This window comes from Rana temporaria, chromosome 3 (assembly GCF_905171775.1).
Source record: "Rana temporaria chromosome 3, aRanTem1.1, whole genome shotgun sequence".
Taxonomy (NCBI): Eukaryota; Metazoa; Chordata; class Amphibia; order Anura; family Ranidae; genus Rana; species Rana temporaria.
The window spans coordinates 359293023-359437201 of NC_053491.1; the positions used below are offsets into that span (position 1 = coordinate 359293023).

The window sequence follows — 144179 nt, forward strand, 5'->3', positions numbered from 1 at the left end:
ATCGGTTCACAGAACTTGTTTCCAAAATGCATCAGGCTTGTCTATATGTTCATTTGCAAAGTTCAAACGCTGATTTTTGTGGTGAGGACGTAGAAGAGGTTTTCTTCTGATGACTCTTCAATGAAGACCATGCTTGTACAAGTATCTCTTTATAGTGGAATAGTGTACCACAACTCCAGTGTCTGCCTGATCTTTCTGGAGGGATCGTGCAGTCAAACGTGGGTTTTGAATTGCTTTTCTCACAATCCTGCAAGCTGTTCTGACTGATATTTTTCTTGGTCTTCCAGATATTGCTTTAACTTCCACTGTTCCTGATGACTGTCATTTCTTAATTACATTCCGAACAGAGGATATTGACATCTGAAAACGCTTTGCTATCTTCTTATAGCCTTCTCCAGCTTTGTGAGCGTCAACTATTTTCAGTTTTCTAGACAACTGCTTAGAAGGACCCATGGTGCTGATTGTTGGGGCAAGGTCAGATGAGTCTGGGCATTTAAAACCTTTGAGATTGACATCACCTGGTCTTCCCAGAAGATTATTGAGAACAATCCATGGCACTGGCAGGTCTCAGCGTTGCAAAGGGGGCAGTGCATGCTATAAATTCTGCAGGGTGCCCAAACTTTTGCAGACGCCATTTTTTTGTTTTCTGTAATTTTGAAAGTGTAAATGATGGAAATAAAATCTAACTTTTTTTGACATATTATAAGAATGTCTAATCTGTAATTTGATGCCTTTTGGAGATTTTTCCATCTTTCCTTGGCTTCGTTATGCACATTAATACAAATTTTTACCTGGGGTGCCCAAACTTTGGATCCCCACTGTATATGGACTATAAACTGAGGGACCTATGAATGAATGGTTGTGGAACAAATCATTTAAGTTTCCATTATTTCTTATGGGGAAATTTGCTTTGATATACAAGTGCTTTGGATTACAAGCATATTTCTGGAACAAATTGTTCTCGCAATCCAAGGTTTTACTGTATTATAAATACAAGGGTTACACCAGTATTGGTATTGGTGCCATTACTAAGTATTTGCACGTGCAAATGCTTCAATACCTAAAACTGATATCTTTGTAGTGCAATTTGAGCCCATAAAAAATGAATGGGCTCAAATCACACTTTGTGCAAAGAATCACATGTGATTTGAAAGGGAATGTGGTGCAATTTCTCTCCGAATCACATGCAGTTTCCCTCACTGCTCCTGTGAAACCCAGGCTTGTCATAGTGATTTCAGCTTGGGTTTACACAGGAGTGGTGCGGGAAACTGCATATGATTCCGGCAGAAATTGCACCCCATTCCTGTTTAAATGACATGCGATCCTTTGCATTGCGATATGAGACTATTCATTTTATAAGGGCTAAAAATCGCACCGCAAAGGTATTGGTAAATGATATCGGTGAGCACAAGTATTGGTACTCATACTCGCTCTTAAAAACAGGTATCAGTGCATCCCTATTTAGTCCTATTATTGTTATACAGGGTTTATATAGCACCAATAGTTTGCACAGAGCTTTACAACATAAGGGAAGACAGTACAGTCACAATACAATTCAATATAGGAAGAATCAGAGGGCCCTGTTTGTTAGAGCTTACAGTCCAGAAATGAGGGTGAAACAAAGTGAAACAAAAGGTAATAGCTGTGGGGGATGATTAGATGGAGAAAATGAAAATAAAGTTGTTAGGTGTGGGTAGGATAGGCGTCTGTGAGGAGGGTTTACAGGGATCCTCTAAAAGCTAAAAGAGTAGGAGATGATCGGACAGATTGGGGTAACGAGTTCCATAGTATTGGAGAGACTCTGGAAAAGTCCTGGAGGCGAGCATGGGAGGAGGTGATGAGGGAGCTAAACAGCAGGAGGTCTTGAGAGGAACGAAGAGAACGATTAGGTTGGTAGTCTGAGACACTATAATCACCACATGTTAATCTAATTACAAAAATCATTTTTTATATTTTTAAAATCTTCCATTTAAAGCTTCCATTAACTAATCCCTGGTGATCCTGCCATGAAAGCACTTGGCAGGGTGTGGGGTGTTGAAAAAACTCTGTCCCCCTATTATGTGCTTGTTTAGTTGATCTGTCACATGGAGATTATAAGTAGTTGTTTTTTGAAACATATTATGCAGGTATGGTAATGGTCCACTGTTAACACCATATGGACACCCGCCCTGAGAAATGCCAAGTAGCCATTCTTAGAAAGCAAATAGACAGGAAGTGGTTGCAAAGAGGCTGCAGGCAGTTAGCAAAACTGAGATTCTATGATTGAAGGAACTGAAATCCAATGGATGAAAGGGGCAGGCCAGGAACAGTAGGGATGGGGAGGAAAGACCTAGATAATCCTGGGCATCCCTTAGTCAGGAAATATGGTAGGCACTGTTTGACATGGTAAAGCCTCCAATGTATAATGAAGGGAAGTTGGAGTTCAGTATTAGACTGCTTTCACACTGGGCAGTGCTGACGTTAGTAGTAAAGAGTTTTAGCAGCACTTTTAGCAGCACTTTACTGCTGTTATAGTGGCGCTTTTAACCCCTGCTAGCAGACGAAGAAAGGGTTAAAAGCGCCCTTCTTGCGCTGTTGCCGAATCGCTTTGCAGGCATTTCGGCACCGCCCCGAAGATGCTGCTTGCAGGATTTTTTTTTCTCCATCCCGCAAGCGCACCGCCCCAGTGGGAAAGCACTCGAGCTTTCACACTGGGGAGGCATGAGAGGCGCTTTTCAGGCACTTTACAGGCACTATTTTTAGAGCTAAAACGCATGAAAAGCGCCCCAGTCTGAAAGGGGTCTCAGGGGTGCAATCATCCACTGGTGCACCCTCTCTTGATCCATAGCTCCCAACTGTCCCTGATTTCTAAGGACTGTCCCTGATTTGGAGCAATGTCCCTCTGTCCCTCTTTCCCCTTCATTTGTCCCTCATTGTGGTCTGATCTGTATAGTTGTATATGAAATGCACTTTTCATCTTTTAAAAAGTGATTCCAAGTGCTAAACATTTCATCCAAATTCTAAATGGCTGCATTTGTACATTTTAAAAGCCAATATAAAGGAATAGTAGTGGTAAAAAAAAAAAAAAAAAACACTTGTGGAATTAATTAACCATTTTTTTTGGTTAATTCTCCTTCAAGGGGGCGTGGCTGGGGGCGTGCCCTATGCCTTCATACGTTTGCTAGTAGGTGTCCCTCATTCCCATCTCAAAATGTTGGGAGGTATGTTGATCATGTACCCTCTCTTAATATATGCAGTTCCATATATAATGAAACGTATTGATTCGTAGCCAAGGAGACACTACCACACAGGTGTACTGTGGATTAGAGTAATAGAACCAAATAAATTACCCCTCAAATAGTACTGTACTGGGCATTAGGGTTGTCCCGATGCCGATACTAGTATCGTTATTGGTACCGATACCAAGCATTTCCCCGAGTACTTGTACTCAGGGCAAATGCTCCAATGCTTCACCCGATACCTGGGCAGTCAGGGCTGATCGGTGCGGCTTTAGGGGAAGTTACAAGCACCGATCTCCCTGTATAGATTTCAATACAGCCTGATAGCTTTTACCCCGAACCCCCCCCCCCCTTTTCAGCTGCTTTAGTGAAATCTATACAGCGATGATCGGTGCTTGTAACTCCCCCCAAAGCCGCACCGATCACCGATGACTGTCCCTGTATCCTCCTCCAGTTCCCCCATCCGTGCTGCTCTCCCCATCCGTGCTCCATGCCCCCCTCCATTCTGCTGCTCTCCATCCCCACGCTCTGTGTCCCCCTCCATTCTGCTGCTCTCCCCCTCCGTGCTACGTGTCCCCCCTCCGCGCTCGGTGTCACCCTCCGTTCATCTGCTGTCCTTCGCCGCACTTCGTGTCCCCCCGTTCTTCTGCTGTCTCCCTCCGCGCTTGGTGTCCCCGTCCGTTCTTCTGCTCTACCCCTCTGCGCTCCATGTCCCCCTCCATATCCTCCTCCTCTCCCCCTTCGTACTCCATGTCCCCCCTCCGCGCTTGGTGTCACCCTCCGTTCTTCTGCTGTCCCCCTCCACACTTTGTGTCCCCCTCTGTTCTTCTGCTGTCCCCCTACGCCCTCTATGTCCCCCTCCATATCAGGAGGGAGAGCGGAGGTAGGAGCCGCTAAACCCAGCTCCTACCTTTTCCATATGAACAGAGTCAGTGATCACTGACTCTGTCCATTCATATAACTGAAACATGTTTACGATGTTTCCGTTTATGAATGGAGAGGAGCCACTGTCTCTTGTCCATTCATTTTCAGTGCAGCTGAGGCTGCTGAGAAAGGGACTGGGGAATATGTGTCCTTACTCCCTTTCTCTGTCTCAAAGGGGAGATGTCAGAGGTCTGTTAAGACCCCTGAAATCTCACCAAAGCCCCCAACAGGGCTAAAAAAAAAAAAGTGCAATAAATAATAAAAAAAAATATTGTAAAAAATTATAATAATTAAAATAAACACACAGGGCTACATTCAGAAAGAATTTACGTTGGCGTATCTATTGATACGCCGCGTAAATTCAAAGCTGCGCCGGCGTATCTTCTTTCTGCATTCAGAAAGCAAGATACGCCGAAATTAGGCTAAGATCCGACTGGCGTAAGTCTCTTACGCTGTCGTATCTTAGTTGCATATTTACGCTGGCTGCTAGGTGGCACTTCCGTCGATTTACACGAGGAATATGCTAATTAGGTAGATACGCCGATTCAGAAACGTACGTCCGCCCGGCGCATTTTTTTAAGTCGTTTACGTTTGGCTTTTTCCGGCGTAAAGTTACCCCTGCTATATGAGGCGTATCCTATGTTAAGTATGGACGTCGGGCCAGCGTCAAATTTTCCGTCGATTACGTAGTTTGCGTAAGTCGTTCGCGAATAGGGCTGTACGTAAGTTACGTTCACGTCTAAAGCATTGACGATTTGCGGCGTAATTTCGAGCATGCGCACTGGGATTCTTTCACAGACGGTGCAAAACGTCAAATACGTGGGGTCATAAGTAATTCTAATAAAACACGCCCACATCATCAACATTTGAATTAGGCGGGCTTACGCTGGACCACATACGCTACGCCGCCGTAATTTAGGGCGCAAGTTCTTTATGAATATGGAACTTGCGCCCTAAGTTACGGCGGCGCAACGTATCTGAGATACGTTACACCCGCAGAAAATACACCGGGCTATCTGAATCTAGCCCACTGACACCATCCACTCCCCCCCCCTAAAAAAAGAAAGCATTGTAAAAAAACATAATAAAAAATAGTAATAAAAAAAAATACTGACACGTGTGCCACTGTCACATTACATTAAAAAAAGTATCGGTAATCGGTATCGGCGAGTACTTGAAAAAAAGTTTTGGTACTTGTACTCGATCTTAAAAAAGTGGTATCGGGACAACCCTACTGGGCATACAGATAGAAAACTGTGTTTATAAAAGCATCAAAGCTTTATTATTGCATAATTATATATAATACAAAAAAGACTAAAAGCACTATTGCAGCTAGAACATGTATATACCATATACCAAATAAGTGGAATAGCTGCTTGGTTCTGTCCACAACGGTATGTGTACTATGTGCGGGTGTAGCGATTAGTTCCCCCATATAACATCTATAGTGGGAATGCCTTTACCAAGACAACAGCAAATCCTTCTGTGCCATGTTCTGTGAAAGCGGCTTCATACATAATCTGTGTCATATAGAAAAGGGTCAGTATCTCATGTATAGTGTTTTACTATGTATAATTGCCTGTGACACTCCAGCTAATGATGACCTCTTTATTGTAGAACTGTTACACTCTGCACGTCTGTACCCCTGAGGAAGAATGTAAAATAATTATTATTCCAAACACGTTGGTTACCTCTGTCTTCATAGTACACAGACCTTTGTGGACAGGACCAAGCAGCTATTGCACTTATGTAACTTTGGTATATGGTATAAACAGTGCTGTGACAAAGTATTCACACCCCTTTACAACTAAAAATGTAAATGTATTTTATTGGGATTTTATGTGATAGACCAACAGAAAGTGGCACATAATTGTGAAGTGGAAGGAAAATTATAAATGCTTTTCAAATCTTTTATATGTGAAAAGTGTGGGGCGCATTTGTATTCAGCCCCCCAGATCAATACTTTGTAGAACCATTTCGCTGCAATTACAGTTGCAAGCCTTTTTGGGGATGTCTCTACCAGCCTTGCACAGCTAGAAAGAGACATTTTTGCCCATTCTTCTTTGCAAAATAGCTCAAACACTGTCAGATTGGATGGAGAGCGTCTGTGAACAGCAATTTTCAAGCCTTGCCACAGATTCTCAATTGCATTTAGGTCTGGACTTTGACTGGGCCATTCGTAGGCCTCGTACACACGACCGAAAATCTCGTCGTAAAACAAATGTGGTTTTCCTCGACGAGGTTCTTGTCAGGCTTGAAGAGAATCTTGTCAAGCTTTCCTTGCATACACACTGTCAAGACAAAATCTCGTCGTTCTCAAACGCGGTGACGTACAACACGTACGACGGCACTATAAAGGGGAAGTTTGATTCCACTGGCGCACACCCTTGGGGCTGCTTTTGCTAATCTCATGTTACAGCGTGACGAATGTGCTATCTCCATTACGAACGCTACTTTTACCGAAGGCGCGCTCCCGTCTCATACTTTATTCTGAGCATGCGCGGGTTTCTAAGCATATACACGAACGTGTTTCTCGTCGTAAACCAGCCCGACGAGAAACACGACGAGGAAATTGAGACTCCCGACGAGTAAAAAGAGAGCATGTTCTCTTTTTTTCTCGTCGAGATCCACAACAGTTTTCTGGACAAAAAACATACACACGACCGGCAAAAATGCTCTGCCAACATTTTTCTTGATGGATTTTGCCAAGGAAAACGTGTACGAGGTCTAACACATGAATATGCTTTGATATAGACCATTTCATTGTAGTTCTGGCTGTATGTTTAGACCCCTTTCACACCAAGGTGTTCTACAGGCGCTACAGCGCTAAAAATAGCGACTGCAATGCGTCTGTAAAGCGCCTCTCCTCTCACTCCAGTGTGAAAGCCAGAGGGCTTTCACACTGGAGTGGTGTGCTGACAGGACGCTAAAAAAAAGTCCTGCAAGCAGCATCTTTGAGGCACTATAGGAGCGGTGTATACACCGCTCCTAAAGCGCCCCTGCCAATTGAAATCAGCTGCACTTTGCCGGTGTTTTTGTCGAGATGGTTCCCCTATCAGATAGAGTCTGGCCTCGACTGCGCAGGTGCAGCGCTTGCGCAGTCGGAGGCCACGGAAATCTCCGAGCATGAACAGCTGTTCGTCAGCTGTAGACGAAGCATGCGCAATGAACACGGTGCTCACTTCCGATGCTCAGGGCTGGTTCTACACGCCGCTCTCCGCTAGCTCTATACAGCAAGGGGCGGATACTTTTCTCAAAGGGGCGGATATGGTTATAAATGCCCGGATCTCAATACAGCAAGGGGTGGATATGGTTATAAGATGCCGCATGATGGCCAGTGCTTTTCTCAAAGGGGCGGATGTGATATTGAGCAGCCCCTTTCAAAAAAGCACTGCCCATCATAAAGCACTGGCTATCATGCCTCTAACCTTTCTCCGCCTCTTTCAGAAAACTATCCGCCCCTTGATTTATAACCAGCCCCAGTATCGGGAGCGAGCGCCGTGTTCATTGAGCATGCTCTGTCTACAGCTGACGAACAGCTGTTCTGCCTCGTAGATAGTGCACTGGCAGGGAGGTGAAAAAACTCTCCATTGAAATTAATGGAAATCTCTTTAAAAGTGCCTAGTGTTTTATTGGCAGTTTAGAAGCGCCTTAGACTGAAAGGGTCCTAAACAGGTTTTCTTCTAAGATTGCCCTGTATTTGGTTGCATCCATCTTCCCATCAACTCTGACCAGCTTCCCTGTCCCTGCTGAAGAAAAGCATTCAAACAAGATGATGCTGCCACCACCATGTTTCACAGTGGGGATGGTGTGTTCAGGGTGATGTGCAGTGTTAGTTTTACACCACACATAGCGTTTTGCTTTTAGGCCAAAAAGTAAGATTTTAGTCTCATCTGACCAGAGAACCCTCTTCCACATGTTTGCTGTGTCCCCCACATGGCTTCTTGCAAACTGTAAACAGGGCTTCTTATGGCTTTCTTTTAACAATGGCTTTCTTCCTGCCACTCTTCCATAAAGGCCAAATTTGTGGAGGGCACGACTAATAGTTGTCCTGTGGGCAGATTCTCCCACCTGAGCTGTGGATCTCTGCAGCTCCTCCAGAGTTACCATGGGCCTCTTGGCTGCTTCTCTGAATACTGCTTTCCTTTTCCGGCCTGTCAGTTTAGGTGGACGGCCATGTCTTGGTAGCTTTGCAGTTGTGCCATATTCTTTCCATTTTTTGGATGATGGATTGAACAGTGCTCTGTGAGATGTTTAAAGCTTGGGATATTTTTTTTATAACCTAACCCTGCTTTAAACTTCTCCACAACTTTATCCCTGACCTGTCTGGTGTGTTCCATTGCCTTCATGATGCTGTCTGTTCACTAAGGTTCTCTAACAAACCTCTGAGGGCTTCACAGAACAGCTGCATTTATACTGAGATTAAATTACACAGGTGGACTATTTACTAATTAGGTGACTTCTAAAGGCAATTGGTTTCACTAGATTTTAGTTAGGGGTATCAGAGTAAAGGGCACTACTTCCTGCACTACTTTTGACGACTTCAGGGGTGACTTCGATAGACATCTGTACATGAACCCGCACAGATATCTTTCAAGGCGCCCTCGAAGTCAGACTGGCCGCGGTCAGGGTGAACGAGGGCTTAAGGATGTGGGCATAACTTATACACTCCAAAGTAACAGTACAATGTGGATTTGGGTAAGAGTGTAAAGCATCTTTAATTAAATGCCACAAAGCTGAATAGTTCCAAGCAGATATTTAAAAAAAATACATTTATTCCAGCTTTATGTTCATTAATTTTTTTTTTTTAATAATTTCAAAAATAGAATTGCCCTAAGTACCTGTCTTGTTATCAGTCTCCTCTAATCCACCTGTGCAGCAACACTCAGACTGGGAGCGGAAGTTCTTGTAGCCAATCAGGGCTCTGCATAGTAATGTCACTTCATCACTGTGAACATACTTCCAAATGGGAGAGCAGTGGAATGACCTGCTGCTCTTTCACTGCCCAGTTACAAGGCTTGGGGCAGGCCTTAGACCAGGCTTTAAAGCCTGCCTCTTGGCTCCATTGCTCTCCCATCCGTTTTTTTTTTCTTTTTTGTGTTATACTTACCTTTAGCAATGTATTTTGCTTGCTCATAGCTTTAGGGAGTAAGGGTTGTGTTTTTTTTCCAGGGGGGAGATTGTGGAGTTAGGAAGAGAAGTTAAAGTGGTATTCAACCCAAAACAAAAAAAGTAATATATTGCAGGAGGAGGGTAGTGTTAGATGTAGCATATTTAGATACACTAACAAACTGAAGCCAAATGCCAGCTAACACTTTTTAACCAGTGACAGCAGACAGTTTTATTTCTCGTTTTAGGGTATAGGTTTTACATTAACGCTCCTAGCGGTATTCCCGAGTCTGACTCGGGGTGAGATTTTCATACCAAAAGCGGTAACCCCGAGTCAGACTCGGGCTTGCCTCGCTGCAGCAGCAGACAAAGTTACTTACCTTGTCCCTGGATCCAGCAATGCCACCGCGCTGTGTGAGCGAGCGGGACCTCGCTCGATTCACACAGTGTCCTCCTGTGCCGCCGATCTCCGTTCCCTGCGACGTTACGACGCACGGGAGCGGAGAATGGCGCCAAATTCAAAAACGTAAACAAACACCTTACATACAGTATACTGTAATCTTATAGATTACAGTACTGTATGTAAAAAATACACACCCCCTTGTCCTTGGTGGTCTGCCCAGTGCCCTACATGTTCTTTTATATAATAAAAACTGTTCTTTCTCCCTGCAAACTGTAGATTGTCCATAGCAACCAAAAGTGTCCCTTTATGTCAAAAATGGTTTTAGAGCAGCTAGAAAACAGCGATAATAAATTATAATCACTTGCAGAATTGTGCGATAGCGATTTGTGGGGAAATTCGTCATAAAAAAATAAAAGTAATGACAGCGACAATTCTGCAACTGAGCAAATTTCTTGTTTTGTCAGATTTAAGTGAGTTATTCCTAAAAATTACAGACCTACAGTATAAAACGCCAAATTTCCTTGCAAATAATGGCACCGCTTTCAGCACCTTTTTTCTGAAATAATCATACCGCCAGGGAGGTTAATAAAAAAAGCTGACTATTGTAAGCGCGCGGGAGCCGATACTAACGGCATGATCGCTGTTAGTAGCGGCACGCTCAGTGCGCCCGATGTCTACGGCGCATGCGCCGTAGACATCGATGAAGCAATTTTTTGCAAATATCTCCTAAACCTTTTAGGTTTGGGAGATATTTCTTGCACCTACAGGTAAGCCTTAATCTAGGCTTACCTGTAGGTTAAATTGGTTGTAAAGGGTTTAGGCAAATGCATATGCTGAGTCTAGGTAGTTTTTAACTATCATTTATTACAGGTACTTATATAGCGCTGTCAATTTACACAGCACTTTATATATACTGTATATTCACATCAGTCCCTGCCGTCAAGGAGCTTACAATCTAAGGTCCCTAATGCTCACTCATACTAGGGTCAATATAGACAGGAGCCAATGGACCTACCAAGATTTCGTTTGAGTGTGGGAGTCAACTCACACAGGTACAGGGAGAACATGGAAACTCCAGGCAGGTAGTGCTGTGGTTGGGATTTGAACCGATGCTAAGCGGAATTGCTAACCACTTAGCCACTGTGCTGCCCGTCAAACATGGTTACACTAATGCATACGGAAATAACAATCAGTTAGACACCAAACACATAAATTACAAGGTTCAGCAGGCTGAAGGATCAAATTAGATCTCTTAAAGGGGTTGTAAAGGAAAAAAAATGTTTTCATAATAAGCATCCTTTACCTGCAGACATTCCTCTTTTCACTTCATCATTGTTCGTTTTTGCTCAGAAGTTGCACTATTTCTTCTCTGTTCTGTTCACTTCCTGCTTGTCTGATTGTTACTCACCACCGTGATGGGAGGCTTTACTGCGGTGGTCAGTGACATGCTCACCCCCTCCTGGGAACTACATCTGTGCGGCAGGACGCTCTCTACGTGTTAGAGACTTCAAGGAGGTGTGAATTACTGGGCGTGCCGCAATTCATACTGGGAAATGTAGTTCTTACATGAACGAGACCTGCAAACCAGGAAGTGAATGAGAGAACAGAAACTAGAACGCCGGAGGTGATATAGATGAAGGAATTTAATAGGTATTTACTAATTTTTTAACAGAATCATTACACTATTCTGTCTGTCTACCTTGCAGACATTAATTTTAGGCAAATTTTTTATTTCTTTTACAACTCCTTTAACCACTTGACAACTGGGCACTTAAACCTACTTAATAACCAGACCAATTTTCAGCTTTCGGTGCTCTCACGTTTTGAATGACAATGACTCAGTCATACAACACTGTAACCAAATGAAATTTTTGTCCTTTTTTTCCCACAAATAGAGCTTTCTTTTGGTGGTATTTGATCACCTCTGCGGTTTTTATTTTTTTCGCTATAAATGAAAAAAGAACGAAAATTTTGTAAAAAAAATGAATTTTTCTTCATTTCTATTATAAAATTTAGCAAAAAAGTAATTTTTCTTCATAAATTTGGCCTAAAATGTATACTGCTACAAATCTTTGGTAATAATAAAAAAAAAAATTGGGATATTATTTAGTCTGGGTGGGAGTTATAGGGTCTACAAGCTATGGTACCAATTACTGAAAATTGATCAATTTGATCATACCTGATGTACTGACATGTCATTTCTTGAGACCCTAACAAGCCAGTAAAGTACAAATACCCTCCAAATGACCCCTTTTTGGAAAGTAGACATTCCAAGGTAGTTGGGTAGGTAGTTAGTAAGAGGCATAGTTAGTTTTTTGAAGTTGTCATTTTTTCCCACAATTCTTTGCAAAATTAAGATTTTTTTTTTCACACCATATTGTCATTATAACAGGTTATTTCTCTCACATGGCATGTATATTCCACAAATGACACCCCAAAATATGTTTTGCTGCTCCTCCTGAGTATGGCGATACCACATGTGTGAGACTTTTACATAACCTGGCCACATACAAAGGCCCAACACCGAAGTAGCAACTTCTAGCATTCTAGAAGCATAAATTACACATCTAATCTCTCAACCACCTATTACACTTTTGAAGGCCCTGGAGCACCAGGACAATGGAAACGCCCACAAAGTGACCCCATTTTGGAAAGCTAACACCCCAACGTATAATCTATGAGGCATAATGAGTCTTTTGAACGGTTCATTTTTTTCCAGATGTTTTTGAAAAATGTGGGAAAAAATAAAAACACATTTTTTTTTACAGAGAGTTGTCCATTTATAGGATATTTCCAACACATAGCATGTACATAGAAAAAATTACACCCCAAAATATATTCTGCTGCTCCTCCTGAGTATGGCGATACCACATGTGTGAGACTTTTACACAACCTGGCCACATACAGAGGCCCAACACCGAAGTAGCAACTTCTAGCATTCTAGAAGCATAAATTACACATCTAATCTCTCGACCACCTATTACACTTTTGAAGGCCCTGGAGCACCAGGACAATGGAAACGCCCACAAAGTGACCCCATTTTGGAAAGCTAACACCCCAACGTATAATCTATGAGGCATAATGAGTCTTTTGAACGGTTTATTTTTTTCCAGATGTTTTTGGAAAATGTGGAAAAAAATAAAAACGCATTTTTTTTTACAGAAAGTTATCCACTTATAGGATATTTCCAACACATAGCATGTACATAGCAAAAATTACACCCCAAAATATATTCTGCTGCTCTTCCTGAGTATGGCGATACCACATGTGTGAGACTTTTACACAGCCTGGCCACATAGAGACCCAACATCCAAGAAGCACCATCAGGTGTTCTAGGGAAATAAATTACACATCCAATTTCCTTACAATCTATCACATTTTTGAAGGCCCTTCATATTTCTAACACAGCATGTTCATACCAAGAATTACACCCTAAAATACATTCTGCTGAGTAATGGGTAAAAAAAAAAGATTACCTGTGGTTTTAGTAGTGCAATTGTCCACAGAAGGAGAACCCTGATCCAGGCAGCAGGCAGAGACGTGATCACTGGTCAGCGACACAGAATGGAATTGTCCAGGCAGCAGGCAGCAGGCAGGAATATTGTCCATAGTCAGTACAGTGCCAGCAGTGCCAAAATATTCGTCCTGGTAGGAACATGGTCCAAGTAGCGGGCCAGGAAAGAATGGGGACAGGGGTAGAGGCTTCTCCCACCCAAATCTCTTTGAAGCCTCCAGGCAACCAGACCCTAATCCGGGAATGAGAAAACGAAAATAATTTGTTTTTTCATCCAGAAAAACAATTCTGGAGCCCCTCACATATGTGAGACCCCTGTGTTCCCACTAGTATAGCAGGGTAAAAGATCAATCCAAGGGGCAGGCAAAAAACATGGTCAAACAGTCCAGGATCAGTTCCAGAGCAGGCAGAGGTAGGTACAGTTTAGGGTTAGGCAAAAGAGTGGTCGTATAACAAGCCAGGGTCAGTTCCAGAGAAGGCAGAGGTATGTTTAGGGTTAGGCAAAAGAGTGGTCGTATAACAGGCCATGGTCGGTTCCGGAGAAGGCAGAGGTATGTACAGTTCAGTGCAGTGGCATAAGGGGTGTGGGGGGAAATTACAGGAAATGAGAATTGCGTTTACCATACGTCCCTAATAATGTAGAAACGTATGGTAACGGCAGAAACATGTACTAATACAGAGGCCTGGTTGGGAAGGACAATCGGGACAGTAATACGTGGTGTCTCTTCGAATTCCTCTTCTGGAGCACACCCGGCACTTCTTCTGACTTCTGTGGCCTGATTCACGGGGGGGGGGTTTTCTCAGGAAAGTGACGCTCGTGGAGTCTGCTCACAGAATCAGAGCGAATATTTTCCGGTGGGTTTTCAGGGTACAAAAGGGTGGTGATGACTTCTTCTTGATAGTCCAGATATGATACGGGGTTCTCTGATGATTTTTTGTAGATTACATAGGAATTATAAAAGGCCAAACTAAAAAAATAAATGGACACATTCTTATACCAGTGGCGGGATTTTCTTGTGGGCAGGTAGGGTTCTATCATCTGGTCATTGAAGTCCACTCCCCCCATTAACAAATTATAGTCATAGATGCATTCTGGTTTTTGGATTGGGCCGGTTCTTTTGGGGACTTCCAAAACTGCTTGATGCCCAGCCTGCCTGAGAATTTGACAAGGGACTCATCCACGGATATGTTCTGTTCAGGGGTATATAATTGGGAAAATTGTTGAGCGAAAAAATTTAGAAGTGGCCGAATTTTATATAGCTTGTCAAAAGCAGGATCATTTCGGGGAGGGCACTGGGCGTTGTCGTTAAAGTGGAGGAACCGCATAATTATTAAATATCGGGATCTTGGCATAAGGGAGGAGAAGAGTGGCATGTGGTGAATGGGTTTGGTGGACCAGTAGGAGTACAATTGTTTTTTTTTTTAAAGTCCCATAGTAAAAGTTAGGCCTAAGAAAATGTTGAATTCCTCAACGGTTAGTTCTCTCCACTCAAAGGGACGGGCATATCTGGAACCAGGGTTGTTTTTTATGTACTGCTGTGCGTAGAGATTGCACTGGGCCACAATGAAGGATAGCAAATCTTCGGTGAAAAGTAAATTAAAAAAATTAAGCATTGAAAAATTTTCGGTGTTCACCTGGACACCTGGCTGGGCAGTGAAAGGGGGGATATTTGCTGCTCCGGAATTAGGGGGAAGCCACAGGGGGTTTTGAAGGCCATAGGGAAGGCTGGCATGGCCCCTATCCCTTTGGGGCTGAGATGACACCCTACTGGTGCCTGGGCTTTGTTGCAGTGGCACATCGCTTGAGGTGGACGGCACAGTGCTTGAGGTGGACGGCACAGCGCTTGAGGTGGACGGCCCTGCGCGTCTGGGAGTAGGCCGCTTCTCCACGCCAGCACCCTTTCTTTTCCTGGGCACACGTTCCTCTTCAGATTCTGAATCAGACCCACTGTCTATAACGGGTTCATAGGCCGAATCCGAATCGGACAGAGACTCCTCGCTGCTCTCATCGTTCATGGCTAGTAGACGCTGGTAGGCCTGCTCACCGGTAAAGAATTTTTTTGCCATACTGGTGGCTGGTGAGGCTGTACTGCAGAGCACTGTGGTGGCACTGGTGGACACAGGTGGACACAGTTGGGCACTTATGTGCACTGTAGTGGCACGGGTGTGGCTCTGGTGGGCACAGGCGGCACTGGTGGGCACAGGCGGCACTGGTGGGCACAGGCGGCACAGGTGGCTCTGGTGGGCACAGGTGGCTCTGGTGGGCACAGGTGGCTCTGGTGGGGCTCTGGTGTGCACTGATTATCAGAACAGGCAGCACTGGTGGGCACAGGCAGCACTGGTGGGCACAGGCAGCACTGGTGGGCACAGGTGGCACTGGTGGGCACAGGTGGCACTGGTGGCACAGGCGGCACTGGTGGGCACAGGTGGCACTGGTGGCACAGGCGGCACTGGTGGGAACCGACAGCACTGGTGGGCACATGCGGCACAGGCGGCACTGGTGGGCACAGGTGGCACTGGTGGGCACAGGCGGCACTGGTACGGCACTGGTATAGGACTGTTGTGGCACTGGTGCAGCTCTGGTGACACTGGTGCGGCTCTGGTGACACTGGTGCGGCTCTGGTGACACTGGTGTGGCACAGTTGGCACAGATGTGGCACTACTGGGCACAGATGTGGCACTGTTGGGCACAGATGTGGCACTATGGACACAGATGTGGCTCTATTGGGCACAGATGTGGCACTTTGGGCACAGATGTGGCACAGATGTGGCACTATGGGCACAGATGTGGCACTATGGGGCACTTATTACAAAGGGTAAGGTCAGCAACACTCACAGTTTATCTCCTCTTCTCTCCTGCTGATACTGTGTGAGGAGAGGAGAGGAGATGAACTTAACCTGACCTCCTGTGTTTACGTTGTGATTGCGCCGTCATTGGATGGCGCGATCACATGGTAAAAGACCGCTGTTATTGGTCAGTTACCGTGATCTGTGTAGCGCCGGGTCTCATAGACCCGGCGCACACGGAAATTTCTGTGTGCGCGCCCGAGGCGGCGCGCATTACCGATTCTGCTGGGGGACGTTACATAACGTCCACCCCCAGTTAGGCAGCCACCTTGCCGCCGTTATATGACGGCGGCTGGTGGCTAAGTGGTTAAGTGATTTAAAGGGTCACTAAAGGAAACATTTTTTTTTGCTGAAATGACTGTTTACAGGGTATAGAGACATAAAAGTTAACTGATTCCTTTTAAAAATGATTAAAAATAGATTAAATTCAATCATGTAATGTGCCTCTAGTTTCACTTTCGTTTTTAAACTGGTTTAATGTTTCTGTGAAGTAAAGAGACCCACAGAACAAAAACAAACAAATCCAGGGCAGTGTTTTGTTTTTAAAATGAATCTGATTGGTTCTGAGGAGTTTTAGACACACAGCTTGGACCACAGTGAAAAGCTGCCATGAGATTTTTCATAAGGAGCCAGACAAGCATGAAGTGTGGAGATCAGAGCAGAATTACAGCTACTTCCAAGCAAAAACGAACAATGAGGACATGAAACCAGTACTGCAGTAAGGTAAAGTAAGCTATTTAAATTCCTTTAGTGATCCTTTAAGCATCAAATGTGTTATGTTTGGTCTCTGACAAATCATAATTTCATTCCCTGCAATATGTCAGATTTTAAAACCTTGTCAAATGGAAATATGGATGCATTTTCTATACTTGGCATTAGGAGTGTGCTTGCTTCAACATGATAATTAATATGTGTTCATGCCAATAAAAAAAATGCATAAATAGGATAACTTCAATGCAATAACTTATCGGATCAGTGAGCTAGAGGTACTGATAGGATATGTGTATGCACAAATAAATAGTGGATCAGTTTGTACAGATGTTAGCTGTACACACAGTAAGAGAAAAGTGACACTATGCAATGAGATCATTTACTGTCCTTAGTGTACAAAGTGTCAATTATTATAAGAATTTATTACTGGAGATCAAATGGAATTTAATATCGTCACCGACATCTGAATTATCCTCCTCCACCTGGTGAGAGGATCAGAGATAGGAGGAGAAGAACCTCCAGAAAACTTTTCACAGCAGCTGCAGCTCAGGTGAGATGTCGGCCGAGGATATGCAGGGGCCACAGACCCATCTGCCAGAGACGCTGTCAGGTAAATCGCAATATCAGAAATTAGAGCTTAGAGGAAATACCAGTCATAATATATTTGTGCTATGCAGTTATAAGATATAAAATAATAGGTAGCATATCATGATAGTTTCGTGAAAGCTTAATTTTATAATGAGTTGGTTTATTTAGGTGTTATTAACTATACGATCCAAATAGGGGGAGGTTTAATAAAATGTTAGTGATTCAATTAGACACAAATGTCTCCTTTACCAAAGTTGCAACAGGGTTTCTTTGCACTTATGATCCCTGTGCCTTTCAAGTCTACAAGACAGTAAACTCAGACAGATTTGCAGTTATGCAACAGATTTAGCACAGAAGATAAAATATTTTCCCAACAAACAGACTCAAGATGGCAAGTTGGTTGGAGCAGGTTTTGTTATTTGTACAGCCTAGAAAGGAATTTATGAATGAAGCAAAACCGCTATAATAAATCAGTGTCAGAATCTAACAGCTCCTGGTTACCATTACCCTGTTGTGTGAAATAATTGGCAAATGCCCCCTAGTGTGTTTTATATTATTTACCTTTGTGGTAACTTTGGCCCTTACAGATCCATCTTTGACGAGCCGTGTACTGTGGCCCCATTTGTCACAAACAAAGAGGATCCCAGATAGCAAGAAATTGTGCTTCAAGTTTAAAAATTACTTGCTAAGCTATTGCTAGACTTGCCAGGCTTCGCAAGTTTGTTGCACAATTGCAGCAAGTCCACATTGCATGTCTCCAGATAATTTTTTTTTGCAAACATTCTGCAAGTCTGCTGCAAGTTCTGAATCAGTTATGTTGTGCAATAGTCATCCCACCACAGGGGTCACCGTGGCAGAATTTTCATGCTGTAGACTTGCAGAGCTCTTGTTGTAGTCTCACCACTGAAACTTTACTCTCGCTAGAGACTTGCCACGCAAATTTGCTACAAAATGTAAAAGTGTCAACTAGAACTTGTGCTTCCAGTGCTCTGCAAGTGTACAACATGCCAGTGAAAATGTGCAGCAAGTTAACAGACTTACAATTCAACACTGTCACAAATTTGTGGCAAGTTATTCTTGCTATCTGGGATACTACCACACCCCCAAATAATTATTAAACATGGCCAACTTATAAACCTCATGCACGTTTGGTGCCAAAGGTGGAGTCTCACAGCTGTGTCATCAGCAGGCTGAGTGAAGACCACTGACTCCTCTACCCCCTGCCGTCTAAGCCATTAGGGGGTCCTGACGGAAGTGACACCAATGGCCGGAGCCGATGGTGCCGGACATGACGTCGCGGCCGGAAACGGAAACACCACTGCCGCTAATAGGGTATTATACCTGGTATATAACAAGTTAATGGTACATATCCATATTCCCTTATATATTACTTTATTCTAACTAAAAGTTTATCCCAGAACTGCAACAAGTTAGCTGTATCTATCTACCTAAGGGTATCCCTTTCTATATTATCTGTCTATGTAATCTCTACAAACCTTTGCAGACATATCTTTCCATTCCACATGTCCACATCTCAGGGCAGCCCTGGAAGCAACACACTAACACCCAAAGGTATGGCGAATAATCACTTAGTTTTAATTCCACATTTTTTAGTCTTAAATACAGTAACAGGATATTAAGATATCATGTTTTCATTCTATATACATATTCTATATATAATGAACAACATAACCTTGCATAACAGGAAAAAGTACTTTATATTAATAGTCAACAAGAAACGATTAACCATAGGCCTTTAGGTAAAAAAAACACATGTGTATGCAACAGGAAAAACAAACTCAGGAAAGCAACTTAAAATATATGTCAGTATAAACTTGACTTAAAGCATAACCCTAACAGCCGCCGTATTGGAAACTGGCGGTTGAATGGAAAAAGACAGCACAGACACGCAGAATAAACAGGGAAATGGGGCTCTGTATTCCGTGTAGGGCATGACAGAGTCCAGGGACTGGACCCCGATCACGCCCAAAGTAGCCCCCCTGGTGGTGACCAAGGGGGATTATATGTGCCGGGTGCAAGGGGCACACAAGGATGGCTGGGAGGAGGCAAGAAGAAATGGGAAAGGATAAAGTGAGGGCAGGAAGGAGGAAAAGGAAAAACCAAGAGAAAAAAAAGAATGCAACATCCTCTGTCCCAACAGAACTCCAGAATTTACAAGGAATAATGCTGTGTCAATGCAAAAATAGAGATAAAAAACATAAATCTGTGTGGAACAACATACAACTGGACAAGGGGAAAAAAATTATATTTTAGGATTCATTCTATTTAACAATTTTTATTTTATGGCTCCCATTTCCTCCAGGTACAGGGCGTAGTGATGGAGACATGTTGTCCCCCATCCTATGCCAAAGTGTACCTGGGGGAGTGGGAATGCCATTTTTTGCTTTTTGAGGAGTTTTCCAAGTTTTCCAAATACATCCCATTATGGTTGTGCTATATTGATGACGTATTTTTTGATTCAGTCGTTTTTATTACAATTTTTAAAACATCATACAGAAGTTTATGCTCAAATAATTGTCAGAAAATTGTCAAAACAAGGCTGCATTATTCAATTTGATCAGTGACCCTGACCAATTAAACATAAACAAAACATAAAAAAATAGCATACCGGTAGTTCGGGATACTTTACTATCCCCCAACCGCATCCTACCAAAAATTATTATTATGGTATAATAAAACCAATAACAGGAAAAGTGAAAAGAAAAAAAATCAGAAAAGGAGTAGAGTACGGTAGGTCCCCTCAACCTGGGCCTCCCCTCACAAAATATCTCAGTGTTCAGAGAGCCTGAAGAAGATAAACAATCCAGGGATTCCACACTTTTTCAAACCTAGCTTGCTTATCTTTGAATACTGGCCAGTTCTTCATTGATCATAATCCAGGATATTTTGTATTTCACCAGCGTAACATTGATTACAGGTGATTTCCATGCATGTGCTATGGTTATTTTAGCCGCTAAAATAATAAAAAATATGAGAGTTCATAGATATCTGGGGATCTCCTCTGGCAGGTCAGTAAACAGCCCCGTTTTGTCTCCTATTGGTACATTTTGTCCCGTTGCTGAGTAGATCAGGTTGAACATCTTGATCCAGAAGACTCAGACCTTTGGGCAAGACCACCAGACATGATACATATGACCTTCCTGTCCGCATTTCCAAAAACATAGGGGTAAAGTACCAGGGTATAATTTTGATAGCCTTGTAGGGACAAGGTTCCAGTGCGATAGCACTTTGTAATTTGCCTCCACCAATGAGGTGTTGAGTATGCCCTTGTGCACCATAGTCGACTATTTCGTTCACACCTCCTCCTCAACTGTCATCCCTAGGTCCGATTCTCATGCCATTTGGTAGGAAGGTTTGCTACCCTGATTGTTGAACAGGGTATATAACTCTGTAATCCCTCCCTGTGATTCTGGCCCTTGTATGCACCTGTTCTCAAACAGGGTCCTAGTGGTTATATCAACCTGATCGCTCATTAAGGTTCGCATGAAGTGGATAATTTGGCATAGATGATAAGTCTCCATAGGGTCATTTGTAGGGTTTACTTAAAGTAACTGATTTTTCTTATCCCCTATGGTCTATAAAGTGAGCTGTTCTGTAAAGACCCTTGTAAACCCATCATGTGAATTGGTTAGTCTGTTGGCATGGGAGAAAATGAGGATTGTTGAAAAGTGGGGTCACTGGTCAGTGGGGTACAACTCACATGCTGTGTCCCACTAACACAAGGAGTGGGATAAAAAAGGGCTCATCTTTGCCCAACGCTGCTTCGCAGGGATCCACATTTGGAGATTCAGGGGAATGGTTGGGCTTGCCTGCACCTCCAAGTGGACCCAATCGGGCCTATATTTTTCAGCGACAATTTAGTATAACTGGACCAATTGTGCTGCCCTATAGTATCGCAGGAAATGTGGGACTCCCAGACCACCTCGCCATTTGGACCTATACAGGGTAGAGCGGGCCACCCGGCAACCCCCCTTGTTCTAGATACATTTATAGATCAGGGACTGTAACTGCCGGAATAGTTGAGATATTTTTATTATGAGATGGTCTAATGGAGCTGTTGAATAAATGACTCCGCCATAAATTCCAATGATTATAATCTCAGTAGGAGAGGCGTCTAATTTTTTTATGGAGTAGGAGAGGATTAAATTAATGTCTGTGTCTCACTGGGACCTGGAAGATTTCCCCTCTATTGCAGTGACAGCTTCAATACTTTGGGTTTCCCATCACTTCCTGCACCATGACATAACAGATATCGAGACCTGCCGTTTCAAAAACAAAGCACTCCCATATTTGAGATCTGAAATTTTGCAGTGATTATACATTTTGAGTACCATAGTAATAGCTAGGGCTGAAACAACTAATTGATTAATCAACAACTAATCAATTTTGAAAATTGTTGTCAACTATTTTCATAATTGAATAATTGGCCAGCTGATTAGTTGGCCTGCATACAGAATGCATTATTTGTTTACATATCAGGAAATACAGTGCAGCACACATACAGCTGAGTATACCATACATATGTAGCGCTACCCCCGCAGGAGCCGCTGATTAGTTATTGGGATCGGCATATTGAGTTACCTTAATGTGGCGTATGGGTGCAGTTGGAGAACAAAGCAGTGAGCGAAGGTCCAGACAGTGAATAAAGGGTTTTCCAATGCTTTATTTCCTGGCCAACTCGGCCAACATCAACTTCAAATGGGAAGAAAAGGTTGATGAGGAGAAAAGGGAGAACCTTGCGATATCAGGCCTGGATATGAACCGAGCAGTCCTGCTCTCAGTAGTATCGAATTATCATTCGTCGCCACTCTTTCTGAGTGGGTGAAGTGCCCCCGGACAGACCCCTCTTACAAGCCTGGCAGCCGAGGTGTCACTTTGGATTTGCTGGGAGGAACAGATCTCTCTCACAGACCTGGCTCTAGGGCCTCTGCCACAGGGCAATTACTTTAGGTGAGCTAAATGGATGAATGGAGCGAATCCTCCCAGTAGGTTTTAACATAGGTCACCAGATGACAGCAAAGCGTACCTGTCAGCATTCCGGTCACCGGATCCCCGATTGGTTCGTTCAAGCCCTGTTGGACAACCTGCCTCCGGGTTCCCCTCAAGCCGACCCCCCAATCGAACGGCACCCAGCCTGGGATCCTTTCAATAGAACCGGGGACCCAGTAAGTCACTGGAGTCCCCTTTTACCTCCAGATCAGGTTTTGTGTAGCCTGCAATTCTGGCCTGGTGGGCCGCGCTGGCGGGGTCCATGGATGTGCGCACCCTGAAGGTGGATGCCGCACCTGGAACCGGGACCCCGCAAAAACTTGCTTAGCACATGACACCTGTGACAGATATACCCTCCTCCAGCATGCCCCGCAAGGGAAAAACTCCTCTTATTGGCTGCTGGGGAAAACTTACTCTGCCAGAACCCCTCTGGCGCCAACTGCTGGCCAGGGATGGTACATCATCCCTGGAGCACAGACTGACCCAGTGTTTTTTTCTGGAATGACAGAAGTCCCAATTTAGCAAATTGTGAATGGGAGCAAAATAACTCTCCCATTCCCCACTAACTTTAGCGTAGTGCCCATACTGAAAGTAAGGGGGCGCTACACATACATGTCAATAAGTGCCTGAGAACTTGTGAATGTGAATTTGTGAGGAGCAATGCATCATGGGACATGTAGTCCTGGGCAGGAAGTGAGTGGTTCCAAAGCAGACTTTTTTTTACCTTGCTATAGGGGCACTCTATATTATACCGTACTTTGCAGTGTGCTATTGAGGCACTCTATACTATACTTTGCAGCTTTCTACAGGCGCACTCTGAATGCAGGAGGAGCCATAAGTGTCAGTGGGGGGACCCTAGAAGAGGAGAATCAGGGCTGCTCTGTGCAAACCCATTACACAGAGCAGGTAAGTATAACATGTAAATTACTTTAAAGACTCTCTGCAGGGAATATCAGCATCTGAACCAAGAGAAGGTGGATGCTTATAGTCTGGAGGTAATAGAAGGCATTACAGTTACATTTAATTGGAAAATTATATGACATAAAATAAAACTTCAAACAAGGGTAAAAATTAGTCTGTTGTGTGACAGATCTGTATAGTGAAGCCATCCATCCCCCCAGACCTCATATTTGATAATATATGTGGCTTCGTAAAAGGGCAGAGTCTTATTCACTAAAGTCTTCCAGGACTCTACAGACAGGGGCGTAGTGCTCTTCCAAGACAAAACAACGCGTTTCCTAGCGTGAAAAAATTATAAATATTTTTTTTCCTAGCGTTAAAAAAAATGGAAAATAATGAAGTGAAGCAAGTTCCGTATACTCGTAGGAGCCCCCAGATCATCTACCAACCCGAGATAGGGTCACCTCCTGCACACACATCAAAATATGCCTCCAATATTTCTGTATACCTGTACAATCCCAGAAGATATGCATGAAGTCAGCCCCCCTTGCAGAGCAACACCAGCAAAAAGAGGTCACTGAACGAAAAATACAGGCTATGTTTGCTGGGGTCATGTATTAACGATGCAGAAATTTGTAGTGGATCAACTGGTCATAGGCATAAATTAGCCTGGTAAAGGGTGCATTCCATACATCTTCACAGTCTTTTGTGTCCAGATCAGGGACCACCAACTCCCACTTAGATTTACACACAGTTAAAAGTTGATTAGTCTCTGGGAAGAGGAATTTATAGATGGTAGATAAGGTTTTTTTTAAGGTCATCATGCCTCAACATGGATTTGATGGCAGACTCGGAGAAGGAAGCACTAACATATTTAAATTGCCTCTGATATGCATGTCTTAACTGTATATCGTTAAAAAAATGGGTGTTTGGCAAGTGGTAGGGAGATTTCAGTTCGCCCATTTGTGGAGCTTTTTCATTCGAAATTTCGTCCACACCACTGGATCTTCAAAAGCAAATAAGTGGGGCAGGTTTAGGATTTCTCCACAGAGGGACATGGGGCGATAGCGGGAAGGGACCCCCAAATTCCTCACCATGAGCAACGATCTAAGCACGGAGAACTGACCTTATTGAAGTGGTTAAAACATTGGGTGATCTGGGTCCTCTAAAAACCAAATGAACCAGCACTTTATAGGACTCCACCAACGCCACCTCTAGAGCAACTGTAGAGTCATCATATGGACCAGTAAGCCACCTATTAACCATCACCAGCTGTCCTGACAGAAAATAATTGTAGAAATTTGGCACAGCTAGGCCCCCCTCTGTTATAACACCCCAAGTTTTAGTCTAGTCACCCTTCCCTGCCATAAGAATTCAGATATTAAACCATGTATTGATTTAAAGACTGATTTGGGGATCCATATGGGCGAATTCCTCAATGTATACAGTAATAATGGTAACATCTTCATATTGAGTAGGTTCACCCTTCCAATCAAGGAGAGGGGCAAATACTGCCAGGCACCAATTTTTTGCTTAAAATTAATAGAATGGGTGTCACATTCAGCTAGATGTAGTCCGAAGCTGAATTAGTAAGGTTAAGACCCAAATACTTAACTTTAGACACCCTGTCATGGATATGCGATATGTCTGGCAGCTTACCTTCCTCTCCATGTGTTCATTAGAGGCCAGACTCTTATCTGGCTGCCTTTATCATCTCTCCTCCCTGTATGGCTCCACCCCAGGCCATCCCAGGAACTCTACAGTATATTAACCACTGCACTGCAGGTCTGCTTTGCTGATCAATGTTGTTTGTTAGTATTGTGTTCCTGCTTGCCATGTGCTACATTATCTCTGTGTACCGATTTTGGCTTTGAGTCTGACTACTCTGTGACCCTGACCCTTGGCTTGTCCCTTGGTTATCCTCGTCTGCTTGTTGCCCCGACCTCGGCTTACCCTTCACTATCTCTTGTGTCCTGAGTGGCTGCTTCCCCTCTCTCCCTACGGAGCGTGACCTAGGGGACTCCGGGGGCCGCGACCTGGATCCAGTTGCAGCGAAGGCCATCCTCACCACTAGAGGCTCTGGTGAATACCAGCTGGATCTTAGATTCCACGCCCTGGGGAATCTTGGGCTCAAGCTTCCTGCAGGATCCCTGTTTGTGCCCGAGCGAACCTCTCCTCCATATCCACTCTGTGGTCCATCCGCAGCAGTCTGCTATAGGGTTCACTACTTTGTGGTGCACCCCTGACTCCAACGGGGTGCACTTGTCATCTGGCCACAGGTGACCTGACAGTTTGATCAGCCATGAACTCGGCCGACGTGCCGCTTCCCGTAGACGATCCATTGCAGGGCATAGTCCGCAGACTAGAGACTCAAATATCAAATCAGACTCAAGTGATGCGATTCCTTCAGGATCTGGCTTCCCACTTCGAGCAGCTCCAGACCTCTTTGGGAACTTCGAATCAGTAACCTCAAGTACAACCAGCGGCTGCACCTATCGCACCAGTCGCAGAGTCGCATTCACTAAAACTACCACCTCCATTCCAATTTTCTGGGGACTCCAAGGCCTGCAGGGGGTTTCTTAGCCAATGCACCATTCATTTTGAGCTTCAGCCTCAAAACTTCCTGTCTGATCTGGCAAAGGTAGCCTATATCATTTCCCTCCTTTCCGGTGAAGCTTTAGCCTGGGCTGCCCCCCTGGAGGAGAAGAATGAACCAGTGGTTTCCAGCCTGTCCGACTTTTTGAAGCTCTTTCGTAATATCTTCGAGGAGCCGGCTTGGGTTTCTTCAGCGGCTAATGCCCTTTTACATCTCTGCCAAGAATCTCGTTCTGTGGGACAATATGCTCTTCAGTTATGTATCCTCTCAGCTGAATTGAGCTGGAAGAATAAGGCCCTGGTCGCTACCTTTTTACATGGCCTCTCTGACTGGGTGAAAGACGAATTAGCGGGAAGAACCATCCCCGCCGGTCTGGACGATGTCATTTCCGTGTGCAATCAGATCGATATTCGTTTTCAGGAGAGGTCCATAGAAAAAAGACACCAACACTCCCTAGGCAGTCTGAGCTCCCCTCACTTCGTCCCGTGGAGCATCCTCTGCCTGCTGAGGAACCTATGCAGCTGGGCCGGACCAGACTAACCCCCAAAGAACGTGCTAGGTGCAGAACTCTGGGCCTGTGTCTCTATTGTGGAGGCAAGGGTCACTTTCGTGACTCCTGGTCGATTCGCCCGGGAAACGCTCAGGGTCTAATACATTTAGAAGGTGGCATATTGGACCCAGAAACATCACCTTCCCGTCTCCTTCTTCCGGTGTTCCTTCATGTAGGCACTTCTCCTTGATCGACCCTTGCATATCTGGATTCCGGGGCTACCGGCAATTTTATGGACTGGAGAACTGCTTCTTTTATGAAGCTTACCCTTTCACCCCTCACTACGCCATTGGTAGTCTCGGCAATTGATGGCACTGTCCTCCCAGGGGGCCCTATTCGCTTCCAGACGCTACCTATTAGGATGTCGGTAGGGATTCTCCACCAGGAGTGGATATCCTTTCTCATTCTACCCAAAGCTTCTACCCCTATTGTATTGGGTCTTCCTTGGCTACAGCTCCACTCTACCCATGTGGACTGGGTCTCTGGGCAGATCCTTGCTTGGGGTTCCTCGTCATGTCTTCTCAAGGTGGTCCACAAGGAGAGACTTCCGGTTGCTACCACATCTGTATCTTCTGATCTTCCCACTGCATACAGCGATTACCGTGATGTGTTCTGTAAGAAATCAGATGAGGTGCTACCTCCCCACAGGTCTTTTGACTGTGCCATTGACCTTGTCCCCGGAGCAACTCTGCCCAGGGGTCATACCTATCCTTTGTCCATCCCAAAGACCCAGGCCATGTCTGAGTTTGTCGCAGAGAATCTTGAGAGAGGTTTCATCAGGAAATCCTCATCGCCTGAAGGAGCAGGGTTCTTTTTCGTTGCCAAAAAGGATGGTACCTTGAGACCCTGCATCGACTATCGAGGTTTAAACGCTGTTACTATTAAAAATCGATACCCCTTACCCTTAATATCTGAGCTATTCGATAGGTTGAAGGGTGCCTCCATTTTCACCAAGTTGGATCTCAGAGGTGCGTACAACCTCATTCGAATACAAGAGGGTGACGAATGGAAGACTGCATTTAACACTTGAGACAGCCATTACGAATACCTGGTTATGCCTTTTGGTTTGTGTAATGCCCCAGCTGTGTTTCAAAACTTTGTCAATGAAATCTTCAGGGACCTGCTGTACCAGTTTGTTGTCATCTATCTGGATTACATTTTTACCTTTTTGGAAAATCTGCTCGTCTACAGAAACCATGTCCGCACTGTACTTCAGCGCCTTAGAGAGAATAATCTCTATGCCAAGGTGGAGAAATGTTCCTTTGAATGTTCTGAGGTCCTATTTCTGGGATGCTTTGTCTCAAGTTTGGGTCTTTGTATGGACCCTGGGAAGGTCTTGGCCATTACCAACTGGCCTCTTTCTGCTAGCCTCAAGGCCACACAGCACTTTCTTTTCTTCACAAATTAATATAGGCAGTTCATAAGGAATTAATCTTCCATTGCAGCGCCTATTATCGCTTTGACCAAGAAGGGTGCTAATGCCAAAGACTGGCGTCCCGAAGCTGTCTCTGCATTTCACGACCTGAAACAGGCCTTTGTTTCTGGACCTCTCTTGAGGAGACCAAATCCTGGGGATGCATTCTTTATTGAAGTGGACGCTTCTTCAATGGGGGTGGGAGCTGTGCTTCTTCAACTCTTTGAGAAGAGACGTCAACCATGTGCGTTCTTTTCCAAAAAAAAAAAAATCCCAGGCAGAGAGAAATTATGCCATCGGCGAACGGGAACTTCTCGCAATTAAACTGGCGTTAGAAGAGTGGCGTCATCTTTTGGAGGGTCCCCTTCACCGATCAAAAGAATTTACAGTACCTACAGAATGCTAAACATCTGAATCCCAGACAGGCCAGGTGGAGTCTCTTCTTTTCCCGCTTTAATTTCACGATTACGTACAAACCTGGTTCCTGCAACGGTTGGGCTGATGTGCTCTCTAGGTCCTTTGACACTTTGGACATGGAGTCCTCTCCTGAACCTGAGCTGATCATCCCAACCTCATGCATTGTTGCTCATTCTACCACCCTGGACTCAAAAATTCCTCCTGGTAAGACCTTTGTCCCCACTGAGCTAAGAGCTTAGTTGGGGACATGATTCTAAGGTGGTGGGTCACGTTGGATTCCTCCGGTCCTTCTTAGTCATCAGTCATCACTACTGGTGGTCAAATCTCCTCCATGGGGTTCCTTCTCATATTTTTTCTGACAGGGGTGTTCCATTTAAGTCTCGATTCTGGAGAGCCTTTTGCAAATCCCTCAATATTGTCTTGGATTTTTCCTCTTCCTACCATCCTCAATCCAATGGATAGACTGAGAGGGTTAATCAGGAGTTAGAGATTTTTTCTTTGCACCTTAGTCTCTGCTCATCATGACGATTGGTCCTCTCTACTTCCGTGGGCGGAATTTTCTCATAACAATCATGTAAATACCAGTTCGCAGAGAACACCCTTTTTCTCAGTTTATGGAAGACATCCTCAACTTCCTCTTCCCATGACCTGTTCTCCGGATATTCCAGCTTTGGCTCAGGAGTCCTTCAATTCTATCAGGAGTGACGTTCATAATTCCCTCCGGGCAGCTGCCGACAAATTTAAAGGCTTTGCTGACCGCCGCAGGCGTAAACCGCTTTCTCTTCAGCCAGGGGACAAAGTCTGGCTCTCCACCAGGAACATCAAGCTCCAAGTCCCTTCTCTGAAGTTTTCTCCAAGATTCATTGGTCCATACACTATAACTTCTAAACTGAATCCGGTTTGTATCAAACTCCAGATTCCCAAAAGCCTCAAAATCGCTAACTCTTTCCATGTTGCCCTTCTGAAGCCTTTAGTCCTCAAAAAATTCTCTCGTCCTCTCCCTACCATGGCGCCCGTCTCTGAGGATAATCAGGAGTACAAGGTCAGTCAAATTCTGGATTCCTGACTATGTAGAGGCGCTCTTCAGTACCTTGTTCGTTGGAAAGGGTTTGGCCCTGAGGAGAGGTCTTGGATCACTGCATCTGAGGTCTTTGCACCTCGTCTGTTAAAAAAGTTTCATCTGAAGTTCCCCTCTAAACCTGGGCCCAGGCAGGAAAGGGGGAGGCCTTGTAAGAGGGAGGGTACTGTCATGGATATGTAGTATGTCTGGCAGCTTATCTTCCTCTCCATGTGTTCATTAGAGGCCAGACTCTCTTATCTGGCTGCCTTTATCATCTCTCCTTCCTGTATGGCTTCACCCCAGGCCATCCCTGGAACTCTGGGCCAAATTTCCAAAAAGCTGTGCAAATTTAGGATTATCTAACTTATGTCATTTAAGTTACGGCGCCCTAAGTTGGTGTCGTAAGTACCGTATCCACAGCGCATTTGCGCACAAAATTGCGCCATCCTTAACCTAAGTTCCAATGCGTAAGGCGTGGTTATAGCAAGTGGGAATGAAGTGGGCGTGCTTCATTGTAATGAGCCGTGACCCCATGCAAATGAAGGGCCGGCCGTACTGCTCATGCGCGCACGAATCTGGACCTCACTGCGCATGTGCAGAACTTTGGTCATCGCAATCAGTGAGATAGGTAAAAGGCCAAGCGTACTTAGTTTGAGGATCGCCCTGTGTCTAAATAGCCCCAGTCAAACACACTTCTATTGCAAAAGTATTTCCCTGTGTTCCCTTCCTAAAGCAAGTTGCTTCTGCTTTGAACGTTTTTCAGTGTTTGTTGGTAAGATTTGTGTGAGAAAAGTTTTTGTGGAGTTGGAGGGTATAGTTGGTGTTTGTTTTTGATAATTTGTTCTTTGTTTTGATTGTTTGCCTGTTTGTTTTTGATAAGTGTGTCTTTTTTGGTGTGTGATTGTTTTTTGTTTCCCTTTTTTGCCTGTTTGTTTTTGAATTTATAGTAGCTGTCTGTTTTTTTTTTTTTTTTTGCTTGTTTTTATTTTCTTTGTTGTGTGTGTGTGTATTGTTGTTTGTTTTTTGGGTGAGTTCCCTGTTGCTGGGTGTTGTCTGTCATGGCTCCCAAGCGCAGGAAGCTAAATTTTACAGTGGCAGAGAAGCATATACTTGCTCAGGGCGTCATTAAATATGGGCGATTTCTCCATGGCCCTGAGAGCCACAACACCACCCCGGCCAGGAGGAAGGAGATCCTTAAAAATATCACCGATCGGATCAATGCGGCGGGGGGGGGGGGGACCAGGACCATCGCTGGAGTTCAAAAAAAGATCAATGACTTGAGGAGCTTGTCCCGGAACAAGCTGGCAACGCTGCATGCCCATACCAGGGGCATTGGAGGAGGGGGACCCTGCCCAGTCAGGATGAGTGAGGAGGAATGGGCAGTGGCCCAGTGTTTCCACCCACAGCAGGTGGTGGGCCTGCCTGGCTTTGACTCTGATCCTCTTATGAGGACAGGTAATTTTTTTGAATTTCTATCTGGTGATTAGCATGTGTGGGTGGGGGAAGGGAAGATGTGCCAAGTGTGTGGATCCACCAACCTGTGATTGTTTTGTGTCCTCCCCAGATGGCCAGGAGGTTGCAGCCCCATCAGCCCAGGAGGTGGCAGCCCCATCAGCCCAGGAGGTGGCAGCCCCATCAGCCCAGGAGGTGTTGATGCAGACAGGCTGATGCAGAGTCCCAAGAAGGGCAGGATTCGCCATGGGAGGGGAGTGCCTACAACTCCCCTAATTTGGATGTTGAGTGGGAGGAGGAGGAAGATGACAATATTGAGATTGGGCAGCAAATCATGATGGGCCAAGATATGACCTTTGAGTCATCCCCTGAGGGAACCCCAGAGGCTCCCAGCAGTCAGGCCACCATCATGGGTGGCCCCTCCCAACCCTCCTCCAACATGCAGCAGCACCCATGGCTCACTCCAACCCCTCCTCCAAGGCCACAAGCCTCAGGGGCAAGTAGGAGGCCGACCCCGGAAACCAGGGGGGGGTTTGTGCGTCTGCCGGTCAGTCTGTTGAGGGACAATGCCCGGCAGACCCGCAGTCTGGCTGAAATCAAAAAATCAATGACCAAGGTGGAGCACAGCCTGGGTGCAATGAGGGAGTCACTGGGTGACGTGGCCACCAACTCAGTGGGGGTCATCACGTGTTTGTGGGACCTGAAAAACGCAACAACAGGCGTGGCCCAGGAGGTGACTGCCCTCACCCAGGCTGTGCAGGCCAATACCCGGGCTGTGCAGGCCAATACCCGGGCTGGCCAGGCTAATACGTCTGACATTACTTCCTGTCTGACAAGGATAGCCGTTGCCTTGGAGGGAAGGCCAGCAGGAGGACAGACACCAGGGGAGGCTCCTTCTTCCCCTGCACAGACCCCCCCCCATGAAAATACTCCCTCCCCTGCACAGCCCCCCCCCCATGAAAATACTCCCTCCCCTGCACAGACCCCCCCCCGTGAAGATTCCCCAGTCGGCCGTGGCCGTCCCCGTGGCCGTGCCCGTGCCCGTGGGCAGCCCAGAAGGAGCACTCGGCAACATCCTTAAGTTGCAGGGGTACTTTTGATTTTTTTTTTTATACTGTACTTATGATTTGGTTTATGTGTGTGAATGATGTGTGAATGTGGGGGGGTGGCATTCCTGAAAACATAAGGGTTTCACCCTCAGTTTTGGTGGAGTAGGGATCCCCAGGACCAGGGAGAAGTCATCCTAGGTTCCTGAATGGTGTATGAATGCACAGTGACATAATTGGAGCCGTGGCGGGGCGTTACTGCTCCCAAGTACCAAAGGGGGGGTACTTGGATCTAATCCAATTCAATGTGCATGTGATGTGTCTGTGCTAGGGACCACAGTGACGTGCATTCATGCATTCTCATTGTGAGATAATTAATGTGCGTTTTGTACCAAAAAAAACATTCTCATTGTCATATAAGTAATGTGCATTTTATGTACAAAGAAAATATTTAAAGGTCACATAATCTCTGTGATTTTTTCTGGGCAAAGCAAAAAAATATAGATAATTAGGGTCCATTTACTGGGCAAAGATGCCTTCAGCCAGTTGTCTCCTTATTGCCTGGCCCTCAGCAGACCGGGTAGAGGGGTTTGGGGGGGGGGGATTGCCTGGGTGGGGGGTTAGGTCAGGACATAACTCAACATGCAGGCCCCTTCTCAGAGCAAAATTATGGAGGATGCAACATGCCCCAATAATTTGGCAGACAAAGTCTGGGAATACAAGAGTGTACCCCCAGTCTTGTCAAGGCATCTGAATCTCGACTTGAGAAGGCCAAATGTCCGCTCTACTATTGACCGGGTCTGGATGTGCACCTCATTGAATTTACGTTCTCCGGGTGTTTGGGGGTTCCTAAAGGGGGTCATCAGGTGGGGTCCCAACGCATATCCAGAGTCACCTGTAAGGGAAAAGACAGGAGGATATTAGTCATGCATGTGCCCCTTGTGATGTCTGCATCATGGGGGGGGCATACCTGACACCAATGTCACTCACCAATCAGCCAGCTGTCTCCATACACATTCTGCTCCAAGTCTTGGTAGATCTTGGTCTGCCGTAGAATGTAACTGTCGTGGCACGACCCTGGAAACTTGGCACAAACGTGCCAGATGAGGCCATGGGCATCTACAATCATCTGGACGTTGATCGAATGCCAGCCTTTCCTGTTTCTGAACAGGTGTTCAGTTTCATGGGGGGGCTGTAGTGCCACATGGGTGCAGTCTATCGCCCCGATGGTCATTGGGAAGCCAGCAATGCTGTAGAAGTCTGTCATGGCTTGCAGACGCTGCTCCTCCTGGGTGGGCATCACAAACTGGTTGGTCATGTGCCGCAGTATGGCAGGGACCACCTGATGGACACATCGGCTCATTGTGGACTGCACCATCCCAACCAGACCTCCAGATGCACGCTGGAATGAGCCACTGGATAAAAAATGGAGGGTTGCCATCACTTTATGTAGAGGTGTCAGGGCATGGGAGCGTCTGGTTGGGGTGATAAGATCCTCATGAAGTAGTTGGGTGATCTCCAGGATGGCTTCCCTATCAAACCTGTAGTTGCCATACACCTCATAATCTGGCATTTGGAAAAGATCACACCGTGGCCGATAAACTCTCGCCTGTGCCCTCATCCTCCTCCTCTGTGCCCTCCTCCTCCTTTGTGCCGTCAGAATCATAGCTGGCCCTGGCATTTTTCAACAAAGATCCTTCTCAACTATAGCTCTAAGCTCTAGTCACTACCTACAGCAAACCCTTCCACAGCATGTGTAAAATTAGGGCTGGTTTTATAATGTGGAAATTTAGTCAGGGAAACTAACAGGTGCGCACAGGGCGGAAAATACGGCGCACACACTTAATTTTGAGAATCGCCCTAACTCCCTCATTTGCATCTTTGCCTATCAAAAACAGCGGCGAGACTAGCGTAATTTGCGCCCGGGGATGCGCAGGTGTAACTAATTTAGGTACGGCTGAAAATACGGAAATCTGGGCTTAACTCATTTTGAAGATCGTGCGCAAATATACACGCCGTGTAAATTTAGAAAACTTGAGTTAAGTCTGCGTATCTCTTTTGGGAATTTGGCCCCCTATATTTACCACTTCACTGCAGGTCTGCTTTGCTGATCAACGTTGTTTGTTAGTATTGTGTTCCTGCTTGCCCTGTGCTACATTATCTCTGTGTACCGATTTTGGCTTGTCTCCGACTACTCCTGTTTGCCTGTGACCCTGACCCTTGGCCTGTCCCTTGGTTATCCTCGTCTGCTTGTTGCCCCGACCTCGGCATACCCTTCACTATCTCTTGTGTCCTGTGTGGCTGCTTCCCCTCTCTCCCTACGGAGCGTGACCTAGGGGACTCCGGGGCCGCGACCTGGATCCAGTTGCAGTGAAGGCCATCCTCACCACTAGAGGCTCTGGTGAATACCAGCTGGATCTTAGACTCCGCGCCCTGGGGATTCTTGGGCTCAAGCTTCCTGCAGGATCCCTGTTTGTGCCCCAGCGAACCTCTCCTCCATATCGACTATGTGGTCCATCCGCAGCAGTCTGCTATAGGGATAACTACCTTGTGGTGCACCCCTGACTCCAACGGGGTGCACTTATCATCTGGCCACAGGTGACCTGACACACCCTCTGCAGAGGCATGGAGGCAAGGGCAGTTTGGCACACGTCCTTGCCCAGGGGAAGAATTGTGGATTTGTGCCAATTTACACGCAGCCCATAAAAGGTAGAGATATGATCTAAAATGGGCAAGGCCTGGGACAGAAACGTGGCAGGGTCATCTAGAAACAATACAACATCGTCGGCATATAAAGCCGTCTTCTCCACCAAGCTGCCCACTGTTATACCCTTCACTAGAGAGGAGTCATGCAAAGCCACAGCAATCAGCTCCATCATAAGGACAAACAGCTAGGGCGAAAGTGGGCAGGCCTGCCTAGTTCCACAGCTAACTGGGAATGGCTCTGATAATCTACCGCTCAGTTTGATGGCGGCTGTAGGATCATATAATAACCTGACCCAGTGCAAAAATAATCACCAAAGCCCATGTGTTGTAAACCTGCCGGTATATACTGGATGTAATTCAAAATGGGTAAATACTCTTCGGAGAATTATATCAGTGGCCTTATGGGGCATGAAGACGATCGGGTCAGGGGAAACTAACTAACTCTTTTCACTTCCTCATTGTTCGTTTTTGCTCAGAAGTTGCTCTATTTCTTCTCTGTTCTGTTCACTTCCTGATTGTCTGATTGTTACTCACCACCGTGAAGGGAGGCTTTACTGAGGTGGTCAGTGACGTGCCCCCTCCTGGGAACTACATCTGTGCGGCAGGACGCTCTCTACGTGTTAGAGACTTCAAGGAGGTGTGAATTACTGGGCGTGCCGCAATGCATACTGGGAAATGTAGTTCTTACATGAACGAGCGCCGCAAACCAGGAAGTGAATGAGAGAACAGATACTAGAACGCCGGAGGTGATATAGATGAAGGAATTTAATAGGTATTTACTAATTTTTTAACAGAATCATTACACTTTTCTGTCTGTCTACCTTGCAGACATTAATTTTAGGCAAAACATTTTTTTCCTTTAAGTCCATATTCAGTAGAGTATTGGGTCTATAAGAAGTACATAAATAAAAGGCAAATATCCGCGCTTAGGAAACACTAGTTGGAAATATGTAACAATACTATGATTCAAACATTCCAGAATAAAAATAAAATTGTAGTTAGACTGCAGCCCCCCCAAAAAATGTGATCCCCTAGAGGATACAGAGATAATGGGCAGTGGTGTGGGGGTGGTGGCGCTGTCTAAGTGGAGGCTGATATTACCCAGAGGTAGTATGAACAAACTATATGGACTTCAGAATCAATGTGTGTCCTGAATATAGTGCCTCTTACAGTATGTGATGTGCCAGTGGTAAAATAACTTAGGTGTGGCTAGGACCACATGCTCTAGTGTACAAGTAAGTATATAACGTTGAACAAAAGTATTAATACTGAAAAGTGATAGCATACAGCACAAATGCCAAAAAATGTGTCCAAAAAAGTAAAAAACCACAAAATCCAAAAAAGTGTCTATAAGTTCAAAGAAGAATATATATAAAATTATATATATATATAAAAAACACACCAATCCGGGTGTGAACCGGTATAAATAATATAAATAAGTAAACAGCAGTCCAGAGTGATAATGGTGACAATGTGACTTTCCAAGTAGGTAGGTGGTCACAATATGCAGTAGTGCAGTGATGCGAAGTGGGTCCGGTGCTCCCCCTCCTGGGTCCCTACTCACCAGAGGCCCTCACCCCTGCAGGGGTAAAGTGCATAAAGGATATCCAACCGACTCGGGTCCTCGCTCTCCTATTAGGTCCTACGGTCCAGCTGGTACCAAACAGATCCTGGGTGACCGGATTCCTCCAAGGGATGAAAAAAAGGTCTCATAGAGTAGTGGGTTCAGGTTCCAGTGGGTAAGTTTTATTGGTACAGCCAAAGGCTTATACTAAAACAATGTATACAAATATATATATACACAAAAATAAAAATATATATATGTATAAAAATGGATTAAAAAATAAAATAAAAACTGGGGCCAGATAGAATGCTTGTGGATACAAGCAGACAGTTGGCTAGATAATGACAAGCTTCCCAGCACAGCACAAACTCCACAAAAGAGAACCAGCGTGGGAACGGCGTGCGTTCCACCAGGTGAACAGCTGGTTAGTCCAGGAAGTGCGTGCGGGCGTGCGTGTATCCGCTTTACGCACGTTTCGTTCTCTTACGTCTTCTGAAGCGGGTACACGCATACCGCTACTGATGGTTAATATAGCCAGCGTCACCATGGAAAGCCCTCCCACTTAGCGGCGTTCACCAATCATAATTTTGATGGGGAATCCCTTCCGATCGGGTCATTTTAACAAGAGTCCCTGGGTGAGTATAATCGTAATTTCCATGGTGTGCATAGGCTAAAACAGACATAGCATAATATTCCCTACGGTAACAATTTCTTTGGTGTGTACAAGTTTATACGGACATGACATAACATTTCTTACGGTGACATCTCGGTTTAACTATATGGCTTGAATCAGCACTGGGTTCATTTTCTTCTATCCTATGCGATACCAGTGTGTGACAAGATTAAGGTATGTATATATATATATGTGTGAACAGATCAGATCTGTGTAGATAAACTACAAATCATGAAATTAATCTGGACAGATACAGTAATGCATATAAGCTCTATGGACTATAGGTGTGCCTAATGCAGTTGATTCCTAGTGCACAGGTCATAATACTTGAGGAGGAGTGCAAACAGAGGGGAATATATGTTTCAGAGTAAGGGTTTCAAATTGAGATACATAGTATAAAGATATTGCTCCAATCAGAGTGAGCACCCCAGGGGTAAGAAGGAGGTTGACCTGGAGGTGGAAGTCTAGGTACAAACAATGATATACCTTTGGACATAGATATAAGGGGTAGCGTAACCCGTATCTAAAATGGAAAACAAGAAGTGAAATATAGGATTCGTAGCATTAGCATCATAAGGTGGATTGTATGAATGAAAGGGTATGACCATTAAACATCAAACAGGGATGATGCCTACCTTAAAAGGAAACATAAGCCTATCAAGGGTGTGGTGTGACAAAGCTTCCCAGGTACCAGACCCCAGCAGATGACATGTTGGAGAAGAGTTCCTAGAGTTGAATACTGTTAATGGTCCCCATAGTTGGAAAGTAAGCAACAGGGGCACTCTATAGCCTTGTATACCCTGGGTGGGTCGTCTTGAGAACCCTTGGACTAAGGGTTGGCAAGGAAACAATTAAGGTCGATGTCCTTGTTCAACCCGTGGGGTGCAAGCGAACCCAAACGGTAAATCCAACTGGTCTCATTTTGGGATATTGCAGTGGTCTTGTTTCCTCCCCTCCAATCATCCTTTATGGTATCAATACCATAGAAGATCAGGCCAGTAGGGTCTTGGTGGTGGAACTCTTTGAAATGGCGTGAGAGATGGTGTTTGGGAAAACCTGCTTTAATCCTATTGATGTGTTCCCGGATTCTTATCTTCAAGGGTCGTGTGGTTCTACCCACATATTGCAGGTGGCATGGGCACTCGATGACATAAGTCACGTGTGTTGTGTCACAGGAGATGAGTTCTTTGATCTTGTATTCTTTAAAGTCATTTCTGGATTTGAAACTCATCTTTCTTCTCGGTTGTTTTTTGCTGACCCTGCAGCCTAGGCATCTCTGACATTTGAAGAATCCCTTCAGGTCAGGGCAGATGTTGACCTGTTTGGGTGGATCTACCACATTGTGCACCAAATGGTGACGAAGGGAGGGGGCACGTCTGTAGATGAAACTAGGTTTTTTGCCCAGGACTTTGGTAAGGGCATGATCTTCCTGTAGGATTGGCCAATACTTTTTTACTATATGCTCGAAGTCTTTGTATTGGGAGTTGAAGCCGGTAATAAAAGCTACATCACCTTTATTATTTTTATTCTTTTTGTTAACTGACAGCATGTTATTCCTGTCCATGTTTGTCACTTCATCTTTTAATTTCAATAGGTTTGCCTCTTTATATCCTTTTTCTTTAAACCGGTCAATGATTATATCAGCTTGTGCTTGAAATTCAATAACAGAACTGCAATTCCTCCGAAGTCGCATCAGTTGCCCTTTTGGTATATTGGCTTTCCACCTAGGGTGATGACAACTGGTGGATGGGATGTATCCGTTGCGGTCGGTGGTTTTAAAGTGGGTTCTTGTGTGTAATACTGAGCCCTCCTTGTAGATCTGTAGATCAAGGTAATCTATGCATTCTGTACTACAATTGCCAGTAAAGGTGAGGCCATATCTGTTGGTATTCAAATTAGATAGAAATGCCTGGAACCATTACTATGTCCAAACTAGGGGGGTAGCGATGGGGGCCCGTTATGCCCCCAGCGTTGCCAACCTATTGATGGACAGTTGGGAGGAAGAATATGTTTATAGTCGTAATATCCCTCAGATCAAACTGTACAGGCGTTACATTGACGACCTTATCATCCTTTGGGATGGCACAAATGACACCTTCCAGGCATTTCTATCTAATTTGAATACCAACAGATATGGCCTCACCTTTACTGGCAATTGTAGTACAGAATGCATAGATTACCTTGATCTACAGATCTACAAGGAGGGCTCAGTATTACACACAAGAACCCACTTTAAAACCACCGACCGCAACGGATACATCCCATCCACCAGTTGTCATCACCCTAGGTGGAAAGCCAATATACCAAAAGGGCAACTGATGCGACTTCGGAGGAATTGCAGTTCTGTTATTGAATTTCAAGCACAAGCTGATATAATCATTGACCGGTTTAAAGAAAAAGGATATAAAGAGGCAAACCTATTGAAATTAAAAGATGAAGTGACAAACATGGACAGGAATAACATGCTGTCAGTTAACAAAAAGAATAAAAATAATAAAGGTGATGTAGCTTTTATTACCGGCTTCAACTCCCAATACAAAGACTTCGAGCATATAGTAAAAAAGTATTGGCCAATCCTACAGGAAGATCATGCCCTTACCAAAGTCCTGGGCAAAAAACCTAGTTTCATCTACAGACGTGCCCCCTCCCTTCGTCACCATTTGGTGCACAATGTGGTAGATCCACCCAAACAGGTCAACATCTGCCCTGACCTGAAGGGATTCTTCAAATGTCAGAGATGCCTAGGCTGCAGGGTCAGCAAAAAACAACCGAGAAGAAAGATGAGTTTCAAATCCAGAAATGACTTTAAAGAATACAAGATCAAAGAACTCATCTCCTGTGACACAACACACGTGACTTATGTCATCGAGTGCCCATGCCACCTGCAATATGTGGGTAGAACCACACGACCCTTGAAGATAAGAATCCGGGAACACATCAATAGGATTAAAGCAGGTTTTCCCAAACACCATCTCTCACGCCATTTCAAAGAGTTCCACCACCAAGACCCTACTGGCCTGATCTTCTATGGTATTGATACCATAAAGGATGATTGGAGGGGAGGAAACAAGACCACTGCAATATCCCAAAATGAGACCAGTTGGATTTACCGTTTGGGTTCGCTTGCACCCCACGGGTTGAACAAGGACATCGACCTTAATTGTTTCCTTGCCAACCCTTAGTCCAAGGGTTCTCAAGACGACCCACCCAGGGTATACAAGGCTATAGAGTGCCCCTGTTGCTTACTTTCCAACTATGGGGACCATTAACAGTATTCAACTCTAGGAACTCTTCTCCAACATGTCATCTGCTGGGGTCTGGTACCTGGGAAGCTTTGTCACACCACACCCTTGATAGGCTTATGTTTCCTTTTAAGGTAGGCATCATCCCTGTTTGATGTTTAATGGTCATACCCTTTCATTCATACAATCCACCTTATGATGCTAATGCTACGAATCCTATATTTCACTTCTTGTTTTCCATTTTAGATACGGGTTACGCTACCCCTTATATCTATGTCCAAAGGTATATCATTGTTTGTACCTAGACTTCCACCTCCAGGTCAACCTCCTTCTTACCCCTGGGGTGCTCACTCTGATTGGAGCAATATCTTTATACTATGTATCTCAATTTGAAACCCTTACTCTGAAACATATATTCCCCTCTGTTTGCACTCCTCCTCAAGTATTATGACCTGTGCACTAGGAATCAACTGCATTAGGCACACCTATAGTCCATAGAGCTTATATGCATTACTGTATCTGTCCAGATTAATTTCATGATTTGTAGTTTATCTACACAGATCTGATCTGTTCACACATATATATATATACATACCTTAATCTTGTCACACACTGGTATCGCATAGGATAGAAGAAAATGAACCCAGTGCTGATTCAAGCCATATAGTTAAACCGAGATGTCACCGTAAGAAATGTTATGTCATGTCCGTATAAACTTGTACACACCAAAGAAATTGTTACCGTAGGGAATATTATGCTATGTCTGTTTTAGCCTATGCACACCATGGAAATTACGATTATACTCACCCAGGGACTCTTGTTAAAATGACCCGATCGGAAGGGATTCCCCATCAAAATTATGATTGGTGAACGCCGCTAAGTGGGAGGGCTTTCCATGGTGACGCTGGCTATATTAACCATCAGTAGCGGTATGCGTGTACCCGCTTCAGAAGACGTAAGAGAACGAAACGTGCGTAAAGCGGATACACGCACGCCCGCACGCACTTCCTGGACTAACCAGCTGTTCACCTGGTGGAACGCACGCCGTTCCCACGCTGGTTCTCTTTTGTGGAGTTTGTGCTGTGCTGGGAAGCTTGTCATTATCTAGCCAACTGTCTGCTTGTATCCACAAGCATTCTATCTGGCCCCAGTTTTTATTTTATTTTTTAATCCATTTTTATACATATATATATTTTTATTTTTGTGTATATATATATTTGTATACATTGTTTTAGTATAAGCCTTTGGCTGTACCAATAAAACTTACCCACTGGAACCTGAACCCACTACTCTATGAGACCTTTTTTTCATCCCTTGGAGGAATCCGGTCACCCAGGATCTGTTTGGTACCAGCTGGACCGTAGGACCTAATAGGAGAGCGAGGACCCGAGTCGGTTGGATATCCTTTATGCACTTTACCCCTGCAGGGGTGAGGGCCTCTGGTGAGTAGGGACCCAGGAGGGGGAGCACCGGACCCACTTCGCATCACTGCACTACTGCATATTGTGACCACCTACCTACTTGGAAAGTCACATTGTCACCATTATCACTCTGGACTGCTGTTTACTTATTTATATTATTTATACCGGTTCACACCCGGATTGGTGTGTTTTTTATATATATATATAATTTTATATATATTCTTCTTTGAACTTATAGACACTTTTTTGGATTTTGTGGTTTTTTACTTTTTTGGACACATTTTTTGGCATTTGTGCTGTATGCTATCACTTTTCAGTATTAATACTTTTGTTCAACGTTATATACTTACTTGTACACTAGAGCATGTGGTCCTAGCCACACCTAAGTTATTTTACCACTGGCACATCACATACTGTAAGAGGCACTATATTCAGGACACACATTGATTCTGAAGTCCATATAGTTTGTTCATACTACCTCTGGGTAATATCAGCCTCCACTTAGACAGCGCCACCACCCCCACACCACTGCCCATTATAAGAAGTACATAGGAGAGGATCTTTGTCCTGTTTAGCGAGTAGCATTACATTGGCCTCATAGAAGGACAGCGGAAATTTGTGCTAAGACTCATTGTACAGGGTTAGCAAATGCGGCGACAATTGCTTCATATAATACTGGTACCATTCCACAGGAAGACCATCGGAACCAGGGGACTTACCGTTGGGAAAGGAGCCAATAGCTAAAGCAACCACATCCCCAGTAAAAGGCGCATCCAGCGACAACCTAGTTTCATCAGCTAGGGCAGACATATTCAACCCCTCTGAAAAACCAAGCAACGCCGTGTTCACATATGGCGGTATGGGTGAATAAAGTGACTTATAAAAGTCAACAAAGGTTTGAAGCATTTCCTCTGCCGAGAATCTCAAAATTCCATCTGCACCATATACACAGGGCACCACAGTTGGCATATATGTGTCTGCAGTCAGCATGGCTAGCAATTTTCCGTTCTTATCTCCAGCATCAAATAGGGTTATAGCCTGCTTACGAGCCATACATTTTGTTTGATTACAATAATGGAGATTTAAATTCCTTTGCGTCTTCTGGCCGCACAGTCTCAGGAGAAGGAGCAGCCACGTGTGCCCTGGATGGGTTAGACGTGTCCAGGGAATAGTCAAGTACACTGTTGAAATCCCCCATAATAAGAATTTTGAGAGGCAAGTGGGACGCAAACTTGTCAATTATGGAGTAGAGCACCGTAGCCTGAAAAGGTGGTGGTACATACACATTAATCAATGACAATTTAAAGGAATCTATTTCTAGAACCACAGCGACATATCTCCCAGCAGGAACAGAGAACACTTGGCATACAGTACAATGCAGGCTTTTGTGCAGAATAATAGAGACCCCCCTGGCAGAAGTAGAAAAAGTGGTGTGGAAAGCACATTGAATCCAGTTCCTTCCCAAAGACAAAATCCTATTACCCATAAGGTGGGTCTCCTGCAACAGCACCAAGTGTGGATTATGGGTCTTTATATATTGCAGAACTGTGGATCTTTTAAACTTTGAGTTCAATCCCCTGATATTCCAGGAGATAATGCGTAAGTTATTTACCATATTGCAATGAAGGGGTAGTTCAAAATGACAAAGAAGTGAGATATAACAAGGAAATCTTGTGGTTCAACGACAGCAGCACAGGCAATGAAAACAGGGACTTGAGCCCCACCAAGTGGTATAAGAAAAATTTGCACTTTAAAATGGAAAAAAAACAAAGTTTTAGGAACAGTGCCATGAAGAAAAAACATCCCGGCTTCCGGACCAACAAACAGCTAACGGTGTCAGTGAAGCTTAATCACCCAAAACTTTAAGTAATCAGAGCTATTGCTCAAAACGGTACATAGCACCCACCGAAAAAAAGGAGACAAAAAAACAGTACATGTGTCCCCAGAGTAAGGAGGTAGTCAATAGGGATGGTTCAGCAGGAGTAAAGCTCACCAAACCCAAGGAAACTGCACCGGTATCTATTTCTTAAGATTTCAGCATGCCCGGAATCAAGGAAGGGACTCCAGCCAGTCCATGGCCGCAACAGGTGTTTCAAAGTATTGAATGGACCAAATATGTTGGATTCTCAGCTTGCTGGGATACCACATGCTATATTGGAGGCACTTTTCTCACAGCTTCTTTCTCACCTTCAAAAAGATCTCCTAACCTTCTGTAGCTCCGGCGAGAAATCTGGGAAAGAGTGCAGCACGATGTTGTTATAGCAGACAGTTTGTTGTTGCCACGCCTCAGCCAGGATGAGATCCCTGTCCCGAAAATTGAGGAGCCAAACAAGGAATAAGCAAGGAGGGGCGCCAGGGATTCTATCACCAGTCGGGACTCTAGCCACCCTTTTCACTTGGTAGGCAGGCGAGACCCTCTGCAGGTTCAGTACTTGCTTGAAGAGAGATTCTGCAAAGGTGCCAGAATTATCCCCCACCACTCCTTCCGTCAGCCCCACTACCCGCACCTCATTGCGACACAGCCGGTTTTCTGCGTCATCAGACTGCTCCATCAGGATCTTCATTTGACTCTGCAAATCAGTGAGGGTTCTATGATAGGATGAGGTGGTATCCTCCATCAGATATGCGGTCTCAGCACTGTCCAGGTGACCACAAACTTTATGAGACCACATTCCAGAGCTAAAGTGTCAATCCTGGTCATGAGGGAGGTTCTACTTGCCTCTATGGCCATAAGAATAGCCACTGTCGCCGGATCCTCTGACTCATCCGCAGCGGGAGACAGTCCCGGAGTATCTCCAGGCTCAGACTCCATAATTCACCTGCTTCGCTCCTCCGACTGCACAGCTACAGTGGATTGACGCTGTGCACCAGGTGGCAAGATGTGACAGGCGGGGAACCCCGATGCCCTCCTTTCTGTTTCTTCCCATATGACTTCCTCCCTGGCATGGGCAACACAGGAGAAGATCCCCAGGCAGATTGAAGTGGTTTGCTGAGCAGGATGGCAGTAACTCTCTAAAGACAGGATAATGTAGCAGGATGTCAGGAGCCTCTGCGAAACATGTCTTCCCGGCTTCACATCCTGACCACGCCCCCTCAATTACATTTAAAGTAAACTTTTACGAGTATTGTGCAATATATTTAAAATAATCATATCCATGGAAAAAAAAGTCTCAGCTTTTAGTACTACTTTAATATAAAAGATTTATATCTAGCTTCCACCCATCATATAGCTTCATGTCTGACTTCTAGTTAAAATGCCCATATATCCTACTTCTGGGTGTTATTATTATATATATGAAATAAGTAATATACAGTATATTACTTTCACTGTTTCACGGTATCAATGAACCCCTTATAGTAGTGATTAGCTGCTCATTTTGTACTATAAAAGGTTAATTTTAGTTTTTTAACCCCATTATGACAGGGGATACAAAAAAGCATGCTACTGCTAGTAAATGTCTCAGGCCTGGTTCACACCTATGCAGTTTTTGGTGCTTTTTGCCGAAATGCACTACAGTTCATTTAACATGGTTTCCTACGGGACATGTTTAGATCTATGCATTTTTCAGCCGCTGCATATTTGGAAAGGGTCAAGGACTTTTTTCAGCACAAACTGTGCTTTTTTCCTTTTTCGTTTCAATAGACTTTAATGGAAAAGCTGCAGAAAAGCATGTAATGCATTATTGAATATGCCCAACAACAAATTGGTCAAAGAAAAGGATAAAAAATGCAAATTGCAGCAAAATGGGAATGGCTGACATACATCCTTATGGTGCAGGTTTGTGGCCATGGTGGGTGATGACCAAGAAAGAAATTGGGTGCCAGTCACTTTTATGCTTTAAACAATAGAGAAGTTTATTCCTCAAACAGGAAAAATGTGGGAGAGAGGGGAATAGGGTACAGGACAATCTTAGGCTCGATTCACACCTATGCATGTTGCTTTTGAGTGTTTTTGCAATGCTTTTTGCGGTGCTTGCTGCGCTTTTTGACGAGCGTTTTTTACCGCGATTTGCGTTTTTTTTTTTTTTAGCCAGTAATTTTTATTTTTTTACATTTCCTTTAACAACCAGCTATAAACAGGTTAAAAAAAACGCAAATCCTGGCAAAATCGCGGCACTTGCATTTTTGATGCAGGTCCATTGAATTCTATTGCATGCAAAACGCTGCTTTTTGCAGGAAAAAAAGTCCCTGACCCTTTCCAAAAATGCAGAAGCACAAAAAAGCATTGATGTGAACATGTTCCATAGGAAACCATGTTAAAAAATGTCCCTGCATTTCTGCAAAAGGCTGGATTCACATCTATGCATTTTTAGTGCCTTTTGTATTTTGCAGATTTGCACTACAGCCCATTTAACATGGTTTCCTATGGAACATGTTTTGTAGTGCAAATCTGCAAAATGAAAAAAGCACAAAAAATGGATAGGTGTGAATCCAGCCTTAGGCCCCATACACACGAGAGGATTTATCCGCAGATACGGTCCAGCGGACCGTATCCGCGGATAAATCCTCTCGAGGATTTCAGAAGATTTCTATGCGATGGCGTGTACACACCATCGCATTGAAATCCGCGCTGAAATCCTCTGGCGATGACGTGTCGCGCCGTCGCCGCTATTATGACGCGGCGACGGGCGCGACTCTGTCATATAAGGAATTCCACGCATGCGTCAAATCATTACGACGCGTGCGGGGAATCCCTTTGGACGGATGGATCCGGTAAGTCTGTACAGACGAGCGGATCCATCCGTTGGAATGGATTCCAGCAGATGGATTTGTTGTGCATGTCAGCAAATATCCGATCTGCTGGAATCCATCCCAGAGGAGATTTCTCCGCGGAAACAGATCCGCTGGCGTGTACACACCATAGGATCTATCCGCAGAAACCCATTTGCTGGGATTTATCTGCGGATGGATTCTATCGTGTGTATGGGGCCTAAGTAATGATCAGCAACCAGCAGATTGCATACCTCCCAACCCGCCCGTATTCTGAGGGAACTTCCCGCACAGACTGCATGTTCCCGCACAGGAAGGAGAAGAAAGGTCAGAGGGGAGACATGCTTACCGGAGCGGTGTGTGGACTGCGGCAGCTGAAGTGAAGAAGAGATCCGACTGGCTGTGCACAGGTGAGAGACAACAAATTCATCAATCCGCGGCAATCACCCCCCAGTCCGCATCCCCCCCCCTCTCAACAACTTTTCGATCAGCCCCCCCCCTCCTTAGACAAAAATAGGTGAAGTAAGGCAGACAGTAGTACAGGAATAAAAGCCTTTAAACTCAACCGGCACAGCTGTACTTTGTAGGAAAAGCTGTCTCCTCTAGCAACTAAACTTTACTCACTGCTTCGCGCACTGATTCCCTTGGATGAGTCCTCCCAGCCAATTCATAGCCTTCAGCTCCTGAAATGTCCCCTCTGGCGCTTCCTTAGAACTCCATCCCTCTAGAATTGTTACTGGATCTTTGGCAGACTTTCCTCTCCATAAACTTGAACACCCAGATAGGCCTTGGTCAGGCATAGCAGCCGGCAGCTTCCTGGATAGGCCCCAGGCTTTGGGCCTAGCAGTCAGGAACTCTACATACACCATCCACCCAGGCCGTAGCCCTGGGCGAGAACACACTGCCTGATCACAATACTTAATTCTGTTAAATAGCTTTTCCCAGCATGCTTAGTCGCAAATATGATAGGCTGAGAAAAGTATGTTTATCATAACTGGAACTTCACTATAGCTCATCACTTTAAAGGGGTTGTAAAGGTTTGTTTTTTATTTTTTAAATAGGTTCCTTAAAGCTAGTGCATTGTTGGTTCACTTAAGCCCCTTTCACACTGGGGCGTTTTATCGAGCGTTATTCAAGCTTTTTTCGAGCGTTTTTTGAGCGTTATTCGAGCGTTATTCGAGTGAAGCCTCATCTGCAATCCCAATGTGCTGGTAAAGCACCGCTAAGAGCCTAACGTTTTAGGGCGTCCTTTTTTCCCCACAAATAGAGCTTTCTTTTGGTGGTATTTGATCACATCTGCGGTTTTTAGTTTTTGCGCTATAAACAAAAATAGAGCGACAATTTTGAAAAAAAAGCAATATTTTTTACTTTTTGCTGTAATAAATATCCCCCAAAAACATATATAAAAACATTTTTTTTCCTCAGTTTAGGCCGATACGTATTCTTCTACCTATTTTTAGTAAAAAAATCGCAATAAGCGTTTATCGATTGGTTTGCGCAAAATTTATAGTGTTTACAAAATAGGGGATAGTTTTATTGCATTTTTATTTTTTATTTATTTTTTACTACTAATGGCGGCGATCAGCAATTTTTTTCGTGACTGCGACATTATGGCGGACACTTCGGACAATTTTGACACATTTTTGGGACCATTGTCATTTTCACAGCAAAAAATGCATTTAAATTGCATTCTTTATTGTGAAAATGACAGTTGCAGTTTGGGAGTTAACCACAGGTGGCGCTGTAGGAGTTAGGGTGCACCTAGTATGTGTTTACAACTGTTTGGGGGTGTGGCTGTAGGAATGACGTCATCGATCGTGTCTTCCCTATAAAGGGAATGACGCGATCGATGCGCCGCCATAGTGAAGGACGGGGAAGCCGTGTTTACACACGGCTCTCCCCGTTCTTCAGCTCCGGGGAACGATCGCGACGGAGCGGCTATAAACAAATAGCCGCGCCGTGGTCCCGGATCGCTCCCCGAGCGGACCCGACCTCCGCATGTAGCGGGGGGGGTCCCGATCGGACCCCCCACCCGCTAATAGGCGAGGACGTACGTGTACGCCCATGTGCCTGTACGTGCCATATTGTGGACGTATATGTACATGCGGGGGTCGGGAACTGGTTAAAGTGGAAGTAAACCCTCCTATTGTTTTCAGCCAAGGAAGCTGCCATCTTGGCCTCTGTTTAATCTGCAACTGCCACGATGCTGCACATGTGATCAGTTATGACACCAGCCATTGGATGGTTTGACAGTTTGGTTGAGAGCACAAGCAAATGTGACATCTAGCATTTCCGGCATGCCGGGAATGTTAACTGTTTTTTTAAACTATCAAATAGATGTGTTTACTTCCGCTTTAAGTGCCTCAGTGTGAAAAGGGTAAGGCATTTTTACAGCGCTTTCAATTCATTTCAATGAAGTGGGGCGTTTTTGGAGCGTTTTTTTCAGCGCCCAAAAGCTGCTCCAAAGATGCTGATTGCAGGACTTTTCTCGACGCCCCACCAGTGCAACGCATCAGTGTGAAAAGGTAAGGCGTTTTCACAGCGCTTTCAATTCATTTCAATGGAGAGGGACGTTTTTGGAGCATTTTTTTCAGCACCCAAAACCTGCTCCAAAGATGCTGCTTGCAGGACTCAGTGTGAAAGGGTCCATTGAGATGCATGGAGAGCATTTTATGAGCGTTTTAATAGCGCTATTTTTAACGCTAAAACGATGTAAAAACGCTTCAGTGTGAAAGGGGTCTTACCTTTTTCTTTGATTTCCCTTGTAAATGTTTTTTTTCTTTGTCTGAATTTCCCACTTCCTGTTTCTCTTCAGTAAGATTGCCCCCATCATCCGAGCCTTCTGGCTAGGGGTTATTCAGCATGCTCGCCCCCTCCCTTGGGACTAGAAGGAGATGCTGTGTTCACTGTATCTCCTCACAGGGAGCACGGGACCTTTAAGGGGTCAGGTAAGTATAACGGGGGGCCGGGGGGGGGGGCGGTATGTTCGCAAGTTTTTTCACCTTAATGTATAGAATGCATTAGGGTGAAAAAACGTTTTCCTTTACAACCCCTTTAATGTCAAAGGCAACAGCACCACATACTGACAGAAGGGAGAAGCCACACTTTGAATGGAATTAATAGAAGTCGTGTAATCACTGAATACTACAAATTAGCCAGACTAACAACCACCTGGCACACTAAATATACCTGTAGCCCTTTTCTAGGTACAAGGGTGTTATGCTATATATTACAGTTCTGTCTGAAAATTGGTAAAACAGCCTTTAATTTTTATTTTTCCTTTAAATAAAAAATGTGATCTCTGAGTCTGATGATATTTACCAGATCCATCCTTAGGCCCCGTACACACCAGCGGATCTGTCCGATGAAAACGGTCCGCGGACCGTTTTCATCGGACATGTCCGCTGCCGGATTTTGGTCTGATGGCTGTACACACCATCAGATCAAAATCCCAGCGGAAAACAAACGCGGTGACGTGTAGCGACGTGGCCGCGCCGTCGCTGTGACGATGACGCGGCGACGTGCGCGACCCTGGAAGGTCAATGCTTCCACGCATTCGTCGAATCACTTCGACGCATGCGAGGGATGGCGGCCGATCGGACGTGTCCAGTGAGTCTGTACAGACGACCGAACACGTCCGACGGACAGGCTTCCAGCAGACATGTTTCTTAGCATGCTAAGAAACATTTGTCCGCTGGAAAAAGTCCACTTGGCCGGGAATCCTGTCCGGTCGGCTGTACACACGACCAAACATGTCTGCTGAAACTGGTCAGCGGACCAGTTTCAACAGACATGTTCGGTCGTGTGTACGAGGCCTAATAGTACATATAGTATATCTCTTCTGTCTGTTATTCTCAGAGTGGATTCGAGATTTTGCCACTGCATATAAATATTTAAGAATAAATTGCCTTTTTTTTTTAAGGTTATTATCTGATTAATCGAAACAATAATCAGCCAAATTGTAGATTATGACAATAATCGTTAGTTGCAGCCCTATATGCAGCTAACATTCAGTTTTATGTTTTTTCTTTTTGTTTACATGCTTGCTGCTCCATATTTTGATACTGTAACTGCCCATATTTGATAACTGCTCCATATTTTAAAACTGCCAGATTAAAAGACTCTAATGATTACATATTAAGCAATAAGCATCCCTGCTAAATGACTGTCCTATGAAGAACCTGGTGGTTTCAGTGCATCTGAGCAAACTAAAGGTATATTTAAACATGCATCTAAATCTCCCTTTTCTCTGAAGCCCGATCCGCATTTGGATCTCGCTTCAGAAGCTACTGATAGGCAGTGAGGAAGTGATGCAACACCTCCTGTTTTAGTCACATTTTTGCCAACTAACGCTCCGCAACCGCATGCATGACACACAGTTGAGGGGCATTTGCAGAGTTTCCCCTTTTGCTTGAATGTGTGTGGCTTGCCACTCACCGAATGCTACATGTCGGTAAACTGAGTCGCTGATGTGAAGCATCACGACCATGGCATGTAAGCATCCTCGTCCGATGCCTATTGCAGCCTAAAGGCCCGTACACATGATACGAGAATCATATGGGAAAATTAGTAAGACGAGCTGTCTGCTGATTTTTTTTATCGGTAGTACGGTGCTTTCGACAGCCGATTTCACTTTTTCGTCAGACAAAAGCTGGATGTGCAGGTTATAAAATTTTTGTCGGATGTGAATGCAACGTCTGATTTTCAGATGGTCAGTACAGAAATCGTCACACAAATGTTAAAAGTACAAACACGCATGATTGGAATCAAGGAACGACCAGGAAGCGTTCGGTCTTGTTAACTACCTTTCGTAATCTAGAATTAACATTTGTGACGCGGCAATTGATGAAATGTCAAAATGCAGCACACATTCTCATCTTCTTTAATGGGATAATAATGAAGCTTCTTTGCTGGTGATACTGATGTAGTTATACCAAACGTATTTGAAAAGGCATTTGTTTGGTAGTGATATGAATGATATTAATACTATGGTGGTGGTTTGATTTTATAAGATCAAAGATACAATTATGTTGGTGACCCTTGTTAATTTTCCATTGTGTTGTTTTTAATGTAACTGCCCTTCTCCCAAACTGTCATTTGAAGAAAAACACATAGCCTAGTATTATTCAACACAATTTTTTAATTGTGCAGAAAAAAAAAAAAAAAAGAAATTAAATTATAGATGGTATCTGCCATCCAAATAAAAATAACTTAACAAAAAAGTGTGAATCAACGCTCACCAAACTTCTACTAACAAGAAATTAGCAGAAGGGGCCCAAAGGTTGGTGCTCGAGAAATTAACTTCCTCTTTATACTCTCGTAGTACGCCACCACATTTGTGTTTGTGGAACGACAATTTGCGTATAGTTAGTATGCTAGAAAAAATCCTGCACACACGCTTTTGACAAAAATCAGATGTTCAGTCGTACAACAATCGAACCGTATATACGGTTGTACGGTTGTACGGGGCTGTTGTTCCCCCAACCACGCATCTAGGGTAAGGTGACCAGATTTTTTTTATGAAATCCGGGGACATATTTTTTTTTTACTAGTAATGGTGGCAATCAGCGACTCTCTGCCCATCGCCACCGCCACCTGCCTCACAGCCTATAAAGTGTTTCTCTCCAGGCTACTATTGGGTGAGGAGCGGAGGAAGATCACTCCGCCAAGAAAGTCAGGGAGATAAGCAGGAAGGCGGCTGGTTGGGACTTGAGCCAAGGCAGAAGAACATGCGAGCGGAGATGAATGGGCATGCACCTGAAACTGAAGAAATGTTCCCTCCGCTCCGACCAGCACATGATCATCAGAAAGGGGCACAGATGATGGAAAAAAATACACCCCCCTAAGCTAGTAGGAGCGGCGGAGCAGGATTGTGTAATTCAGAATTTTTTTTCTTCTGCACTGACTGTCTTTGAAATTGCCCCAGTCCCTGTTCAAATCCAATCTTGGGACAAAATCAGGGACAGACTTGGTCTAGCGACAGTGTCCTCAATCTGGGGACTGTCCCCGGAAACCGGGATGTCTCGTCACCCTAATCTAGGGCAGCCCATAGACAGTGCAAGTGTCTTTCCTGTAACCATGAGTTGCAGGAAAGAAATTTGCACGATTTCCCCATCAACACAGTCAGGCCTCTTTCACATGGGAGCGGATCAGTGATGATCCGCCCCGTGCACCTCCGCTTGCTCAGCAGGGATCACTCCGTTGATCCCCGCTGAGCCGGCGGATGACAGGGCGGTCCCCGCACACTGTGCAGGGATGGCCCTGTCTTTTCTCCGCTATCCCCTATGGGGGGATCGGATGAACACGGACTGTCTGTCCGTGTTCATCCGATCTGCCAGACGGATGGAAAAGTAGGTTTTTCCTCCGTCACACTTTGGCGGATCGGAGCGGGTCGGATGTCAGCGGGCATGTCACTGCTGACATCCGCGGCTCCATAGAGGAGCACGAAGCGCCCGTTCAGGTCCGCAAAAAAAACTGTCAGGCGGACCTGAACGGGCCTGCAGTGTGAAAGAGCCCTCAATGTTGACAGGGGAATCCCTCCTGCCGAGCAATTGTGTTCTCCTGGCTGGGGAAGCCATCCTCGCTGGGAGAAGACAGTGATTATTGCTAGCGGCTATAGCAGTCACTTGTAATAATCGGAAGAGAATCCGGCAGGCTGGTTGTACCGATTGATCGATCATTCGGTATATTCAGCTGCCCATTAATGGTTTAAATCTCTGCCAGGTCAGCAGGAGAGATTCAAACTATGTATGGCTGGCCTAAATGAAGCCTAACAGATGATCAGTGAGTTAAAAGAAAATTTCAGGAGATTGATCAGTTCACAAAACCACAGAGCAGATGATCTCTGCCAGTTAAAAACTTGTGAATCCATCCCGTGACCACGTCCTCTTTGCGACAAAATGTTGGGCAGGCGACGTTCTGACGTCACCGCGTTACCAGCTGAACCCGGAAGATGGGCAGGCATATCAAGGAGCCGGCCGGCTCGATGTTTTTTACATGCTTCTTAATATCATCAACATTGTAAGTGCAATTTTTTATACTACATTAAACACCCCTTGGATTTTACACTATGCAAGTATTCTTTTTCCTGACATCGATATATTTACTGGATATGAACAGCTGCATGGAGGATAACCCTGGTGGAAAGCTGTGGTGTAATTAACAACCTTTAGCCTAGGTTCACACTGCTGCGAATTCAAAATCGCGGTAAAATGCGCGATTTTACCGCGATTTCGCGGCCGCGATTTTGCCGCGATTTTGCCGCGATTTCGGCCGCAATTTAATGTAAATCGGCCCGAAATCGCAAAAAGTAGTACAGGAACTACTTTTTGAAATCGCAGATGCGGTGTCGCACTGATTAGGACAGTGCCATTGCCGACAATTGCCGGCAAATGCCGCCGATTTGAGATGCGATTTGACATGTCAAATCGCATCTCAAATCGTTCCAAATCGTACCCAGTGTGAACCAGGGCTTAAGCGAGTTTGATCTCCTAATCAGAGATCAATACCATCCGGTAAGAGGCAGCTATTACCTATGGTGGTGGTTTTTCTTTCTTCACATTTTCTGGATGTCAGCAGTTTGAGCACTGGATAGTTATTTCTTCAGACACTCTTGTGAATTTTCTTTTCACTGTTTGGGGATAATTTTTCTATGGACTCTAGATCCTAATATATGGACAGTTCATTAACTGGACTTCCTCTCATTACACCTGTTGTTATTGTTTTTTCATTTATTCACGTGTGAGCACTTGATTTGATTTTTTGATGTTCAGTCATTGCTATTTTTCATTTTTATATGTACATTTCATTTATATAGTGGCATCTCTATTTTTATTCTCATCATTTTTTCTTTTAGCGCAGCTGTCGTTTTGCTTAAAAACTTGTGAATGTCCATAGAGTTCAGACTTTAATTTAACTTAATGAAAAAGCTGTCACTATGTTGTAAAATTCTCAGATTTAAAGGCCATCTTTACTGGTCCACCTTTTGCAAAATGTAATAAATACACTAATAAAATAAGACATTGCATGTATTAATGTTTTTTTATTGAAGCCTACATATCATTGGAATCATGTGTCGGGTTCCTACAGAGGTACAGACCTCCTGTTACGAGGCCGGAGGAATTAAACAATGGACTACAAGTGCGGTGCCAGCACGATCTGTGAGTCCCTCTGCTGAGGTGGCACATGGGATGTGTAGTCTTCTCATTCATAGATACCTGTAAATGGATGACACGGCTGTGAGGGCAAAGACACACACAACCATGCTATGTTAAAAAGATCACTGGGATCCTGCTAGGAGGGTATCCCGCTGTTCAGGTAAGTGGGTTTGGAGAATGCGCCCATGTTTTATTTTACACCTTAATGCCGCATACACATGGTTGGAATTTCCGACAACAAATGTTCGATGTGAGCTTGTCGTCGGAACATCCGACCGTGTGTTTGCTCCATCGGACATTTGCTGTCGGAAGATATTCCGATCGTGTGTAGCCAATTCCGAGGTGGAGGTGGGAGATTCATTGTATCTTCTTTATATAAACAAACTAAGAAAAAGTTGCCACTGTCTAAAAATTTGAAGGGCTGTAACCTGGCTTCTCCATGTGCTGACCCATATTCCTCTATGAAAAATACACCTATGGGCAGATCCGGCCTAAATACAAAGTCCACCTTAGCAGTGCTTATAACACTTTAAGTGTGCATTCACATCTGCGAATGCACCCGACCACAATCACACGTGAGAACCTCAGTGGGGGGTTCCTGGCTATTAGCTGCAGGAGTAGACAGCAGACATTATGGCGGAAACTGTGACATTATGGCGGAAACATCGGACACTTTTGACACATTTTTGGGACATTGTCATTTTTACAGCGATAAAAATGCACTGGTTACTGTGAAAATTACACTGGCAGTGAAGGGGTAAACCACTAGGTGGCACTGTAGGGGTTAAGTGTTACCTGCATTGTGTTTCTAACTGTAGGGGGGATGGGCTCTGTGTCACATGACACTGATCTCCACTCCGAGTACACGGAGCCGACATCAGTGTCATTCTTACTAGGCAGAGCAAGGAGATGCTTGTTTACACAAGCATCTCCCCGCTCTATACCTCCGTGAGACGATCGCGGGGATCTCAGCGGTGCACTCGCGACCACATGGCAGGCATTTAAAGGGCCACGTACAGGTACGTGATAATGCCTGTCCGTGCCATTCTCCTGACGTATATATGGCATGGGCGGTCCTTAAGCTGTTAAAAACACTCGCTATAATGTATAAACCGCCTTAAAACGTCAAACGCGGCTAAGCGCGGATTTACACCTTTAGGCCCCATACACACTATTAGATTTTCTGCAGATTTTTTTCTTCAGATTTACCAAAACCTATGAGGTCAAACCTTATGCATTTCAATTTGCATGCAATCAGGAAGGCCCTTATACTACATGGTTTTGGTAAATCTGAAGACAAAAATCTGCAGAAAAGCTAATAGTGTGTATGACGTTTTTTGTTTTTACAGCTCGTTTCTACCGCTCCTGGAAGCACAGGCTCTCGTTTTTTTCTCCTGCCCCTAAACGCTTATGCCTCTAAACGCCTTTGACAGTTTATGTGTGCATGGTCATATACATATAGGCTAACATGGAGGGGCTTTTAGAGGCAGTTAAAAAAAATGTTCAACGCCCCTTAGAGCAGCTGTAAAAACTTCCTATGTGCATGAGCCCTAAATATGGACGTATCTTGAAACATGGTCGGAACGGAGGCCTACGCCTATAAAATCTTGCTGAAACTAAAATAGCAGCACTATTTCCATTTGCATTGAAGGTTACTTTGTCAGCAGTTTTATTATAATTGTTCACATTTTCTGTCTGTAGAGTCATCAGATGGAGCTCTGCCCAGTCCTGAAGGAGACAAGCAACTGACACATACCGAGGATCAGGAGCTAAAATCTCGAGGGCAATGGGGGAGCAGGACGGAATTCATTTTGTCCGTCGTGGGTGGAATCATCGGATTGGGGAACATCTGGAGGTTTCCATATCTGTGCTACAAAAATGGTGGAGGTGGGAGATTCATTGTATCTTCTTTATATAAACAAACTAAGAAAAAGTTTCCACTGTCTAAAAATTTGAAGGACTGTAACCTGGCTTCTCCATGTGCTGACCCATATTCCTCTATGAAAAATACACCCATGGGCAGATCCGGCCTAAATACAAAGTCCACCTTAGTAGTGCTTATAACACTTTAAGTGTGCATTCACATCCGCGAATGCAGTCGACCATGATCACACGTGAGAACCTCAGTGGGGGGTTCCTGGCTATTAGCTGCAGGAGTAGACAGCAAAGGAAAATCGCTGCTCCTGGTGAGAGAGAGACTCCAGGCACAATGAATAGTGTAAGGCCGCGTACACACGGTCGGACAAAACCGATGAGAATGGACCAAGGTTCAGTTTCATCGGTCCAAACCGACGGTGTGTATAGCCCATCGGTCTGTTTTCCTTCGTTCCAAAATTTTAAAACATGCTTCAAAATCAAACCGATGGCCCGCTGCCCGATCGGTCCAAACCGATAGTTAGTACAGAAAGCATCGGTTCAAAACCCGCGCATGCTCAGAATCAAGTCGACGCATGCTTGGAAGCATTGAACTTCGTTTTATTTAGCACGTCGTGTGTTTGACGTCACCGCGTTCTGACCTGATCGGTTTTTGGAACGATGGTGTGTACGCACATCAGACCATCAGGCCACTTCAGCGGTGAACCGATGGAAATGGCCCGTTGGACCATTCTCATCGGTTTGGAACGACCGTGTGTACACTGCCTAAGACTCCTCACACGGGTGCAACCCTCGACTCGCCTGCCATAGAAGACTGAATAAAGGAAGAAATTGGCTGCACACCGACGTGATTGCAGTCCATTTATTAAATATTCCATGCAAACAATGACACACACCAAGGTTGCAGTATTGGGAACAGAGGTGGACTAGTTTCGCACACCTACACTATGCTTACTCATCACTGATGGACTTCAATCACGTTGTTGTGCAGCCAATTTCCTCCTTCATTCATTAGCTGCAAGAGGCAAGCCCATTGAAAGCAAAGGGAGGCTGTATGCTCCAGCAACTTGCATGTAAATGCTCATGCAGGGTTCACATGTGAGTGTCCCTGTGCCCATTATGTGTCCAGAAAAGTGCACTCAAATGTGATTGCTGCATGAGCGATTACATGCAAGTGGCAGCGATAAGCTGCGGAAGCATGCAGCCTCCCATTGCTTTCAATAGGGATGCCTCCCACAGCAAATCGCTGGGAACCGCCGCTGGGGTTCTCACATGTAAACAGGGTAGGCTGCATTTGCAGAGGTGAACAAGTCCTAAGTCACTGATGTAACAACCCTTATCCGTTTTGCTGAACGTCAGGCAGATATAAAAGACAAAAATCAATGCAACTCTACATTCATTACCCCCCTTGCCGCCCAAGCCAATTCTGACATTTCTCACATACAGTACATAATCACTTAGAACCTCCAAACTTCATATATTTTCTGAAATCAAAGGCCATGGGGCAGGGGAGTTGCTAGGTGGCAAAAAGACCAGGGGCTTCAGCCCGAAGCAAAGCCAACATCAGGGGGGGGCGGCGCGGTCGGTGGAGTGTCGCGGCGCAGGGTGGCCTACCTGACCTAAGTGAGTGTGTGTGTCAGTACACACTGACATAACCTGCATACACTAAAACGACCAGACTCCACTGACCAGACTCCACTGACCACTGACCAGACTCCACTGACCAGACTCCACTGACCACTGACCAGACTCCACTGACCACTGACCAGACTACACTGACCAGACTCCACTGACCACTGACCAGACTCCACTGACCACTGACCAGACTCCACTGACCACTGACCAGACTCCACTGACCAGACTCCACTGACCAGACTCCACTGACCAGACTCCACTGACCACTGACCAGACTCCACTGACCAGACTCCACTGACCAGACTACACTGACCACTGACCAGACTCCACTGACCAGACTCCATTGACCACTGACCAGACTACACTGACCAGACTCCACGGACCACTGACCAGACTCCACTGACCACTGACCAGACTCCACTGACCAGACTCCACTGACCACTGACCAGACTCCACTGACCAGACTCCACTGACCACTGACCAGACTACACTGACCAGACTACACTGACCACTGACCAGACTCCACGTTGCCTACACACCATCGTTTTTTCAAAATGCTCTAGCATAGCGCGGTTACGTACAGCACGTACGGCGGCACTATGTTCCATTCAAGCTCGCGTCATAACTTGCTTCTGAGCATGCGCAGGTTTAAAAAAGTCGTTTTAAACGCCGTTTTAGCCTACACACGATCATTTTTTATGACACAAAAAACGACGTTTTGAAAAACGACATAAAAAATGTAAGCATGTTCGAATTTTTTTTTTTGTCGTTTTTCAGAAGACATAAAACAAAGTTTTCCCCACACACAGTCATTTTAAATGACGTGTTTAAAAATGTTGTTTTATTTCATCACAAAAAAGACTGTGTGTACGCGGCATGAGGGATGAAGTCAAATTTAAACATTTTGGATAATTCTGGAGCATATACCATATGCAGGAAAACACAAATGATAATAAATCCAAAAAATGAAATAAAAATATAATCAAAATTTTAAATCCTATTTCTACTCACTGTACAGTTTATAATGTGTATTGTATGTATTCAATATAGGGGCATTCCTTATCCCATATGTCATTTTCATGGTCACCTGTGGAATTCCCATGTTCTTTCTTGAGATCGCAGTGGGACAATATACTGCGCAAGGGCCAACCACCGCCTGGTTAAAAATATGTCCTCTCTTCTCTGGTAAGTACAGGACAAATAAATCAATTTGAAAATATGCACTCAGATCAATATTCAAAAGTATTAATGCATAACTAAATCAATTTTTGTTTTGTTTTGGATAGAGTAGAGAGGGGTGGGAAAACCTGTCAGATTCTTATTGCAGTCTGTGCCCCAAAAGGGAGTTTTACCCCCTCTATTTGTCCTGTTTACTATTATCAATGAAAGTAAAATAAAAAACACACATTTTGGGTTGTCCCCAGAACAGTAATAGGGAAAAATGTTCCAATGTGGACACTAGTTCTGGTGACACAATGGGATTCGCTCACTTTGGAAGGATTTCCTCTCACTTCCTGTTTTGGCTACGGGACAGGAAGTGAAGTGAAATTTCACCAATGGGACAGAGATGGCAAAAAAAAAAAACTCAGTCCAAAATGAAAAAAATAAATAAAAATGTAGTCCTACTTTCACCCCAATAGGCCAAAGAGATTATCAAATGGTCCACTGGAAAGATTTACAAGCTGTACAGTGAAGGTGCCTGGCACTAAAATAATGTAAACGGAAGCTGCAAGTCTCACCCAGAACAAAATGCAAGGGAGATTTTAAGTTTTAATGTTTTTTTAAATCATGCCAAACTAAGTGAAGCACACATGTTGTATTTTCTGGACAGAATGAACAGTCAAATGATTTTAATGTTACTTGGACTTGGTGTTTTAATATGCAGAATCTATAATTTGGAAATAAACAAGCTTATCTCACCCCTGTTGGCAATTTTGGTTGTAAGACCACCCAGGCAGGTTCAGGTTCAATGCAGGAAAGAGTTCCATAAGCCCCACAGGCCTGGAGATATCAAATAATGACACAGGACACAAGTATGCTTTGTGATCATATGATATCTGTTTAGTCACCGCCACTTCTCTGGTATATATGCAGGTCTAGGGGACATAGCAACAGCTATTTAGAGGTAAGTAAAAAAAAAATTCAGGGTGGAACTCCACTTTAATTTATCTTAAACAAACATGAGCCAAGGCAAAACTCCATACATATGTTAATCATACATAAGTAACTAGATGAAAGGTGTCTACAGATAAGAACCACTTAAACTTATGTGTAGGTTTTTTAAACTTTTTCTTTAAGCCATGACATGGCGTCCTGAACTTAAAATGGAGGTTGTCATGCTATGTTTATATTACAACCCCTTATATGATTGTTTAATACTTGGAAGAGATAGCAAATAAACGTGTCAAACTGGATGTGGGGATTACTGTACTTGAATCTAGTGCATAGGAAATTGTTCCATTCTGTTGCATAGCTGCCAATGTTTTATAATAAGATAAATAACCTCTCCAAGTACAAAGCAGCAGTGCTTGTGACCTATCTTATGGAATACGGTTTTGGCAATAACTTGTAATTACTTATTAGAATATAGCAAAGCATATATCAATTTTGTGGACAATAGCTTTGTAGCACCCTAAATGTGTTATCATGCAGACTTGGTTATCTTTGGAATTCTGTGATGAACTAAATATACAGTACTTGACCTCCAATACCTTTGGTGTGGCCCTACCTCCCAACTGTCCCTGATTTCCAGGGTCTGTCCCTGATTTGGAACAAAGTCCCTCTGTCCCTCTTTCTTCCTCATTTGTGCCTCATTTTGGTCTATAGTTGTATATAAAATACACTATGTATCTTTCAAGAAGTGTTTGCCAGTGCTAAACCTTTCATCCAATTTCTAAACTGCTGCATTTGTAAATTTTAAAAGACAATATAAAGCAATAGCAGTGGTAAAAAAAAAAGCACTTTTGGATTTAACTAATCATTTTGTTTGTATAATTCTCCTTTAAGGCGAGTGACAGGGGGTGTGTCCTATGCCTTCATATTTTTGTAAATAGGTGTCCCTCTTTCCCATCTCAAAAAGTTGGGAGGTATGGGTGTGGTGTACTTATTTGTGTACTCAGGTTTGTATTAAGGGTGGGGTAAAAAATGATATACAGGTGAATGTGAGGAATGACATCACTAATGGAGCAAGGGAAGAGGTGGAATCCTTATGGGTACAGTTACAAAGGGAGGAAATCAATGGGAAAGTAGTACTAGGAGTATGCTATAGGCCCCTCTAACCTAAGGGAGGATTGGGAGACAGATCTCCTATCACAGTTTGGAAAGGCAGCAAGGATGGGACATGTTATTATAATGGGGGAATTTAATTATCCAGACATAGACTGGGCGGAAGGAACAGCTCACTCATCTAAGGCTCTCTATTTTCATTAATCAGATGGTAAATACACCAACAAGAAACAATGCGTGACTAGACCTACTGATTACTAACAATACAGACTCGATCACGGATGTAGAAATAGGGTGCAACTTGGGAAACAGCGATCACAGGTCAATTCGTTTCAGCATAAATCACAGAAATAGGAAGCATAAGGGAAATACAAAGACACTGAATTTCAAAAGAGCCAACTTCCAGAAACTACACTCCTTGCTAGAAGATACTAAATGGGATAAAATCTTAGGAACAAAGAACACAGAGGAAAAATGGGTGTGCTTTAGGAACATACTCATTTCAATTTTCAAAGAACAAAGATACAGGATGTTCTGCACTTTAAATAAACAAAGTGAAGGTTTCATCCAATACTCTGGTACATAGCAAACGTTGAGCTCACATTCAGATTACAAATAAACTGCCATGAAGACTTTACCAGTGGCACTGTCCTCCATATTTTACTAACAGTTATTCAACTGAGTACTCTGCAGGAGGGTGAGTCTCCCCTGGGCACCCCAAATGGGTTCAAACTGTGACCCAAGATGGGAGACTCGTATATCCCCTACACCTCCAAGAGTCAACCCATAAGGCACATATTTCCGCCTATGCATATAGAATGAGAAACATATGGCATAAAATGACTTTGCAGTAACATCAACATAAAGAACAAAAAAAGGAAAATTTAACAAGAAAAGAATGTAACTTCTACACAGCCACATACATCAAAGGACTTTCACCGGACGTGAGTACTACTCAAAAGGCCTTCAATTTATACCAGTTGGTCCACTGCCTTCTTGACACTATAAATCTACCCTGAGTTGCTGCAAACATCATCTCGTACATACAGTGCGTATTTGTTGTTGCGTATTTGTTGTTGCAATCATTTAATGTAGAGTAGGAGCAGATGGGTCTCTCCAGTGACGGGTGATCGCTAACCTTGTGCTGTCCTAAGGACAGGACGGCCATTCCCGGGGTTGTGGGAATGCTCAGGACCAGCACTTGGGTAGCAAGATCAAAAACCACAGCCCACAGAGTACGGATGCACGAACAATCCCACATGATATGGAATAGGGTACCTATACCCCCACAACCTCTCCAACAGAGAGGCGAGGTGCGGGCATCAAATTTGGATATCCTGAACGGTGTCAGATACCAACGTAGAAGTAATTTATGAGTAAGTTCCCAAAGATTAATACTCTTGGTAGCAGAGTACGTAATTCGTAGAGCGTGTTGCCAGTCTTCCCGAGAGTATGATATTCCCAAGTCTCCTTCCCATGCTACAATATTGGAGAGTTTAGTAAAGCTTTAGGAACATATTAAATAAGGGTATTAGCCAGTGCATCCCAAAGGGTAATACATTTAAAAGAGCTAATAAAAGCCCTGGGTGGCTTATCGCCAACCTAAAAATTCATATAAATGCAAATGAGAAGGCCTTCAGAAAATACAAGGCTGAGGGGACGTCATCAGCATTCCAACTGTACAAAGAATGCAATAAACAATGTAAGGGTGTAATCAGGGTGGCTAAGCTAGAACACGAAAGGCACATAGCGGAGGAGAGTAAGAAAAATCACAAGAAATTCTTTAAGTACATAAATAGTAAAAGAGGGAGGACAGATCATATTGGCCCCATAAAGAATGATGAAGGAATTCTGGTTTCAAAGGATGGTGGGATCATGGCGAAAGTTTGAATGTATTCTTCTCCTCAGTCTTCACGAGGGAAACAAGGGGCTTCAGTAACCAAAACTGCAATGTTTATCCTAATGAAATGTCACAGGAAGCACCACCATGGTTAACAGAGGATAAAATCAGAAACAAACTTGAAAAACTTAACATAAATAAGTCATCAGAACCTGATGGCTTGCACCCGAGATTCCTTAAGGAACTAAGTAATTGCCAGATCTTTGTTCCTAATTTTTACGTACTGACTGGAATGGTACCAGCTGATTGGAGAAAAGGGGCGGGCAACTACATGCCAAATGAGGTGTAATGTGGAGAAATGTAAAATAATGCATTCTGTCCATCACTGGGGGGAGAACCTCTGGGCAATCTAGGATGGAAAAGGACCTGGGGGTCATAGTAGATGACAGGCTCAGCAATGGTAAGCAATGCCAAGCTGCTGCAAGCAAAGCCAATAGGATATTGGCATCATGGCATGCATTAAAAAGGGAATTAACTCCAGAGATAAAACGGTAATTCTCCTACTCTACAAGACTCTGGTCTGACCGCACATGGAGTATGCCATCCAGTTCTGGGCTCCAGTCCTCTGGAAGGATGTGCTGGAAATGGAGAAGTACAGAGAAGGGCAACAAAGCTAATAAAGGGACTGGAGTATATTAGTTATGAGGAAAGGTTGTGAGCACTGAATTTATTCTCTCTGGAGAAAAGACACTTGATAGGGGATATGATTTCAATGTACAAATCCTGTACTGGTGACCCCTCAATAGGGATAAAACTGTTCCACTGACTGCATAGTCTGCACACTTTGAAATTACAAATAAAGAATCAATTTCCACTTTTCCCACAGGTATCGGATATGCTATGATGGTTATGTGTTTCCTATCTAATATTTACTATATTGTGATCTTGGCTTGGGCATTCTTCTATCTGTTTAACTCCTTCACAGCCAGATTACCCTGGGCATCCTGCAATAACACCTGGAACACAGGTAACAGGGCAGAATTACTTGTTTCTGAGGGCGCCTTTTACAGTTTAACTGCAACTTTTACTACTTAGAAGGTTTCCGTTGGTTTTGTGGCTAACCAATGTAACTTTTTTGGTGTTGGTGTTGTGGTCTAGATACAACTGTGATTTTGTATGTAATTTAATAATATCAATGAACTACAAATTTCTTAAAACTGAACTATGGCTCAGAACAAAATGGTGTACAAAGGGTATGTAAAACCTAACAATAAACTCAAAATCCCATGACACTACACACTTGGTACTAATGTATGTTTTTACATTTGGTGGCATATGCAGAGCCCTTGCCCCTTCCACCAGCCCAGCGTACCTCTCAGTGGCGGCCACTCCATTAGGGGCCCCTAATCTACATGAAGGGTGCCAGACTCATAGACTTGAATGTTTTTTGTTTTTTTTTAGCACCTGAGGCTCTAATTGGCTTCAAAAAAGGATGCACCCTGAGCCCACCCAGTTGTGTGACAATGGCAAATTAATATCTGCTATTGTCTTCCTGCTTCTCCTCCTGGTCAATCACGAAGCAGGTCTTAAAACCTGATTGGCCAAGAGGAGAAGCAACCGTATTGGCCGCCAAGGAGGACCCGCGGTGGGAAGCCTGAGGGGGGGGAGGCAGGGGCAAGTGGTGGGTGGACAGGCAAGCAAAAGGGGGAGGTGGGTGGTTTGTTGATCAACTGAGCAAGGGGGGGTTGACTGACAGACAGACCGAACTTCCGAACGGGGTGGCGGGTGTTTTTTTTGCCACCCCCCAAAAAAATGGAGCACAAGCCGCCACTATCTCTGTTACCTTACTCCCAGCAATTGAATCAAACCCCACCAGACACATAGTGTGGGTCTCATGCATGTCCAAAGTTAACTCTTTCCTCCCCATAGCTAGTGATCAGGCCTTTGATCTCCGTAACACTAGTCAGCTCCCAGTGAGCTAAGGAGACAGACAGCTATGGAGGTAATTAGAGCACCAATCCCCTCGCTACCAGAGGACCTGTCACCCAACCAGGTACCAAGCCAAATGCCTGGTTGCTATAGAAGTTCATCCTTGCAATTACCCATGGCAACTATCTCCTCTTCTTTTGCCTTGAGAGTTAACCTTCTGTAGTGGTTTTACACATACCCCATAGGGCTTTTACAGTCCCAGGCTCTTAGAAATACACCAAGCCCCAACACGAATAACTTCAGACCAGGCTCAGGGCAGTTAAACAACTTCTACTAAAAATTCTGCATAACTTGCAACAAAAATAAATGTCCTTTCTCTAACTGTCTCTAGTTGCAGTGGCCCCAGCATACCTGCCCAGCTAAAGTCCTATTGGGTATAATCAATGATTGGAAGATCTTAAGTAAAGGTGTCTATAGTTATGGGGATACCGATGAGTAAGAGCTCTAATGGCGGACCATAGAACCCGGCAAGCTTCTGCAAAGTTCCCATTCTTTTGCCCATTCTCTAGTCCCCCTGGGAACAACTGCCAAACCCCAGAAAAAGCCAGCAAACATAATCAAGGTAGGGGGCAAAAACATTAACCCCCTTCCCGCTGACCTGGGCAGCCCAGCTGGCTACATACCATTAAAAACCTTTTGTTACATATGTTTGATAAGGACAAATACAGTAAATACCTGTTGATCCTGCTAGAAATCCTTTGAGCTAATGATAACTGTACTGTTCTCAACCTGTGCTGCACTCTCATCATTTATGTTTCCAGTTCTTTATCTGCACTACAAAACACTGTATTTGTTATGGAGAAGGGTAGGTGGTATAAGGTTTGGGGTTGGGTGTTGTTTTTTGTAGTCCTGTCCTAGGATGTCAACTCTATGCCCTCATAGATAAGATAAGGTGAGAAAAATATTAAATGTACTGTACTGTAGCAGAGTGTCCCAGAGAGAGCCGTGAAAGGTCCTGTTCAGGGTTTTAGGCCAACCTTCCCTCTCAGCGGTCCGTTGAAATGTCAGCAGAAAGGCCATCATCTGCAGTCATCTTGGAAAGAAAGCGACCCAAATGGATAGCTGATGGCTTGTCTCCAACATCATCAATTTTAGGAGGTGACCACTGTTCAAACAGCCTCTGCATTTGTTTCGCGTATAGCATCAATCTGTTGGCACAGGGCCTTTGCTCCTGTGCAGTAGCGTTGGCTTGCTGCTGTGCAGTGTTAGATAACACCAACTGGTTGATGATTTCCTCCATGTTTAGTCACTCTAGGTACTGGCCTTTTAAGTAGTAACCTACTACAGCTGCCCGCATTCTCCACCATATGTAAGTTGGGGGATAGCTAGCAGGTACAAAGCTCCCTGGGATAAGCAGTCTTTCATGCACAGACACAAAATCCAGTGAAGTAGTGACAAACAGTGCAGTGTTTTTTTGTGATATATACAAGTCTTTTATATACAGGTACTGTACAGTGAGGTAGTGACAAACTGTGCAGTGTTTATTTGTGAGATATATATATATATATATAGTATTTTATATACAGGTGCTATTAGGGTGACCACGTGTCCCGGGCAAGTCTCGCATTTTGCAGTTCTGTCTCGGGCACCTTCATTCCAGGACAATACAGTGTCCCAGAATGAAACTGACACAGCCACCTGATAAAAGAGCGGGGCTGGGAAGCCGGCGTCCCTAACAACTGATGAGTCTTCAGATGTCAATGGGCTTTCCCGCTGACAGCTAAATAAGAAATAAAGCTGCCAGTAAAAAAAAAAAGTAAAAAAATAAACCACGGTGTGGGGTCCCCCTCCCTTAGTGTATTCCAGACCCTTTGGGGGCTTCCAGATTCTAATAACCCCCCTGCCTGCATGCCACCACAACCACCAGCCAGGGTAAGATGGGGACGTGATGCTTTGGGGTGGGGGGGGTAGAGCCTGTGGGTGCTGGTATGGACTGGGGGGGGGCACTAGTTTTTTTGCCTTTTCTTTTTTTCAATAGCCGGGTGCCAGCAATTGCAACCGTGAGTCAATTTAAATGTGATGTGACTCTTTTCATTTTTTCTGCAGCATGTTCTATACATGGTACACATGCCCCACTTTACAGGCAGACTAAGGGGACCCCCCATGCACTATATTTAGAGGAATTGTTTATTTTTATTGTTGCTCTTTAAGCATAATTAGAATCACTGCTCCTGAAAAACGTTAAAATTGGCACATTTTTGTGAAGGAGGGGAGTGTCCCTGAAAGGCAGTTTGGAAATGTGGTCACCCTAAACCCCAAACAGGACTCTTTTCTCGGCTCTCTCTGGGATGCTCTGCTACAGTATACACCACATCTAAGTACTAGTAAGCTGCAACATATTTTTCTTCTTGGGTTTAGATACACTTTAAATTGAATTGATATTTCACTCTTGTTACTTCCTGACTGCAATGTATATTGCATAGATCTCATTATGTTTGGATAACCTTCCCAATATCATATTACTTCTTCTGCAGAAAATTGTGTGGAGTTTGTTAACAAGACAGAAAACTGGGGCAAAAATCAAACAATCCCAGGGAGCAGCAATCAGACAAGCCCAGAGGTGGAATTCTGGGAGTAAGTGAATGAGAAGTGACCTATATTGTGTGTACTAATAAGAGGAGTCATTTATAGCTGCAGATTTACAAGAACCCTTTACATTATACTTACCATTAGTGGGATTAACCCTTTTAGTACTGTAAAAATTTGAGTTGTCACTAAAACAGAAATGGAGGAGAAATCTTCTTTTGTGGATACCAGCTTCGGTTGTCTAAGTGCTCGTTCACACCAGCAGTGTTGGAATGCCTTGGGCAGCATTGGCCAACACAATCCCAACGCAAAAACAAAGCCTTATGTCCTATGGCTTCAGTTCACACCAAGATGCCGCGTACACACGGTCGGAATTTCCAACAACAAATGTTCGATGTGAGCTTGTTGTCGGAAAATCCGACCGTGTGTATGCTCAATCAGACATTTGCTGTCGGAATTTCCGACAACAAATGCTTGAGAGCTGGTTCTCAATTTTACAGACAACAAAAGTTCTTGTCAGAAATTCTGATCGTCTGTAACCAATTACGAAGCACAAAAGTCCTACGCATGCTCGGAATCAATTAGACGCATGCTTATTGAACTTCATTTTTCTCGGCTCGTCTTAGTGTTGTATGTGACCGCGTTCTTGATGTTCGGAATTTCCAACAACATTTGTGTGACCGTGTGTATGCAAGACAAGTTTGAGCGAACAATCCGTTGGAAAAAAAACATGTTGCTTTTGGAAGCATGCCATCATATTGTAACGCATCTCAATTACATGGATTTTAAAAAAAGGGAAAAGGAAGCACTGCAAAATTCCCGATGCAAACTTGTTATTGCACATTAGCACCTACTGTGTGGTGTTATTAAGCTCTGAAAGGGCATTTCACCAACACTTGATCGATTTCCTCTCGTTTCCTGCTATGTCTACAGGACAGGGAGTAAAGCTATATCTTCCCAATGAGACACAGATGGGAATAAAAACTAACTGGGATTCTAGAACTTTCCTATTCTATTTAAATTGAAAATAAGCAATGGCTTCAGATATTCTTTAGGTAAATATAAAACCAAACTGAATGAAATTACTTTTGCTAAAGCACTGTGTATTATATTTATTGGTTGAACTAGATGAACTTTTTTTTTTTTAATATAAAATATTTGTTTTCACCTTTTTATCATCCATTGCTGCATCATAGTGAGAACCAAACTCATGTTGATGTTGTACGACATGTGTCATTTTTAGGAGACGAACTCTGGGGATCTCAGAGGGTATCCACGATCTCGGATCTATCCGCTGGGAGCTGGCGCTGTGTCTCCTCCTTGCCTGGATCATATGCTATTTCTGTATCTGGAAGGGGGTCAAATCCACTGGGAAGGTGAGACCACACTATACAACCCTTTCTCTTACGCTTGGTACCCACTATCCATTTTATTTCATTCAACCCAGTGGGCTGATTGGATCAAAACTGAGGAACACGGGAGTTTGCTGTACTAATTATGCAAAAATAGTACAGTGATCTCCCCGCTGAGCTATTGTGTTCTGAGAGGGGGGCTGCCCCCCCTGTTCCCCCGACCCGCCTCGCCAGAACATGCCGGTCATTAATCGCAGCCCTTGGCTGCCAGTGCTAATCGGGTGCCGATCTGGTCTTGGATTTTCAGCATGCCTGTTTGGTCCCCCTATTTGTTCTGATTAAATGAATAGCTGCAATCAGTGGCTGCCACTGAATGTAGCAATTTATTCAAAATGTGGTTCTTCCATCACAAATCCGTCCCAATCTGTCCCATGCACAAAAAAACAAAAAAATGCAGCACTGTGTGATACTGAACCTTACAAATGCATATAGTGCCATAAACAATGAAAATCAATATTGCTAAAAAATGTAACTATGAAAAAATAATTGTGTAACAAGCAAGCTCAGTGATTTTTTTTTTGTATTATTCCTTAATATCAAGTATCCAAAAGAAAATATTTTTTTCTCCCAATTTCTATCAATCCACAGAGACAAACGTGCAAATTGGGGTATTATACGTATTACTGTCCAAAAAGTGACTCTAGTGATGATAATCCTGATCAGAAGAGGGTTACTCACCTCCAACATGTCTTCCTCAGGGGATCTGATAATATGATAGTATTATAAGATGACATTTCATTATTTGTTAGAAAGAGATCCTTGATAATAGAACATCATCACTATATATTGACCATCTGCTTTTAATGTCTGTGGACAGGTTGTATATTTCACAGCCACCTTTCCCTATCTTATGCTAATTATCCTGCTGGTTCGAGGGGTCACCCTCCCTGGAGCGTACGATGGAATAATGTTCTATTTATACCCGGATACTTCTCGTCTTAAGGACCCCCAGGTAAGCAGAACATTCATCTCTATATGGAATTTATATCCTTTTCAATTTCTTCAGCGTGATGTCGTTTTTTTTTAAATAATAACACGATTCTATGTATTAAAATGTATACATGTAAACAGGGCTCATATTTTCTCAGTAAATGCTCAGGGTCTGCCTTATACTTTGCAGCACTACACAATGGTTGTGCTTTACTGCTGTCTCTTGTGTTACATGTGTATGAATTAGCTGACATATTGAAAATAATGCACCTACCATGTGGCTGATATCTGATCTCAATAGCTGTTGAGAAGGAGACTGCTCTGATTCAATGCTGCTTTATGCAATGACATACATCCATAGACCCAGTCTGCCCAGGTCATCTGCTTACTTGGAACCATCCACAGTCAGCTTAACTCTTCAATAAGATGATATGAAGTTGAATAAAATGCAATTTTATTTTGTCCTCCTCTTTTTCCCGCTGTTCTGCCTCAGGTGCCCTGTCCATGATTCCACGAAGCGTGTGCTCCAGCAGGAAGACTAGAGGAACAGTGTCACTGATGCATGCCTTGTTGCTGCTCACCATCCTTGTGGCCTCCTCAAATGGTGACAGGACAGTACATGCATCCTTGATCAGTAGCCACTGGCGTGGTGAAAATAAGCCAAGCTCTCCTGAGCCTATCCTGGTGCCATACTCACACAGGTACTCATTTATGGCCCTCTGTTGTGTGTGCAGCCTCTTCAGCATTGCCATCGTTGAGTTCCACCTGGTGGGCATGTCACAAATGAGGCGGTTGGTGGGCCGGTTGCATTCCCTTTGAATGTCAGCCAGCCAAGCACTGGCATTGTATGTTTGGCGGAAATGATCACAGACTTTTCTGGCCTGCGTCAGGAGATCTTGTAAGCCTGGGTACCTGGTCAAGAACTGCTGCACCACCAAATTCAGGACATGTGCCAAACATGGAACGTGGGTCAGGTTACCCAGTGCGCCGTGAAGGAAAGGTAACGTCCCTGACCATGCCTGCTTGACCATGAGTCAGCAGTATTATGAACCTTGCTGCTGACCGCCCTGTCAAACAATTTTCGTTTTGGAACCTGCCACTGTGGTACAGCACATTCCACAAATTCACGAAAGGGGGCAGCATCTACCAGCTGTAAAGGCAGCAGTTGCAGTACTAGCAATTTGGCCAAGCTAGCATTTAGACATTGAGCATGTGGATGGCTGGGACAGTATTTTTTTTTACGGTTCAGCAACTGCGGTTAGCAAAATTAGCCTGCTGATATCAACTGATGGTGTACTGCTAGCAGATTGGCTACAAGTACTTGTGCCACCTATTGCTATACCTTCATTCGTCTCAGTGCAGGTTTTTGAGAGGACCGGAGGTATAGTAGGGGTTGAGATCACAGATGAGGAGCAAGGAGAAGTTAACAAAACAATAAAGACAAACTACTTGTTGCAGCGCCTCCCCCCCCCCTCTTTACTGACTTTCAATAATCAGAATTTTTCAGGTGCATACTTTGGCCAATCATCAGACATCAATGCACTGCGATGTCGCAGTGCATTATGAGGCATTTTGCGGGGGCTCGACTCGAACATTGGGACCATCCCTAGTCTTGATTGCTGTTGAACCTTGAACTCCTTGCTCTGCACTTCCTGTCGCCAGATTATTGTGGTCTGATCATGCATACTACTTGAGCTACTTCTATTGCTGTTTGGAAGCGACTTTGGTTTGTGACCCCAATTACAAATCTCTCCTCCTGCATCGACCTTGGCTTGTGACCTTGAATATGAAACTCTCTACGGCACTGACTTTGGCTTGTGACCTCAAAACTGATCATCGGTCTAGCAATTCAAACTTTCCCATCTCTCTCAGAACTGAGCTTGCCTGACGTCGTTGGCCATTGGTCTCCACTCATTACAGAACAAACATAGAAAGTGTAGCGCATAATAAGTAAAGATCACCCAAATAAATGGATGAATAAACAGTGCATCAAAAGAAATAGTAAAAAATAATAACAACAATAATTTCAACCATGAATGATACAAGCACTATACAGTGTGTACATAAATCCTCAGTGAAGTCTGAGGGGGAGTGACCGGAAGATGGAGTAGAGACAGACACTCTCCACACGCCACACCACGCTCCTCCACCCGACCACGAGTGAAGGAATCTCCTCTATTTTCCCCCGTTGAGACCGCCGAGATCACCGGATAGGAGATACATACAGCGGGCACGGCACGGCAGAGACCCTATTCCGTCCGGTGCAAAAAACCTGGACTCAGTGGCTATTGCGGCGCGGCAGATTTAAGGAGGCACCTGGATTATAAAGTAACCGGACTACGGTGGAAAGGACCCAGGTTATGAGGAGAGGTAAAGCGGCCACTAACCCACCTGGAGAGGAGCTGCGTAGGGCGCCATCGCAGGGTGAACGGCTGCTTAGGCCAACGGGCGCACTAGAGCTCAGCAGGCAGACCCATCCATCTCAGCCGGTGATCCAGCGATATTTCCCCTTAACGCGGTCAGCATCAAGCAAACTCCGCGAGACCGGGTCACATGGTAGTGTGACGTCGGGGGAGATACCAGCCGCCACTTTCTCTGTATCCCCAAATCGGTCGGAGTGTGTGGAGACACACACGCTGCTTGTGGGAGGTGGGGAGGTTGGAGAGAGCGGAGGACGGAGAGCTCTGATGGAGCAAAGGGAAAGGCTGAGGGTGGGAGATCTGCCCCATACACAGCCCTTACAGCTTTTGCAGGGAGAACATGAGACGGAACTGAGTGTTTTAAAAGCTATGCTGCTGGCTCTCCCTACAAAGGCAGATATGGAGGCGTTGGTTAAACGTATGGAGGAATCCCATCGTAAAGATCTGGAGGTCGTACGGGAAGAAGTTCAACAGATTACAGATAAGTTGGAAAAAGATGAACTGCTGTTGACTAATTTGGATGCACGGGTTACTGTAATAGAGCAGACATATAAGACAAAAATATCCCAGGTTGACTATATTCAGCTTAGGCTGGAAGAAATTGAGGACCGTGGTAGACGCAGGAATTTAAGGTTTAGAGGGGTCCCCGAAACGGTGGAGAAAGAGAACCTACAGAAAACGATAATAGAGATATGTAACCAGTTAGTGGGCTCACCCCCCCCCCTCAGGATTTGAGTTCGAGAGGCTACATAGAGCACTGGGCCCCCGCTCAACGAACTTGGATAGACCGAGAGACATAATTGGGTGCTTCCACAGATATGCTCATAAAGAGTTGGTCAGTAGAGCAGCATGGGATGCCGGGGAGGTTAGGTTTGATGGGACACAAATAAAAATCCTCCCAGACCTATCAAGGGCTACGTTACAAAGAAGGGCCATGTTGCGCCCGCTGCTGGATAAAATAAAGAGTGTGGGAGGAAGCTACAGATGGGGGTACCCAATTTCTGTTACAGTCAAACGGGGGGCTGAGTCTTACCATGTGCAGCAATATGAGGATTTACCTGGTGTGTTTAAGTTTATGGGAATAGAGCCAATTGAAGTCCCAGATTGGCTACAGCAGCTTTCAAAATTAAGAAAATAAAGCCGGGAAAAAAATAAGGAGGTAAGGAAGATCTTGGAGTGTGATTAAGGGGTGATTAAGGGGTCCCTGTCTCCCTACCCGGTTTCCCCCTCCCCTTGAAATTGTTTTTGGAAAGGAGTGGTTTTCCTTTTTCCCCCGCTACCGGCCAGGTCCCTCCACCTGAAATCACCTGAAACCACTAATAGTACTAATAGTACTAATCGCGCTACTGCACAAATGACACTAAATCACAAAAAAGACACAAACATAGAAGAGAGAAGAGAGAAGAAGAGACAAATGTCTGGAAAAATTGAAACACACATCACAAATTCGAAAGGAATTTTTTCCTTTTTTTTTTTTTTTTGTTGTGTTTTTTTTTTTTCTTTCTCCCCTTTTTTTTTATAGGGGAGGAGGGGGGGGGAGGGGGGGGAGGGGGGGGGGAGAGTGGAGAAGGCGAGGGGGGGGGGTGGGAAAGTGGAGGGAGGAGGGGGGGGTATGGAATTTTGATACTATTGTTTTTTTTTCACAAGAGGTCCCAGTCCTATAGGACTTAAGGACTTATAAGACTCACAGGACTCACAGGAATCACGGGGTATTATCTGCTGGTTCTGAGAAATAATGTGTAGAGTGATGACTAATAGAGATATAAGAAATGAGTAGAGGTATAGAGGTAGGCAGAAAGTGGCAGATATGTATACACTTTTTGTTTTTGTTCTTTTTTTTTCTTGCACAATATGGGGTATGTGGGAGAGAGTGGGGTGGAGATGGCCGGGGGGGGGAGGGAGGGGTCCCTACCTTGAGCCTACGGGGCTATTCAAGGTTAAGATAGGGGGGGTAAGATAAACAACATACTTCCTCTTCACCTTTGCTCCCCCCTTTTTTATTTTTTTTATTTAATTTTTTTCCCTTTTTTGTAGGAGAGAGCAGAGCTATAAAGGCGGTGGTCCCACCGTATGGGTCTTTCTTTTTCTTTCTTGCTCTCTCTCCTATAGAGGAGGGGTAAACGCTTACCAGTTCAAAGGAGTATTAGATATGTAGGAATATTAAATACTTAATAATTTGGGGAAATTAAATATAAAGAATAGAATTAAGAAGGAGAACTGGATAGAGGGAGAGAAGGGGAAGGGGAGGGAAGGGTAGGAAGGTGGAAGGGCCGGGAGATAAGAATGGGGCGGGAGGGGAAAGAGGGAGAGACTGAAGAAGGAAAATTAAGGAAGGTCGGGGGAGGAGTGGAGGGGAACTGGGTGGAGCTACTCGATCGCCCAGTCAATCCCCCTAGAATAGGTATACACCCACGGTGAGTACTGGAGAGAGATCCAGTCTTGGGTGTTTTTTTTTCCTTAGGGCCATAGGGGGAGGGGGGGAAATAAGGGAGGGGGAGAGGTGGAAATAAGGGGGGGGGCTGTTGGGGGTGTTTTTTTTTTTTTTTTTTTCCTTTTTCCCTTTTTCCTCCCGAGATGGGGACAATAAAAGTAACCTCTTTGAATGTGAGAGGATTGAACATCCCTGAAAGACGGAAAATGATACTAAAGGACTTAAAGAATTGGAGCTCGGATGTAGCTTTCATCCAGGAAACCCATTTCAGGGGTGGGAGCCTGCCATTCCTCCAGAACAGACTTTTCCCCTTTGTGTACCATTCGATGAACCAAGAGGCAAAAACCAAGGGAGTATCAATCTTGATTTCAAATCGAGTGAATTGGTCCCTACAAGATAAACGTCTGGACCCGAATGGCAGGTTCCTATTCCTGAAGGGGAATATAGGAGGGGTTAAGGTGACTTTGGCTTCGCTGTACGCACCAAATATTAAACAAGACAGATTTGTGAAAGAAGTTCTTACAGAATTGACTGAATTTACAGAGGGTAAATTAATTGTGGGAGGTGATCTTAATACTACGTTGGACCCCAGAATGGATGCATCCACAGGGACCTCGTCGATACCAGGGAGGGTCAGAAGGGGTATAATAAAGAAACTACACGAGGTACAATTAGTGGATGTGTGGAGGATTCTACATGGAGATGAAAAAGACTACACTTTTTTCTCTAATCCACACCATGTATATACCCGTGTGGATATGTTTCTTGTTCCTCATTACCTGATTACCTCTGTAACGGAGACAACAATAGGGAACATAACGTGGTCAGATCATGCCCCGATTAGTTTATGTCTCTCCCTTTCTAACGAGGTATTTGCCCAGGATAGAACCTGGCGTTTGAACGAGAGTCTGCTGCAAAACTCAGAAGTTAGGGATGATGTCGCTAAGGAGATTGCAGCATACTTTCAGGTCAATGATATTCCAGGGAGTAATACAGGTATGGTATGGGAGGCCCATAAGACAGTCATTCGGGGTATCCTGATAAAACATGGATCCTATCTGAAAAAAAAAAGGGAAAAACAGATCAGGGACAAATTAGAGGAAATTCAAAAATTAGAACTTCAACATAAAAAAAAACAACTACACGAGGTGGGGAGAAAGCTGGGACAATTAAGGAAGCAGATCTCAGAGATGATGCGGTTTAAAGCTAAGGCGACTATACAGAGAGGAAGGAAGGCTAATTATGAGCTGGGAGATAAATGTAGCAAACTACTTGCAGGGAAACTCAAAGAAAAGAACAGGTCGGTATATGTCCCATTGATTAAAGGGAAAGAAGGACAGCTTCTAAAAAAACCTAGAGAGATTGCCCAAGTATTTGGGGAATATTATGCGGCGTTATATAATTTACCAACAGAAGGCGATAAACAGGTAGAGATAGAGGAATACCTCTCTGGGGCAGGAATGCCTAGATTACCATCTTTAGTCCGAAAGAAGTTAGAGAGTCCAATAACTGTTGAAGAAGTGGGGGAAGTTTTAAAGAAGGTGAAGATAGGTAAATCCCCAGGTCCAGATGGATTTTCGGTAAGCTATTATAAGGAATTCTTAGGGATATTAAACGGACAGATGGCAAAGTTTTTTAACGCATTGGGAAGCTCGGCGGTATTCCCCCCGGAGGCACTTTTGGCCCACATTACTGTTATTCCTAAAGAGGGGAAGGATCCTGCTGAATGTGGCAGTTATAGACCTATCTCATTGCTAAATGTAGACCTTAAACTCTTCTCCAAAATAATAGCGTCCCGGCTTCAACCATGTATATCAGAATTAGTAGATATGGACCAGGTGGGATTTATCCCAGGAAGAGAAGCCAAAGATAACTCGATTAAAATACTTAACTTGGTGCATTATGTTCGAGAAAAAAAAATTCCCTGTGTGTTTTTAAATACCGACGCAGAAAAAGCGTTTGACAGGGTGAGCTGGCGTTTTTTGGAGGAAGTATTGAGACAGGTGGGGGTAGGTGAACAGATGATCAGATGGATAATGAGTATGTATACAGGCCCCCGAGCCTCAGTAAGGGTTAACGGAGTAATATCATCCCCGTTCAAAATTACAAACGGAACAAGACAGGGATGCCCGCTATCACCCTTGTTGTTTGCCCTTACACTAGAACCCCTATTGAACAGAATCAGATCGAACGGGGATATTCAGGGAATACAGATGGGAGATCAGACTCATAAAATCGCAGCATATGCGGACGACCTGCTCTTTTCAGTGACTAACCCTCATGTATCACTCCCTAACCTTGTAAGAGAAATTGAGAAATATGGTAGGTTATCTAATCTGAAAGTAAATAACACAAAATCGGAAGCAATGAACGTGGCAATCCCTGAACCTATGGGGGATATAATAAAACAGAATTTCAAGTTTAAATGGGGGAAGGTACTAAAATACTTAGGCACATACATACCTTCAGACATTAAAAATACTTATGCATTGAACTTTCCCCCATTGTACCTTGAAATAAGAAGATTGCTAGAAAAATGGAGACACGGAATGCACTCCTGGTTTGGGAGAGGAAGTATAATCAAAATGTGTATTTTGCCAAAGATATTGTATTTGTTCCAGGCACTGCCTATCTCCATACCAATAACCTATCTTCGACAGGTGAATTCTTTGTTCATGAAATTCATATGGGCAGGGAAAAAAGCCAGAATTAAAAGAGAACTGTTGAGAATGCCTAAAAGTGCTGGAGGGATGGCAGTCCCGGATATAATAAAATACTACAGAGCATCGCATTTAACTAGGTTGGTAGATTGGTGTAGACATGGGGAGTTTAAACGCTGGGTAAACATAGAGCAGTATGTGAGCCAGATTCCTCTGGCTAGAGCACCTTGGTGTTACGCGGTTCTCCCTAGATACCTTAAGAGACACCCTATAATAGGCCCCACATTGCAAATTTCAGCGAAAATCTGTGGAGATAAGAAATATACACCTAGTAAATCGCCACTACTACCTATAATAGGTAACCCTAATTTCATTCCAGGAATGGAAAAAAATACAAAAGAAAAGTTTAAAGGAAAGAACCTCTGTCAGGTCTCAGATTTCTTGAGGTCAAATGCATGGCCATCAATCGGGGAACTGACAGAGGAAGGAGGTAAATTTGAACTTGCACTGTGGCAGGCACTTCAGGTAAGTCATTTCCTAAGATCTTTGGGTCCGGTAACAGAATTTTGTAGGCAATTGACAACACTAGAGAGATGCTGTGATGGGGTGGAACCTCTACCGAGAGTATTATCTAAAATGTATGGGTTTCTGAACATGCCAGCTGAGGATTTTGTGATGCCAGGCATTCGGAAATGGGAAAAAGATCTGGGGAGAATTTTCACCCCAACACAGCATAAACAAATAATATACCTGGCAGTCAACTCGTCGGTATGTTCAAAAACGCAAGAAGCTAATTACAAGCTTCTTGTACAATGGTATTACACCCCAGAAAGATTACACCAATTTGATAAAGAAGTAGATGAAAGGTGTTGGAGGTGTGGTAGAGAACAAGGAACTTTGTTACATTTTTTTGGTATTGCCAAAAAATAAGACATTATTGGGAGGAGGTGAGAAGAATCTCGCAAAAATTTTCGGAAGTATTGCTTCCGGACGATCCTGCTCTTTTCCTGTTACATAGTTCAGAAGTACCGGTGCAGAAGTATAGGAAGTCGGTAGTGTGCCACATGATCAATGCGGCACGGGCAGGAGTTACATTGAAGTGGAGGGATGTTTGCCCGCCATCTATTGCAGGTTGGCTTAAAAGGATTGAGGAGGTAGGTGCAATGGAAGATTTGGTGCGTACAGCGCAGAATAGGAGGATACAGTATGAAGAAATATGGTCCGGATGGAATGTATTTATGAGATCAGAAGAAGGAAAGGTGTTAATAGAGGGAAACTAGACTCTTAAAGAGAAAGATTTAAGGTATTGGTAGATGACTTGGAATTTAGAAGTGTATGTCCAATATCTCGGGTGAGGAGAAGGGGAGAGGAGGAGGGGGGCGGGAGGGGTGGGGGGAATTTATTGTTTTTTCCTTTTTTTTTTTTTGGAGAGGGGGGGGGGGGAGGGGTAGGGAGGGAATATCAGATGGATGGGCAATAGGAGTAAGGATGGCTTAGGGGAAATATAGTGACGGATTAAAATGTTAAAATGTGTGGAAAACGTATCTATAGTTGTAACTTTCTCTGTTATCTGTGGAAAAATAAAATAAAAGATGAGTAAAAAAAAAAAAAAAAAAATCCTCAGTGAAAATGGTGATCAAAAAAAGTCCAATGTGAAAAGAATAGTGATATTAATCCCAATGTGAAAGGGTACCAATGTTTAATGTAGGTAGAAACACTTACATTTAAAAAAAGATGAACAGCGCTTTCAAATGTACAAAGTGGCAGCGGTGGAGTCGCCCGACGCATTTCGCATCAAATAATGCATCGTCTGTGGTTTAACAAAAAATACTGAGAGCTGTTTTGTGGGGGGACAATTAAGCTTGAGTTCTATCATAGGCCCCGTTCACACCTGAGCGACTTTCAGCATGTAAAACGCTCAGCTCTGACGCTCCAAAACTCCCAACAAGCAAAAGCCAATTCATTTCAATGGCCCCTGTTTTACATATGAGCGTTCTGTCACCTGAAGCTCAAAAAAGTACACAAGCTTCTTTTTGGCAGATTACAAGTGTTTTTTGGCCCCATAGACTTCAATAGAAATGCCTGACTTGAGCAGAAAAATGCTCATAAAATGCACGTAAATCAGTCAAATAGAATCTTCCCACCCCTAATTTACACTCCTTATCCTCTCCATAGTGTGTTCCATTGGCTAAAGCTGTAAAATGCTTGTAATACACTTCTAAAAGGCTTTAAAAAGGCTTGTAAAGAAGCTTTAAAAACAGGCCCGAAAAACGCCAGTAAATCGATACGCTCAGGTGTGAATGGAGCCTTATGCCGCGTACACACGTCTGTTTTTAATGTCATGGAAAAAAAAAGTTTTTCTCGACGTGATTCCTGCCTTGCATACACACGATCGTGAAAAAAAAATGCTTGAGTAAAGCGCAGTGATGTACAACACGTACAACGCCACTATAAAGGGGAAGTTCCATTCCGATGGCGCCACCCTTTGGGCTGCTTTTGTTGATTTCGTGTTAGTAAAAGTTTGGTGAGAGACGATTCGTGGTTTTCAGCCTTCCTGCTTTTCAGTCTGTTACAGCGTGACGAATGTGCTATCTCCATTACAAATGCTAGTTTTACCACAACGAGTGCTCCCGTCTCATAACTTGCTTCTGAGCATGCACGTTTTTTTCCCGTTGTTAAAGCCCACACACGTCGTGAAAAACGATGCGAAAAATTAGAGCAGGTTCTAAATTTTTAATGCCCATTTTTCCCGTAGAGAAAAATGCTCTGGAGCCTACACACGATCGTTTTTAATGACCAATTAAAAAAATGGCATTTTTCACGTCATGATAAACGGTCATGTGTACGCGGCATTAGGCATAAAATGCTAAGCTTCTGCTTGCTGAATTTTGTTTGTTTATCCGAAGTTTCATTTGCTTTTAAAGTTATGCATAATCAGTATGCTAAGTTCTAGTAGGTGATTCTTTGAAGATAACATTTTGTTTCTCTCTAGGTGTGGATAGATGCTGGCACGCAAATTTTTTACTCCTATGCCATCGCAATGGGCTTTACTATCAGTCTCGGAAGTTATAATCCCTATAACTACAATTGTTACAGGTATAATCTAAGAGGGTGTATGCAATTATTACCAGGACCTGAGTCCTAGAACCCACATACATTCATTACATATGCAGTAAAAAAATCTAGGGGCTAGATTCAAGTAGCCCGCCGTAAGTTTGTGTGGGCGTAGCCTATGTTATTTACGCTACGCCGCCGCAACTTACACGGGCAAGTGCAGTATTCACTAAGTTGCGGCGGCGTATCGTAAATGGGGCCGGCATAAGCGCGCCTAATTCAAATGAGTATGAGGGGGCGTGTTTTATGTAAATGGATGGTGACCCGACGTGATTGACGTTTTTCCTGAACAGCGCATGCGCCGTCCGTGGAATTTCCCAGTGTGCATTGCTCCAAAGTACGCCGCAAGGACGTCATTGGTTTCCACGTGAACGTAAATTACTTCCAGCCCCATTCACGGACGAGTTACGCAAACAACGTAAAATTTTCAAATTTCGTTTTTTTTTTTTCTTTTTAAAGTGTATTTTGTGCGTGTACTCGAGAGAGGAGCCGGACTACAGGAGTTGGGAGTAGGCAGGCCTCCCCCAGAGGCAATTTCGATGCGGGAACGACGGCCATACTTAACATTGGCTACGCCACCTAGGGGGCATGTTTATCTTTACGCGGCGTATCTCTTACGGAAACGGCGTATCTTTACTGCGACGGGCAAGCGTACGTTCGTGAATCGGCGTATCTAGTAATTTACATATTCTACGCCGAAATCAACGGAAGTGCCACCTAGCGGCCAGCGGAAAAATTGCAGGCCGTCGTTACTTAGCTAGGTTTAAGTGTATCTCAGTTTGAGCATACACTTAAACTTACGACGGGCTTAGATTCCGAGTTACGTCGGCGTATCTACTGATACGCCGGCGTAACTCTTTGTGAATCCAGGCCCTATGTTCTCATTGCTCCTTAAAAATGAACCCAAGGCAGATTTTAAATCTCACTAGTTAATGTAGCTATGTATTTATTTAAAAATTAATTGCATTTTAAATGCAGCTAGTATAAATACCTGAATTTGATTTGATTTTAGACTATTAGTCTTCTCTGCATAATACTACTTAGACTGGATACAGGACGGGCAGTATTCAGGGCCAAATGGGTGTCCTGTCTTAATGTGCTGATAAGGAACATGCCAACAGGAAGAGAGAGCAGAGAGATTACCTAACCTGTCTGGTGCTGCTACTCCTGCAGTGGAAACTGAACCAAGGAACCAAGCTCTGCAAGGTTACTTATCCATTCTGCTGCCCACAAGAAAAAAACAAAGCTATGAGACAGCCCAGGAATGTACATAACACATATATAAGATGTACATCACTAAAAGTATCCATTAATGTTTACCTCTGCAGAGACTGCATCTGTTTGTGTTTCTTGGACAGTATAACCAGCTTCATTGGGGGATTTGCCATCTTCTCCGTCCTGGGGTTCATGGCACAGGAGCAAGGTGTGCACATTTCTATGGTGGCAGAGTCAGGTAGGTCATACATGTTGCCATCCTCCAGTACTGATATGACTGTAGGAACAAGGCATCATTGGCTAATAAAATGTCCTTTGGTCTCGGTCATTAACTATTTGTTTAAAATAAATGTGTGAAAAAGAACTGCAATAAATATAAAATGTTAAAGTCTAGTGTTGCACTATGGTCTTAGAGTTCTAAGCCTCCCATTTGATCTATATCCACTTAAGCCCCGGACCATATTGCTGCCTAAAGACCCAAGGTGTTTTTACAGTTCGGGACTGCGTCGCTTTAACAGACAATTGCGCGGTCGTGCGACGTGGCTCCCAAACAAAATTGGCGTCCTTTTTTCCCCACAAATAGAGCTTTCTTTTGGTGGTATTTGATCACCTCGGCGGTTTTTATTTTTTGCGCTATAAACAAAAATAGAGCGACAATTTAGAAAAAATTCAATATTTTTTACTTTTTGCTATAATAAATATCCCCCAAAAACATATATAAAAAAAAAAATTTCCTCAGTTTAGGGCGATACGTATTCTTGTACCTATTTTTGGTAAAAAAATCGCAATAAGCGTTTATCGATTGGTTCGCGCAAAATTTATAGCGTTTACAAAATAGGGGATAGTTTTATTGCATTTTTATTAATTTTTTTTTTTTTTACTACTAATGGCGGCGATCAGCGATTTTTTTCGTGACTGCGACATTATGGCGGACACTTCGGACAATTTTGACACATTTTTGGGACCATTGTCATTTTCACAGAAAAAAATGCATTTAAATTGCATTCTTTATTGTGAAAATTACAGTTGTAGTTTTGGAGTTAACCACAGGTGGCGCTGTAGGATTTGGTGTACACTGTGTGTGTGTTTACAACTGTAGGGGGGTGTGGCTGTAGGAATGACGTCATCGATCGAGTCTCCCTATAAAGGGGATCACTCGATCGATGCAGCGCCATAGTGAAGCACGGGGAAGCCGTGTTTACATACGGCTCTCCCCGTTCTTCAGCTCCGGGGAGCGATCGCGACGGAGCGGCTATAAACAAATAGCCGCGCCGTCGTCCCGGATTGCTCCCGGAGGGGACCCGACCGCCGCAAGTCGCGGGGGGGGGGTCCCGATCGGACCCCCGACCCACGTCTAGGCAGGGAAGTACAGGTACGCCAATGTGCCTGTACGTGCCATTCTGCCGACGTATATGTACATGCGGCGGTCGGGAAGGGGATATGGTACACCTTCTATACCAGTAACTGCAATACTGAAAATTGTGCATCAGGCAAGATGATGCTCCCTTAAAGTGGTTGTACACCCATACAGACCACTTTAACCTACAGGTAAGCCTAGACTAAGGCTTACCTGTAGGTGCAACAAATATCTCCTAAACCTACACCGTTTAGGAGATATTTGCAGAAAAGACTGCACTGATGTCTACAGCACATGCGCCGTAGCCGCGATAGGCGCAGGAGCCGCGATACCCGGAAGTAACTCAGGTATCAATGGCGGCGGCGGAGGTGAGGAAGGAGAGTCGCTTTGGGGGCTTCGATCTCAGGTAAGTAATTCATAATGAGCTAGTATGCTATGCATACTAGCTCATTATGCCTTTCTCTTGCAAGGGTTTGTTTTTAAAGAAAGGCTTTAGAAGGTTTACTTCCTCTTTAAGGCTCCTTTCACACTTGTGTGACCTGAAAGTCGCGCAATTTTTTGCCACGATTTTGATGCGACTTTAAAGAGGAGTTCCACCCTAATTTTTCACTCCTCGCCATGTAGCTCTAATGTGAAAATTTGCATTTTTATTTTTATGTTCACTTACCTGATTTAAGCCTATATCTAATTTCACTTCTACTGTAGGGGGCCGCGGCCGCAGATGTCATTTCAGGTTTTGCATTGGCTCCTGGGAGATCTTGGTCAGCTTGGCATGGCACTGCCCTAATAACATTTAACATTGGCGTCTATGGAAATTCTTGGTCAGCTTGGCATGGCACGGCTCCAGTAACATTTAACATTGGCGTCTATGGAAAATCTTGGTCAGCTTGGCATGATAAGCTGACCAAGATTGCACCGCACTGCACATGCGTGAGATTGGCAGGTGCATGCTGGGTAGCCAGCATGCACGGAATCCAGGAAGAAGGACACTGTGGCTCAGATTCTCAAAGGGCTAACGATGGCGCAACGCCATGTACGCCGTCGTAAGTCCTAATCTGGGCCGTCGTATCTATGCGACTGATTCTTAGAATTAGTTACGCATAGATATCCATTAGATCCGACAGGCGTAAGGCTCTTACGCTGTCGGATCTTAAATGTAATTTTTTTTTTTGGCCGCTAGGTGTCGCCTCCGTCGTTTTCCCCGTCTAGTATGCAAATTAGCTAGATACGCGAATTCCCGAATGTACGCGCGCTCGACGCAGTGAAGTTACAACGTTTACGTTAGGTTTGCGCGGCATAAAGTTGCCCCTGCTATATGAGGGGCAACCAATGTTAAGTATGGCCGTCGTTCCCGCGTCGAAATTTTTAAATTTACGTTGTTTGCTTAAGTCGTCCGTGTATGGGGCTGGACGCCATTTACGTTCACGTTGAAACCAATGACGTCCTTGCGACATCATTTGGAGCACTGCACCCTGGGATATTTTCCGGACGGCGCATGCGCAGTACGCTTGGCGTGGGAACGCGCTTAATTTAAATGCTCCACGCCCCCTACCCGGCTAATTTGAATTAGGCGGGCTTGCGCCGGATGATTTACGCTACGCCGCCGCAACTTTACAGGCAAGTTCTTTGTGAATAAAGCACTTGCCTGTAAAACTTGCGGCGGCGTAACGTAAATCAGATACGTTACGCCCGCCGAGTTTTACGGCAATCTACCACACTGGAGATGGTGGTCGCCCTGTGCAGAAACTTCACAAAGTAAGAAAACAATGCTGCACAGATAGAAAACTGGGCACAGTTTACAGCATACCTTTGTTACACTGCACGAGTCATGTGTATTCTAGGGGTATTTTTTTTTTTTTTTTCACTTCAGACATCAACCTCATAGAGTGTGCGTTTATACGCTCATGTTCCGTTTGCCAGCCCTTTGCGTCTCTGATCAGGTTTCGCATCATTAGTGTAGTTTATTTTTCTTACATTTGCTTTTTTCTTTCCGAGGTGTGTAAATATATATATACTTTTTTTTTTTTTTTTTTTCCCCTTTTCTTTGTTGTGTATATATTTATGGTATTTACTCCTTTATTTACTTAATTAAAATCTCACAGAAAAAAGACAATTTTTCAGTTCCTTTACCTTATCCCAATTTCTCCCTCCCCCCCTCTCCCTCCCCACCCTCCCCCTTTCTCACCATAGACAATCCGGAGTATCTCCTGATGCCTTCAACTCTGTTTTTAATTTATCTTTAGGTCTCGGCCCTCAGTTTTTCTGCATAACTCCAGGATCTCTTGAAACCCCTCCAATTGTCCCACTTCTTATCTAGGACTATACTATTTCCTGCCACTTCTTCCCTCAGTTCTTCCATTCTGTAAGTCTCTTCCACCGAGTCTATCCATTCCCAGGTATGGGGGCAGTCTATCTCCTGCCATCTTCTCGGTATTATCCTTTTGGCGGCATTTAATAGGTGTGGGATTAAGGTTTTCTTATATTTTTTGATTTTTTCCTCACCCCCATGGAACAGTATCACCCAAGGATCCAACTTAATTTTTTCTTTTGTAATCTCTTCTATACATCCCAGTATTTTTTTCCAAAACTCCTCAACCTTAGGGCATTTCCACCAGAGATGCGCCATTGTACCCGGGGATCCGCATCCCCTCCAGCACTCTCCCGTTTGTCCTTCGTTAAATTTAGATAACTTGTCTGGGGTCATGTACCATCCGATCAAGCATTTGTAGCTCATCTCAGCTGTACGGCTATCTATTGCCGAGGAATGGGTCAGTGTCAGTATTTTTTCGATTGTGGCCCTATCTCGCTTTGATCCAAGTTCCCTCTCCCATTTTTTGATGAAAGGAGGAACCATCCGCTCGTCCACCTTTAACAAAATCTTATATAGTTTTGAGATAGTTCCCTTGACCTTTTCCGATGTACATATTTTTTCCAATTCAGATAGCTGCTCCCCTGATCTCAGTGGGTGCGGTAATCTTTGTATAAAGTGGGCCAGCTGATGGTATCTCCATTCATCTATTTCCAAAAAACAATCTTTTTTTTCTTTTAATTCTTGTAGTGTTACAATGTGCCCATCTTTTATTACATCCCTTAATTGGGTAGTGTCTTTTTTTATCCAATTTCCTCCAATCTGTGCTTTACCCGGTGCAAAATAATCATTGTTTTTCAGTGCCAATAATGGTGAGTTAAATTCCTTTTCTATTTTTTTGTACCTAGAATCCCAAATTTTTAGTGCATTTTTAGTTATCTCGTGTGTATTCTTATCAAGTGTCCTATATTTAGGTGGGTTCCATATAATCTTATCTAAACTTGCCTTTGACATTTCGTTTTCAATGTTAACCCATCTCTTTTCCTTACTGGCCCTAGCCCATTCCACTACCCTTGACAGCACCACAGCCTCGTAGTATGTTTTAACGTCTGGTACTGCTAATCCCCCCTTATTTTTAGGTTGTCTTAAGGTTTGGAAGGATACTCTGTGTTTCTTATTTCTCCAGATGAAGTTCATGATCTGTTTTTTAAGGGCTGAGAAGAGTGTTCCGGGCAAACTTATAGGTATCATCTGGAACTTGTAAGTAATCTTTGGTAAAATTACCATTTTACAGAAATTTATTCGTCCTATCCAGGATATCGGTCTGCTTTTTATCCTCCCAATTTCTTCCCTGATTTCATTTAACAAGGGGATAAAATTTTTCACGTACATTTTTTCCATTGATTTAACTAGAAAAATACCGAGGTACTTGAGTGCTTTTACCCAGGAGAAGCAATATTTCTGTTTTAAATCCCTTTCCTCTCGTCCATTGATATTAATACTTAGAATCTCGGTTTTAGCTACGTTGATTTTAAAATTTGATATTTCTCCATATGTCATGCATAAGTCCAATAATTTTGGAATTGAGATTATAGGGTCTGACAAATAGAAGAGTACGTCATCTGCAAATGCTGAGAGTTTGTGTTCGTCCTCTCCTATTTTAACCCCTCTTATGTCGGGGCTCTTGCGTATCCTGGCTAATAATGGCTCCAGGGAGAGCACAAATAAAAGTGGGGAAAGGGGGCATCCCTGTCTGGTTCCATTTTTCATTATCAGGTCTTGGGATAGGCTACCATTTATTTTTATTTTTGCCCTCGGTTCCTGGTAAAGAGTTGTTATCCACTCCCTCATCCTTTGTCCAAACCCCATTTCATCCAGGGTGCGTAGCATGAATCCCCAGTCTACCCTGTCGAATGCCTTCTCCGCATCTATCGACAGGAGTAGACTGGGGGTTCCGTTTGTTTTCATTTTTTGCATTATCAATAATGCTCTAACTCCATTGTCCCTCCCCTCTCTTCCCTGGATGAACCCTGTCTGGTCAGGATGTACCATCTTTGCCATTTCCTGTTTGACTCTCTCGGCCAATACCTTTGCGAATAATTTTACATCTGTATTTAGCAGAGATATTGGTCGATATCCTGAACAATCTCCTTTATCCTTGCCTTCCTTGGGGATAACTGTTATAATGGCCTCTGAGGCCTCCCGACTCAACCCGTAGTCTTTGCCCAATCCATTAAAATATTGGCATAATTTTGGTAAGAGGATCTCCCTACACTTTTTGTAGTACAGGGTGGTGAAACCGTCGGGTCCCGGACTTTTGCCCACTGCTGTATTGGCTAGTGCAAAATTGATCTCTTTTTCTGTTATTGGTCTGTCCATGACTAATGCCTCGTTCCTATTTATTTTTGGCAGACCAGCTTCCCTTAGGAATTCTACAGTTTTATTTATTTTTTCTCCCTCCTGCCCGTTTTTTTGTTCTACTGAGTAAAGTTTCTCATAGTATAGCCTGAAAGTCTCCGCAATTTCCTTTGTTGTTTGTATCATCTCTCCTTTTTCGTTTTTAATTTTATCAATATAATTTTTTGATTTCTTTTTCTGCACCATTCTTGCTAGGTGTTTATTAGTTTTATTTCCCCACATGTATCTTTCCCTAGCGATTGATTTGAGTTCCTTTCGGGTTTCTTGATCTTTTAATTCATTTCGTTTGTTGACCAGTTTCAGGTAAAGATCTCGTTGCTTCCCTATTTTTTTATGTTCCTGTTCTAAGAGGAAGATTTCTTCTATTAATTCTTCCCTTTTCCTATTTTTTTCTTTCTTTTTCCTTGCTCCTTCCGAAATCAAAGTTCCTCTTATCACTGCCTTGTGGGCATCCCACAGTGTTGCCACCGAGACTCCCTCCATCTCGTTTAACCTAAAATACTCTTCCAGCTCTTTTTTAACCCTTGTTAAACTAGTCTCCTCTATCAATAGATGTTCGTCTAACCTCCAATTTTGTTTAGGCCTTGTGTTACCTGAGATTTCTATTATAATACTAACTGGTGCATGATCAGAAATCGTCATCGTTTCTATTTTTGTCTCAACCACCATATCTAAGGTCCTGTGATCGACCAGTATATGGTCGATCCTTGAGTAAGTCCCATGGACCGGGGAGTAAAATGTGTAGTCTCGTTGGTCCGGGTTAAAGACTCTCCAGGTATCGATCAGTTGACTCCTAAATAAGGCGTCCCTGAGCTTTCTCAGCTGTCCGTCCCGGGCGCTCGATGTCTGAGATGTTTTATCTATTTTTAGGTTTATACATAGGTTAAGATCTCCTCCTATGATTACTCTACCCCTCCTGAAGTCTGTCAGTTTCCCTAATATTCCCAAGAGAAATCTTATCGGTAATGCATTTGGAGCATAGACATTTACCAGAGTGCATTCTAATCCTTCCAATTTTCCTCTCAAAAAGAGGAATCTCCCCTCTGGGTCTGTCAGTCTGTCGGCCAACTCAAAACGTACCCTTTTTGAAATTCCAATTGCTATTCCTCTAGCTCTCTTGGAGATAGTGTCTCCATAGTACCACGTGGGGAGGTCTGGGGCATATAATCTAATATTCGATCCTTGGGTGATATGAGTTTCCTGTAAAAAGGAGATGTCTGCTTTATATCCCTTCAATTTCTTGAGCACCTTATGTTTCTTGGTTGGGCTATTGAGACCTTTCACATTATAGGATATACATTTGATTTGTGGCATCGTTGATCTTCCCCTTTTTTTTTTCTGATTATTTTGGTGAGATTTTTTCTTTCCCCCCCCCCTCCCTCTCTCCCCCCTCCCTACCCCCGTCCCCCCCTCCCCTCCCCCTCCCCTCTCCCCCCAGTCTCCTCCCTTCCCCCCCTCTCCCCTCCCCTCCCACCTCCCCACCCTCCTCCCCCCCCTCTCCCCTCCACACCCCCCCTCCCTCCTCCCTACATCCCCTTTAGGCCAATTATTGACCTCTGGACCATCCTCCATGTCTGGTCCAGTTCCCCCTAGGTGGGGTCTGGGATTGCCTCCCCCCCGATCTGATCGTAAAGCGGGGGGGGGGGATGGGTACATCCCCCCACCACCACAATCACATAGGAAAACAAAGAAAGTCTAAGAAAAAACTCTTATGGGTTGGCTCGTCATTTTCTCCCTTAACCTTTACTCCTCTATTCCCATCCTGGTATGTCGGGTATCTGAATATCTAATTTTTTACAGAACTCTTCCAGGTCCTCCGGGAATCTCAGCGTTGCTGATCTCCCGTCTTTTGTACCGACCAGACATGCCGGAAACCCCCAAGTATATTTGATGTTTAGATCTGTCATCCGCTTTAAAAGTGGTTTTAACACCCGTCTCCTTGCCAGGGTCTCAAGTGATAGGTCTGAGAATATCTGTAGCTCTGTCCCTTCATAGACTATCGGGGGTTGTCCCCTTAGTTTCTTCCACACTATTTCCTTGTCTTCGTAGAGTCGGAATCTGATTATGACGTCTCTTGTTCGATCCGACCTCGTTCTCTGCGGGTTCCCCACTCTGTGGACCCTTTCGATCCTTATCGGGTCCTCTATTGGTTTTTCCAGCAGGGGGTTAAAGATCTTCTGCATTGTTTGCATGAGGTCTTCTCCCCTCTCTTCTGGTATTGATCTTATCCTCAGATTTTGTCTCCGACTTCTATTTTCCTGATCTTCTATTTTGTAGAGTATAAGTCTCTGTTGTAGTTGTGTTTGACCTATTTGGTCCTTTAATGCTTTTACTTCTTGCTCCTGCTGATCTGTTCGTTCTTCAATTGTTTCCATTCTGCCAAGTAAGTGACCCAGGTCTGTCCGCAGGTTCTGTATTTCACCCTTGATGCCACTCTTAATCGCTGTTTCCAATTTTTGCAGCATCTCTGCCATTTCTCCTTTTGATATGGACTGCGAGTCTGTATGTTGTTCCTCAGTCCTACTACTTTCAGGCCCCCGCTCTATGGTTCCTTCTTCTCTTGACTCCATTGATGTTTCACTGATGTTTCCCCCCTGGGGTTTTCTAGTTTCCTGCTTCTTGTCTTTGTTTACTTGTTGTTGCTTTGTTGTTCCCAGGGTGCCCTGGGTTCGTGGGCTTTCCCCTTTAGTCATGAATGGTCTAATTGAGCTTGTTGTAGCTGTACTACTTGGCGTTGTCGGGGGTCCCCCCCTCGTGGACCTGCTTGTCATTCTGCTCATGTTGTTATCCCTTCTTCTGATTCTCTTCCCCAGCTTGACCTCCTCCTGTCCCTGTTTGCCAGTACACGTCTGTGTTTCCTTTTAGGCTTACTAGTTTTCAGAACGCCGCTCCGGCCCTTAGTCTCTAATTTCCCCCTTTCAACCCTGGCAAGCGATACCTGATGTCTCTGTATCGTTTTGTGTTTCCCTTAAATGATCCTCCTTAAAGCCTGTAGTCAATGTCTACGTTTAAAACTGGCTCAGAAGTTCGGTCAGCTGGGTGTCAAACACCAGGGAAAGACCAAAAGACCAAAAGAAGAGAAACAAAAGAGATACAAAAGAGATAAGAGACCACATGCAATTTGTCAGACAGTCCCTCCGGGTTCCATATATTCTAGGTTCTAGATCTATATCTACACCTGGACCCTTTATCGCTTTTGCCTATGCCCGAGAAGTAATCTCCTCTATCTTGAGAGGAAAATGTTGCCGCCCTCTATCTGCTGATGGATGGGGGCCCCTGAGAGGCCAGGAACATACCCACAGTATTTCCTGTGTCTGTCTGGTCTCTGAGGGTTGCTTGACTGTGCTGTAATGGGGTTTTTTATGTATATGAGGGGGGGTACTACTTCCACTTTCGCATGCACTCTTTATGCCAGTTTGCTAATATCTCAATGTCTCAGCATCCCCTGAGGTAGGGCAGACCCATGTGTAATCCCATGTACAGTCCCGTATACTCAGGTAGAGATTTTATCAGATAGCACAGGTAGCACCGCACTTCTCGCAATTATATAGTAATTGTAATTAGTCCTAGGCCCCTTTTTACATAGATTTACAAAGATTTACACTCCACAATGTATATACAGCAGTTTGGTTAGTACAGACCCTGGGGCTAGGTTTTACATACGTTCACAGCTCTCTCCAAATGACTTTTATTCCTCTCCCCTTTAGGGGTTTCCTTTACCCTATCCCACGCTTCCTCCTCCAAGTGCTTTGGTACAGAGACAAAAATAAATATAATAATAGATCAGATCCGACCTTTTCCCATGTGGTGGTGGGTGCTAAGTGCTGGGTGCTGATAGGTGACTTCCTTTCTTACGCTCCTATGCCTCCCTCCGGGCGTTCCGCTTTTTGTCTCTTCCCCCGTCCATCTCAGCTGCCATTGCCCGCTGTAGGTCCCGGTGCGGCCGCCTGGATTAGCGCAGTGGAGAGCGGGTTTAGGACGCCTAAGCCAGGGGTTCGTTCCAGCAGTCCTCGCTATCGCGCTACGACAGTCTCCAGGGTGCCAGCTTCCGGGCTGCGGCGTGCAACATGAGACGTGCAGCGTGTCTTGTGGAGCGTCCACATCCCCCAGCAGCTTCCCTGCTCTTCTCTCCCCCACCTACGGGCGCACCTCCTACTCACGTGCGCGTGCACGCCATCTGACTAGGGGTATTTTTATCTTAAAAGTCATATCTTGGCTGGAACTCCGCTTTAAGCAATGCCTGTGTAAACATGAGGTCGCTGAGAGTTGAAGTGGCACAGATATAATTGGTACTTATTGGAAAACATGCGGAACGACTTGTCATGCGACATTACGTGCCTAAGTCGCAGGACAAGTCGTACAAGTGTGAAAGAGGCCGTAAAAGTTGGCCTGTCTGTAACTTTACAAGTCTGAATGAATAAATAACTTCCTGTCAGTATCACAATATACAGCAACAGCATATATATTTTTTTAAAAATCTCCACCTTTTACAATTAAAAAGTCCTTGAGCTCCAGTACAGCTGTGGGCCAAAAGTTTTGAGAAAGACACAAATATTAATTTTCACAAAGTTGGTTTGACCTCATATTATAGGGTTTGGGTAAATCTAAAGGGAAGCTGTACAATAAAATTATATAAAAATTGTATAGTTTATGTTTATGATTAAGTTGATCCTATATGTGGCCCCCCTCCCAGGCGGACAGGCGGCAGGCCTGTCAACGTCAAGTGTGGCCCAGAACCTGGAAGGATCCTCCTCCCTCTGCTCCCGGTGCAAAAACAGCACTGACCCAAGCATTGTCATTGGGCGGCCAGGGCATGACAGAAATACATGTAACTGCCAGTGGTGTCACTAGGGTTGGTGTCACCCGGTGCAGTAAAAATAATGTTCTTGTTTTCTGAAAGTGTGCCGAAGATGCAGTATTGTGTCATTCTCAAAACTTTTGGCCACAGCTGTACATCGCCTTTGCCTAGGCTGAGATGATGTCATTCATCTGCCTCAGACAGGAGGCAGCATTTCCTTTAGTCTCCTATCTACCAGTAATCAGTATTGCAACTTTGCAGCAAGCCACAAGGTTAGGGGCTGAAGTAAGGGCCAACATGTGTCAGACATTTGTGAACACAGCCACAAACTGCAAAGGCATCAGGAATTACATGATTGTGTCATCTCTGAGCTGGCATCTCAGTCCAGGAAAAAATGATGACCCTGGATAATGCCTGAACATAGTGGAAAGAAAAGCAGATGGTGGCATTGTTAGGGGTAGTACTGTGATCTCTGTGAGAGGTAATAAATACCTTAAAGGGGTTGTAAAGGTAAATGTTTTTTCACCTTAATGCATCCTATGCATTAAGGTGAAAAAACATCAGACGGTACCGGCCCCCGAACCCCCGTTTTACTTACCTGACCCCTCGAAGTCCTGCGCGCGTCCACGTGATCCTCTTCGGTTCCCAGCCTGGCCGTTGATTGGCTAGGCTGGACGGATTGATAGCAGCGCAGCTATTGGCTGGCGCTGCTGTCAATCACAGCGGATGACGCGGTGCGCGGGGGGGTTGGGCCAAGTGATACAGTCGGCGGCTATGCCCGCCGCGATATCACGGGAGCGCGCTCGCAAAAGCTTTCCACCATGCGAGCTCGCTCGCATGAAGGTGGAAAGCTTTTGCGAGGAGGAGCCGAGACAGTCGCCGAGGGACCCCAGAACACAGGGTTAGGGGACATTCTGTGCAAAACGAGCTGCACAGTGGAGGTAAGTATAACATGTTTGTTATTTTTTTTTTTTTTAAACGTTGGCTTTAGTGTTCCTTTGCGTGTTAGGCCGTACACACGGCCGTACACACGGTCGGTCAAAACCGATGGAAACGGACTGTCCGTTTCATCGGTACAAACCGACCGTGTGTGAACCCCATCGGTCCGTTATCCTTCGGTCGAAAAATGTAGAACTTGCTTTAAATTTGAACCGATGGACACCTGACCGATAGGTCAAAACCGACCGTTAGTACGCACGGCCATCAGTTATAAGTCCACGCATGCTCAGACTAAATGAGGGGACGGAAGCGCCCGTTCTTGTAAAGCTCGCGTTCGTAATGGAGATAGCACATTCGTCACGCTGTGACGGACTGAAAAGCACGAATCGGCTCTAACCAAACTTTCACTAACACGCGAGAACACGGAATCAGCAAAAGCAGAGGCAAGGGTGGCGCCAAAGGCTTTGACCTTCCCCTTTATAGTGACGTCATACGTGGTTTACGTGTCCACGTTCTGAATCGAACGCTTCTTTAACCTATGGTGTGTAGGCACATCAGACCATCAGTCAGCTTCATTGGTGAACCGATGAAACGGTCCTTCAGTCCGTTCTCATCGGATGGACTGATTGTGTGTACAGGGCTTGACACTGACACATTTCCTAGCAAGCTACATGAAAAAATATATCCAATGGCATATAAAAATGAATTGCCTTTTTTTTTTACCAGTTTTTCTCATTTAACCCTCCGCTTTAATTTTGGAATAAACTGGAGAATAATCAGGCTTCTTTTAGTGATGAAATAAGGAACTGTGCGAACAAAAAATAATATTTTGATGACTTTATTAGATACCCTGAGATTGCATTTGTGTGTCTCTGCCCCCAGGACCCGGATTGGCTTTTATCGCGTACCCCAAGGCGGTGACTATGATGCCCGTCTCACAGCTCTGGTCCTGCCTCTTTTTCATCATGATCATCCTGCTTGGTCTGGACAGCCAGGTATGACTATGACATTGCCCAAGCTGACTATAAACCTGACAACCCAAGAGTATGTATTTAACCAACAGCGTTCATAAACATGCACAGCTTTTTCTAGAGTGGGTTAGAAGAGTTTTGTTCAATAAATTCACTTTACTCAACTTTTTGAGGTAGCTTTCCTTCCTCTTTTTGTACAGTTCATTTACATTGAAGCATTGTGCTTGTCCATCACCGATATGTACCCAACTGTTCTGCGCAAGGGCTACCGGAGAGAGCTGCTGGTTCTGGCTACGTCCATCATCTGCTTCTTATTGGGCCTGTTAATTGTGTCTCAGGTAAGTTAGTAGAGATAAAGTGGGAGTTAACAAACACTGCCCAGCTGTAATGATTAGAATTGAGCTTTTTCCATCTGGGGGTTGTTGCTCAGCACTGCAACTGAGGCCCTGTACACACGATCAGTCCAAACTGATAAAAACGGACTGAAGTTCAGTTTCATCAGTCCAAACCTACCGTGTGTATAGCCATCAGACTTTTGTCCTTCAGACCAAAGTTTTAAAACTTGCTTTAAAATCGGACTGATGGACTGATGATCGATCAGTCAAAACCGATGGTTAGTACGCAAAAGCATTGGTTCAAAACCCGCGCATAATCAGAATCAAGTCGATGCATGCTTGGAAGCATTGAACTTTGTTTTTTTAGCACGTCGTTGTGTTTTACGTCACCGCGTTGGACTCGATCGGATTTTGAACTGATGGTGTGTAGGCACATCAGACCATCAGTCCATCAGACTTCAGTCCGTTTTCATAAGTTTGGACTGATCGTGTGTACAAGGCCTAAGGTCTTATGAGCGAGAGAAGAGGGTGGGACTTTATTTGAGGCATGCACCCCAGGAGATTTGGCAATAACAGTTGAAAAAAGGGCAAGTAAAAGAGTCAGTGGAACCAAACGCATAACATAAAAGCATTGCATGACAACAATAGGCAGTCAGTTATTTAATAGCGTAAAAATAGAAATAAAACAGATACAATAGTAGCATAATAAACCTGGTACAATAATCAAAGGACATTGCATAAGTTCCAACAGTTCATGGTAACAATGATCAAGATAATTCTAATTGGTTCATACTGAACAATAGTACAGGGGGCCAATTCTTTAGAGCGTATCTCCAAGGTATAGAAATAAAATTGAATATGTAGGTACAGTCCACTGGTATGGAAGGGAAAACATTGGTATTATCTTGTAATGTATTTTGACCAATAGGGCACCTAATGGCTCGTAGTAATGTATAATTGGTCAAGGGTATAGACATTGTGCAAGATCAATTGATAGAAATATCTCCATAATAATTGTAAACCATGATTACATGATACATAGATATAATTAATATATATATACAATAATAAATAATACAGTAGCAGCAAATATACAGGGGGCATCAAGTAGCTCCTCCGTAGTGGTTATAGCCATGATTAAATGATGAAGAAATATAGGATCGATGTATAGACTGGTAGATAGTAAAGTAACAACAAGTATGAAGGGGGTATCTATTGGCTCAACGCGTTTCGTGGCTAATGCCACTCTTCAGGAGCAGGGTATGAGGTAGAAGTCTGTAGATATTAAAAACAATATAATATAATATGATATAAGGAAAGAATATGCATACTAGTTATAGTTAGGGAGCAACGGGGTAGGATTAGAGTAGTAACTATTCCCCAAATTACTTACGGTATGTTAAAAGACCATGGGCACAGACTAGGAGGGCAAGAAAGGTGGCCGGAAGGAAACCAGCCCAGGGGAGCTGAGGTGGGCCAACCCCACCACAAGGATGGAAAAATCCAGCGAAGAGCTGAGTGTCCCAAATGGCGGCCCCATGGGTACATGGAAGTAGGTGTGACTCATATAAATGAGATAATCTGTGAAAATAAAATAAAAATAAAGGCTAATAATAGCTGAAACGTGAACAATATGACAGTAAACCAAAGTACTAAGGTAATTTAATAAGATAAGGAATAAGCCAGTAGGTAAGAATTATTTGTAGGTTAAAACAAGGAAGTGTACATAGGAGTGCACTATACCCCAGTGTTATAACAATAATAATAAAATACACTGTAAGTGGACCCCAAGACTTGGGGAGATGTGCCACAAACAGAAAGGGATGAGGGCAGTGGGGCCTCGTGTAAGTAAAGAATAAGTGGTAAAACAAAGTAAAACAATAAGTTTGTATACCTAAAAGTGACGTAAAGTGAGTGCCAAGGATAAACCAGGACCGTCAGGAACGCCGCCATAAGGACAGCTGCTGGACTGGAGCGAGTATAAATGCCCACTGAGGGTGGGGGATGGCTCACCAACGGCACGTGGGTCATACAAAGGAGGAGGTGGCAAATAGACAAGGGGCGGCGGATTTTCACCAACCCCACGCTAGCCACCTCGTGGAGGAAAACCAGGTGGAAATCAACAGCGTCCGTCCACCAGCGTCACTAATAGTGTCGCGGCGAACATGACGTGTGTGACGTGCCGTCGATGCGTAGTTGGGCGTCCGCCCCAACCCCTACCAAACCCAGGGATAGTGGGAGGGACTGGGAAGGGGCGGGTCCCAAGAACGCATCGCAGCTCCCAGGGCTGAACAAGCCGGCCTAACCGATCCGCCCAACCAGGAAGTATCCCAGTGTATGGCGATCACACAACCGAGAGACACATCGTGGGTAACGATGTGAGGGGTACTGTAAATCTAAACCCTTAAAACCCATACTAGTATAATGGATGGTTAAAAATAATGAAATTATAAAGTTTATAATGGACAGACAACTCAGTAACCTAAAGGAGGGAGAGTACTAACGTATATAGTATTAGATTGTATGGGTGCATGTATCCATCCCCGGAAAATTGTATATGAAAGAAACTAAAGGTGGGACTTTAAATGAGGCGCAGGCATAGAGCCGAGCGCCTCCATCCCCGATACTTATGAGCGAGAGAAGAGGGTGGGACTTTATTTGAGGCATGCACCCCAGGAGATTTGGCAATAACAGTTGAAAAAAGGGCAAGTAAAAGAGTCAGTGGAACCAAACGCATAACATAAAAGCATTGCATGACAACAATAGGCAGTCAGTTATTTAATAGTGTAAAAATAGAAATAAAACAGATACAATAGTAGCATAATAAACCTGGTACAATAATCAAAGGACATTGCATAAGTTCCAACAGTTCATGGTAACAATGATCAAGATAATTCTAATTGGTTCATACTGAACAATAGTACAGGGGGCCAGTTCTTTAGAGCGTATCTCCAAGGTATAGAAATAAAATTGAATATGTAGGTACAGTCCACTGGTATGGAAGGGAAAACATTGGTATTATCTTGTAATGTATTTTGACCAATAGGGCACCTAATGGCTCGTAGTAATGTATAATTGGTCAAGGGTATAGACATTGTGCAAGATCAATTGATAGAAATATCTCCATAATAATTGTAAACCATGATTACATGATACATAGATATAATTAATATATATATACAATAATAAATAATACAGTAGCAGCAAATATACAGGGGGCATCAAGTAGCTCCTCCGTAGTGGTTATAGCCATGATTAAATGATGAAGAAATATAGGATCGATGTATAGACTGGTAGATAGTAAAGTAACAACAAGTATGAAGGGGGCATCTATTGGCTCAACGCGTTTCGTGGCTAATGCCACTCTTCAGGAGCAGGGTATGAGGTAGAAGTCTGTAGATTTTAAAAACAATATAATATAATATGATATAAGGAAAGAATATGCATACTAGTTATAGTTAGGGAGCAACGGGGTAGGATTAGAGTAGTAACTATTCCCCAAATTACTTACGGTATGTTAAAAGACCATGGGCACAGACTAGGAGGGCAAGAAAGGTGGCCGGAAGGAAACCAGCCCAGGGGAGCTGAGGTGGGCCAACCCCACCACAAGGATGGAAAAATCCAGCGAAGAGCTGAGTGTCCCAAATGACGGCCCCATGGGTACATGGAAGTAGGTGTGACTCATATAAATGAGATAATCTGTGAAAATTAAATAAAAATAAAGGCTAATAATAGCTGAAACGTGAACAATATGACAGTAAACCAAAGTACTAAGGTAATTTAATAAGATAAGGAATAAGCCAGTAGGTAAGAATTATTTGTAGGTTAAAACAAGGAAGTGTACATAGGAGTGCACTATACCCCAGTGTTATAACAATAATAATAAAGGTATAATAATAAAAGTAGGTGGTACCAAGCTTTTTTTATTTATATACAGTAAAACCTTGGTTTGAGAGTAACTTGGTTTGAGAGCATTTTGCAAGACAAGCAAAATGTTTTAATAAATTTTGCCTTGATATACAAGCAATGTCTTGATATAAAAAAAATGTTTTGATATACAAGTGCTTTGGATTACAAGCATGTTTCTGGAATGAATTATGCTCGCAAACCAAGGTTTTACTGTACATATCAATTACGTTACAAAGGAAAATGTTTAATGTTGATTGTTAGAATGTTATATGTTCATGCATGTTTTGCTTTAACCAGCCACCTTTTGTATAATCTGCAGGGAGGAATGTATATCTTCCAGTTATTCGATTATTATGCCACCAGCGGAATTTGCCTTCTCTTTGTGGGGATATTTGAGTGTATCTGCATTGGCTGGGTATATGGTGATTATCATTACTGTCTTTGGGTCAATAATATATCAATAAGCATAACCCACAGCATCCAATCAGCAATTATTCTAATTGCTCAGTTGGGAAAAAAAAATGCTTAAATCCTATTGGTTACAGTGGGGTACTGTACAAATTTTCTCTCTTCTGTCTATTTACATCAAATTTAATATGACATTGACTCACTAATATCTATAGATTGTAATTTGTTTACTAAACTGTCTGTCCAGTAAATATATTTTTGCTGTTTTTGTCTAATGTTAGTATGCATAAGAGTAATGGAAAAACTGCTATGAAAAAGAAAAAAATATTTTTTTCTGAAATTTCCACTGAAAGATGGCAAAAATGTAAATGTACTATATAAAATGTTATTCTTCGTTATATTAAATTGTCCTCATAACTTGCAAACCAGTATATTTGTTAGGCAAACTATAAAAATATGCGACCGGCCTATCCAAAATAATTCACTGGTGGCCAAAAAGCGACGCAAAAACAACGGTAAAGCACCGCTGATAGAGAGGCTGATAGAAGAGTTTATTAACTCACACACAGAGTTCAGGCATGTGTCAGGTTGCAAGGTAATACATCAGGATAAGTTAAAGTAGGCTAAGAAAATGGGAGTCCCATACTGTTGGATAAAAGAGCTATGGGGAACATTGGTAAATTAGGACTGGACAAAAATCAGAAGATTTTACAATTTGAAAATATGTATCTTTATTGCTTGAATATATGCATTTTTTCTTACTTAACTGGGGTACCTCCAAGAAATGTTAGGTTTAATTCATTAGACTATAACCAGCTTTAAGTGTTACAGCAACCATTGTAGTCCTCACAGAGAGCGAATGAGAGCTGAACAGTCACATGGCAGAATACTGAAAGTAATGACAACACTTTATAACACAGTAGTGAATTGAGCCTAATATCATCTTAAGTACAGTTGAATCAATGTCACTTTCTCCTTTTCCTTTTTGTCTCATTATCCTTGATGTGATGGTGCAGGGGCAGACCGCTTCTATGATAATATCCAGGACATGATTGGCTATCGCCCCTGGCCCCTGCTGAAGATCTTCTGGGTGGCAGTGAGCCCGGCCATGTGCCTGGTATGTAATCTTCTTCAAGATGGGCCTTAATTTTAGGAATGAACATTTCAGAAAATACATAACATGCCCCATCCCCCAAAACATAGAGTACTCCTAAATAACTTTTTCAGCATCTTTTCAAAACCACGCAAAAAAAAAATGTGTTTTAAATAATGAAGGAAAAATGGGTCTCATTAGATACTAGATAGGTAACTAATAAAGTGGCCAGTCAATGTAAAGTACACCTTATATTGGTTTTATGATACCCTTTGTTAATCATGGCTGCACTAAGTATGATTGGTAAATATGCCCACATGGTTATTAAAAATACTAACTATCAACCTTAGACAAACAGTAGAGACAAAGTGGGAATTTACTCCCACCCCTGAGGTATGCAGTGCTCTCTTCTCTGATTGGTTCCCTCTCTATTTTTAGGGGACGTTCCTTTTTGCTATCATCAAGTACATGCCCTTGAAGTATAATAACATATACGTGTACCCACCATGGGGCTACGCCATTGGCTGGCTCATGGCTATTGCCTCCATGATCTGCATCCCTGTTTGGGCAATTTATACAATACTCAGGACAGACGGATCCTTCAGGGAGGTAAGTGAATGAACTATTCCCAAAATATTTCTATCAGTCCTTTCCAAAAGCATAACACTTTTACTTTCATTCGATTGTCTCCTTACCATCACATGACCAATGATAATGAGCGTGTGGCCATCCAATGTACTGGTAGGAGCACATTTAATTCCTGTAATTGTCTCAGTTGATGCAGCACAAAATAAGCAACTCTGGCTCAGTAGCTATTGGCACAGTACAAAACATAGACAGTAACTATTTTATTTGCTAAAATACTTTTTTTGGTACGATATTTTTTAATAAATTAAAAGAAAAAGATATATGGCTATAGTAATCCCGCGCAGGGGGTATGAACAGTGAGCATAACATGATACATACATTAACACGTTTTCTAAAAGAAACCACAACGACCCTTTGGTTGAAGCCAGGGATCAACAAATTTTGTCTGAACAGATTTGCTCAGGGATTTGTTTGTGGGCAGTACACAAAAATCAGGAGAGGTAAATCTTAAACCAAACTTACAAACAAACAAAAAGGGTTAAATAAAGAGAAAACAATAAAAATAAAAAGAGGGAGGGAAGAGGGAAAAGATTAAAAGGCAGAGGGGGTAGCGAGAAATGAGAGGAGGTCACAGAACAAGAAGAGAGAATAGAAGTGCATGGTAGAAAAGGAGAGGGTTCCCCCAGGCCAGGGGCAGAAGAGATCAAATTGAAAGGCCCAGGCTGGTCGAATGCTAGGTTGGAAGAGCGTAGGATCACCACCGGCCACACACCTTAAGAAATTTAGCATGGGAGTCAAGGAGGATACTAGTCATCTTCTCATAAATCTTGAGAGCTGTTGGGATGCTCTTCACTTCCCTGAATGAGACCACCAGCCTCTTCCAAACTCTGGCTAGCACCTTCTTGGCTGCAATGAATAAATAGGTGTCCAATTTCTGTTGATAGGAGAAAGGGCCTGGGATCGGACAATGGAGTAACGCCAATTTGGCGTCTTTGCGGGTGGACATATGGAAAAGGGTAAGCAGAAGTCCAAATACCGTCGACCAAAATCACACCAGGCGGGGGCAGGACCACCATATATGGAGTTAGCCTCCCCACTGACCACATCCCCGGGAAGCGCCTATTACTGTGGTCTGAATTGGATCTCGCAATACAGGCAGTGACCCAATACCAGCGTAGTAGTACTTTATAGACTGCCTCCAGAGTAATCGTATTGAAGGAGCACTTTGCAATACTGTTCCAATCCGCTAGGTCAATGGGGATAAGTCTTGTTCCCACTTACAGGCATGGGTTAAGGAGGCTAGGGTACTGCTAGAATTGAGGAAAGAATAAATTAAGGATATGGTACCAGGGTCTCTAGGAGAATGTAAGCAGATGTGCTCGAAGGCTGTTTTGTGGTACGGAAAAGTGTCAAGGCATGATAGAGAGGTTACCTAGTATGGCAGTTGAAGATCCTGGAAAAATTCCACCATGGGGGCCTTGTGGGTCTTTTGGAGCAAAGCCCACGGGGGGGGGGGGGAAGGTGCATGACCTGGTGTGGGACCTAGTTGTTCTAAGCCAGGAGGGAACATGGGGTTGTTCAAGAGAGGAAGGACTGGAAGGAAATGAAAGGAAGGAAAGAAAACATAAGCCCCTAGAATACCGAACTGAGTCCCAAAGTTTCAAGCTATGGGCCATCAGAGGGGTGATTGAAGGGGGATGCAGCTTAGGAGAAAGTCACAGAAGGGTGGAGATAGGGACCAGTTGAGGACTTCCAAAATAAACAAAAGGTAGCATGGAGCATAGTGAGTGCTAAAATACTTTTAAAGTGACATGTTAACTTTTGGTGTCTATATCTACATACTATTATACATAGAGAGTAACAACACAATTACTAACCTGCAGCTGTGCACACTTTGTACCAATGTGCCGTTCCCTTCCTCGTGTTTCAGTTTCTAACCATCACCAAATACCTCCATCTGAGATTTCAGAGACAGCCTATCTAAAAGGAGAGCATTTCTGCTGTGTTGCGTTAGAAACCCTGTAGCATTCTGAGAATCCGTCCTAAAGTCAAATATTAACTTGTAAACTAAAAATTGTATGTATAGTATAAATAACAATATATATATATATATATATATATATATATATATATATATATATATATATATATATATATATGGAAACAACTTAAGAAAATGTACCCTCTTAATGTGACTCTTGTTTATGAATTTCATCAGAGGCTGCGTAAAGTTGTTTCGCCGGCGGATAATCTTCCACAACCAAAAGTGCTAGCAGAGAAATCGACATCCTGCCAATCCTCCTTTGGTTCTAGAATGCGGTCCTCCAACCTTTCAGAACTCGCCTGCGACAAACCTCTAAAAGTGACTTCACTGTAACAGTGCTGAATTATGAGGCTACTGCATACTCTGCATTGTATTATTTCACAAGATCTGCTTGCTTGGCCATGAGGCCCATGAAGAAATGAAGGTTGATGTTCAGGACTGACACAAAGGCATCTCATTTTTTAACTTAGTGATCAGTCACTTAGTTAAGCAGATCTTTAACAAGCCTTCCCCTGCCAAGTGCTCTGAACTCAGTTTTGTATTTTCAGCTCACTAGAGGAAGTTAAGAACGTGATGGACTTCTGGGAGGACCAATATATATTTTTCTATGCCTGCAGTGCATTTAAAGACAAGATACAGGAAAATGTGCATGTATTGCAGATATGTACTGAATATGTTTGTTTGCTTTGCCTTAACATAAACTTCAACCTATTAATCTACAGAGTGTAGTCGCCCAATAAATGACCATTGTTTTACGCCAAATAGGGACATTTAGTTAAAGGAGTTTTATGATCACAGCATACACTTTCATTTTATAACATCAGCATTGTAATAACAATACAAACACTAGTTATTTTTATGATAATGTATACAGAAATCGCCTGCGCTCTCAATAAACCAAGTGAAAACACCCAGGAGCTGCTCCTAAATGCACGCCCTGTACATCCAATGTGAACAAAATAATCAATGAAGTGCAGCTTTCTCAATAAACTTACCAATAAATTACTCTATAAAAGTGATATACAGACCAAGGCTGGCCATACACAGAGCACATTTCTTTACTATAACCATGGGTTGCAGGAAAGAAATTTGCTTGATTTTCCCATCAACATAGGCCTCCTGCCAGGCCATTGTCTTCTCCCAGCAGGGAGGTGGGGAAAGCCAACCCCACCGAGAGAAGACAGTGATTATCACTTGCGGCTATTCCAGCCGTTAGCATTAATCGCTGGTTGTACCCAAGTTGATTGATCAATCCACTTGGTAAGTTCAGCATGCGCATACATGATTCAAATCTCGAGATTGAACCCTGTATGGCATGGGTGCCCAACCAGTGGCCACATGTGACCCGCGGAGCCCTCTGATGTGGCCTGAGACCTCCTGCTCTAGGATGGTGATTTGGCAAGACCACATCGCAGGTTGCTGATCCACCATCCCAGAGCATCAGTGTTGTGAATGAAGCTTCCTGTATAGCACCGTCTCCTGTCACAAGCAATACTAAATACACTTTGCTTGAGACCGAAACAGCTGGGGATACCTGAATGGAAGATTGTTATTAAAAGTATGTTTATTACCTAAATTACAGTGTATATCTGGGCATATTGTGTGGTTTACCTGCACTGAGCCATAGACTTTTGTTATTACTGGCAAATTTGGTGCACTTTCAGAAAGTGCACCACACCTGCAGGATATAGTAGAAGTCTATGGCAAAGTGCCGCTAACCTGTAGGAAAGCCTTTAGACCCCTTTCACACGATTGGTCTGACCCAATCGGACCCTCTATTCACCTCTATATCCATTTACCCCCGCTTATCTCCAATCCGCAAAAAAATAAAAATAGAAGGGGATGATCTGTTCCCTTCCATCTGGGCAGATTGAATTGGAGGGCCCATAGAGTAGCGTGGGCTGTGTCCATGACCACTCTGCATATACAGCAAGACACAGACCTGTCATCCACCTGTTCCGCTGATTGTGGCCCGTGACCGGTTACCAAGTTGCTTCAGTGGCCCCCGCTCTTCAAAAGGTTGGGCACCCCTGCTGTATGGCCTGCCTAAATTATAAATATTTATATAAAAAGAAAGGGCCCATCCACTAGTGAAAAAATATGGTGATCAAATATGAAATCAATAGATTGCCATAAAAATGCTAATAAAGATAATATACAGTGCCTTGAAAAAGTATTTGGAAACAACTTAAGAAAATGTACCCTCTTAATGTGACTCTTGTTTATGAATTTCATCAGAGGCTGCGTAAAGTTGTTTCGCCGGCGGATAATCTTCCACAACCAAAAGTGCTAGCAGAGAAATCGACATCCTGCCAATCCTCCTTTGGTTCTAGAATGCGGTCCTCCAACCTTTCAGAACTCGCCTGCGACAAACCTCTAAAAGTGACTTCACTGTAACAGTGCTGAATTATGAGGCTACTGCATACTCTGCATTGTATTATTTCACAAGATCTGCTTGCTTGGCCATGAGGCCCATGAAGAAATGAAGGTTGATGTTCAGGACTGACACAAAGGCATCTCATTTTTTAACTTAGTGATCAGTCACTTAGTTAAGCAGATCTTTAACAAGCCTTCCCCTGCCAAGTGCTCTGAACTCAGTTTTGTATTTTCAGCTCACTAGAGGAAGTTAAGAACGTGATGGACTTCTGGGAGGACCAATATATATTTTTCTATGCCTGCAGTGCATTTAAAGACAAGATACAGGAAAATGTGCATGTATTGCAGATATGTACTGAATATGTTTGTTTGCTTTGCCTTAACATAAACTTCAACCTATTAATCTACAGAGTGTAGTCGCCCAATAAATGACCATTGTTTTACGCCAAATAGGGACATTTAGTTAAAGGAGTTTTATGATCACAGCATACACTTTCATTTTATAACATCAGCATTGTAATAACAATACAAACACTAGTTATTTTTATGATAATGTATACAGAAATCGCCTGCGCTCTCAATAAACCAAGTGAAAACACCCAGGAGCTGCTCCTAAATGCACGCCCTGTACATCCAATGTGAACAAAATAATCAATGAAGTGCAGCTTTCTCAATAAACTTACCAATAAATTACTCTATAAAAGTGATATACAGACCAAGGCTGGCCATACACAGAGCACATTTCTTTACTATAACCATGGGTTGCAGGAAAGAAATTTGCTTGATTTTCCCATCAACATAGGCCTCCTGCCAGGCCATTGTCTTCTCCCAGCAGGGAGGTGGGGAAAGCCAACCCCACCGAGAGAAGACAGTGATTATCACTTGCGGCTATTCCAGCCGTTAGCATTAATCGCTGGTTGTACCCAAGTTGATTGATCAATCCACTTGGTAAGTTCAGCATGCGCATACATGATTCAAATCTCGAGATTGAACCCTGTATGGCATGGGTGCCCAACCAGTGGCCACATGTGACCCGCGGAGCCCTCTGATGTGGCCTGAGACCTCCTGCTCTAGGATGGTGATTTGGCAAGACCACATCGCAGGTTGCTGATCCACCATCCCAGAGCATCAGTGTTGTGAATGAAGCTTCCTGTATAGCACCGTCTCCTGTCACAAGCAATACTAAATACACTTTGCTTGAGACCGAAACAGCTGGGGATACCTGAATGGAAGATTGTTATTAAAAGTATGTTTATTACCTAAATTACAGTGTATATCTGGGCATATTGTGTGGTTTACCTGCACTGAGCCATAGACTTTTGTTATTACTGGCAAATTTGGTGCACTTTCAGAAAGTGCACCACACCTGCAGGATATAGTAGAAGTCTATGGCAAAGTGCCGCTAACCTGTAGGAAAGCCTTTAGACCCCTTTCACACGATTGGTCTGACCCAATCGGACCCTCTATTCACCTCTATATCCATTTACCCCCGCTTATCTCCAATCCGCAAAAAAATAAAAATAGAAGGGGATGATCTGTTCCCTTCCATCTGGGCAGATTGAATTGGAGGGCCCATAGAGTAGCGTGGGCTGTGTCCATGACCACTCTGCATATACAGCAAGACACAGACCTGTCATCCACCTGTTCCGCTGATTGTGGCCCGTGACCGGTTACCAAGTTGCTTCAGTGGCCCCCGCTCTTCAAAAGGTTGGGCACCCCTGCTGTATGGCCTGCCTAAATTATAAATATTTATATAAAAAGAAAGGGCCCATCCACTAGTGAAAAAATATGGTGATCAAATATGAAATCAATAGATTGCCATAAAAATGCTAATAAAGATAATATACAGTGCCTTGAAAAAGTATTTACCCCCCTTGGCTTTTTACCTATTTTGTTACATTACAGCCTTTAGTTTAATGTTTTTTTAATCTGAATTACCGGTATATGTGATAGATCAGAACACAATAGTCTAAATTGGTGAAGTAAAATTAGAAAAATGTATACATAAAACTGATTTTCGGAAATAAAAAACGGATAATTGGCATGTTCGTAGGTATTAACCCCCTAATTCTTCTTTCCTTGTTTCCCCCTCCCTTGTAAATATCCCCACCCTATGTTCATATATAAAATCCAAAAAATCATAAATCTGTAGTTCTTCCCCTTCCTGTATTACCTCTATTAAAGTGGTTGTAAACCCACATTGGAAAAAAAAAGACCTGCAAGACAAAGGCATAGCATACTAGCTTGTTATGTAATACTCACCTGAGATCGAAGCCCCCACTGCAGTGCCCGTACACAGCACCGGCCGGCTCTCCGGGAGTCACTTCCGGGTATCGCGGGAGTCACGTACGTGCCATTGCTTCAGTATGCATGTGCCGATGATGTCAACACATGCAGATACAGGGGATATCTCCTAAACCGTGCAGGTATAGGCAATATCTGGGGTAGCTACAGGTAAGCCTTTTTATAGGCTTGCTTGTAGCAAAAAGTGGATTGTAAGGGTTTACATCCACTTTAAAATTCCCCCTTCCATCCCTAAACCATGCATCAATTTTCTCTCACATCCATTCACCCCCTTACTCGCTCTGAGGAAGAAAAGACCTCCCCCGCAACCATTTCCCCTCTTTCCCTTTCTGGCCTTCTTTGGGCCTATACCAAGGGCTTCTAAAGTGACCATTCCCTCTAACCAAAGTGATATATGTTATTTTCTTTGTGATCCATGTAATATTCCCCAAAAAATGGGGGGGGGGGACAAATATTGGAAAAAAAAGTGCCAGTCCAAAGAAAAAAGACCCCTTTTATATGAGGGAAATACACTCTAATTTCCTTCTTTACCCCATTACACCCCGCTCCCATTGTGAAACTCATATGTACGTGTTCAAAGTTAAAAAAAAATTAAAAAAGGAGAAGAAGAAAAAAAAAGGAAAGAAAAAGGAAAAAAAAGAAAAACAGGAGAAATGTTCCTTCATCAGCTGTGTGGTTCTTTTAACACCACTTTACTGTTATTTTGTAACTCTTCTCTTTTCATAGTCTCCTCTCATTGTCATCCAGACAAAACATAGGGGGTAGAGGTGCTGTTATGTTACACTGAATTTATGTTATATTCGCTAAAAATAGCGGCACTATACCGTCGCAATAGCCGTGGGATTCAGCCGCTAGCGGTGCGGTATTAAAGCGGAGTTCCGGACACAATTTCACTTTTTAAATATAAATACCCCTGTAATACACAAGCTTAATGTATTCTAGTAAAGTTAGTCTGTAAACTAAGGTCTGTTTTGTTAGGTTGTTACAGCATTTAGACACTTTATAAAATAGAAATTGACTGGGGCCATCTTAAGTGTGGGCATCATGAAGCCAGACTCTATGACTTCCTGGATTTCAGCCTTGCAGATCTCGCACATGCTCAGTGCTGCACAAGCAGTGTAATAGGTTTCAGATCAGGTTTCAGCACCTGTACTGTCCAAGTCACATGATTCTTCGAGACTGGGGAGTGCACAGACTCCTGGAAAGTTACACTCACTACATTCCCAGGAGTCTGTGCGGTGTAGGTTAGGAAGCTTAAGCACCTAGGTGCAGGAAGAGGGAAGATTACACCCACTACATTCCCAGGAGTCTGTGCGGTGTAGGTTAGGAAGCTTAAGCACCTAGGTGCAGGAAGAGGGAAGATTAACTATTCTGCCTAGCAACAACACTTTGAAGGCATCTAAAAAAAAAAAAAAAAATTCTTAAAGGACTAATGACATTTTTTTAAAACTACTGATGTAATGTTATATTTATGGGTGGAACTCCACTTTAACCCCTGCTAGCGGCGAAATAGGGTCAATATAACTGATAAACTACAGCGCTACTAAATCCAAAATACACCACACAATTAATAAATAAATGTAAAAAGCTGCAGTATGTGAAAAAGGTTACCAACCAAACAACAAAATGTGAAAAATATAAACATATGCGCTAAAAACAACTAATTTATGTGATACCTTACTAAGATCAATCCAATTGTGATAATAATTCAAAACCCTGAATAGGGGCTTAGTCGTGTTGCCACAGTGGGGTGAAGCACACAAAATATATATAGATGAGGGAAAAAAATAATAATTAGTGTATAAAAATTAATTAATAAATTAATACAAAGCTAATTAATTCAGAGCATCAAATAGTACTCAATCTCAGAATACCGTCCCTGTAGAGTAGATGGTAAAATAGGGTTAAACAATGTTGATTAGCAGCAGCGTGAGAGTGTCACTGGATACAACAGCTCTGTGAAACAGGTATCTCATACTCAGCTTCAAATCACTTCAGTCGCTCCAACGACATAGCCTTGGTCATTAGCGATGGTGCAAAAAACAGGCTTCAGCCCCCCTCTTCAATACACCACAACAGGTGTGGAACATGTAAGAAAAAGGGAAACACAATAGTGTGATACAGCCAGACACGACAATACCGCTGCCAATGCTATGCGCCGATCCACTCACGGTCTCCCCGTCTTTGAATCAAGCCACTCAGTAACGAAAAGTGTAGAGGTCCTCACTCGGGAACTTCCGACAGATCTCGTACAGCAGACTCCTCCCCCACGCGTTGCGTCACTTGCCACGTGACTTAATCATGGGTAATGTCCATAGAGCAATGCAGCAATGCAGTCGGAAGTTCCCGAGTGAGGACCTCTACACTTTTCGTTACTGAGTGGCTTGATTCAAAGACGGGGAGAGCGTGAGTGGATCGGCGCATAGCATTGGCAGCGGTATTGTCGTGTCTGGCTGTATCACACTATTGTGTTTCCCTTTTTCTTACATGTTCCACACCTGTTGTGGTGTATTGAAGAGGGGGGCTGAAGCCTGTTTTTTGCACCATCGCTAATGACCAAGGCTATGTCGTTGGAGCTACTGAAGTGATTTGAAGCTGAGTATGAGATACCTGTTTCACAGAGCTGTTGTATCCAGTGACACTCTCACGCTGCTGCTAATCAACATTGTTTAACCCTATTTTACCATCTACTCTACAGGGACGGTATTCTGAGATTGAGTACTATTTGATGCTCTGAATTAATTAGCTTTGTATTAATTTATTAATTAATTTTTATACACTAATTATTATTTTTTTCCCTCATCTATATATATTTTGTGTGCTTCACCCCACTGTGGCAACACGACTAAGCCCCTATTCAGGGTTTTGAATTATTATCACAATTGGATTGATCTTAGTAAGGTATCACATAAATTAGTTGTTTTTAGCGCATATGTTTATATTTTTCAGAAATAGGGTCAATATCGCCAGCAATGCACCTCTACAGAGGTGCATTGCGGGCGGTATTACCGCGGTTTCCCATTGTTTTAAATGGGAAGGAGCGGTGAAGGAGCGGTATACACACCGCTCCTCTCACCGCTCCAAAGATGCTGCTTGCAGAAGATTTTTTCCTCTCCTGCCAGTGCATCGCCTCAGTGTGAAAGCCCTCGAGCTTTCACATTGAGAATGCTGGGCAGGAGTTTTTCAGGCGGTATCTAGGCTCTATTTTTAGCGCCATACCACCTGAAAAACTCCTCAGTGTAAAAGAAGCCTTAGTTTGATACATGTTTTTTTCCCTCTCCAAATAAATTTTAGGAACATTGGGCCAGATCCACAGCCAGCGGGCTTAACTTAAATCTTCCTATTTAAGTTACACCGCCGCAAAATCTCTACCTAAGTGCCCGATCCACAAAGCACTTACCTAGAAATTTTCGAGGTACTGCATCCTAAGATCCGACAGTGTAAAACTATTACACCTGCCGGATCTTAGGAATATCTATGCGTAACTGATTCTGTGAATCAGTCGCATAGATAGAAACAGGGATATCCTTTTTGTGGATATGGCCCATTGACTGTAACTTTTTAAAATATGCCTAAGGTAACGGAATTGGGAGCATTTGCATTTTATATACTATTTTGGGTAAGATTACCATTTTAAAAATATTTATTCTGCAGCTCCATGATAGTTGCCCCGGCGCAATTCTATTGAATTCTGCCTTAATATCATTTAACAGTGGAATGAAATTAGCTTAATTTTGTCTCAGTAGTAGTTGTTAACTTAATTCCAGAGTATTTCAATTATTTTTTTCCCCAGCTAAATGGGAAATCTTCTTGATAGTATTCCTAGAAGAAAGTATTCCTTTCTGCTTTATGTCGCGTACAGACGGGCGTTTTTTGTGATGAAAAAAAAACACGTTTTTGAAAACGTCATTTAAAATGACCGTGTGTGGGGAAAACGTCATTTTATGTCTTCTGAAAAACGACAAAAAAAAATTCGAACATGCTCGAATTTTTTGTGTCGTTTTTCAAAACGTCGTTTTTTTTGTCAATTAAAATGATAGTGTGTGGGCAAAACGACGTTTTTAAACCCGCGCATGCTCAGAAGCAAGTTATGAAGCGAGCTTCAATGGAACAGAGTGCCGTTGTACGTGCTGAACGTAACAGCGCTTTGCTAGAGCATTTTGAAAAACGATGGTGTGTAGGCAACGTCGTTTTTGAAAATGAAGTTTCAAAAACGTTGTTTTTTTTTCATCACATAAAACGTTGTTTTGTTTCATCACAAAAAACGACCGCCTGTACGCGGCATTAGGTATGACTGTGGTGACTTTTCCCTTTTCCCCTTCCCTATTTTACCCTTATCCCACCCCTACCCGTCCCCAGTCCAGCCCCCCTTCTCTTTTTCTAGGCTCTCTTCTAATGTACTTCTTTTACATCGCCTTATTTTTCCAGGTGATCAGTTGCCATGAATGTTGCTCTATATCAGGGGTCTCCAAACTATGGCCCTCCAGTTGTTCCAGAACTACAATTCCCATCATGCTTATTCATGTCTGTGAATGTCAGTTTTTCAATGCCTTATGGGACATGTAGTCCCGCAACAGCTGGAGGGCCATAGTTTGGAGATCCCTGCTCTATATTGGGCCTCCTCTCCTCTTTTTCCCACCAGTCTGGGATATCCATCTCTGGGATGTTCAGCCTGTTACAAAAGTTCACCGTATCTTCAGGGAATCTCAAGGTAGCTGACCGACCATCTTTCCGTCCGACTAGACAGGCTGGAAAACCCCAGAAGTACTGAATATCCTGCATCTTTAATTGTTCAAGCCAAGGTTTTAATAATCTTTTCCTGTTCAGTGTTTCGACTGCCAAGTCCGGAAAAATCTTTAAAGGGGTTTCTTCGAACTTAGCTGGGGCATTCGATTTTAAACATATTCAGATCTGTTCTTTATCTTGGAAATTGTGAAATCGCACAATTACATCTGTCGGAATTTCGCCTGCAAGTCCTGCAGGTTTTCTGATCCTATGGATTCTTTCAAATTTTATTTTATCTGTTACAGTTTTACCCAGCATTTGTCCAAATATTTTATACATTTTTTCCTGTAGGTCTTCTACTTGTTGGTCCGGTAGTCCTCTGAGCCTCAGATTTTTTCTCCTGTTGCGATTTTCCTGGTCTTCAAGTCGATTTTTTATATACCTTTGCTCTTTCTGTATCTCTTTCATCTGCTCTTTTAGCTCTTATACTTCTGCTGCTTGAAAGTCCAATTTTTCTTCTGTTTCTTCCACTCTCCTCAGTATGTGGTTCATATCCTCATGTATTAGCGCTATTTCTCCTTTAAGAGATGTTTCCATTCTATAGATAGCCGTTTCTATTCTTGCGAACATTTTTACTATTTCCCCTTTGGTAGGAAGTTGATATTCTACTGTTCCAACACATTTTTTCGGGAGCATTATTTTAAAATGACTTTTTATCCTTCAGAAATGACACTTTGTGCAGGGACACTTCTAAGCATGGAGCTTCTTTACATGCATACTTTACACACCCCCTAGGTACGAAATTTAAAGGAATATTTCACTTTTATTGTTTCACTTAAAGCATTTTTAAAATCACTGCTCCCAAAAAAATGGCTGTTTTTTTTTTTACTTTTTTTGCATTGATATATGTCCCCTGGGGCAAGACCCAGGTCCCCAAACACTTTTTATAACAATAACTTGCATATAAGCCTTTAAAATTAGCACTTTAGATTTCTCCCACAGACTTTTCCAGGGTGTTTTGCGGCTTTTCGAATTTGTCGCGAACACCCCAAATTGTTCGCTGTTCGGCAAACAGGCAATGTTTGAGTCGAACATGAGTTCGACTCGAACTCAAAGCTCATCCCTATTTATAAACAATGTCTTAGTATGGAGGTTACACATTCGCCTGTGCCTTATTAACCTTCTAAGATACAGTCATAGACCCAGCAGTGGTGTTTCTTTAAATAGTCCCAGTCCTAGTCAATAAAGGTCGCAGGGGTGGTCATATTGACCTTTGAACTTTTAGTCCATCCAGTTTATTATTTATTATTTATCTGTTCTTCATATAATAAGTTTGAATAAGAAATGACTCACCCCTTTGTTGCTTCAGGTTATTGGCTGGAACCCACCACCAGGACGGCTCTTAGTATAACCAGAAGTTGCAAGGAGTTGACATGAGCGATCCCCATTTTCCTTATGGGGTGCAGAGCTCCGACCTCCTGAGGGTAGGTCCTGCAGATCCACACAGCCTCTTTTCTCCAGCAAGCTATATAGCTAAATTGGAGTGCTCCAGCACCCCCACAAAGCTCCCATGCGTGCTGCCAGCAATGACCCCTTCCTCCCTCTGATAACTAGCGCTGCCTTCTTCTCTTCTTAGACTCCCTCTCCACTCTCTGTTCGCCATTATACTTTTTTACAGCCTCACACGTCGGCTGCTCCATGCACCATAGCACTGTAGCAGTTCGCAGCACCGCAGCACTTACTATATTTAAAATAAGAAATATGTTTTTTTGCCTTAATATCTACCTTAAATCCCATTTCTAATTGCATATTGTACTTATTTGTAGCCTAAATACTAAGGGCCAGATTCTCGTAGATCGTCGTATCTTTGTTTCGGCGTAGCGTATCCTATTTACGATACGCCTCCGCAACTTAGACGGGCAAGTGCTGTATTCTCAAAGCACTTGCGGCGGCCTAGCGTAAGTAGGCCAGCGTAAGCCCGCCTAATTCAAATTTGAAACAGGGGGGCGTGTTTTATGTAAATAACTTGTGACCCAACGTGATTGACGTTTTTCACGAACGGCGCATGCGCGTCCGTGTAATATCCCAGTGTGCATTGCTCCAAAGTACGCCGCAAGGACGTATTGGTTTGGACGTGAACGTAAATGACGTCCAGCCCCATTCCTGTACTGCGTCGGCTGGGAGTACGTTCGTGAATTCGCGTATCTAGCTGATTTACATATTTTTAGGTGTAAATCAGCATACACGCCCCTAGTGACCAGCGTAAATATGCAGTTAAGATCCGACGGCGTAACAGACTTACGCCGGTCGGATCTAATAGAAATCTATGCGTAACTGGTTCTAAGAATCAGGCGCATAGATACGATCGCCCAGACTCAGAGATACGACGGCGTATCTGGAGATACGCCGTCGTATCTTCTTTGAGAATCTGGGCCTAAGATTTGTACTTAAAATTGTAAATGTATAACTTTTTGGAAATGCCAGTAAAAACTTGGCTGTGCCAGTAAATTTTGGGTGTTGTATCAGTCAATTTCAATCTGGTAGGTTGGCAACACTGATGAGATGTTTCTTGTGTGACACCTTGGTGATGAGACACATTTTTGTGGGCCATAAGTTGAGACAGATATTAATTTGCACTGACAAGGGACAGGATTGCTTTCTAATTACTGATAGATTTCAGCTGGTGTCTTGGCTTTTAATGCCTTTTTGCACATTTTCTTCATGTGTTCAATACTTTTGTCATTCCATTTTATTACACGTAACTTATTTTCTGAACGTATTTGTTTTGGTCTCTTTGTATGTATGGATTGCACAGATGGTTACTGACATGTGGTGAAAATTTCATGTCAATATGGTTACCTAGGAAAATGGTGGACGTGTTCAGTACTTCCCGCTCTATATATAGCACTCTCAATTTACAAATACTGTACATTCACATCAGTCCTTGTCCTCAAAAAGCTTACACTCTAAGGACCCTGAGTCTCATTCATACATACACATACTGGGGGCCAATGAACCTACCAGCATGTCCTTGGGAGGAAACTCACACAGGCACAGGGAGAACATTCAAACTCCAGGCAGGTACAGTAGTGCCGTGGTTGGGATTTTAACCAATGACACTAGTGCTGCTAGGCGGACGTACTAAACTTTTAGCCACTGTGCTGCCCACCAAATGCAAACTCTATAAATAATGTATAATTCCTGCTGTGATGAAGTTAAATTTATAAAACATGCTTACACTAATGCACAGCGATTGTCAGTCCATAAGGGGCTCAGGGGCGCGCCCTCCTAATCTCTATACGCTGGCCCCTAATCTCCATGCCAGATGCATAGAGTTCTACAAGTTTTTTTAGCGGCTCTAATTGACTTCAAAAACCCACTTGTGACATTAGCGAATCAGCACTCGTGGCCAATCAGGACAGGAAGCTGGTCATAACACCTGGATTAGCCAGGAGGTGAAGCAAGCTGATTGGCGGGGAGGAAATGCCAGGGAAGCCGCCCATGACCTGAATGGGGTAAGTGCAGGGCTCGTGAGCTTGAGAGCAGGGCTGGCGAGCGGGCGGGGCTGTCAGGCGAGCGAGCGAGTGAGTAGGGGGGTGGTTGTGTTTTTTTTTCCGCCATCCCCAAAAAAATGGAGCACCAGATGCCACTTAAAGCGGATCTCCCACGCCAAAACGTTTTTTTTTTAATGGTATTTTTAAATGTGTAATAGCACTGCTGTGCTAAACTCACGTTTCTGGTGTTCCCCCGCCGCTCCGCTGTAATATTGTCCCCAATAAATAGTTATAATCTGTGTTTTCCTGCTGTTGCCATCTTAGCTATGGGCATTGGATTTCCATAGGCAGGCACTTCCTATTTGCGGTGGATGCTGTCCCAGCATCCACCGCTCGATCTCGTGCATTCGCACTGGCTATGGTGACTGGCAGTGTGAGCGAAGTCGCGTGATGTTTTCTAACAGAGATGCTCCTCCAGCACTCTACAATAAACCCCGCCCTTCACAGTACTGATTGGCCGAACTGCCTGACTGACATCCCCATCTAGAATATTGTAATTAAGGAGCTCTGAGACTGTCTCCCAGCAGACACAGCGCGGCACAGGAAACTGGAGAAAACCCGTCGGAAACCCGAGGGGGGGGGCAGACCGGAAGCCTGGCTAACTAATAGGGTACACTAATACTAAATTTATTGAAAATATCCGATTCATCATTGTTTAGGAGCAGTATGAATATGGAGCTGCTGTTGTATTGAGGGTGGAGATCCGCTTTAATGCATTCGAAAATAACGATCAGTTAGACACCAAACACACCTAAATTACAAGGTTCATCAGGCTGAGGGATCACATTAGATCTCCTAAGTGATATATGCATTAAATGTATATTATAGTTGGTGTCTGAAAAATCATAATTTCATTCCCTGCAATAATATGTCAGAATTTTAAATAATATGATAAATAATATGTCTTCATGCCAATATAAATAATAAAAAAAAGGTTTACATCACTGCAACAATGTATCGAATCAGTGAGCTAGAGGTACTGATAGGATACGTGTATGCACATAAGAAATAGTGGATCAGATGGTAACTGTACACACAGTAAGAGAAAAGTGACACTATGCAATGAGATCATTTACTGTCCTTAGTGTACAACATGTCAATTAATATAAGAATGTATTACTGGAGATCAAATGAAATTTAATATCGTCACCGACATCTGAATTCTCCTCCTCCACCTGGCAAGAGGATCAGAGATAGGAGGAGAACTTCCAGAAAACTTTTCACTGCAGCTGCAGCTCAGGTAAAATGACAGCTGAGGACATGCAGGGGCCACAGATCCATTTGCCAGAGACGTTGCCAGGTAAATCGTAATATCAGAAATTAGAGCTTAGAGGAAATACCAGTCAGTGTTAATACCATGCATAATATATTTGTGCTACGCAGTTATCAGATATAAAATATGAAGTAGCATATCATCTTAGCTTCTTGCCTAATTTTATAATGAAGTGGTTTATTTATGTGTTATTAGCAATATGACTCAAATAGGGGAGGTTTAAAAAAATATTAGTGATGCAATTAGACACAAATTAAACGGTCTCCTTTAGTAAAGTTGCAACAGGTTTTCTGTGCACTTGTGAGCCCTGTGCCTGCAATCTTGGGCAGTAAAATGAGACAGATGAGCCAGTTTTGCAACAGATTTAGATTTAGAGGCATGATGACAAGTTGGTTGGGGCAGATTACATTTTTTCAGTGTTACTTAACAGCCTAGAAAGGAATTTATGATTGAAGCTGAACCCCTATAATCAGGGCTGTCTTAATGAGAGGGCACACCTGGGCATTGTCCAGGGGCCCCAGCTGCATGGGGCCCCTGGACATGATGAAAACGGCTGCAGTAAGTACTAAGGCAGTAAAATTGACCAAATCACCTGTGCAAAATAATAGAAAGACCGAAAACATGACCTGTTGGGGCGCCTTGAGGACCGGAGTTGAGAAACACTGGTATATCACATAAAATCCCAATAAAATACATTTACGTTTTTGGTTGTAATATGACAAAATGTGGAAAATGTCAAGGGGTATGAATACTTTTTCAAGGTACTGTATGTTACACTTTAAATATGGTTATATCTGAAAACATGGTCTCAATGGAAGATTACGAAATCCTGCTGCAACTAAAATAGCAGCACTATTTCCATTTGAACTGAAGATTACTTTGTCAGCAGTTTTACTATAATTGTTCACATTTGTCTGTAGATTCATCAGATGGAGCTCGGCCCAGTCCTGAGGGTGACAAGCAACTGACACATACCGAGGATCAGCAACCAGGACTAAAATCTCGAGGGCAATGGGGGAGCAGGGCAGAGTTCATTTTGTCCGTCGTGGGTGGAATCATTGGATTGGGGAACATCTGGAGGTTCCCATATCTGTGTTACAAAAATGGTGGAGGTGGGAGGTCCATTGTATCTTCTTTTTGTATATAAACTAAGAAAACTTTGTCACTGTGGGGTTTATTTACTGAAACCCAGTTCACACTGGTGTGACTTTGGGAACACATGTTTCCTTTGAGAGCCATCTTAACTGTTCCGTCACAAGTTGGCCCAACTTTGAAAAAGGTTCCTTCACTATTTTGGTCGAACTTGGGCATGATTTCAGCCCATTGATTTGAATGTAAGTTGCATCCAAGTCGAATCATCATCTTAATTTGACTTGTGGCATGTGACTTGTGCTCTGAGAATCTTGAAGGGAAACCCCACGCCAAAATTAAAAAAAATTAAATGGGAATGGGGTGGTGGGTGGGGTCCCCCCTCAAAATCCATACCAGACCCTTATCCGAGCATTCAGCTCAGCAAGTCAGAAAAGGGGGGGCGAGCGAGTGCCCCCCCTCCTCCTGGACCATACCAGGTCACATTTCCTCAACATGGGGGTGGGTGCTTTGGGGCAGGTAGGGCTTTACGCCTCCAACCCCAAAGCACCTTGTTGATGGGGACAAGGGCCTCTTCCCGACAACCCTGGGTGGTGGTTGTGGCGGTCTGCGGGCAGGGGGCTTATCAGAATATATAAGCCTCCTTTAACAAGGGGGCCCCAAGATCCTGGCCCCTCCCCCATGTGAATAAGTATGGTGTACAATGTACCCCTACCTATTCCCCAAAAAAAGTGGCAAAAATAAAAACAGTACACAGGTTTTTGACAAAGCCTTTTATTAAAAATTAGGAATGTCCCCTGTCGTAGCTCCAAAGTGTTTTCTTTCTCTGGTGATGTCTTCTCTCTCCATTGCTGATGTCTTCTTCCTCTGCTGGTTCTTCTCCCTGCGCTGAGGTTTTCTCCCAATGCCAGCTCAAGCAGTTGTGCCAGCTCTATTCTCTGCCGGTTCTTATATAGGCATGGGACGTAGCCATCCGGTGATGTAATCCGGAGACCACACACCCTTGTGATATCACCGCCCCATCATGCCCATGGGCGGTGATATCACAAGGGGGCGAGGTCTCCAGATGACATCACCAGATGGCCATGCCCCATGTCTATATAAGAACCGGCAGAGAATGGAGCTGGGAAAACTGCGGGAGCTGGCATCGGGAAAATACCTCAGCAGAGGAAGAGGAACCAGAGGAAGGAGACATCAGCAGCAGATGGAAAAGAACTGGAGGAACAAGACATCAGCAGCGTAGGGAGAAAAACCGGAGAAAGAAGACATCAGCAGCGTAGGGAGAAGAACCGGAGGAAAAAGACATTAGCAGCGAGTGTAGAAGAACCGGTGAGAGAAGACATCACCTAAGAAAGAAGCCGTGGCAGTGCATCCATAAAGGGTACACAGGCGCCGCCCCCTCTCTCCTGCCACCTGTCACCATGGATAGATTTATGCATTGCATGAATCTATCTATGGTCGCCACTGTCACCCCCTAATCAGGTGCCCTGCCCTTTTTCGGGAGCCGGGCATCTGAATTACAGCGGCGGGGGAATTTTTTTCAAAGCACCTAAATAGAGCCATAGGTATCCAAAAAGGTGAACAGCGGGTGCCATGCTGGGCGCTCACAGTTCACTTAGCTTTGTGTTAGAAAAGCGAATGAATATTAACCGCCAATCAGGTGCTCGAAACTGTTACCTGTCACCTGATTGGCTAAATCGACAGGCGCTGTGATTGGATGCCTATCATGCGTCCAATCATAGCAGAGGATGGGAAGAGATGATGGGAGTAGATTGAGGAGCTTGGAGGACACTGCCATGACCCACTGCCCCACCGAGACAAGGTAAGTGCCGGGCGGGCGATGCACATTGGCAGCATTTCATGGGCACAGTAGCGGCAATTGATGGGAACACTGGCAGCAATTGATGGGCACAGTAGTGGCAACTGATGGGCATACTGGCAGCAATTGATGGGCACAGTGTCAGCAATTGATGGGCACACTGGCAGCAATTGATGGGCACAGTAGTGGCAATTGACGAGCACACTGGCAACAATTGATGGGCACAGTAGCGGCAACTGATGGGCACACTGGCAGCAATTGATGGGTACAGTGTCAGCAATTGATGGGCACACTGGCAGCAATTGATGGGCACAGTAGTGGCAATTGATGAGCACAGTAGTGGCAATTGATGAGCACACTGGCAGCAATTGATGGGCAGTGTGAGCAATTGATGGGCACACTGGCAGCAATTGATGGGCACAGCAGTGATAATTGATAAGCACACTGGCAGCAATTGATGGGCACAGTATAGATGAATGATGGGTACACTGGCAGCAAATGATGGGCACAGTGTCAGCAATTGATGGGCACACTGGCAGCAATTGATGGGCACAGTAGCAACTATTGATGAGCACACTGGCAGCAATTGATGGGTACAGTACCGGCAATTTATGGGTACAGTGGCTGTGTTTCATGGGCCCAGTGGCTGCATTTGATGGCAGAGTGGCTGTGTTTGATGGGCACAATGGCTGCGTTTGATGGGCACAGTGGCTGCGTTTGATGGCAATTGATGGGCACAGTAGCTGCGTTTGATGGGCACAGTGGCTGCAATTGATAGTTTTTTTTTCAGTTTGCTTGCGCCCCCCCAAAAAAATTTGAGCACCAGCCACCACTGGAAAAAAGACACATTGAAGCTACGACCTGTGTACCGTTTTTATTTATTTTTGACACTTTTTTGTTGAATGGGTAGAGGTACAATGTACCCCATACTCATTAACATGGGGGGCCTTGTTAATGGGGGCTTCCAGATTCTGATAAGCCCCCTGCCCGCAGACCCCCGCAACCACTGCCCAGGGCTGTCGGGAAGAGGCCCTTGTCCCCATCAACATGCAATGTAGCCTGGTCTGGTCCAGAAGGGTGCTCGTCCCCTTCCATCACTTTCCTGACCTGCCATACCACATCTTTGGGGGGCTCACACCATTTTTTTTTTACATTTTGGCATGGGGTTACCCCCTCAAGATTCATACCAGACTCAAAGGGCCTGGTATGGTCGGATCAAAGTCGGATCCTGTCCATTGAAGTCGCATGGAAATCGGACATGAAGTCGTAGGGCAAATGTCAGATCGAAAGTTGTCTGACCTCAATGTCGGAGCAGTGTGAACCCAGCCTAAAACTGGAGAGTGCAAAATCTGGTGCAGCTTTGCATAGAAATCAATCAGCTTCCAGGTTTGATTTGTCAAAGCTGAAGTTAGAAGCTGATTGGCTATCATGCACAGCTACACCAGATTTTGCACTCTGTAGTGTTAAGCTCCATTCACACGTAGGCGTATTGAATTGCATGCGGTGTGATTCTGCCGTGATTGTTGCGCAACAAATTGTTTTGCAATCATAAAAACCAAATCGCATTACGCATGAGTCCAAAAGAAGTTCTGAGACCTTTTTTGAGCTACATGCATCACGCGATTTGGTTTGTATGATTGCAGCGCAATTTTCACATGATAATCGCAGTAAAATCGCACCCCATTTTTAGGTGCCATTGAAATGAATGAACAAGCTGATGTGTGATTCTGCCTGCAATTCAAAATGCGTTTGTGTCAATGGAGCCTTAGTAAATCAACCCCTGTCTGTAAATGTGAAGGATTGGCATTGCCACTATCTAACCTTACTGCTCCTTTAAAATGGCGTATGGCCATAGAATGGTGACAAATTATGGTAATGGTGACAATCTCCATAGGGAATTCTTTAAAAGCAAAAAGGTATATAAGTGGGACTTTTTAAGTGCCCAAACACCTCCTCTCAGAATGAATATTGCTATACATAAAAGTTTTTATTACAAATCTCATAAAAAATACATACTTGGGAAATATCTCTTAAAGGGGTTGTAAGGGTAAGGCTAAATAGCTTCCTTTACCTTAGTGCAGTCCTCCTTCACTTACCCCATCCTTCCATTTTGCTTTTAAATGTACTTATTTCTTCTGAGAAATCCTCACTTCCTGTTCTTCTGTCTGTAACTACACACAGTAATGCAAGGCTTTCTCCCTGGTGTGGAGTGTCGTGCTCGCACCCTCCCTTGGACAGCAGGAGAGTCAGGACTCCCACTAACACAAAGCTCCTTTCTCTATCTCCAACGTCCTGACTCTCCTGCAGTCCAAGGGAGGGGGCGAGCGCGACACTCCACACCAGAGATTCTGCCACATGTAAAAGTGATCCGGCAGCTTTATAGCCACTTGGGTCACTTTTACATTATAGAGGATCACTAATTCAGGGAATCATTGACCTTTCTGAGGTTAGAGAAAATCTGGATTCAAACCCCAGGATCTAAAAGCTGAAAATTGGCATGGGCAGGAAGGGGGTATAAGTGCCCAGTAGGCCCATTAGGCAAGTGGTTAAAACATGTCACAGCCAGGTGAATGACACCACTTACAGAAAATGAATACAGCCTTCTGACTATATGGTAGTAGACTGGTGAGGTCACCCCTTTGTCCACCCTGCTCTCAGCCCCTCAACATATTCCTTGTCAGCATATAGTATTTGCATGCAGCACACTTGAATGGCTTCCATCCCTGATCCACCCTCTCCCAGACAGAGAGATTGCAAGAGGCTACCAGGTCAAATTCAGGTACTTACACCGCTCACTTTAAAACAATTTTTTTTTTTATGTGATGTATATAGATGAATACAATGCTACATTTATATCTTCCTGAGGATCAGCTAACTTGTGAATATGCCATCCTGTGAATAGTTTGTCAATATCTATGCACATGGCACAGCCATATGTTTTTGGCTTTTCTACAGGCATTTCTATCTGCTCAGTAGTACAGCTTTTGGATAATTCAGGAGCATCTATAGAGGAAAACAATATTGAAAAATGTAATTATTTCACCAGCCTCCATAATACATTTACCAGAAAGGTAAACAATAAAAAAAGCGAAATTAAATTATAACCTAAATTTGAAATCCTATTTCTACTCACTGTACAGTTTATAATGTGTATTGTATGTATTCAATATAGGGGCATTCCTTATCCCATATGTCATTTTCATGGTCACCTGTGGAATTCCCATCTTCTTTCTTGAGATCGCATTGGGACAATATACCACACAAGGGCCAACCACTGCCTGGTTAAAAATATGCCCTCTCTTCTCTGGTAAGTAAAGAACAAAAAAATCCTAAACATTAATTAAAAAATAAGCAATCAGATCAATATTCAAAAGTAGTAAAGTATAACTAAATCCACTTTTTGTTTTGGATAGAGTGAATAGAAAACCTGTCAGATTTTTATTGATGTCTGTTCCCCCAATAGGAAGACTTACCCCCTATATTTGTCCTGTTTAACTTTATCACCAAAAGTGAAAGGAAAACCCAAACCCAGAACATTTTCCAAATGTGGACACAATGGGGCAGATTCACAAATATCTGCCCCGGCGCATCGTATATGAGATACACTACGCCGCTGTACCTTACCTGGCTTTGGTTCGAATCCATAATGATTTTGTGCCATAAATTACGGCGGCGTAGTGTATCTCAAGCGGCGTAACGGAGCGGAATTCAAATGCGGCGAGTAGGGGGCGTGTTTCATTTAAATGAAGCGCGTCCCCGCGCCGAACGAACTGCGCATGCTCCGTTCCTAAATTTCCCGCCGTGCATTGTGCTAAATAACGTCGCAAGGACGTCATTGTTTTGACGTGGACGTAAATTACGTCCATCCAGATTCACGGACGACTTACGCAAACGGAAAAAAAAATTTGAATTAAACGCGGGAACGACGGCCATACTTAACATAGCAGGTTTAACTATACGCGACGAAATACCAGCTTTATACGCCGAAAAAAGCTGACTAGAGACGCCGCAAAAAAAAATGCGACGGCCGCTCGTACGTTCGTGGATCGTCGGAAATAGCTAATTTGCATACTTGACGCGGAAAACAACGTGAACGACCACCTAGCGGACACCGAAGAATTGCATCTTAGATTCGAAGACGTCCACGTACGCCTAACGAATCTAACCCAGATGCCGTCGTATCTTGTTTTGAAGATTCAAAACAAAGATACGACGCGGGTAATTTGAAAGTACGCCGGCGTATCAGTAGATACGCCGGCGTACTCGCTTTGCTCACTTTGGAAGGATTTCCTCTCACTTCCTGTTTTTTTGCTATGGGATAGGAATTAAAGGGAACTATCCCCAGTCCAAAAAAAAATAAAAAAAAGTTTTGCCTTTAGTTCTACTTTCACCAAAATAGGCCAAAGAGATTATGAAATGGTCCTCTGTGAAGATTTACAAGCTGTACAGTGAAGGTGCCTGGCACTAAAATCATGGAACCAGAAGCTGCAAGTCTCACCCAGAAGACAATGCAAGGGAGATTTTAAGTTGTATTGGGTTTTCTAAATAATGCTAAACTAAGTGAAGCACACGTGTTGTGTTTCCTTGACGGATTGAACAGTTAAATGAGTTTAATGATACTTGGACTTTAATATGCAGAATCTACAGTTTGGAAATAAACAAGCTCATCTCACCCCTTATATGATTGTTTAATACTTGGAAGAGAAAGCAAATAAACTTGCCAAACTGGATGTGGGGATTACTGTACTTGAATCTAGTGCATAGGAAATTATTCCAGTCTGTTGCATAGCTGCCAATGTTTCATAATAAGATAAATAACCTCTCCAAGTAATATAGAAATAGAGAACTCCGGCGCTGTCTGATGGATTGGGGGGGGGGGGGACTGCAGCAGCACCTGTGAATCTGATCCTAACAGAAAAAGTGATAATAATGTGAAGTATGGTAGCTGCACTGTGGGGGAGGGAATGGGAAGGGGTAGTGAAAAGGGAATGTGAAGTAAAGGGATTGTGGGTGAACTAAACAGTGAAAAAAAAAAGATATTTGATGATACTACAATGAACAATACAGATGAAAGTGAACAAACACCTGAAATCCTGTAAAGATTTAACAGTAAAAATACATAAGAAAAAGGAGAGGGAATGGGTACGTAGGAACCCTGGGACTATGAAGCGGTGCTAATGAAGTGTAACAAGACACCAATTTAAGAAAATAGAAACATTTAATTTATTGATACAAACAAATATAAATAAATAAAGAACCAACTGAAGTCTTTAAATATATCGAACTTCAACAATGTGAAACGACTCGTTGTAGTTGAAGTTCACTCGACATGTTTCGCTCGCATTTGAGCTTCCTCAAGAGCTTAGAACTAACTACAATGTATCAAGAGAAATGAGTGTAAGACAGATGGTCAATGAAAATATATATATATATATATAACAAATATATTGTCAAAATATGAAGATGTAACAAAACATATTGAGTAAATACAATATATCATGGTTAACAATTAATGAATTAAACAAAATAACAATTTCAAATCTGATTATGTTTGAGCAGGAGAATAGGCGCAAGAAACTCACCACAACATGCAAAATTTGATTTAAAATCAATAACATCAAGGATGGGGTACTATAAGACAGAAGGATGCCCATACATGTAGAGCGAGACAATTTATTTCCCAGATGATGTGACACTCTGTCCAAGAACCATAATCTAAAAAAAGCCAATAATAGTGTTTAATAATGGAGTTTAAAGTTTAAGGATTTACTCAAAAATGAATAGATTACGCTCAAAAGCTTGGATTAATAGCTGCTGTACCTTTAAGGGTTGGCCAAATATAATCAGGTGATTTCACAAATAAAAGAAGTCCTGATTGATTGTAAAGGGCTTCATTCAAAAACACGGCCTCTGTGTTCCCTTAGTGAGAATTTTCAAACAGAGGGATCCCAAAAGACATCATGCAAATAGGAAAGATCTCAATTCTATAGAGAAAAAGAGAGGGAAAAGTTTGTCCAAAAGGAACATAGATTAGGATTGTCCATATGAAAGGAATAGATTATTAGGAGACATTATCTCCTTAATGAACCACCTCTGAATCAAAGCGAGCAGCACGCCGCTATATCTCAGGACACTTTCATCCTTATAATCTTTTCAAGGTATGTACTGAATCTTCATTAAGGAGATAATGTCTCCTAATAATCGATTCCTTTCTTATGGACAATCCTAATCTATGTTCCTTTTGGACAAACCTTTTCCTCTCTTTTTCCTCTATAGAATTGAGATCTTTCCTATTTGCATGATAAATTCCCTCTCCTTTTTCTTGTATATATGGGATGAGGTGCTTCAAATTTGAGTGTCTGTATATCCACAAAATACCATAAGTAAAAATACATAGTAAAATACTACATATACAAAAATTAGCATAAAATAAGTGGAAAAAAAGTGCAAAACTATCAAAAATCACACATGTGATAAAGTCCTGTCCATAAATAAGTATCAGACCTAGCAGTCCAGTAATTCCTCCACAGAACAGTGTCTAGATGAAACACCTCCACCAAAAATGCAACGTGCACAAAGGAAATCTTCAGTGATGACACCTCTGGGTGTGCTAGCAGCTCACCTCACAGCTGTTTGTCCAAACAGCTAACAGAGATACTGATCGCAGCTGGATGCGTGGGCTGATAAAACACCTCCTCCTGACTCCTAGGACAGCTCTCAGCGGCCAATGTGTGTCATGGAAAATAGAAGATATATGCAATGCATATAGCGTGACACTGTGAGGGTACCTCGAACCTCTCCAAGTACAAAGCAGCAGTGCCTGTGGCCTAAATTATGGAATAAAGTTTCAGCAATAATTTGTGATTACTTATGATAACAAGCAAAACATATATACATTTTATGGACAATGGGTTCCTGTCCAAAAATGTTTTACTTCATGCTGTCTAAAGACAAGATGAAAAAAACACAAAAAAAAAAAACACTGAGTGTGGCTTTGAAATAGAGCACCTTCACTTGAAATTGCACGATTTCAAAGCATCGGTGCAACTTCAGATGCAACTTGGCTGACATCTGTGCAACTTCATGCCTCCATACAAGAGGGCCTTTAGACAGAGACGAAAGAATAACTTTCTGGATTTGGTCACAAAGGTCAATTTCCGTCCATCCTGCCATCTGTTGCATCTGTGATGCCAATGGCAGAGAGTGCTGATCAGAGTGCTCTGGCGGGGGGTCATCCCCCTGTCAGAACACAACAGCTCAGCAGGGGAGATCACTGGACTAACCCTGCATGGTTAGTACAGCGGCTCCAACCGGAGCAGTCATTTTGTTTTTCGTGCAACCCACAGGGTTGTACAAAAAAAAACTGTAATGCCGCGTACAGACGATCGGACATTCCGACAACAAAACCGTAGATAAATTTCCGACGGCTGTTGGCTTAAACTTGTCTTGCATACACACGGTCACACAATTGTTGTCGCAAATTCCGAACGTCAAGAATGCGGTGATGTACAACACTATGATGAGCCGAGAAAAATTAAGTTCAATGATTCCGAGCATGCGTCGAATTGATTCCGAGCATGCGTCAAATTTTTGTGCGTTGAATTGTGTACACACGGTCGGAATTTCCAACAACAACTTTTGTTGTCGGAAAATTTGAGAACCAGCTCTCAAATTTTTGTTGTTGGAAATTCTGACAACAAATGTACCGATGGAGCATACACACGGTCGGATTTTCCGACAACAAGCTCACATCGAACATTTGTTGTCGGAAATTCCAACCGTGTGTGTGCGGCATTAGTGTGTACCCGGTTTCAGAGCCATTGGCTGCAGCAATGCAAAATTACTCACAAATAGTGGGCTTTCAGAGATCTATGGAGGAGAATAAGATAGCATTGTATGTGGATGATACTCCACCCACTCACTTAGTGCAGTAATGTCCCTAATTATTACACATGGGAGATTATTTGGGTTTTCCATTAGCTGGGACAAGTCAGTGTTGATGGCATTAGGGATCCACTTCCAATTGCAGCTTCTCAAATAAAGCTGGCTACATCTTTTAAATATTTAGGAGTAGAGGTGTCCCATAATGTGGAAGAAAATCCTAATTTGAATATCTTTCCATTACTGCGTAAAATGCTCAAAGTTAGTGCTTTTTGGTGTAATTACCACTGTCAGTACTGGGGAGGGTCAACTTGATAAAAATGGTGTGGATGCCCAAACTCCTTTTTATGCTACATAATTGTCCAGTCTGGATACGCTTATTTAGACATATAGATACGTTATTTCGAGAACTCATATGGAAGGATCGGAAGGCCAGGATCCGCCTAAGTGCTCTACACTTTCCCAAGGATAGTGGTGGGTTGGCAGTCCCCAACGGTAGATTATATTTTTTGGCATCTCAGATGCAACAGATGGCAGGATGGACGGTAATCGACCTTTGTGATCAAATACAGAGAGTCATTCTTTTGTCTCTGTCTAAAGATCCTCTTGTATCCTTGATGGAGGCAGGTCATTTATGGAAGCACCGTTCCTCCCCAACCTTTTTGCTGGTACATAAGGTTTGGGAGGCTGTGTGTGTCACTATGGGCCATACAGGCCATACACAATATATGCCCATCTCGAATAATTTTAATCTTCCACAAGTAAATAAACTAAATGGTTTTGAGCATTGGAACAATCTGTTCTTGTACATCTCCATCAATTGTATAATAGAGGTACTATGCTATCTTTTAACCTTATTGTAGAGCAGTACCACTTGTCGAATAGAGTAATTTTCCAGTACTTAAAGGAGTTGTAAAGGAAAAAAAAATTTGGGCTAAAATGAATGTCTGCAAGGTAGACAGACAGAATAGTGTAATGATTCTGTAAAAAAACGAGTAGATAACTATTAAATTCCTTCATCTATATCACCTCCGGCGTTCTAGTTTCTGTTCTCTCATTCACTTCCTGGTTTGCGGCGCTCGTTCATGTTAGAACTACATTTCCCAGTATGCATTGCGGCATAGATGCATTGCGGCACGCCCAGTAATTTACACCTCCATGAAGTCTCTAACACGTAGAGAGCGTCATGCCGCACAGATGTAGTCCCCAGGAGTGGGCGAGCACGTCACTGACCACCGCAGTAAAGCCTCCCTTTATTGTGGTGAGTTACAATCAGACAAGCAGGAAGTGAACAGAACAGAGAAGAAATAGAGCAACTTCTGAGCAAAAACTAATAATGAGGAAGTGAAAAGAGGAATGTCTGCAGGTAAAGGATGCTTATTATGAAAAAAAAAATTCCTTTACAACCCCTTTAAAGCTTCACCACGCATTACAGTCTCAGATATGTTTAGATCCCATATAATTTAACTTTTCAAACACTCTCTATGGTGGTGACACCGTCTGAATCTAAAAAGTATCTAATTGGTGATTTATATGACGTGTTATGCCCTGTACACACGATCGGTTCATCCGATGAAAACGGTCTGATGGATTTTTTCATCAGATATCCGATGAAGCTGACTTTCATCAGTCTTGCCTACACACCATCAGTTAAAAAAAACGATCGTGTCAGAACGCGGTGACGTAAAACACAACGACGTGCTGAGAAAAATTAAGTTCAATGCTTATGAGCATGCGTCGACTTGATTCTGAGCATGCGTTGATTTTTAACCAATGGATTTCCCCACAGACGATCGGTTTTTTAACCATCAGATAATTTTAAAACAGGTTCTAAGTTTTTTCACCGATTGGAAAAAAAACAATGGGGCCCACACACGATCAGTTCATCTGATGAAAACGGTCCATCAGACCGTTTTCATCAGACGAACCGATCGTGTGTACGCGGCATTAGTGGGGGCAATTAATTCTAAAACCTAAATTAAATGCAGACAGACATGGAGTCAAGATATAGGTGATTTCGACGAGGATAACGGCATTAGAGCTCCTTCCAGGGGTTTCACTTTCCTCCTCACAAAAGCTGACAGTTATACTATATATAGGTGTCCTCTTATGAAACCGCGGTAAAATACCGCTAATCTGTTCTCAGGCATTCTCAGAGGAGATCGCTCTCCTCTGAGTGCCTGTGTATGAAAGTGTGTAGATTGCTTCTCATGCTGAGATGAGGAGCGATCTACAAACGGCGCGAACTCCTCCAAACGGCTCCTCTCACTGAAATCTCGCGAGATCGAGCGGGATTACAGTGAGAGGAAGTGAAAAACAGTAAAGTTCAACACGGATCTACACACATTATTCCCCAACATATTAATAAAATAATAAAGTTTAATTACCCCCTACACAATCGACATTAACCTAATTATTAATAAACATTGTTTTTATCAATATTTAAGGATCATACATGTGCCTATTAAAATGAGAATGATGTATAGTAAATTAATGTAATTTACATTTCTAATGCAGCTTTACACCATTCATCTAAATGTAAAATACATTTTTAATTATTAAAATATTTCTTTTAATGAATGCATACAAGTATGAATATATTAATAAACTAAAATAAAATATATTTCAGAATTGATAAACCCCGTATAACTGTAATAGAACAGGCCGTGGGTAAAACCATATTTCATGTTTTCCAAAAGGTTATTTATTAATAAATTAAATATTCCCCCCAAAAAAAGGCATTAATAATAGCATTTAAATGTGGTTTTAATAATATATCTACATATATATATTTATATATATGCATATATAAAGAAATGTGAACAGTTATTTACAATAAATATATATGTTCTGTCAGACAAACCCCCCTATACATTTGAAAATTGGTAAAGTCCTTACTAATGTAATTTTCAGTAAAAATTTTACTCATTTGAGGGTGTGTTAGGAGTTTTGGCAGCATGGAGCGTGTAACTAAAAAACGTGTTAGCAAATTCACTTTTGCGCAGAACTGCGTTCTTGTCTCAAGGACAGTTAGCAAATGGGACTCTTTATTTGGTGCCCGATCCAGGATGATATCCCAAAGCAAAAAATCTGCCATTTGGAGCAGTATCGTGGAGGAAGTAAATGCATGTGGTGATACTGCCCGATGCATATCAACATGCAAGCGTAGATTACGCGATATAAAAATGCAAATCAAGAAGAAACTGGTCGCTGTAGCTAAGTACCAGAGAGGTACTGGAGGAGGACCACCACCAGATATCACATATACAACCTATGAGGAGGAGCTGAAGGGATGCCTTGGACCCGACACAATTCTGGGAGTACCTGGAGAGCACGACTCCGATGCCCATAGTAAGTAATTTTTATTTTTATTTTTTTATTTTTACCCCTACAGTTCATAACATAACGCATTCTTTCTTTTTAATCCTATTTAAAGTGGTACAGGGTCTAACAAATGGCGAGGACAATTCAACTGATATTGATGCTCCACCAGATGAGACACTAATGCTGTTTGACGATGAAGGTAGGTACTAACAACTTGCTGCATAAGGATTTGACTAGGCCTTTATTTTTTATTTGTTTGTGCTAACATAACCTCTTCCAGACCACCTTACGCACATTTACTGCGGCAAGGCCCCTAGAGACGCACTTAATCTTATTATTGCCCCCTCTTGTTAACCTCAACTCTGCCAGTCTAATTTATACATTGACAGTGCATTTTAGTTTAATAATAGTTTTGGTGTTGCTGTTCCTCAATAAGTAGCAATTATGGGTTGATTTACTAAAGACAAATCCAATCTCCACTACAAGTGAACTTGTAAGTGCAGTCACTGTAGATCTGAGGGTAATCTCTGAAAAGAGGGGAAGCTCTGCTGATTTTATCATCCAATCATGTGCAAGCAAAAATGCTATATTTGATTTTCCTTGCATGTCCTCTCTGATCTGCAGTGACCCGTGGTGGTGCATCCATAGAGGGCACAGGAGCAACGCCTCCTCTCGCTGCCGCCCACTGTTCAGATGGCCGGCCCCCTGGTGAACGCCGACCATCTGAATAACATCAGATGGTTGGCCGTTGAAGTGTCTTTCAGAGCCAGTGGCTCTGATATACGCTTTAACCAAATAGTTACCCAGGAGAAACATGGGGTGTGCGTTCCTTGGTTAACACTGACAAGCACCTCTGCCAATCAGGTTCACCGGATCTGGTTACCGGTAACCTGATTGGCTGAAGCGACATTGAGGACGGGAGAAGACATCAAGGGATCGTGGAGGATGATCCGAGGATTGCTGACGAGAAAGGTAAATGTGGGGGGGGGAGAAATCTGGTGGTATTTTGGGGAAGAGTCTGGCAAGAATTTTAGGCGCAAACTGGGGGCAATTGATGTGCACAGAGGCAACAATGGCATGGCACAGTGGCTATAATTGATGGGCACAGTGGCGACAATGGAATGACACAGTGGCCGCGTTTGGCATGGCACCGTGGCTCCAATTCATGGGCGCAGTAGAGACAATGGCATTGCACAGTGGCTGTACTTGGCATGGTACAGTGGCTTTGCTTGGCATTGCAGTGGCTGCGTTTGGCATGGCACAGTGGCTGCGTTTGGCATGGCACATTGGCGACAATTTATGGGCACAGAGGCGACAATGGAATGGCACAGTGGCTGTGTTTGGCATGGCACAGTGGCTACAATGACATGGCACAGTGGCCGCGTTTGGCATGGCACAGTGACTACAATTGATGGGCACAGTGGCGACAATAGTATGGCACAGGGGCTGTGCTTGGCATGGCAGAGTGGTGACAATTGATGGCACAGTGGCTGAGTTTGGTATGGCGCAGTGGCGACAATTGATGTGCACAGTGCCGATAATGACATGAAATTCATACCAGACCCATAATTGTGCTGGAATTTGGGTGGGGGGAAGTAGAGCACCCCCCTTCTTGTACCATACCAGACCACATACTCTCAACGTGGGGGGGGGGTTGGCTGCTGTGTGGCATCCCAAAGCACCACCTTTGGGAAGTTAATTTTATTTCTAAACATTATTATTGGTGCCTTGATATTCTTCCATTGTGATTTACAGTTTCAAAAAAATACAACTATTATATCTTATATTAGGGGTCTCCAAACTTTTCAAAACGTGGGCCACATTTTAGATTTTCCAAGATTTTGGGGGCCAAAAAAAAAATCATTTATGTATAAAATGTCATCAGCGGTTTTCCTGATCAACAGCATCCCCAACAGCAGTGTCCCCATCATTGTTGATGGGGACACTGCTGATGGGTACACCAATAATGGGGACGCCGATGATGGGGACACCGGTGTCCCCATCAGCAGTGTCCACCATCAGCGGTGCCCCCATCAACATCATCCATACCAGCAGTGTCCCCATCATTGCTGATGGGCACACCAATGATGGGGACGCCGCTGATGGGGACACCGGTGTCCCCAACAGCAGTGTCCCCATCAGCGGCATCCCCATCATTGTTGATGTGGACACTGCTGATGGGCACACCAGTGATGGGGACGCCACTGATGGGGATGCCGCTGATGGGGACACCGGTGACCCCATCAGCAGTGTCCCCATGTCCCCATCAGCGGTGTCCCCATCAACAGCATGCCTATCAGCAGTGTCCCTATCATAACAAGTCATCATAACAATAATAAGATGAGCCTCTGACCTCCGTACTGGATGACTTCTGGTCTTCTGCAGCTACTGTCTCCGAGGCGCGGCACAACTTTTAAGTTGCGATCCCACTAGTAATGTCACAGGCGCGGTACCTCCCCTCCTCCCGCCCGCTGTTTGAATAAAAGAGCCTCCCACGAGTGTAGCAGCGGGCAGGTGGAGGGGAGGTGCCGCGCCTGTGACGTCACACGTGCTATCGCAACTTCAAACAGCGGGGGGGAAGAGGGGAGGTGCTTACGACGCCTCGGCTTCTCTTGTTTAAAACAAAAAAAGGCGTGGAAGCATGGGAGGCTTTGTTTACACTGCGGCCTGCGAGCCAGATAAAACACACAAGCGGGCCGGATGTGGCCCGCGGGCCGGGGTTTGGAGACCCCTGTCTTATATCTACAGTATTCTAGCTGAACTGCCTATGTTAGGTGTAATTTAACAAAAAGCTATTAAACAATTTTTTTTCTAGAAAACAGTCAGTTTGTCGTGGCGTATACGGTGGATGATCCAGACTGTGAAAATCTATGTGGTAATTAGAGAATATACATATGTTCAAAAAAAGAAAAATATTTGATGTCTAATTACCGATATGTTAAAATGTATGAAGTGTCTAATATTTTATTATCTTTTAATTTACAGTTCAATCTCCAGTGAATGGGGAGCCTATAGCAGGACCATCTTTTACTGGTAAATATAAAGATGTTTTTCTCCAATTGCACCTTTCATAAAGCGCTCTTACACCCAAAATGTAAAACTTAAAAACAAACAGCGACACATACTGCAGCTGTTGGCTTTTAATAAATGGACACTTACCTGTCCTGGAGTCTAGCCATTTTTCCATCGTCTTTCGGGTGTTTCCCACACCGTAGCGGGTAAGGGTACGGTCAGTGTAGCCCTCACGCCGATAACCCTACTGCACATGCGCAAGGCCCGATTTTCTCTCCTATTGTTTCAGCGTCGGAGGGACAGAGGACGGAGCTCTACTGAGATGTCATAGGCCGCGCCCGGGACTCCCAGAATTGGGAAAGATTATCTGTCAAAGACAGGTATTCTGTCTTCCCCTCCCCCCGAAAGGTGCCAATTCTGCTACCGGAAGGGGGCTAAAATCCGATAAGGGGAAGTTCAATAGACGGTTCAATAGAAAGAAGCCTCTAAAATTAGATTGTTTAAAAAAGATAAGAGAAAAAAATGAATTTTTCACTTTCCTTTTTTATAAAGTAATACCACAATAATCTGACAAAATCAATTTTCTTCCTCATAGGAGCGGAGACAGAAAATGCCACTGTGCATCCAGAAGAACTGAATGAAGTTACACAACCAAGTAAACATGAATAATAACATATAATTATCTTTTTTGAATGTCACGGTGAGAATGAAGTTTATTTATTTGTTGAACTTTTTGAATTTGCAGATCAGGTAGACGCAAGTCTACAAGAAATGGTGGAAAATGCACCAATAAACAACGCTTCTTTGTCTGTTCCGCTTCGGGCTCCAAGAGGAAGAAGAAGGAGAGAACTTTTGTCTGAACGTGTGGATGCTGCAAACAATGTTGCTGACCAATTAGGGCAGACTTTGAATGCACTGATCCAAAAATTAAATGATCGTCAAAACGTGCAAGATTGTTTTCAACAGGCTGTGGTAACACAAATGACCAGAACAAATGACAATCTTGAACAGATGAACAATCATTTGGCTAATATGTTGGAGGAGCAGAAAAAGATGTCTACTGCCCTGTTCTATTAAGTTGGTGCTGTGGCTCCACTGTGTCGACAAATGGCCCCTCTTAATGAGTCAGATAATGACACGGATGCCACAAACATTTAATTACGTTTGGAAAAGAAAATAAACCACGCTAATCATCAGTGAATATTGAACAGTGAAAAATGAGTTTGTACACCATAAAAAATATTCTAACTAAATACTGAAAAAACAGTCCACAGTGAATAGAGGAAAAACTTGATGTATGTCCTTAAAAACAACAAGCCCCTGTATTCCAAACTGAGAGGGCTACCGGGATTGCAAATTAAAATGTATTCATATATTAGAGTCCGATAAGAAGAAAAGGTGACATCCACCCAGGTGCAGTCAGATCTCAATGGATCAAAGGAATAATGGTTAACACTGATGTGACATGCAGCTGAACACCTCCACCACACGCATATGCAAGTCTGCTTACCAGATTGAAATGGTCCCTGGGTTAGAGGAGACCAAGAACAGCATATAGCAATTAGCCCGGTAGCCCTCTCAGTTTGGACTACAGGGGCTTGTTGTGTTTAAGGACATTCATCAAGTTTATTCTCTATTCACTGTGGACTGTTTTCTCAATATGTTATTAGAATATTAGTAAGGTATACATACTCTTTTTTCACTTTTCAATATTCACTTATCATTAGCGTTTTTTTTTTCTTTTCAATACATTGTTACTTTGTTTAATTGCCATAGGTTAACCGCAGCTGCATTTGTTTAGATCGTTTTGCATTTCACATGCGCTTTTTCATTACGGTTTCTATTTTGTCTACCAAAGTTTACCAATGTCTTTAGAACATGTCTATTTTCCACTAAATAAAAAAATAGTATTAAACGCTTTAAACATTTTTTATTTATACTAAACAAATAGCGTGTTAAGGTGGTGGTGGGGTGAGGTCTTATCCCCACAAAGTTCTATTCCGCTTGCAGCAAGAAAAGGGTATTGTAATGGTAATCATCTCTCCTCAGGGTCTTTTATGGGCACTTTAACCATGGGGAGAACGGAGTCATCGGGAACGTCCCAAATATGCAGTAGAAGGGGAAAGCATATTCAGTGGGTCTAGTCACTTCAGCAGGTACGTATATTCCCTCGTTCAGCGATCATCATCCACCATCGAATTGTATGGTCATGATTGTCTGATTAAAGAGGTGTCGGATATTATGACCGTGTCTATGCTTCATCGAATTAACGACAACAACATTTGTGTGTTCATGCGCACCTCTTTGGTGAGAGCATGCTGTAATAGAGTGAACTAAAGTAGTATAGAAGACATCCGGGAGGGCAGAAGCCGCACATGCGTACTCGACCAGGCCCAAACAACGCCAACAACTCTGTAAAAAAAAAGAATATCGTGACTTTTCAGCTTTGCACCGATATATTGTGTGTTCAAATAAAGATTTAAGTTATACTAAAGCAAAACCTTGGTTTTAAAATAACATGGTTTGCGATTATTTTGCATTATTTTTACTTGATATAAAAGAAATGTCTTGATATACAAGTAGCATCATGTCACAACAGAGCATAGAACAGAACAAATGCACCTCTGAAGCCTCGGATAGACAACCGAGAATATTGCGTAAGAGAAACTTCGTTTTCCACGACAAGGTTCTTGTTACGCTTGTCGAGAATCTCGATAATCTATCTTTGCATACACACTGTTTAAACAAAATGTCGTCGTTCTCAAACGGGGTGACGTATAACACGTACGGCGACACTATAAAGGGGAAGTTCGATTCCACTGGCACAACCCTTGGGGCTTCTTTAGCTAATCTCATATTACTGCTTGTTAAGTAAAAGTTTGATAAGAGACGATTAGCGCTTTTCCGTCGGTTACAGCGTGACCAATGATTAATCAAGGAGGTGTGTCTAAAACCCCTCAGCACCAATCCAGTTTTGTTTTGCAAAAAATTCACTGCCATCTATTGGCTATCTGGCTCTATACATCAGAGAACCAGGAAACAACAGCAACAATGATACTAAACTGCAGGTACATTATATGATTGGTTTTTAACTATTTTTAATCATCTTTAAAAGAAAGCAGTTAACTATTATGTCTTTATACCCTCTAAACAGTCATTTTAGCAAAAAAAGTTTTTTTCTTTAGTGACCCTTTCAATACTCACCTAGGTGGAGGCAGCATCATTTGGGAGTCATCTTCAGTCCAATCCCCCCGCACGCCCCATTAATTGTGACTGAAAACAGTTGTGATTTGTAAATTCTCTGAACCTTAAGCAGGTGATTTTCAATGGTAGGTAGGGTCACTCTCCAAAGCTTTCTGTGAGGAGTGAGCTGACAATCCAGGAATAGTATGCTTTCAAACCAGGCATCATGGTGGATCCCAACATGAAAGTGTAATGTTGGCTAAAAACATGTGATAGGACAGCAAAAGGAGATCAACTCCTGTGACCCACTAGAGCAGTGGGACCAAAAGAGCTTTGGTCCGACATCTGCCTTACAGATATGAACAATACATTACCAAAAAGATAAAAATTGGGAAAAGGTAACTTACATATACAATGGTGGTAGTACACTTGGCAAGGATAGGATTAAAAATGTTAGTCTAATTAGTCGTTTCGCTTTGTAGATTCTGGAATACATAATGTTGATTACAGGTTAAATAAGGTTGTTGCTCACAACAAAAGGTAGGGATAATTTACAAAAAATAATAATTACCCTGAAATAGGTCCGAATCAGATTTTGACGAACATGATTCCCTAGGTCTGAGGAATCATCAGAGGCAGCCGGGAGTGCCGGTATTTCTGGTAGCAGATCATTACTGATGTGCAAGTCTACATTGTTTGCAAGAGCAATATTATGTAGAATTGCACAAACAATAATGATATCTGAAACCAGTTCCGGAGAGTGCTGTAAAAACCCGCCAGTTTTTGAGAGGCATCGGAATGTTGATTTCCACATCCCAAAAGTCCTCTCAATAACTGCACGGGTACGGATATGTGCACTATTATATCTAACCTCGGCCACAGTCTGTGGATTCGCCAGAGGCGTTAGCAACCATGACCTACAGCCATATCCTGCGTCTCCTGAAATTTAAAAGAGAATTATTTGAAATAATTTCTATTTATTGAGAATAGTTAGTGAAAAAAAATGTATTTAACACATTGATAATACATTTACACCGGAGATAAATTAAATATTCCAAGAAAAAAGTCATTTTTGCTCTATTCGTGGTTGGGCCCATTGTTTTTTTTTTTTTTTAATGCATTATGAAATTAAATTTAACAATTCTCTTCTCCGATTGAACAGGTAATGCAAAATCATGTGCTACTCTGTATATAAACCTATGCTTTTCTATATTTTCCATTGGAGCTACTTTATTGATCAAGCTGACATATAAGCTAACTGGCTACCATGTGCAACAGCAATAGCAGATTGTGCCATCTCCATTTTGTAACTCAAAAACACTGTGATTTGGTGAAGTGTGTGTATATATATATATATATATATATATATATATATATATATATATAGATAATTATAATTAATAATGAAGTTTGTAACATTGGTCATCGATTCATAAATCTATACACAGTGCAAATAAGACAAGATTGTCTAACTGGCTGACTTGGGGGCCGGAGGGGTTAAAACACGGATGGATCTGCTGTTTAATACATGCTCAGTCACACACAGTGACGCCTCCTGGACGGGTCATAGAAACATCAATCACATGTGCTGTATGCAAGACAAAGGGTGCAGATTGTGGTGGTGGTGGTGGGGGGGGCCGTTGGTTTATGGAATACGTCTATGGACGCTCTCCCAGAGCGAGAGAATTGTAGCTATAGGGTGGTTCTGAAGTGGTTGCCAATCGTCAAAATACATAGACATACTTTTCTCAAAAAATATGAATAAAATGAAATGTACTTACCCACCAGCCAGCCCTCGCACATTTGTCCTTGTTCAAATCGATCAAAGAGAGCTGACTGCCGCAGGATATAGCTGTCGTGGCAACTTCCGGGAAAACCAGATCTGATACTCATAATGCGCTGGTGGGAGTCTACCACCACCTGAACATTAATAGAGTGGTAGCATTTACGGTTACGAAATTGCTCCTCTCTATTATGTGGTGGTATGAGCGCAATATGAGTACCGTCTATGGCTCCCAGGCAATTTGGCATACCTCCTTGGCGAAAAAATCCGACCTTCACCTCTTGCCACTCTTCCATAGTTCTAGGGAAATGGATGTACCTATCCATATGTCGCTTAATGGCTTTCAAAACAGGTTTCAAGAATCTAGAAAGACTCGAACGACTAATTCCAATGATGCGAGCACATGACGGCTGAAAACTTCCTGTACCTAGGTAATTTAGTACTGCCAATAGTCGGACCATTGCTGAAATCGCATTGGTCCTCCTAGTCAGGGGCTCAATCTCATCTTTTATCAAATTGTAGACCTCCATGATCCCCTGACAGTTCAGCCGAAACATGTCCTCAACATCATTGTCAGACAGCTCATCGAGGACTGTACGTGTCCGGAACACACGAGGCTGTCTGAGCCTAACATTTCTAATCCTATCCTGGGCTAGGTTAACAGATGCCGCTGCAACAGCTGTTATAGCTGTAAGTAGGAGGGTAGTCTCCATATCCATATTAGGGCTTTTCTGAAAAAGATAATTACAAGAACATATTATAGCATTTAATTTTTTATCACATTGGTGTAACAGATATATTTGTATATATATACATATATATATATCAAAAATTTGGAGGTTTGTTTTCCATTCTAAATTTTAGATATATGTCTGTGTGTGTGTGTATATATATATATATTCATAAAATTATATGCCAGTGCGTCTTCTACTGCTATAGAATTCCCATTCCAGGAATCAGAAAAAAGTTTATTAGCTTGGATGCCAAAAACCTAAAAGAATTAATTACCTGATGTAGCATGGATCAGGTGTTGCATTTGTCCTCCGCTGTGTCTAAGGCTGCATTCACACCTAAGCGACAGCCGCGTTCGCGTGTAGCGGCAGATTTGCCGCGAGTACAAATGTTTAAATTTTTTTTACCTAAAGTATTCCCATTGCTGTCTATGGGAAAACGCGCCTGTCGCGTGAAAAAAAGGGTACGGGACTTTTTTTCAGGCGACAGGCGTTGCGCGTCTATGAGATGTGAACCATCTCCATAGACGGCAATGGGAATTCTCCCCTCTAGCGGCAGAAGCGTCCCGCGTCAGGCGTTTTGTCGCTTAGGTGTGAATGCAGCCTAAAGCTGTGAAATTAGCAATCAAGTGACTGCTGATTCACTGTCTGAGGGAGAAAACTGACGGTCAGTCAGTGGTCTGTGCTCTGCTCCTGACAGCATTGAAAGGCGCACCGATATATGAATGGGGGAGGGAGTTACTGGCTCAGGCTCTCAGCGTTGTGCTGAGACGCAGTGCATATGCTGATCAGTGAACTAAGGGCATCCCGACATTACTTGTGGGATCCTTCCAGAGAATTTACAATACTGTTAATTGTCTTTTTTCACATCCTCAGAGAGTTCATTGCCATAAGGTACCATGTTGAACTTCCAGTGACCAGCATGAGAGAGTGAAAGCGATAATATCAAATTTAACACAACTCCTCCCTTTTCACACTGGAGACCTTGTAACACTAACAAGTCACATCGGGGAGTGAAAATGGCTAATTGTGCACATTTTGAACATTTTCACGTAGGGGTGTTCTCATTTTTGTTGTCAACGGCTTTCACATTTGTCTTTGTGTTGAGTAAATGTACATGTAAATGTACAGCAAATGTACATTGTTATACAAGCTGTACAATAACTACCGTATTTATCGGCGTATACCGTGAAATTTTTCCACCTTATAATCAGGGGTAAATCGTGGATGCACTATATACGCCGATAGCCACTTTCCTCGCTGTGTTTGAACCGTCCGCCGACATCTACGAAGCGCAGTACACTCCTGTACACTCGGCCATGCACGGCTCCGCTCGCGGTCACGCCCTGTGCCGCCTCCTAGCCTTATGCAAGAGGAGCCGAGCATGGCCGAGCATGCCCGAGTGTACTGTGCTTGGTTTATGTCGGCGGCGGCGTTCAAACACAGCGAGGAAAGCGGGTCTAGGCGTATATCGTGCACCCATGATTTACCCCTGATTATAAGGGGGAAAAATTTGACGGTATATGGCGATAAATACTGTAGCGGGAAGCGCGGATCGACTCAACAGAAGCGGGGAGGACACCACCAGGGTCGCAGACGGACGGCGGATAAGTGCACCGATGGACGCCGGATAAGACACCAAAACTGTAAGCACTTCAATTTTTTTTTCAGGAATTTCCCTTCTACATTAGGGGTGCGCGCTATGCGCCGGTGCGTACTATAGGCAGATAAATACGGTATTTTACATTACAGGAAAGTGTAATTTCTTCATTGTTGTCACATGAAAAAATATATATTTTCCAAAGTGTGAAGGGTGTGCCCACTTTTGTGAGATAATGTAAATAGGAGAGAGAAAGAGGCTGGCATCACAATTGTGCAATCACATAAATTTCATGTCATGAATTGCTGTGCATATCACATGCAATGTTTATGTGTGATATTAATTAAAATCATATTGCATTTGCAACAAAATGGTACAGGACCCTTTAGGTGGTCCAGACTGGAAACGGAAAATGGGTGTTCACACACATGCAATCCAATTCCTGCACCATTTCATAGTTCACCCTGCGATCTGTGAAATGATCTGGGGGGTGTCAGTAACTTTACATTGACAGCCGCAGCGGGGAGCAGATGTCAATGCAGGTGCGAAGTGTAAACCCACACAGGTCGCTGGTTCCCGTATGGCACAAATCTGAACCAGTGGCGGCTGGTGCTCCAAATTTTGTTTGGGGGGGGGGGGGTGAAAACAAATAAAAAATTAAAAAGAATTGCAGCCTCACTGTGCCCATCAAAAGCAGACACTGTGCCCATCAATTGGCACCACTGTGCCATGCCATCAAATGCAGCCACTTTGCCATGCCATTAAACACAGCCACTGTGCCATCAATTGTCACCACTGTGCCATCAATTGTTGCCACTGTGACAAGACATCAAGCGCAGCCACTCTGACATGCCATCAAACGCAGCCACTGTGCCATCTATTTTTACCACTGTATAATCAATTGTCGCCACTGTGCCAATCAATTGTCACCACTGTGCCCATAATTTGTTACCACTGTGCCATGCCAAACGCAGCCAGACGCCTGTCAGTGTTAACAAGGGAACGCACACCCCCTGCGTCCCATGGTTAACTATTTGGAAGACGATAACAGGAAGGCTATCAGAGCCGCTGGCGATGATGGACACTTCCAAAAACAAACCAACTGCTGTCATTCAGATGGCCGGCACTCACCAGGCGGCCGACCATCTGAATAGTGGTCAGCGGCAATAATACATAGATTCATGCAATGCATGAATCTATGTATTGTTTCAGTGACGGTGCAGGAGAGAGGGGGGCGGCGGGCGTTCCTGCGCCCACTATCGACGCACTGCCACTGGTGTGAACCCAGCCATAGTCGTGAACATGTAAATATATATATATATAGATATATCTATATATATATATAGATATATCTATATCTATAGATATATCTATATCTATCTATCTATCTATCTAGATAGATAGATAGATTTATATATATATATATATATATATATATATATATATATATATATATATATATATATATATATATATATAGATAAATATATACATATATATTTATATCTAAATAGATCACTATAGATATATATAGATATATGAATATAGATATCTATATAGATAGATATAGATATATATATATGGATATATATGTCTATATCTATATACAGATATACACATACACATTGATATAAACACACACACAAACATATATATATATATATATATATGCTATATATATTATATATATTACACCAGATAGCTAACCTGCTCGTTTTGGGGGGTTTTTAACTGTGGGGAAGATGTGTTCTGAGGTGTGCTCTGCTATGGCTGCTCGTGGTGACAGACGGAAGTCATAAGACTTCCTGCTTCCTCCCGAATTCTCATCCAGCTTCGCGCTTCTCTTTTCTGATTCTCCACCTCAGAGATGGTGAATCAGAGAAGTGATAATTTTGTCACAGATCGCCAGTGAGGTGCCAGATCGCACCTTCATACACTGGCCGTTTCTGTGACAGTGAGTTACACATTCTCACTGTGCTGAGATAATCAGTGGAGAACACGTTCTCCATTGATTAACTCAGTTTCATAAACTGGACATAACATGAGATCAGCGGTGAGACTTGGGATCACCGCTGATCTCACTTTCATAAAAGGACACCATAGAGTCTTCCAAATCTTCATGGTTTTCTTGGGGTCATTGACCTTCACCGAATTGCCCTTGCTGTAACATGCATACGGGCACGTTAATTAAAATGTTATGGCAATGTCCTAAACTATTTTGGTATTGGAAAGTGTAAAATTGGGGGATGACTAACTGAGCGGTAGCTGTGAGATCACAGCCAACAGGAACTACAGGTTTTAGGGTGTGGTAGCCCACTTTTATTAAAAGTAACAAAAATAAAAGTCAGTGGGTTGCCCATACAGGGGTTCTTCTCCAGAGAAAAAAACAAAATGAAAATGCCAAGCCACCTGGCTCTCAAGGCTCACTCAGCCTCGGTCGCAGTACAAAGCTGCGCAGGCCCACTCCTGGCCTCTAGGAAGGGGCTCTCCTGACACTCCAGGCTTTCACACTCCTCCGAGACTCACATTCAGAAGCATCCGAAATCCAAATTGATATGCTACCTAATTTTACGAAATATGACATTTCGTTGACGAATTTCGGATCCGAATTTCGTTACAACGGAAACGTGACTGGTGTTAGTCGATGGGAGATTCCGAATCAGACAAAATAAGAATGTTCGTTAATATCATTTTATTATTGTCATAATAATTACGATTATTCGTTATGATGAAGTTAAAGACCCAGGAAGTCAGCACAGCACAGGGATGGTGGGAGCCCCTCATAATGAGCACAGCAGGGGAACAGCCCGAGGAAGAAGTCAGCACAGAAAAAGGATGGTGGGAGCCCCTCATA

General features: G+C 43.3%; 2 protein-coding genes across 3 annotated transcripts in view; both read left to right on the top strand.

Annotated features, from left to right (window-relative positions):
* Positions 1-44423: 44423 nt before the first annotated feature.
* On the top strand, positions 44424-103392 carry LOC120930494 (sodium- and chloride-dependent betaine transporter-like). Its single transcript, XM_040341672.1, has 15 exons — positions 44424-44473; positions 55883-56118; positions 58792-58926; positions 63693-63833; positions 67270-67369; positions 68565-68697; positions 69551-69685; positions 80167-80270; positions 81617-81741; positions 94206-94318; positions 94495-94632; positions 98858-98960; positions 99963-100063; positions 100478-100648; positions 102846-103392. The coding sequence occupies exons 1-15, from the start codon at positions 44424-44426 to the stop codon at positions 103002-103004; spliced, it is 1944 nt and encodes a 647-aa protein (XP_040197606.1). The 3' UTR covers positions 103005-103392.
* Positions 103393-116854: 13462 nt separating this feature from the next.
* Positions 116855-144179, top strand: part of LOC120932693 (sodium- and chloride-dependent betaine transporter-like) — a 72298-nt gene continuing 44973 nt past the window's right edge. For both annotated transcript variants that reach the window (XM_040345256.1, XM_040345257.1), the window contains exons 1-3: positions 116855-116930; positions 117824-118015; positions 122984-123118. In XM_040345256.1, coding sequence (XP_040201190.1) covers positions 116876-116930; positions 117824-118015; positions 122984-123118 — 382 coding nt within the window. In that variant the 5' untranslated portion in view covers positions 116855-116875. The remainder of the gene's footprint in view (positions 116931-117823; positions 118016-122983; positions 123119-144179) is intronic.

Coding starts and splice junctions, on each gene's coding strand:
- LOC120930494 (XM_040341672.1), top strand. CDS start 44,424: ATGTCTTCCCGGCTTCACATCCTGACCACGCCCCCTCAATTACATTTA. Junction 94,633..98,857: donor GCCTGTTAATTGTGTCTCAG/GTAAGTTAGTAG, acceptor TATAATCTGCAG/GGAGGAATGTATATCTTCCA. Junction 100,064..100,477: donor TGAGCCCGGCCATGTGCCTG/GTATGTAATCTT, acceptor CTCTATTTTTAG/GGGACGTTCCTTTTTGCTAT.